This window comes from Mercenaria mercenaria, chromosome 5 (assembly GCF_021730395.1).
Source record: "Mercenaria mercenaria strain notata chromosome 5, MADL_Memer_1, whole genome shotgun sequence".
Classification (NCBI taxonomy): domain Eukaryota; kingdom Metazoa; phylum Mollusca; class Bivalvia; order Venerida; family Veneridae; genus Mercenaria; species Mercenaria mercenaria.
Window position 1 is genome coordinate 36,185,390 of NC_069365.1, and position 144,179 is coordinate 36,329,568.

The 144,179-nt window shown below is 34.5% G+C and overlaps 4 protein-coding genes and 1 long non-coding RNA gene across 10 annotated transcripts in view; 3 read left to right on the plus strand and 2 right to left on the minus strand.

Moving 5' to 3' along the window:
- Positions 1-11,447: 11,447 nt before the first annotated feature.
- Positions 11,448-39,483, plus strand: LOC123556888 (protocadherin-1-like). 2 transcript variants are annotated; one of them, XM_053543195.1, is made up of 6 exons: positions 11,448-11,546; positions 14,665-14,777; positions 25,979-28,753; positions 36,854-37,027; positions 38,017-38,149; positions 38,369-39,483. In XM_053543195.1, the coding sequence occupies exons 3-6, from the start codon at positions 26,099-26,101 to the stop codon at positions 39,052-39,054; spliced, it is 3,648 nt and encodes a 1,215-aa protein (XP_053399170.1). In that variant the 5' UTR covers positions 11,448-11,546; positions 14,665-14,777; positions 25,979-26,098; the 3' UTR covers positions 39,055-39,483. The 2 variants fall into 2 exon arrangements, with proteins under 2 accessions (XP_053399170.1, XP_045203884.2); XM_045347949.2 differs by lacking the exons at positions 11,448-11,546; positions 14,665-14,777 and adding an exon at positions 25,557-25,695.
- A 9,636-nt stretch (positions 39,484-49,119) lies between these two features.
- On the plus strand, positions 49,120-79,059 carry LOC123556889 (iduronate 2-sulfatase-like). Of its 2 annotated transcripts, XM_045347951.2 has the most exons (8): positions 49,125-49,216; positions 49,688-49,732; positions 55,320-55,474; positions 60,595-60,772; positions 61,388-61,476; positions 64,755-64,968; positions 69,007-69,294; positions 74,428-79,059. In XM_045347951.2, the coding sequence occupies exons 1-8, from the start codon at positions 49,153-49,155 to the stop codon at positions 75,228-75,230; spliced, it is 1,836 nt and encodes a 611-aa protein (XP_045203886.2). In that variant the 5' UTR covers positions 49,125-49,152; the 3' UTR covers positions 75,231-79,059. The 2 variants fall into 2 exon arrangements, with proteins under 2 accessions (XP_045203887.2, XP_045203886.2); XM_045347952.2 differs by lacking the exon at positions 49,688-49,732 and having other exon boundaries at positions 49,120-49,216.
- A 29,423-nt stretch (positions 79,060-108,482) lies between these two features.
- LOC123558893 (chymotrypsinogen B-like) lies at positions 108,483-115,302 on the plus strand. Of its 2 annotated transcripts, XM_053543200.1 has the most exons (5): positions 108,483-108,736; positions 109,645-109,728; positions 111,703-111,811; positions 114,515-114,645; positions 114,915-115,302. In XM_053543200.1, exons 2-5 carry the CDS (start codon positions 109,711-109,713, stop codon positions 115,104-115,106), a joined length of 450 nt encoding a protein of 149 aa, XP_053399175.1. In that variant the 5' UTR covers positions 108,483-108,736; positions 109,645-109,710; the 3' UTR covers positions 115,107-115,302. The 2 variants fall into 2 exon arrangements, with proteins under 2 accessions (XP_053399175.1, XP_045206671.2); XM_045350736.2 differs by lacking the exon at positions 108,483-108,736 and having other exon boundaries at positions 109,501-109,728.
- Positions 115,303-127,413: 12,111 nt separating this feature from the next.
- On the minus strand, positions 127,414-140,695 carry LOC123558894 (uncharacterized). 2 transcript variants are annotated; one of them, XR_008370948.1, is made up of 8 exons: positions 139,486-140,695; positions 137,419-137,512; positions 136,862-137,203; positions 136,104-136,173; positions 134,601-134,700; positions 134,061-134,128; positions 130,617-132,936; positions 127,414-129,910 (listed from the first exon to the last, which is right to left on the minus strand). It is a non-coding gene; the product is annotated as an uncharacterized LOC123558894 (long non-coding RNA). The 2 variants fall into 2 exon arrangements; XR_006687827.2 differs by lacking the exon at positions 139,486-140,695 and having other exon boundaries at positions 137,419-138,277.
- A 2,666-nt stretch (positions 140,696-143,361) lies between these two features.
- Positions 143,362-144,179, minus strand: part of LOC123556891 (patched domain-containing protein 3-like) — a 20,132-nt gene continuing 19,314 nt past the window's right edge. For both annotated transcript variants that reach the window (XM_053543199.1, XM_053543198.1), the window contains exon 4: positions 143,362-144,179. This exon is cut by the window's right edge and continues 2,907 nt beyond it. The gene's annotated coding sequence lies outside the window, so the exon portion shown is untranslated.

The window sequence follows — 144,179 nt, forward strand, 5'->3', positions numbered from 1 at the left end:
TGAATCAGTTAATGCTTTATTGACTATTACCGTTGACTTTAAAATTGAATCTATTACTGCTAACATTGACATTGAATCAGTTAATGCTTTATTGACTCTATTACTGTTAACTTTGAAATTGAATCTATTACTGCTAACATTGACATTGAATCAGTAAATGCTTTATTGACTCTATTACTGTTAACTTTGAAATTGAATCTATTACTGCTAACATTGATATTGAATCAATTACTGCTTTATTGACTCTATTACTGTTAACTTTGAAACTGAATCTATTGCTGCTAACTTTGACATTGAATCTATTACTGCTAACTTTGACATTGAATTAATTACTGCTAACTTTGACATTGAATCAATTACTGCTAACTTTGACATTGAATCAATAACTGCTAACTTTGACATTGAATCTATTACTGCTAACTTCGACATTGAATCAATTACTGCTAACTTTGACATTGAATCTATTACTGCTAACATTGACATTGAATCAATTACTTTTAACTTTGACATCAAATCTATTACTGCTTTATTGACTCTATTACTGTTGACTTTGAAATTGAATCTATTACTGCTAACTTTGACATTGAATCAATTACTGCTAACTTTGACATTGAATCAATTGCTGCTAACATTGACATTGAATCAGTTACTGCTAACATTGGCGTTGAATTAGACTTACAAAGTCTGTTGAGATCAAAATAATCTGTAATAATATTAATTTCTTCAAACTGACACTGATATTTTCTCAGAAAAAAAAACAACAACATTTTCTCTCTAGGCTCATCTCAACAACAACGTTAGAGACAGAGGCAAGAGATATTGTAAATTTTTTCAGAAAGTGGTTTCAGAGAGGATTGATTTTATGGCTAGGTGCTTTACATTTAATGACTCTAACGACTGATGCCAGTCTAGCGTTGAATCAGTTACTGCTAATTTCGACATAGAATCATTTACTGTTACTTTTACATTGTGTCACTTACTGGTAATCAATTACTCACTAAATACTGTTAACAAAGAGTGTGAAATAATTGCAACTTACATTGAGTCTTAATCAGTTAATGCTTACAGTGGCACTAAAACAATTACTACACTCTTGTACATGGAATCATCTGCTGCTCCTGTTGACAGTAAAACAGTCACTTGTTACAATGACAGGGAAACCGTCACTGATTACATTGACAGGGAAACAGTCACAGATAATATTGACAGGGAAACAGTCACAGGTTACAATGATATGTAAACAGTCATAGATTACATTGACAGGGAAACAGTCTCAGATTACAATGACAGGGAAACAGTCACAGATTACAATGACTGGGAAACAGTCACAGATTACATTGACAAGGAAACAGTCACAGATTACAATGATATGTAAACAGTCATAGATTACATGGGAAACAGTCTCAGATTACAATGACAGGGAAACAGTCACAGATTACAATGACAGGGAAACAGTCACAGATTACATTGACAGGGAAACAGTCACAGATTACAATGACAGGGAAACAGTCAAAGATTACAATGAAAGGGAAACAGTCATAGGTTACATTGACAGAGAAACAGTCACAGATTACAATGACAGGGAAACAGTCATAGATTACAATGAAAGGGAAACAGTCATAGATTACATTGACAGGGAAACAGTCACAGATTACAATGACAGGAAAACAGTCATAGATAACAATGACAGGGAAACATTCATAGATTACAATGACAGGGAAACAGTCAATTATTACATTGACAGGGAAACAGTCACTTATTACAATGATAGGGAAACAGTCACAGATAACAATTACAGGAAAACAGTTACAGCTTTTATTGACAGTGAACAGTTACAGCTTAAATTGAAAGTGTACATTGACAGAGAAATTACAATAACAGGGAAACAGTCAAAGGTTAACATGACAGGGAAAACAGTCACATCTTAAAATTACAGAAAAACTGTCACAGATTGCAATGAGAATGAAACAGTTACAGATTACAATAACAGGGAAACAGGCATATATTACAATAACAGGAAAAAGTCACAGATTACAATAACAGGGGAACAGGCATATATTACAGTAACAGGAAAACCGTCATAGATTACAATGACAGGGAAACAGTCACAGATTACAATGACAGGGAAACTGTCACATATTACAGTTACAGGGAAAATGTCACATATTACAATAACAGGGAAACAGTCACAAATTACAATAACAGGGAAACCATCACAAATTAAAATAACAGGGAAACGGTCACAGATTACAATGACGGGAAGCAGTCATAGATTACAATGACAGGAAAACAGTCACAGGACAAGACACTGAAACAGCTACAGCTTTTATTGACAGGGATCTGTTACAATTTACATTGACAGTGTAAAAATTATAGCTTACATTCATGGTGAAATAATTACACCTAACATTAACACTGAAATAACTAATGCTTATATTGATGGTAAATCAGTAACTGTTTGCATTGACAGTGAAACAGTCCCAGCTTTCATTTTCACATTTTCACTGAAATAACTACTGCTTACATTAACAGTGAAACAGTTCTGAGGTTTACAATTGTTGTGACAAAGTCACATATTTTATTGACAACTGAAATAAGAACTTCTTACATTGACACTTAAATTATTACTACTGACATAGATGGTGAGCCTGCTTACATTGACACATTGACAATGACTCAGTTACAACTTACATTCACATTGAAACCTGTGAGTATCCCTGACATTGAAACAAAACAGTCACTGACTAATTGAACTTATATCATTATTATTATTATTATACCAGATATGCTTATTGGTATATAAGTATTGAGTCTGTTGTATCCTAAATGTTGTGTTCAAAATATAAAAAAACGCTTTCCTGAAAAACATCATGGTGGATTTAATTTTTACTGTCAATTAATAGAAATTTTAACATGTTTTAAGGATTTTAAGACTTTTAATTGGGAGAAGTTGAATTATGGGAAGGAGGCTGAATTATAGGGAGTAGTTGAATTATGGGGAGAATTGCAGAAGGTAGAGTTACAAATTACATAATGGGAATAGAAAAACTTGCGTAAAGTGCAGCTTAAGCTAAAAACAAATAACTAATCATTGAATTGATTGGAAGCAATCTCGTGATTTCAGGATGCCGAACTGATCATAGATTCCCATTAGGAAGCAAAAAAATGCTTGAATGAGAAAATTGTTTGGACCCTTGCAGGTTTTCAGTTTTATGAAATTCCAAAGAAAGGCAAAAAGTATTAAAATGGCTGGCTTCTTTATTTGTTAGATAAATTTATTCTCTAATTTGCAGTAAACTGTGAGAAGAGAGGGAGTTTTGTGGGTAAAACACAGAATTCTAAAGGCAGTAGTCAGTCAGTATGATAATATAATATTACACTTTCTACCTCTTTAAGAATTAGATATGCCAGATATGATAATAAGATATAATTGTATATTATACAGTAATTATGAAAATATTCAAAATATATAGCCACAATTTTCACAGCATTTTTCTCTCAGAACTGTTGACAGATCAGGGGGTAATGTTCTGTAAAAATGGGCAACACTAGGTTATTAGTGACTTTTTTCTTTCTATCAAAGCTGGGAATAGAAAATTGTTGTGATGAAAGATCTGTATGAACTTATAGCATTTATGTATCATTAGTGCTGCTTGTGTCTTACCACTTTGGAGTTAGTTTTCGCTGAAACATGTGTGAAACATTGCCGACTCACTGACAAAGGCACACATTAAAAAGCACATTTTTACATTGTCTGAAATACCAGACTTGATTTTTTCTCTGCTTTGTTGTTGGGGTGGAATTCTTATAGCACATGCATGACAAGACAATGTATTTCACAATGCCCTAAAAGAAAATTATCACCGAGAAAACTGTTCTTTACATCAAAGAATCAAAAGACACTTTGGCACATCTTGCATATTTGTTACCTATGTGTTTGTGAAAACTGCATGCCTAACAAATTATTGGCAGTAAAGGTGAAAGAAAAATGTCCTTGTGGCTGTTCACACTTTGGTAAAAAGTGTAGATTGTTGAATGAAATGGTAACAAAGAACAACAGAAGTGTTGTAATTGATATCAGATACATGCTTTTATCACCTTTTCTTTGACTTATTGTTAAATATTTTTCTTAAAGGGAAGTAAAAAAAGGAGCAAGGGAAGTAATTTAATTGTTTTATAGAAAAATGGCCCAGCTTTGTCAGACCAAGTCCTAGATCTAAATAAAGGTGTTATTGTTGTTTTAGAGATGTGAGAAATGCTTCTGCTATATATCACCGATCAATGCCTGTGACTGAGAAATTGTTGATTCTGTTTGCATTGCCAGTTAAACGAAATTTGTACATATATACAATTCTCAATGAACCTACTTAATCTGTTTGTATTGGTCATTTTAACCAGCTTGTGAATATTTGAAAATATTTGTGTTTCATTGACTGTGTGAAGAATAGAAGTAGCAGTTTTTAAATGGATTGGAAACACCTCAAATGTTAATTGAATCATAATGTAGTAAACCTTTGCATAAATAGAACTAAGTATATTTGGGTTATCAGAAACGGTTACATCAGTAAAACAAATCAGTTCTACAGCAGATAGAATAGGGCGATAGATTTTCTAGTAAAAATAAATGATGAAGTCAGAAAACATGTCAACGTTTGACAGCTGTTCTTCAGAAAACACTTTGAAAAACAAACGTCTGCCAAACAGTAGGCTGTAAAAACATCTTCGGTCCTACAACTGAAAATATCTTTGTTTTAACTTATCAAACTGAAATTGGAAGGAATTGTAATATTTTAGCATAGTCTTATGCAGCTGTCACGGAAAACTTAAAAATTCTTTGTTTATTAACTATTTTTTTATAACATTTAATTGTTACATTCTTATGAATATTAATTGTTTCTACTGCTTTTCTTCTTTTTAATTACCAGACTAAATTGGTTCTATTTGACCTGCTGCTGAAAAGTCATTTAATTTTGCGGACATGAAATTTCAAGGCTTATTTTCTGATGATATAAATTTGTGAGTTTCAAGTTATGAAGTAGACTAGCTCATAGACTATGATATATCTTTTTACATTTTTAGCTCGACTATTCGAAGAATAGTCTAGCTATTCTACTCACCCTGGCGTCGGCGTCGGCGTCACACATTGGTTAAGTTTTTGCATGCAAGTACATACAGCTATCATTTAAAGGCATATAGCTTTGAAACTTATTTATTCTTTTTCTAGGTCAATTACCAACCTCACTGGGTCAAGTTCCATAACTCTAACATGTATTTTGAGCAAATTATGCCCCCTTTTGGACTTAGAAAATTCTGGTTAAAGTTTTACATGCATGTTACTATCTCCAAAACTAATACAGATATTGAATTGAAACTTCACATGTGTCTTCGGGGTTATAAAACTAGTTGATAGCACCAAGTCCCATAACTCTGACCTTCATTTTGGCCAAATTATGCCCCCTTTTGTACTTAGAAAATTTTGGTTAAAGTTTTGCATGCAAGTACATACAGCTATTACTAAAAGGCATATAGATTTGAAACTTATTTTTTCTTTTTCTAGATCAATTACCTACCTCACAGGTCAAGTCCCATAACTCTGACATGTATTTTGGCCAAATTATGCCCCCTTTTGGACTTAGAAAATTCTGGTTAAAGTTTTGCATGCAAGTACATACAGCTATTACTAAAAGGCATATTGATTTGAAACTTATTTTTTCTTTTTCTAGATCAATTATCTACCTCACAAGGTCAAGTCCCATAACTCTGACATGTATTTTGAGCAAATTATGCCCCCTTTTGGACTTAGAAAATCCTGGTTAAAGTTTTGCGTGCAAGTACATACAGCTATTACTAAAAGGCATATTGATTTGAAACTTATTTTTTCTTTTTCTAGATCAATTATCTACCTCACTGGGTCAAGTCCCATAACTTTGACATGTATTTTGAGCAAATTATGCCCCCTTTTGGACTTAGAAAATCCTGGTTAAAGTTTTACATGCAAGTTACTATCTCCAAAACTAATGCAGATATTAAATTGAAACTTCACATGTGTCTTCTGGGTTATAAAACTAGTTGATAGAATCAAGTCCCATAACTCTGACATGTATTTGGGGAAATTATGCCCCTTTTTGGACTTAGAAAATCCTGGTTAAAGTTTTGCGTGCAAGTACATACAGCTATTACCAAAAGGCATATAGCTTTGAAACTTATTTATTCTTTTTCTAGGTCAGTTACCAACCTCACTGGGTCAAGTTCCATAACTCTTAACATGTATTTTGGGCAAATTATGCTCCTTTTGGACTTAGAAAATTCTGGTTAAAGTTTTACATGCAAGTTACTATCTCCAAAACTAATGCAGATATTGAATTGAAACTTAACATGTTTCTTCGGGGTTATTAAACTAGTTGATAGCATCAAGTCCCATAACTCTGATATGCATTTTGGTCAAATTATGTCCTGTTTCGAACTTAAAACTCTTTTGATATTTAACATTTTGGGTAATAATTTCCTGCTTCTGTGACAATATTTCGAATAGTCGAGCTTGGCTGTCTTACGGACAGCTCTTGTTATGATTGAATGTAGTGGACTGAGCCAGTCTATATCCTATGTCCAATATCAGAGCAGAACAGGCACAGATGAAAAAACAATCACTTCTTATTTTTTATTTCCCTGATAATTCGTAGTTGTTATTTCCTCTGCGAATTCTCTAAAATGTACTGGCTTTTGTCTCTACGAAATGGAATTAGACAAAAAGGGGGGAAATTTGAAGAAATATATTTATTATCAGTCCAGCGGCTAGTCTAGTAATGAAGATAATAATGAATAGGAATTTTGCTTCCTCATTAGAATTTAATTTCATGGATATCACTCAACCATAAAATTCACGAAAACTAGTCCTGTACGAAAATTAATGATTAAACAGTATTAATTTTTATTACTTCATGTAAAAGAAAATTGCACATACAATTATTATAATAGTTTTTACATTTCTTTCTGATTTGTAGATATCTGAGGGAGGAAACAATTTCGCAAAATTACATAATTACCTACAAAATGTGAATATTTTGATAAGTTGCCAGAATTCTTAAGTCTTGAACCTAAACTTAATTTGAAAAAGAACTCAAAATTTTTAATAAGACTCAGTGGGTGTGGCATGAATTAATATTGACTTAACGTTAAATGATTTGTAATCCATTTGGACTCTTAAAGGTTAAAACTAAGCTGTCCCTATCATGACAATTAATGAGATTTGAATACAGGAAAAAACAGAACAGAACTTTGATTTATCCCAGATAGCATACAGTGTATAAAAAGTTTCTAACCAGTTCTTTGAATCTTTTTTATTTTGTTCATGCTTAACACGACTGATTCTGCCTTTGCGACCAGTGTAGATCATGATCAGCCTGCACATCTGTGCAGTCTAATCATGATCTGCACTGTTCGCCATTCAGTCAGTATTTTTTGGTAAGCACCCCTTTTAACAGTTAATGGTACTGTCCAAATTGAAAGATGGACAAGTTCATTATAGAAATTTAGCAGGGTAAGGGTTAAACTGATTTACTTCAGCTCAGTTATGAAGAAAGTTCAAAGCCTGCATCTTTGAAAAAAAAATTAGGAGCTGAAATGACCTGATTTAGGTATTGAACCGAAATCTTTCACCATTCAGTCTCTTTTTCATCAACTTCTTCTCATGGTGTTCACCAAATTTGGCCAGAAGCAAGGTAAGAAGGTTAAGTTCACCCACAAAGGGGCGATTTGGGCCTATTTTGGCAATCACATGTCAGGTACCTATAACTTGAAATTGAATATTTGCTTACAAAGACAAAATAATAGTAATAGTATTTATAATACTTCCTGATGTTATTAAGTGTGAACAAAAAGTGAAAATTCCTTTCGCCTGTTTGTGATGTTAAACTACACACAGAATATTTATCTATGCAAAAGAAAAAATTGTAATTTATCCAACTATATTAAGTGCTTTAAAAATAAACAAGAAGAGGTTGGTGTTGACTCGGCCATAACTTTTATAACCTTGTTTATTCGAAACATGCCTATTTATTTGTACGTCTGTTACTGTTAAATATTGTTAATAGCATTAAAACAGTTGTAAACTGCCAGTTTTCACTTAAAATATTAAAATTCTGTTTTTAATTTATACTCGTTACAGTCGTGTTCCTCTTCAGTAGTGTTGTAAAGCGGTAAAACTATAATTAATGACACATGGTAGAAATTGTATTTCAAGTTGTTTGAATATTTTCCTCACACATTATTTTAGATTCCGGGGATTTTCTTGGATTTTAGAAACTCTGTGATACTAAGATCGCATCCCATCTGCGCAGACTTTGCACTAATCCCTGAACTTATTTGATGAATTTTTATGGACTATGAAACCAAGACAAAATGTTATACCTTCATTACCGCTAGGGTAATGGAATCTCTTATTGCAGCTTAATTTATAGAAAATTTTGCTTTGGGGTGAATAGAAAACATTTTTTTTCGTCTCTAGATTTCAGCACGTGCGGGCTGGAAAAATAAAACATCTTGAATAATTTTCTTTTGTTTGGTAATTGCATCATATGAGCATGATCCCGTTAATCCCTGAAAGGAATTTTGTTCTGTCTGCTGGCGTTTTGTTTTGTTTTGCAAGAACCTTAATATATAGCAATGGAATTTTACAATTGTTTTGTTTTGCTATCAATGTAGTATTCATGAAAACATAACCTAAACAGACATAATAGTGTTCCCTCTCAAGAAAAAAGGTAGTATTTAAATACTAAAAAAAGAATTTATATGAAAATTTAAAGGAAATATCATTGACATTTACTGTAATTCTTTGACATCTACTGTAATTGTAGTGACAATTAATTTATGTGTAAAAAAAACCCTGTTTGTAATATAAAATCATACAAATTTGTTAGCTTGAAATTTTGTGGGTTTTGCCAATACAGCTATTTTGTGCAGACATAATTTCTGGATTTCAAAGTTTAAAGATAAAATAAACAGGAATATTTCTTTAACTTAGGTTTAATTTCATGGATTGACACAACTTTAATACAAGTTTAGTCCCTATGTGAATATTAATGATATTACAATACATATAATATGAGCCGTGCCATGGGAAAACCAACATAGTGGGTGTGCGACCAGCATGGATCCAGACCAGCCTGCGCATCCGCGCAGTCTGGTCAGGCTCCATGCTGTTCGCTTTTAAAGCCTATTGGAATTGGAGAAACTGTTAGCGAACAGCATGGATCCTGACCAGACTGCGCGGATGCGCAGGCTGGTCTGGATCCATGCTGGTCGCACACCCACTATGTTGGTTTTCCCATGGCGCGGCTCATATAATGCTTTATGTGATCTTACTGTCTAAAAGTTATGAAAACATGATTGTAATAATTAAGCAAGTTGTTCTTTTGAACTCTGAATTGAAGTTATTAGGCATAAATATGTATTCAGTCATCAATCTTTAGTAGGTACAAACCTGCATTAACAAAGTAACATCAGTGTTAGAAAATTTAGCATAAAATTGTATTTAATTAAGAGTTATTGCCCTTTCCATCTTGTGTGAATTGCACATTTAGTAGTATTTGTACATTTTTGTCATTCTGTTAGACAGAACTGGTTGATTTTTTAACAAATAATTATATGGAAAGCGCTTTGTGTGTTCTGTCTCACGGAAATGTTGTGGCATTTTCCATTGTAGCACAAAACGGCACATCTGTGCTTCTCCCATAAAGCTTTCACTATATGACAGACAGTAGCAGCATGTGCACATTATGTACAAGTTCCTGAGATGCACATTTGCAATAATTGTTGAAGGACAGATTTTGTTTAAGAAAACATAAATGCCAAAGAAGGATTTTATTGTTGAATAAAATCATTTTTAGGAGATGCAAAGGAATTATACCATCAGGGCACAGCTTCTTTGTGATGTACAAATAGTGATTTTGTTGCATTATAATGTCACACTTTCATTCTTCTGTGTTTCAGAGGAAACATTTCAGGCCAAGTTAATAGTTGCGAAGGGTGCGTATTATGTAATGACACCGGTGTCTGTCTGTCTGTCTTTCTGTCCATCCATCAGTCCGTTTGTTAGTAATTTCGTGTCCACGCTGTAACTCTTGAACCCCTTGAAGGATTTTGAAGAAACTTGACACAAATGTTCACCACATAGAGACGACTTGTGGAGCACATGTTTTGGATGGCTCACTTCAAGGTCAAGGTCACAGGGGTCAAAGGTCACATGACTTTCCTTCGTGTCTGCTCTGTAACGCTTGAACTGCTTGAAGGATTTTAAAGAAACTTGGCACAAATGTTCACCACATCGAGACGACTTGCAGAGCACATGTTTTGGATGGCTCGCTTCAAAGTCAAGGTCACACTTTGGGGTCAAAAGTCATACCTTCAGGCATATATTGCTCTATTGTTTTGAATAATGCATTCTTCTATAGCATTGCCATTCTCAGGCTATGACAGCCATATTATCTGTTTTAGAGAACCCAGTACTAGTATGTTATTCTTCTCCATCAGTAACTAACAACTTCTCCTCATATAGAACAGAGGTAAAGGTGAAAAGCTGAACATAGGCAACTGTTTCCTGTTCATTACAAAAATAACTATTGAGTAATAATCAAATTTTATACTCCTGTTTTTCTGCCTTATTTGTATTTTCTGTCATATTCTTTATTATAGCTTTGAAAACTACGATCTTACATTTCTTCAACATGATAGTGTTAAACTTTATACTATAGAAGAAGCATTAAAGGCTGTACATTTTAAAGAATAAATAACGACCCTTTTTTGTCACTTTTAAAAGATATTCTGACACAAAATTTGTCAGCAAATATTGGAAGAATAAGATGTGTCCCAGTTTTACTCCTCGATAGATACGTGTAATTAGGGGTATATAATTATTATAAAAAATGTTATATGTTACTGACAATGAAGTCCTTGTGTCATATATCTCCTCTAGTATAAATCAAAGATTAGTTATGAAAGAAGTGTGCTGTTTGTTTATTTAACTAATAACATGGTAGGAGTTACCCCCTTTGCCGTTTTCTGAGATTTTTATATTTTTTTGTTGTAATGATTATACAGACCGTAACTAGGGTCAATCTTGGTTAAAGTACATACACACGAAAATCATTTTACTGAAAATAATGGGATTTTTACTCCTTAAAGGTGTCTTGAAAGTAATGGTGAATGAAAATTAAAAATATATTGTCAGAGTTATGAGCTTAAATGAAGTTCGGTTAATGTTTGTTTTCTGAATTATTTAACATACCCTCAGAAAAATAACAATTACAATTAACAACAATCAAATCTTGAAACCTGCATGTTGCTTTAAAAGATGAACTGTTAGCAAGGTTTAGTATTCATATTTTTGTATGTACTTAAGAAGCTTTCATCTGATTCCAGGCTGGATGGTTGATGGATCTGTGTGAGGAATGTATGTAATCTCTCAACAAACATAAATATTTACCCAACAATGACTCTGCTGGTACAGGAGATACATGTATCATGGACATTACAGCCACACACCTGACCAGGTAATCATTACAAGTGTAAACACTCAGTGGTCCTCTCTTTCATCTCCTGATAAATATGGCAGAAAAATAGATGTTTTTGGAAGAGTTCTAAGTATACAGCTATAAACATAAGTGGTCTGCTGATTTATGCCATCAGAAAATGCTTGTATTCATTGTATAGCCTGCATGCTCAGTGGTCTCAAACAGGAAGAGTTTCGATTATTATGCCCCCTTTCAAAAAAGGAGGGGTATATTGTTTTGTAGATGTCGGTCGGTCGGTATGTGACCAATCCGTTTCTGGATGATAACTCAAAAACGCTTGGTCCTAAGATCATGAAAGTTGATAGGCAGGTTGTTCATAACAAGCAGATGACCCATATTGATTTTGAGATCTGTACTTAAAGATCAAGGTCACAGTGACCCAGAACAGTTAAACGGTTTCCGGATGATAACTCAAGAACGCTTCGACCTAGGATCATGAAAGTTGATAGGGATGTTGGTCATGAGCAGCAAATGACCCCTACTGATTTTGAGATCAGTAGGTCAAAGGTCAAGGTCACAGTGACATGGAACAGATAAACAGTTTCCGGATGATAACTCAAGAACGCTTGGGCCTAGGATCATGAAAGTTGATAGGGAGGTTAATCATGACCAGCAGGTGATCCCTTTTGATTTTGAGGTCAGTCGGTCAAAGGTCACAGTGACCTGGAACAGTTAAACGGTTTCCGGGCTATAACTCAAGAACACTTGGGCCTAGGATCATGAAAGTTGATAGGGAGTCTAATCATGCCAGGCAGATGACCCCTATTGATTTTGAGGTCAGTAGGTCAAAGGTCACATTGTCCCGGAACAGTTAAACTGTTTCCGGACGATAACTTGAGAACGCTCAGGCCACTTGGATCACTTAATAGGGAGGTAGATCATGACCAGCAGATGACCCCTATTAATTTGAGGTCAGTAGGTCAAAGGTCAAGGTCATATTGACCCAGAACTATAGAACTTATGTGTACAGTGACCAAAAAATTTCTGTTCCTTGTGCAATTACTGAATGCATCGAGGGGGGCATTTCGTGTTCTACGAGCTCTTGTTTATCTGTAGGTCTTGAGTCTGATCCCAAGGCATAGCATGCCTTGTTATAGCCAGCCTGCCTGGTGGAGGAAGTGTTTATGAATACTTAGCTATATGCCTTGAGACTGATTGCCAGGCATAGCATATTGTTCTTTTTGACAATTTGACAAAAGTGCAATATGGCCAGTTATCTTCCTGTGTTGAAAATAGCGGTTTAATCTTTTTGTAGATTACACTATAATACATTGGTATTGGGAAATACTGGAAGAGGGTTTGTTTTGAAAATAAAGTGCGAATAACATCAGATTATATTTAGACAGTTTACATTGGTTGTAGAGGAAGTTGGTCAGTCTGCTTGATGACTGCTTCCTAGATTAGACTGACAAGTGCTTGTACTAAAGTAAGGGATTGTAGAAACTGTGGTCAAAGTCTTATCTGATCTGGGGTTCAAACTTGTAACCACTAGTTAGGAGTCATTTACTGTATCCATTTCACCTCCAGTGTATTTACAGTGTTCATTATAACCATGGCATGCCTTCCTTTACCCTTCCAATTTACTTTATTTCTTAATCACAACAACCTATCTTTAACTCACTGTCTTGGTCTGGATGATGCTTTAAGGGCCCAGTAGGACTTGACAGGACTATTTCAATACCAGCAGACATCAAATATTAATACTTCCACAGAAATGTGTAGCAATCCAGAAGTGTATGATCAAGTTTATGCTTATATCATCATATTTTACTTCACTGTATTTAGAAATGACTGAAAAAAAAGTTATATTATTATGGCACTGCATTGTTCCTCTGTCCATCAACATTTCTTAAGTAAAAAAGAATAAAAGACTTAACACCCAAACTATTTTTAGATTCAGTAGGTCAAAGGTCAAAGTCATAATAACCTTGAGACTGAAAATGTTTTCTGGAATGTAATTCATAAAGTGTAATAGCATTTGCCATGTAAGACAACATGGTGAATACAACATCTAAATCATTTTGATTCAAGGTCAAGGTCATACAGTTAAACCAAAGGTTAAAGTTTAGTAGGTAGCATTTTCATGTCCCTTCTGTATCTCTTTACCTCGTTGTAGATCTTTCAAACACTTTGTTTTAATGAGAGGATGTGCAGTATGCAGCCTTCAGTTATGATGATTCCAGATATCATATCAAATCATGAAACAGTGCCTTGTGGGGAGAGCGCTTTTTCAAAAGTAATCCCTACTTTTTTTACCAAGATTCTGACTGCAGTGCAGTGCAGTATTCAGGTCATTATGATAGGTAATTGATGAGGCAGACATTTCCTGTGTAATATTGATATAGGGACTTTTTTCGTATTTAGTTTGCTATCAGACATGTGCCGAAATATCAGCTACTTTGTCTGTTGTAAAGCCTGTTCTGATAGCACTTGTCTTAGAGACATGTGATGTAATTAAAGGTAAGATATATAACCTCAAATATATATGATAATGAAATTCATGATTTTGCAGTTTTTATCTCAGATAAAAAAATAAAGAAATAATGATACAGAATTTAAAAAATTTTTTTTTGAAGATTTCAGATAGTGAAAATGAAATAGGTTGTAAAGTGGTATTATTTTTAATCCTGTTTAAAAAGAAGTAAAGCTTGTATATTAAAACTGGTGATTAAACTTGGTGGATCTCTCTCACACTGAGATAAAAGCATTAAAACAATGACCGAATGTTTTCCGTGTTTACATGGTTTGAGATAACTGTAATCCCGTAAATGGTAATTTAACATCTCTGTTTAATCGTTATGACAAGCTGTTGACTCCGATCTCTTTGTGTCACAGTTGCGGATTATACGGTGCTTCTGCCTGTAGGGGGCTGACCACCTTTGACATGTAGAAGATTGGTGAGCAGGGACCCGGTAACTTGGTGCTGCTGGTATGCGAGAATTTGCAAACTGAAATCTCAAATCGGCCAGTGTTTGCTGTACAATTGTGACAGTGTTTCTTGCTGTATCCAGAAATGAAGGTCAATATAGACAGTTTATTTCCACATATCCTTAACATCATGTTATTTACTTTAGAGTTAATTTGTTTTGTATGACAGCTTTCCTGGGAAAAGTCAAGATTGGTGCCCTTTGAGAAGGCTTTGTCATGATACTTGGACATACGACCTCCAGCAAAGTTTCATGAATGCCAATAAAGTGTTTTAGTAAAAAGGTAAAGGTAAATTTTGACTTTGTTAAACAATAAAGACAAACTCTGTAGAGCTTTCGAATGACTCTATTTTAAGAACAATTAAAAGTGTCATGCCCAAGCATACACTGCAATGGGAATGCCCAGGATTCAAACCCGAGGCCGTTAACTCGGTAGGAAAGTGGCAGCCCAATCCACCACTCAGTAAGATTGTGTGTGTAATGCAAAATAACAAAATAAGCTCCAGCTAATGAGCATACGCATTTTGAAATCTCTTTCAGCAGTGTATAAGTCATTATGCGTAAGTTATGTTGCATTCAAATCTTCACCAGACAGTAAGGTAACTGAAGTGTTTTTACTGGCTGTTAAGTCATCTTTTAATTATCTTTTTTTTTGTCATTAAGTTTTTGTTTTATATCAAACAGAAATATTCATTCCCACAACCTACTCAGTTATTGTCATCAAAGGTTTGTTTAATCATTAGAGCATCTTTGGTAATCAAATACAATGTCAAAGCGGCAGCTCATGTAAACACTATTTAAAAGACAAATTAGATTTTATTAAGATTGTTTCTTGCCTAAAATGTAGCTGATGATCCGCACAAACGCTGCTCTTTTACCTATCGCTTATCTCTCGCCTTTGAATGTGCAATATCGCAAATACTCGGGATAAAATATAACCTGTAAAACAATGAATTTTTACAGTCTTGATGGCAAATGTTTTTAAAACTGTTAAAAACTGTTACAATGTTTCTAGATTGGTATCAGTGAAATACAGAGAGGGTTTTGTGTGTCAAAAGTTTGTTCATTTCCACTCGATTTTGTTTTCGTAAAAGAGTATAGCAAACACTGAATGTTAGAGAATGACAGAGGTTCGCCACTTTAATCAAATCGAGATTTTATCTCTTATTGTAATTTAGTAAAAAGGTAGCAGGCCAGTGATCAGACAGCTTTTAAACCAGGTGTTGATTGAATTCTCATCATTTTTTCACTCCGCGAAGAAATTAAATTCGATGACGAATGTCAGTTTATAATATTCTGTTCTCGGTGAGGTTCAATCATTGGCGTATCTAAAATCAGTTAAGGTTAGGTAAATCATGTTAATTTTGTGAATAAAAAAGAAAACGCTACGCTAATGATTCCTTTGCCACTTGAAATAGTTATCGATAAAACATTAAACGTTTTCATGGACAAGGTTGGCTTCATGGCTTTCAGTGTCACTAATAACCGAAACATCACATATTCAATAAATTAAATGAATTACTAATAACCAAAAAATCATTACATCAAATAAACAAAATGACTTGCATTTACTATAATGTTTTACTTGAATGACACTATGTGTGCATGAAATTTATTTCTGATAAAATGACAGCAATGGGAGGATATGAAACACTGGAAACACAGAATATTATTACAAACAATAAGAACATTCAAATGGTAAGCGTTGCCTTTTTTAGTGGGAAAAACATGTTTTTTTGTCTTCACAACAAAAACAAACTAAATCTGCTCGCTTAGCTCAATAGGAAGAGCGCCGATCTACGGATTGCAGGGTCGTGAGTTTGATCCTCTGGCGAGCCGTATGTTCTCTGTGACAATTTAATAAAAGATATTGTGTCTTAAATCATTCATCCTCCACCTCTGATTCATGTGAGGAAGTTGACAGTTACATACGGAGAACAGGTTTGTACTGATATAGAATCCAGGAACACTGGCCCGCCCTTATATAACTGAAATACTGTTGAAAAAACGGTGTTAAACCCAAAACAAATAAAAACAAACTAGGTATCTCCAAAATGCATGAAATTATGATTTTGTGGATTGACTTTAAATCATTTTGTTCATCCCTGTTCTGCAAGAAGGCTCTGTTTCACTTTCTGCATGCATTTGTGTGATCACATCTTCTGGAAAAGTTCATTATGCCCCCCTTCAAAGAAGGAGGGGTATAATTGTTTTGCAGATGTCGGTCGGTATGTAGACCAATCCATTTCTGGATGAAAACTCAAGAATGCTTGGGCCTAGGATCATGAAAATTGATAGGGAGATTGGTCATAACCAGCAGGTAACCCCTATTGATTTTGAGATCAGTAGGTCAAAAGTCAAGGTCACAGTGACCCTGAACAATTAAACAGTTTCCAGATTATAACTCAAGAACGCTTGGGCCTAGGATCATGAAAGTTGATATGGAGGTTGGCCATAACCAGCAAATGACCCATATTGATTTTGAGATCAGTAGGTCAAAGGTCAAGGTCACAGTGACCCTGAACAGTAAAATGGTTTCCGGATGATAACTCAAGAGGGCTTAGCCCTAGGATCATGAAAGTTGATAGGGAGGTTGGTCATGACCATCAAATAACCTCTACTGATTTTTAGATCAGTAGGTCAAAAGTCAAGGTCACAGTGACCTGGAACAGTTAAACCATTTCTTGATGATAATTTGAGAACGCTTGAGCTTAGGATCACGAAACTTGATAAGGAAGTTTATCATGATTAGCAGATGACCCTTATTGATTTTGAGCTCAGTAGGTCAAAAGTCAAGGTCACAGTGACCCGAAGAGCCCACTAAACAGTAGAACTTTTGTGTACAGTGAACAAATAATTTCTGTTCCCTGTGCAATTACTGAATGCATCAAGGGGGGCATTTCATGTTCTACGAGCTCTTGTTTTAAAAGCCTTTTTAGAAAACATTACTTTGAGAGACCAAAATGCTATAATTTTCCTGTGATTGGGGTAACTATTCCTAAAGAAAACTGAATGTGATCGCGAGTGTGCTGGTATCGGGGAATTACAGCTACTGAAAATATTATCCCATTTTGAGCATTTTAAAGTCTGTTAAGAGCGTGATGTTTATCTTTTGGAAAAAAAATGTCGGAAGTGTAATGAGCAAGAATAAAGGATTTTTTGTGGTCGAGTTGTTACAATTTTGAACTTTTGACAAGTTTATGGGTATTTATGCTCGCGTTATCAATTGTTATGACTAAACGGTAATATAATAAAAGGTCTCATAGGTTGCCGCCAAGTTGATATATAGTAATTAGGGATGGTTAGACTCAGAAGTCATACTTTATGAAATCAATCGCACATCTTATATTAAATTCTTGAAATCTTCAATATGACTAGTAAATTAGTCATTAAAATAGACGTAATATTTTAAGATTTCTTTTAATGACTATACTGTAACATTTGGATAAAGTTGTTTATGGTATGTTTATGCATAATTATTATTTATTGAAAATATTTTTTTTTGAGATCATAATTATATTATGAAGATTTTCTAGTTTTTTTTGTTTTTTTTTTTCAATTTTTAAAGCTTATTTCTTGTGCACTGATATGAATAAGGTTTAAAGTACCCATTATAAAAAGATGCTGAATAACTAAAAGTTGATGAATGAATACATAGAGTATATCAGCTTATATAATATTTTCTAAAATATATATTGCCTGAATTGTATAATGGTAATATAGTAAAACCTTAAGAATATATGTGGATGTGCTCAGATGTTTGTACAGCATTTTTACATTTTCAACTTATTTTTTAAATGTTCTATGATGATTATTTTGTTTGATTTAACATCACGACAAAACAGTTATACATCATATGGTGACCTTAGAGCTTCTGATGATTGTAGAAGAACTGAGGTGTCCCTACGCCTACAGGCATTATTTCTGTCAAGGGCAGCACCTGGGTAGAATCACCCAGTGGCTTCCTCCCATGAAAAGACTACACCCCAAGGGAGGTTTGAAACCCACTCTGATGAGGGGAAAGTGATTTGGTGCCTGAGCAACCTTAATCATTTGGCCATGGAGAACCCAAATGATCTATGAATCAACTTTACCTTGACTGCTTGGATGTTAAGAAAATCTATCACAATTTTTACCATGCTGGCAGTATCTTATTTTTAATTTGAAAGATGGGTATTTTTTCCACTCCTGATCACTTGAAGAATTCAATAAGACAGACCAGAGGCTTTGACCTTATTGTCAAGTCACTTGACTTAACTTTCTGCCAATCAATTTAATCACTGATAGTTTCTTTGGCAAGGGAAGTGCACACACAGATAAGGACAATTTATGATGTCCGACCACTTATAACTTCAAACAATTCAGTCTTAATTTTCATAATTGCTATCACAGTGACATTCATTTTTCTGCCATTATCTCTGTTAATGAAAGATGCCTTCAATCCTGATCCCCATATTTGCCATGAAACAATGGTGGAACCATTCCAGAAATTGGACTGATATAGTTTGTATTTTTATCAGTGATTTTGATGTATTTAAATAAGTATGATACTTAATGTATATATCTATGGGGCCTCCTTGGCTGAGTGGTTAAGGTCACTGACTTCAAATCACTTGCCCCTCATTGATGTGTGTTTGAACCTCACTCGGGGCATTGAATTCTTCATGTGAGGAAGCCATCCAGCTGGCTTACATTTGGTCGGTGGTTAGACCCAGGTACCCACTCATGATGAAATAATGCACGGAGGGGCACCTGGGGTCTTCCTCCACCATCAAAGCTGGAAGGTTGACATATGACCTATAATTGTGTCGGTGCAACTTAAACCCAACAAATAATGTATACATCCACTGACATAATATTATATTATTATATTATACCAGATTTATATAGACATTAGCATTAGTACTGTACAATGTTCCAAGGTTATAAAACTGAGTTTGGGGACCAGTCCCTGTATGCAGTCTTTCAATTGGTCAATTTCAAATGTGTTCTCAGAATCAGCCATTCAGTGCTGGAGTCTGTAATAATGGACCCAGTCAGTATATTTTCCAGAGGCTGCTATTATGGAAAGGTTGAATTTCAAACATAAGCACAGTGTAAGGCGATTTTGTTGAAAGGATGGTGGCACTCTAGCCCTTGTAGAATCAACAAAAACAGTTCTTTTGTAACTTAAAAAGCATATTTTGTATTTTTGATAACCAGAACTGTATATGGCCAAAAATGGTTAGAATGGAGGCTGAGAGAAAATATTCTAGCTGTGCCATTTATATATTGAACATAATACCATTATAAGCAGGTGGCACCGTGTAAAATATGGAGTGGAGTCGTGGAGTGGAGTGGTGGAGTGGAGTCTGGAGTCGATTTTGGAGTCAATATTGGAGTCAGTTTTGGAGTCAAATTTGGAGTGGAGTCTTTTTTGGAGTCAAATTTGGAGTCGATTTTGGAGTGGAGTCTTTTTTGGAGTCAAATTTGGAGTCCATTTTGGAGTCAGTTTTGGAGTCAAATTTGGAGTGGTGTTTTTTTTGGAGCCATTTTTTGATTGGAGGCATGGGGTGATTTCTCTCAGGCCTGTAGTCACTAAATATATGTACTTGTCTCTTATTGAAACAGTCTTGATTGATAAAATGGGTTTTAAGACAAATGGTCTATAATTTTATGCGGCTTCTCAAGCAGGATTTTTTTTAATGTTTAGGGATTTTGTGAGTGGAGTCTCGAGCTCATTGATGCTTAATGTTACTGAAGTGTTTGGTCTACATTAATTATTATCATCATTTTTGTGGTGAATTTAGGAATGGATTACCAGGGGTATTAAAGTCCCAGAAACACTTTGGATATTATAATTTCAAGGCTTAACGTGAAAGGGAACATAATAGCAATAATTCTAAATGAACACTTTTTTCGATATCGCCCCTCAATATGTCTTTGTTGATTTATTTTAAAGTTACAACAAAAGCCTGCATTTTTAAACCAATGTTTTTAGAGATTGGACCATTTACTTTGTTCAAATGATCGGTCAGTTTGTATAGAAAAGGGATAGGTGATTTGCTCTGCTTTAGGGTGCATATTGGCTCGATCCTATTGCATGTACTGAAAAATATCTGTAATAAAATGTCTCTTTCACATGTGTGTAGGTCTACTAAAATAATACATTTTGTATGAAATTAATTAAAAACAAAACAAACAAAAAAGAACAAGGTTTACGTTCACTGTATTTACTTCAGATATACCCAAAATGCACCATTTGCTGTTCTCATTTTAAAAAATTCTTGGGGGAGGATACCCCGGAACCCCCAACACCACCCCTGCGTACTATGAATAAGGTCCTGGCTACTCGCCTGCAATCTTGACATTTATAAATTCTAACCTTGTTAATCTATCAATACGCCATTCGTTATTTAATATAGGTATCGTTTATAAAGTTTGATCGAACTAGATCAGCCTGCACTATTCTCATTCATCTGATGTTCGACATGGTACCCGAGAACGGTGGTAGAGCTCTTGTATGCGAGAATGGCCTGCACAGGCATGAAGTTGATCAGAATTCATATAGTTCTTTAATTGAAAGCAAATTTTGTATGGAATGAACAGACGAATCAAGAACCAGACTAGTGCAAATGTATTTTTTTGTGAATTGTACTATTGTCTATTATATTATGCCGTTTGTAGCAGATAGTAAATATTTAATTACGTAAGTTTTTTTTCTTGCTTTTATTTTCCGGATTCATTTTAAAAACTTAAAACAATACTTTCTCATTATTTCACATTTCAAGTTAGAAATGTTTATCAATTCTCTCTGAGTAATCTTCAGGCAACATCTGACCCAACATCATAAATAACAAACCATGAAGGAACTAGGGGTCAAGTCCTGATAAGAATGAGATATCATGCTGAGGTACTGTACCAGTACCTTCTCCAGCAGAATTTTGTAGAAATCTGTCATAAAGTAGAGAGTGATTTGTTGTAATTAACTATCCAATGTAATGGCAAGTTATTCTTACCAATATGATAAGGGTCATTTGAGAAAACATCAGTAACTGTCATTGTTATTTCTAGAGGAGTATCATACTAGGTTTTATTAAATTTTGACTCCAAAACTGACTCCAAATTAAATTCCAAAATTGACTCTTAATTTGACTCCAAAAAAGACTCCACCCCAAATTTGAATCCAAAATTGACTCCAAAAGTGACTCCAAATTTGACTCCAAAATTGACTCCAAAATCGACTCCAGACTCCACTCCACCACTCCACTCCATGACTCCACTCCATATTTTACACGGTGCCAAGCAGGCATTAAAGAAAGACCACAAAAGAAAAAATCTGAAGTGTTCTCCAGTGATTACTGAGGCTTTTTAGAAGCAATTACAAGAAGTCTATAAAACTGCTTCTGAGATTGAAGACAGAGAAAATGAAATGACCATAATGGCTGTTGGAAGAAGTCTTTATTGCAGGGCATGGGATATCAATATCTACTCAGATATACCTTAAGTGGATAATGGAAGGTATCATTTACCAAAGCAAGCTGTTTTCCATACTTAGACTGTCTACATAAATATTGTTGAGAGTTATTACATTACTTGTGTAAATACTGTAATCTGTAGGGGACTCTATAATACATTGTGGCAGGGTTATTTTGAAACCCCTAATAGATAGTCAATCTAGTCGCATGTGCAAGGTTAAATTTTGTATTATGTCAAATTAGATTTCGAATTCATCATAAGCATACAATACATTTTTCCACCTTTTGTTAATTTATGATTGTTCATATAATTTGTTGTTTATATTTACATCAAGTTTCTCTTTAAAATAAAAAAGAAATAATTATTTGCTACATATACAAGATTTAGTTTCTCTAGAAGGATTATCAAGTTCATTTATTTATCAAGATATTACATGTAATGATAATTATGATTTAAAATGTACATTCTTTATATTTTTAGTTTATTCTAATTTGTTTTAGCTCGATTGTGATAAAAGCTTCAAGCTTATTGGAACCACTCTTGAGTCCGCTTCCTGGAAAAATCAGTACTGGTGTCATATGTGAAGTCATGGTCGTGACCCCAGTGGGACTCGAACCCACGGCCTCTGGATTGAGCGGCCGACACCTTATCCACTAGACCACCGCTCCCCTTTATATTTTTCTATACTGATACATATAAATATAAAACTTTGACTCCTTATATTTGTTGTCCATAATTTGTGCTATTGACCGGTTTTTAGTTCAACACATAATTTTTCTAAGTCAAAACTTGAAAAAAGAAAGGAGAAGAAATTGGAAATTTAGGTCTGATCTCATGTAATAAAGGCTTGCTGATTTATAGTAAAAGAAGTGTATGTACATAAATATTTTATATACATTATATTTTCCATACACTTTTATGTTTACTGGAAAGGAAATAGAGAAAAAAGAGAGTTGTCAACATTTTTATGAGGCATTGTTCATTCCTGTACGTCTGCCCCCTTGTTTGCTTAAAGGGGACAAGTATAAAATCTTTATAAAATCTGTATACATTATTACATATTTTGCTGGAGGATAAAATTGTTTACAAATCTATTTTATTGCCTTCTATTTCATAATAACAATTGCTGTTTATGATGTAGGAATTTTAATACCAAATAAAAATTTTATACTTCAAAGTATTTAACCTGTCAAAACCTTGCTTTGATGATACAAAACTTTTCATTTTTTATTGCATGTACTTGTATGCTATAACACCTTGGAGCAGTTTTGTTTTTCCTCAAAAACTGAAACAGTTGTATTTCATTTAAGCCTTACCCTGCTGAATTTCTTTAATGAACTTGTCCATCTTTCAATTTGGACAGTACCATTAACTGTTAAAAGGGGTGTTTACCAAAAAGATACTGATTGAATAGCGAACAGTGCAGATCATGATCAGACTGCATGGATGTCACAAAGGCAGAACCAATCGTGTCCAGCATGGTAAGAGTTCACTCTTAAGACAGTCACAAGCCTTCCCATGAACAGCGAGTATAGTTTCAATGTTTTTGACGGTCCTCGATATAGTTTTCATTTCTCACTTCAGTTTTATACTTTTATGCAAACAAAGATTTTAAGATAGAGTTTTTTTGTTTTAAGATAGAGTTTTTTTGCCTCATCTCGGTCACAAATGCTACTAAAAATGGAAAAAGAAGGTGGACATTAAAAAAGGTGTACATTCATTACAACACCTGGTGAAAACAGTATCTTCTGCAGCAAGTTTGATTGACAGTTCTTTATTTCACATAGATGTTTGTAATCGCAAAAAACATTTGTCCGACAACAATCTTTATGTTAAAAGTTATGACATAATATATGTTTTTGCTGTTTTAGTTATGTATAGAAACAAAGGAAATTTGTGGGTGCCGTGACAAACCAGGAAAGTAATTAACAGCAAGTGCAATTTGTGGTCAATTCTGACAAACATTTCCTGTCAAACTGTAGTTAAATTTTCCAGTTTACCAGTTTGTCATAAATAAATCTGTTTGTATTAATATTAACAGATCAGATCACTGGAGACATGCTGCGAACAAAGATAAATTCATTTGTTTCGTTTTGCCCGCCGCTATTTTAATTGCTACTATTCTTGTTTTGTCGACATTATACAAAAAATGGTCACACTTACAAAAAGACAACAAAACCTGAAAATTAAATATGATCTTGTTTTACAATATAGGTATGTTTAATATAGTATCTGCCCTTATTTCTCATGTAGAAAACAGTGAAGTTCATAGATCAGCATGGATTTTTGTGTTATTAATACCAAAAATAGATAGTAGGCCATGGATTTCAAAAAGGTTTGGATTTTATAGTACATTTCTTTATTTAATATAAACCAAGGGTCACTATAGATTTATACAGTAAATTGAACCAGGTAGTCCCCTTTACGTAACAGGACTAGGGAAAGATGGACTTTTTATGGAGCATAACTTTTTCTTGAAATATAAAAAAAGTGATGTAAACTTATAAATTTTTCTGCCACAGCTTAAGTAACAAAAAACATGCAATGTTTTCTTGAGAAAACCACACATAAATATTTTCAGCCATAACTGTGAATTTACAATGTGATGGTAATTACACCATTCTTTTGTAATTACTCTTCCAGGCTAATTATACATGTGTTTGACAATAGGCAGTTTTCATCTGAGAAACTATTGAGTCAATTTTGAGTTAACTGAGAAATACCAATTAAAACAGGCACTTGTCTAATTGTTAAGATAGTTTGTACATGTGTGGGATAATTGCTAGTGTGCCGGCCTGCCATTTACAACTCCCCCTGGTATAATCCTTCTCACCAGAAAGTAAAAACATTATGTCAAAGATAATCTTGTTTTGCTGTGATATGTGACACTATTATGATGATATATTTCTTCTCTAGAGATTTATGTGTTCTGGTCAAACTTACAGTGCATTTTTAATTGAATTTAGGTATAGGATTTGAAAAATTAAACCTTCAAAGCATATATTGCAGACAAAAGTAAGCATTTTTCATCTTTCATTATTTGTTTTTCAGCATCTCAGATGCTCATTAATTTTTTTTGCAAAATACATGTCAGCTTTACAAAAGGAATTTTAAATTTGAAAACTGTCTGTTATATCCATAAAGTTTATGTCTGTCATCTTTAACACTTTAAATTCACTTAGGAAATAAGATCTATGTTCCATATCTTTGTTTGAAAAAGTGTCAGAAGGTCTATCTTTTCAACACATGTAAGATATAAGCCAAGAAATTTTTTAGAGGATTTATATTTTCAGTGTGTTTAACACCCTTTTTGTTAAACAAATTTTATAGCACAAAACAATTTGTTGCAAACGTTTTTGCACATCATTTTACCATATGTTTTACTTCATAATCAAATATCTTTTACGTTTAGTATTATTTTCATTATCACCACTCATCTGTTGCTAAACATATTTACCGCAATAATAAATGTGAAGTGTGCCGTGATAAGAGCTAAAGGGTGGTCTAATTGCCTTTGCTGAGAGCTGATTGGCTAACTGTCAACAAAGGGGTGGGACTATTTGAATGATTGACACCCAATTATCGAACAAGTGTAGAAGAATCAGAAATCTGTCATAATACCATGCACATGTTTGAAAATAAGAAGTATCTGAAATTATTTGGGCAGAAAATTTTACAGATGATGGAATTATCTGTTACATATGTATATTTGTCATTAAGTTAGGGTAGCACTTTTATATTTGGTAAGTTTGTAGGATTAATTTGATCTTAAATATAAAGTTTTCCCATTATTTTAATTGGAATATTTCTCTTTTTTTGCAATGTAATTTCTGTTTTGGGGATGCAAATAAAAGTATTATGTGAAGAAGGGATTTATTTCTTAAGAGGATTTAAACTGTCTGCTTCAAAGAGGATAGTGATTGTGAATTTGAAGATGTAATTATTTGTCGGTAATTGGACTAGCATCTTGAAATAGAAATATTTTCACTGGATATTTGAATTAAATAATCTTTTCAAATATTTCAGGGAATTTTGAGCAATTGCATGCAGAGAGAAATTGAGAGTCGGGGATGACACACAGTAAATATTGTAGCTGACAATTTCGAGAGGAGCTGCTATTCTGTATTGGAGATCTACATAGCGAAGATGGAGAATTCATGTGGATATATCATTTTAACATTTATGTTTATTTCATGTTACATTTTTCATTATTGTACAGCAGTAACGTACACAGTAGTTGAAGAAGGCAAACCTAATTCTGCTATTGGTAACATTGCTGTGGATTTTAACTTTACCGTTTATATAAATGAAGGAAGATCATTGAGATTCAGTTTCCTGAACCAGGATCAACCTCACGTGTCGTATTTCAACATTTCGGAAAATACTGGTATTTTGTACACTGTTGGAGTTCTTGATCGAGAAAATATTTGTGATCAGCCTGTGCAATGTTCAGTCATACTGGAAATCGCAGTAACAGCAACAAAGAGTTCATTTTTTGACAAAGTGAAGGTTAATGTGACGATTGAGGATGTGAATGACCATGCTCCTAACTTTTCCAAACCGTTTGAAATCATTTCATTTTCTGAATCATCAGTCATAGGAACTTCATTTACAGTTGACGGAGCTGTCGATCCAGATAGCTCTAAGTTTGCAGTGAAATCCTATAACATCAGACCAACTGGTTTACCATTTTCGACAAAGTTTATCACAAATCTTGATGGAACTGCTAGCGTTCAAATCATAGTCAGTGGAGAGCTTGACCGAGAAAGTAAAGATCATTATGAAATTCAACTTCATGCAGCAGACGGTGGAACTCCACCATTAACTGGAATTCTTCCTATAAATATTACAATCACAGATGTAAACGACAATTTCCCAGAATTCACTAACAAAATGTACAATGCCTCTGTAGAGGAAGATATCTCGGTTAATTCTACGATTTTGCATGTAACTGCGAATGATCTGGATATTGGAGACAACAGTAAAATCATATACAGTTTCGCTGCCCACCAGCCTCAGGACATCGAATCATTGTTCTCAATTCATCCCGAAACAGGTGAAATCAAAACAATAGGAAGGTTGGTTTACAGCCCAGGACATCAATATCAAGTTATTGTGGAGGCAAGCGATTCTGGTGTGCCGCCGAAAACAACCCAGGCACTTGTGTATGTACATGTACAGGATGTTAATAATAATGCGCCAAAAATAAAGCTGAATTTACTGTCCTCGTCAAAATTCGCTAAAATTTCAGAACATGCAGACATTGGAGCTGTTGTTGCTTTGATTGGAGTTACCGACGATGATGTCGGCTGGAACGGAATTACCAACTGCACGTTAGAAAGCGATACATTTTCACTTCAAAAGTCAGACGTTAATGAGTACAAAGTTATTGTAACAAAGCCCTTAGATCGTGAAAAGAAGTCTCTTTATAATGTCAGTGTGTTCTGCGAGGATCTCGGAACTCCTCCAATAAATTCAACAAGCAGATTTAATGTTTCTGTCATTGATGAAAATGACCATGTTCCAATATTTTCACAGCAAAATTATAAAGTAACACTAAATGAAAACAATAATTATGGGGATGTTATTTTAACTGTGTCAGCTTTTGATGCAGACATAGGCAACAATGCTAAAATACATTATGAATTAAGAAGTGAATCATGGACTGATTTTATCATAGAGCCAACTGATGGGACAATTCGTGCAATGAAACCCTTTGACAGGGAGGATCAGGATCTTTATGAATTTTTTGTGCTTGCAATTGATGGCGGCAAAGAGCCGCACACATCTACTGCAACTGTAACTTTGACGATCCTAGATGAAAATGACAACAGACCGAATTTCGAGCTGGCACATTACGATTTTAAGGTTCCTGAAAATCATCCCCAGGAAAAGGTTGTCGGACAAGTTGTTGCTATAGACAAAGACTCTGAAAATAATGGAATTGTTACTTATAATATTGCTGAAAATTCTGAAATTGCTTTGCCATTTAAGCTGGACCCTAATGGATTCTTAAAAACTAAAATTCCACTGGATAGAGAATTTGAGAACCGATACGATTTTACGATTGTTGCAACTGATCAAGGATCCCCAAAAAGACTTAGCTCCTCTGTTAATGTAAGTGTGTTTGTCAGTGATACGAATGATAACGGACCTTTTTTTCGGGTACCCGACAAATCTGGCCATGTAGTTCATGTATCGGTGACAACTCCTGTAAACACACCGCTTTATCTTATCAAAGCTTTTGACGTTGATGAAGGCAGAAATGCTGAACTGATATACAAAATTGAGGACCGCAATGATACAAATATTTTCGATATCAACGACATGGGTCAAATACTTGTTGCACGACCAATAGAAAAGGGGGAGATTAATTTGTACATGATTGAAGTAGTTGTTTACGATAGGGGAAGTCCACAAAATTACGCAAAAACTAGACTAATGATGTCGGTTACAGCTGCTAACAAGACAACAACGTCTCCCGTCAAAGAAGGTTTACACAGCCAGAATTTGCTTATAGCCTTGACAGTTGTCATAGTGACAGTGGTTCTGGCTGCAACTATTGTGGTCACAATATGTGTGATTCGTAGAATGGATAAGAAAAAGCAGGAATTTTTTGGCGCCGATTGTAATAGTGATCATTCGTCTGAGGCAGAAGTGGCTCCTGGCTTGCAAAGTGATGGACAAAAGGATTTTTACTCTGGACCAAATAACACAACTCACTTGGCTCCAGTTGTGTCACACATGTCTCTAGATAGAAGTTCTATTACCAAAGATTACATCTACAAACCCAGAATGAATGTAAGTATAAAATGTTTTGTAAGCTCAGTTATAAATGCTGATTCAGATGTGTGTGGCAGTCTTACTGCATATCTTAGCAGAGCCATTTTTCTCCACAGTTAACTCGCAACTTCTTCACATTTAGAAATAGGTAACTGTAAGACAGTAGATGGTGTTGTAATCACACTATCTCGGATAACACAGTATACTATGACACTGTGCACAGGAATCATACTTTAAACCTATGGTAAGGTTGTCTGCAGCTAGCAGCTCTTTGTGATAATTTAGATGAGAGGTCAATACCAAATTCTGAGTAGATGGTCTAAGTTGACAGAAAAAAAATCGAAGAGTTTATAATGCTCTCTTAGCATAATCATGATACCAAATTGATGATTAGTTTACTAACCATGTACATTAGAGAAAAAATAAGTACCTCAGTTTGTGAGTGAGTATACTGATAAAATCTTGAGTCATAATAAAATTGCTCATTCATTGAAGATATGTATTTTATATGCTAATCACAACAACAGGAAAACAGTAATTTTGACAGGTTCGAAAATATTCCTTTACACATATTGAATAACTCACCAGTCAATAGTCGAAACTATTTGCCTGATGAACCTCAGGCAATAGTTTTGACCATTGACCATTGACCAACGAGCCACTCAGTAAGTGTTTTATAAAATGACAGCAAATATTTATTTTCACAGCTCTATTTGTAGATATTTCACTTATTAGCCCAGTAAACGTGTGTTGAATATAGACCAGTCATATATAGCACAAACTGTGGGACCAGCGCTTTATTTAAGGAGTCATGTAATAAATTAAGATATATGACTTTTTTTTTTCTGCATTCGCCCTCTGTTTTGTCACACTTCCTCTATATTTATCAGTTTACACTTTACAACTTATACTGAAAAGAAAAATGCCTCTTATATGCGTTTCCCTTTCCTGTAATTAACTGACGAGAAGCTGGCTATATTTAATTCATATAATGGTAGCATCATTGCAAAAAAGTGACATTCATATTAAAAAGTTTTGTACTATCCTGTTGTACTGATTAAATCCCTGTAAAGAATGTTTAACCCTTATCATGCTGGACAAGGCTGATTCTGCCTTTGCGACAAGTGTAGATCATGATCAACCTGCACATCCATGTGGTCTGATCAAGATCTGCATAGTTTGCCATTCAGTCAGTATATGTTTGGTAAGCACCCCATTTAAACAGTTAATGGTACTGTCCAAATTGAAAAATGGACAAGTTCATTAAAGAAATTTAGCAGGGTAAGGGTTAAATAAGCTAGGTAGTGCTAACTTTGAAAAATTGCTGAAAAAATATGCTGTGTCAGTTTAAGTAATAAGCAATACTTAAAACAACAATTAGAACTTTAATTTCTAACAACCATTTAATTATTTAATATAAATTTTATTTCCAAAAGCAATTTTGTTACATATCAAAAGCATGTGAATCAATTTTCTTAGCGATTGACATTAAATTTTGTATCAGAATTGGCTAATTAGTGGCAATTCATTCTTAGTATGGGGGACCAGAGTTGAATTAATGTAATTTCCAAGCAGTGAAATTATACATTGATGTTAATTTTTTCCCACCTGTTTTGTCTAAAAGAATTAAAATAATTTACGTCATTCAAGAAGAAAGGTATGCTGTAATTAACAACATAAACTTCAATTTTGTCTGATGGAATTAAATGGAATTAGATTTTATTGCTATTATCCTGGGTGCAAGGACCTTTATGTTGTAACTATAAGTGTGCAATTTTCAGTATCTCACAAAAATCAGATTTTATCACAATTTATACAATTTATAGTCTTTATATTGTTAAAATCGTAAAAAAATTTTCTTTTCCCATTCATGCCAAATTTTACTGTCTGACGAAAATGGCAAGTTTTCTTTCTGCCTAAGGCAGCAATCATGAAATTTATGAAGTTTTAGTCATAATATGGAAATATAAGTCATTGTCTTCAGGAATATAAGAAATTAGCTCGAAAATTAATCAGTTTTTCATCTAATAGCAAATTGATTCTCCTAAAATTGCTTCCATGATTTGTCATGTTCCAAATTGGAAGCTTTTAATTGATCCAGATTGGTGATAAGACATTTGATATCAGTCAGAGTTATCTGGAAGCTTGTGATTTTTCATGTTTTTCCTGACTTTACTTCAGAGATGGGAGTATTTATTTGCTGAGATAAAATTACTGTTATCTTCTAGGTACAGGCTACCCAGCACGTGCAGTACAGTCTACGCAGATAATGTTCTGCAAATATTTATATATGTTTAGTAATACAAGATTATCCATATAGCTTCTGTTGATTGAAATACATGATAAACCATGTCAAGTTAGGTCAATCCCAGATTTGAATTTTTGTACAAGATAAGTAGTTTTGTCATTTCTCTTTTAGAAAAAGCAGTAACTCACAGAGCTAGTTGATGCTGAATGTAATACATAGATAAGTTTAAGTTATGTCAGTGCTGATATCAGCTTTAGTTAGTACTGATATCAGTTGATGTCAGTGCTAATATCGTTTGATGTCATTTCTGATATTGACTCATGTCTGGCTTTTAAAACTCAGCAATATATATTTTAAGACGAGGTTAAGTCAGTGCTTGCTCATCAAAGTACAAGCATCATAACATGTAGTGATCCAGTGAACCTGGTACACCTATTGATTAATCCGCTGTAAATATAACAATACATCATATAATTTCATAAAATATACATAAGCATTTTATTACTACTGCATGAAAATTGATTGTCTTAGAAGTCAAGTGAGAGGGTAAACTTATAATATTGTTTTTACCTTCAGTGGTAATTCATCCCTTTTAATGAACAAAGAAACTGTAAGACAGCAAATTTTTATTGAACTAAATAAAATACAATCTCACTTTTCTTTCATTTGTTAATGAAACAAAGGGTTAAGTTTTTTTTTGTTGATTATAACATTATGATGAATGTCTTCCTTTATAGACTGCTCATAAATAAAGATTAATTATTTCCTGGGTAAAGTTTTAAATTATTTTGATCACAGTATGGTAGGGTTTTTCTAGTAAATCCCAAGGATTATTTTAATGGAATTTTCATTTCTCGACTTAATGTGAAAACACATGAGGTCTTACAATTAACTAATACTTCCCACATGAACTTTGCTACATAAATATGTTTCTTTCATTTCATTTTCTTTATGGTAAAGATTTTAAAGAAAACAAAAGACTGTTTGACGGCAAAAGATTCTGCCTTTGCGACCAGTGCAGACCAAGATCAGCCTGCATGTCCATGCAGTCTGATCATGGTCTGCACTGTTCGCTATTCAGTCAGTAAATTTTCAGTGAACACCCCTTTGAATAATAAGTGGTACTGCCCGAATTGAATGATGGACCAGTCCATTTTATAAATTTAGCGGGTTTAAAGATTAAATTCAAGCACTCATACTTACAGCATGACTTTTTTTTGCCTGTATGATATCTAAATGATTAAAGCTGTTTTTAACTTTAAAGATAAAGAAAATTGATAGTAATTTCACAGATGCATTTCCTGACAGAACTGTGTGAACTGATAGCCTGATAATATAAAACCCAGGAAAATTACACCTGTAAACAAAAGCAATTAGTTTTCCAGACTGCTGTAATTGCTGTCAGGAAAAAGTGTTTTTTTACCTAAGTATTGCACCACATAATATATATAATTTATGCAGAGTAATAGTTATGTGTTGTTAGCAGCGGTTTGGCAATCACAGAGTTTCTGCCAGCAAGTCACGTTGTCCGCATGTCAACAAAATAATGAATTTTGAAGATTTAACAATATTTATTGATGATAGTTCATATATTGCATTAGAATGAACCAGTACAGTTCTGTCCCTTCTGTTCACATTATTTATTCCCTAAAAGACATTAGAAAGGCCTGTACACCAGCGTATTTCATTTTAGTGCATTTTTTTGTGATAATTTTAGTGGCAGTGTATCGGTTTACAGTAAATGTGATATAACAGTGACTTTCAAAGTTTTTTCTTCAGAAAATCATAAATCTAAATTATTTTTTTTATTACCAACGCCTTTTATATCTGTTTTTAATTTCCTTTCAGTTTAAGATATCTAATTGTTCACGCCAGAAGTTAAAAGAGTGTTTTTATCTCCGTTTATCTGGCGCTGTATAAACCTTGGGATCTTTTCTCATACTTCATCAACTGTCAATAACATAATTTCACATGTTGAATATTGGTTGATATAATTGTACGGCTGAAAATATTTTTAAGGGTTTTTAACATTTTTTCATCATTTTTTCAATAAATCAAAGATAATTTTAATGTAGATATGGTTATTTTCAACACAATGTCTCCTTTGGTCTTAAATTTGTTGATATTTAATATTCAAATGTATGTCTCATTTAAATGCGGCTATGGTGGCTTAATCATTTTGTACCGCTCTGCATACTTATTACAGTATCATTAGCAACATGAAATGTTTGACTTTTATTCATCTTGAAATTCATTTAAATGCTCATACTTTGATCATAGTGGCATGGTTGTGGACATTTACCCAGAATGCATCTCCTCAAAAGGAAGTGAGTCCATTTGCTTGGACACGAGTGAGTCGTAAATAACAATTTGAGAATCAGTAAATCTGTGTCTGTGAAATGTGTACTTTAATTTGGACAAATATCGTGGATGAAAAAGGACGGTAAATCATCATGGTAATGGCAAGAGTGTAAAGCAATAGTCATCAAGCTTTCAAGATGTCCATAACTCGGAACTGTGTAATTATTTATAGATAAACAAAATGGAATAGTTCAAAGCTTCATTCCGTCTGATACGAAAATTGATAGCTATCCTTAATTAAATGTAATATTACAGAGTAACCAAAACAGGCTTGATAATCTAGTTAAAATAGTTCAGAAAAAAAAGGGAATTGTTTTTGTGGCAAATATGATTTTGTTGGTACACATGATGATCTGGGATAAAAAGAAAGTGGTGAATAATATTTGTCACAATGTTTTCGCTATAAAAATACCACAATTTGGTGTGCACCGTGTATTGTCTCATTAAAGTAAGCTTATGCTTTGTCATTTCCTTAAATCGCAGCTTTTCCTACATAATCCTGCCGTTCAGAAGTAATCGCTAAATAAGCAGGCCTAAATTTAAGATGATATCAATAGAAAGATTAAAATTGAGATATGCTTTTGGCTCAAAACATAACCTTTCGGCAAGTAAGTGGCAAAATGTTCTTACATATCGTTTCTGCTAGTTTCAAATTAATGTTTTTCGCACTAGCTTTGTAATAAGAAAAGAACTTAATTAGACCCCAGACCATTTTCAAGGGTGTGATATACATTTGTTATTAAGAATATAGATTTATTCGCATATCCTGTTATTGTGTTTGAAAACAATTAAAGAAATTAGGTTTTAAAACAAGTTAATATTTTAAACCTAAAACAACCTGGCTCCAGATATGGAAGATAAATTTCCCTTTGAGAAATAGCCAGTTATTTTTAATTTGTTGAATTCAGCTATACAAGCGTACCAAGTTTCCATATTGTGTTAGTAAATTCTTTACTTTAGTAAAATTCAAGTTGCTGTGCAAGGAATATGATGAGAAAACTGTTGTACATTTTATTTTTTGTTAAACATGGTAAAAAATACTGTGATTTTCATATTGTGTTTCGAGAAATGTTATTTTTTTTGTCAAGTTTAGCAGTAATTATGGCTGCCCTTTTCATGTAAATGTCTGTTAATAATGTTCTTGTGTCAAATAAGTCACAGAAACTAAATCGGTTAATTATCACAACCTTTTTGTCAAAAAGTGGAAAGATTCTGCGGTGTAAAAAATGTTGAATTGTTTGCTCAAGTCATCATTTGCATTTAAACGATTTTTCCGTCAAATAAAACTTATTCAGATGACCAGCGTTACTTTCAAATAATAAACGTCTTGTTCAAATTAAAACATAAACCAGCTAAAATTGCGGGTTTTCATGAGTGCATCGAATTTGAACGAGCATACAAAATGAGTATACAATGGCTAAATAAGCGTACAATAGCTAATAAGTCTTGCTCGAACCTATAATTTTCAACAGTTTAAAAACTCCTGAACGAATATTTATACCCAAATAATGATAGAGAAATACAATCATCTTGTTACCTATAAAACAGAATCTTCTGATTTATGCCACTTGTAATTGTGCTGGCAGCTTAAAACATTGTAGTTAGAAATGTCCAGTCTACAACCAGATAGCAAACCAGTCATCCTCCTATATCCTTTACAAGTCAAAGTTTATTTCAAGTTCGAACAGCTGGAACCATTTTTAGCAAAATCAAGTTGTATTTTGGTGGCTAGTCACAGTTGTATGTCAAACCTCTTGTCCCTTACATCTGAACCTATTTCTGGATTTCGGTATACAATGTCAAGTCTCAGGGTCTGCCTGATCCTTCAGCCTATTGTCATGGATTTTAGGGTATATTATGTTGCCTTTCCTTCTCTCCCTTGCCACCCATGTCAGGACCTTAGTACTGTCTGATTTATTTTACCTCCTACTGTTTGATTTCTTTCACCTAGTTTTTTTTCACCTTAGTATTTATTTATTTCTGTGTCATAGTATACATTGCAATGATAATCGCACTATTTTCAAGTTGTTCGCAAACAAAAGACCTCAATTAATTTACGTTTAATTTGATGAGAGATATTGGCCAAGGTAGATGATATATATCTGTGATCTATTTCTAATATACTTGGAGGAACTCAAATACCTTTGTATTTGTTGAGAAACAATAGATTTAGAAATGATTTACAAAGAGATATCAAAGTATGAGTCATTTTATATGATTTAGATTATCAATTTTATAGTGTAATACATTGAAGATGTACCAGATTTCAGTATCGTTGTGTTACTTGTCTTTCTGAAGAAAAATGTTCCTTATAATATTTGAAAAAAAAAGTGTGGTATAATGATAAGGGTTTTGTTGTACCATATTACTATGTCATAAGGGTCACTGTCTAAAGCTATAACAAATAAAAGGAACAGGTAATATTATTTAATGTCTTTCAGTTGGTTTTCTAGATACAAGATAGAAGTTTTCTATGACAGTAGATTCTAAACTGTTGGAATAACATAATGAAAATTCAAATGCTAAATAGCACTGGAAACAGAGGCATTCCTGACTTCCAAATTTACGTTCTTTTTTAATGAATGAAGAAGTATAGATTCTATCGCAGAAGCAATTAAAGATTTGTTCAATAAGATTAACACTTGCCGTTAACTTTGAAAGAAATAATCATGAAACCATCTTTATATTACGATTATGTCCTTTTGAGTCAATGACACTGAATAGATAGTGGTTCTGCAAACGTCACTGCACGTGGGGTTCGTAAATTGAAAGATGAGGGTGATAATTTCATCAAATAATTTCACAGTGATTCGCCAATCTGTGAAAATCATTTTAAACAATCTTGATCATGAAAAAAAATTTTAAATTTCAGTGACTCATGTTGTCCTTTATGAGAAAAACCTCCCACAGAAATCACAATATTAAAGATTTTTTGTTGGACTTTAATCACTTTGTCCATATTATTCGAATTTGTCTGAATGAAAATGTCTTATTTGCTTATCCCTGTATTAAAATGAACAAATATTGTTCGTATTTTTGCAGATAATGTATGTCATTAAAGCTCTATTTTTATGTTATATTTGCTCATTAGATTTTATTCATTGAAATTGTAAATCAAGATTTTATTATAGTATAGGGGGTGTGTTTTCAAGTACAGTTTGCAATATGGCTTGTATTCCTTGATTATGTCACTATATTGCCAAGAAGATTGTTTCATAATTTGACTTGATTATTATCATTGTGTGCAAAGAGATGTTTTATATAGGAAATAACCATATTCTGTATGGCTAATAAGTTTGCACAAATTTTGACTTTGCGTAAACCATACATTTTCTTACCTGTGCTGGTTGAACTGTTGTATGATTTCTTCCCAGATTCTGACATAATTTCTGTTTGTTGTGAACTGTACTATATGCAGTCCGTCAATTATATATACAATTTTTATATGTTAAGCTGCTGAGATGCAGTTTGATTAATTATATATTAATTATTTTGGTATCTTTTTCCAGACGCCAACTCCATCGGTGACCTCAGCCGTAGACCCTGCAGATGTAGACATGCAGATTCAGGGTAACAGGGTATCACATGATAACAGTGCACCAAGTGTCAACCGACTAGCATCTCTACGGCTACACCAGGCTCTCATACAGTCACATGACAAACAGTGGACCAATCATAACGATGTAAGTATCTCATTTACATGAATTGATTTTTTTTTAAGGAATGAACTGGTTAGTGATCTGGTTACCATTTTATAGTGTGCTGTAAAAGAGAAAGTATAGTGTAAATGTAGTGGTTTCAAATTGTAGTGTCTTTAAAAATGATAGATTTCACAGTTAGAGAACCTATCTACATGAAATGTTTCCAAGAACTTTAAGTTAAATGTTTGTTTAATATACATAATACTATTTAGACAGAAATAATGGTTTGCCAAATTCAAACATATTTATCTTTTTATTGGCTAATCAACAGTTTTTTGAAGTATAATTTCCCTGGCCAGACTGGGAATTTCACTGTCTGGGAAGTAATTGATTGAATAATTGGCCAAAATCAATGACCAATTAAAGAATATTGTAATATGTACACTACTTTTACCCTTTGATGTTTTACCTACCTATTCTTTTGTTGACAAGGTTATGTAGTTGATTGTGATATTTGACAACTAGGATCATTATCTATAATTTGTTGAAAGGAAGTTTTCACAAACAAACATATTGTAGTTTAATCCCTTGATTGAAATTTAACACTTTCAAAAAGGGTCTCTAAAATTGTTAACATATTTGGTGTGATGATTTAATTAATTATTATGTCTGATGGTCTTTAACTGTTTTATTACACCTGTCTTTAAAACCATTGAAGCAAATTTAGGGTGATAAAAATGCAAAAGGCCTATATATCACCAATCTTACTTTATCTCTTAAAATATCAGATTTAGCTTTCAAAGAAAAAATTAAAGTAGTACCAGGGAAGTTATTATTCTTGAAGAATTTTAGTACAGGGTCAGAACCAGATTAATTTAAATATTTAACATCATTTTGATGTTGGTTATTCCAAATTCATTAACTAGCAGAAACCTACTTGCTCAGCAAGGCCAGACTCGAACATTGGCCATGATAAATATCTACTGGTGATGTTATTTCTATGGATTGATAAAATCCTTGTATAATTTCAGAGTGAGCAAAATAATGACATGTACTTGTCAAGACCAGGGGCAGAGGACACACATAGTCAGCTGTCAGAGGATGGTGACAGTGGGCGTGGCGGCTCAGTCAGTGATGGACATATGGGAATCTCTCAAGATGCAGGTACAAAAACGATTTCAGTTGCTTTGTCGTTTTTAAACCTGAGAGATCTTTTCTGTTCTGTTTCACGGATCTGAGATTAAAGAATATAGGTTATTTGCTATGTTTAATTAACAGTCCAAGGTGATACAATTTTGGAGTTATATCCAAAGTTATGTTTATTGTATAGGTTGCTAATACCCTGTACTGTTCTGTTATTGATTCTTGTACATATCATTTCAGATGATTTAAGGATAATGCAGTTACAGAACATCGTCCGTCAGAGTGGGCGTCGAGGTACACCACCACACTTACAACGTCAAGACTTCGACAATAAATACCCGCAGAAACCCTCTAACCTTACACCTAGAGACAACCAGTCCAATCTCACTCCTAGAGACAATCACATGAACCAGTCAAATTCTAATAGTCAGAGTGACCAGTCATTTGAAAGTAGAAAATTAAATCCATCGTATTCTAGATCAAATACAGACCTTTATAATACTAATAATGATAAAAATTCAAACATTCAAAGTTATCCCTCATACCAGGAAAATAATGGTACAACAAAAACTGTGACATTTTGTAACAATCCACAAAAAGTGAAATCTGGTCCAGGAATACAAATGGGATTATCGTCGTTTTCCAGTCAACATCATCCACACAGTTCCCGACACAAGCCGCATCGGCAACACTCGTTTGACACATCTGACAATTGCAGATATTCCCCAAATTATTCCAAGTCGGAGCATAACAGGATGTTTCCACATAATAATAGACAATTGGATGAAACTATGGACAGTATTACAACAACAGCATATGATGATGATGATAATACAACCACGTCAGGAAGTTATACAATAGATAATAATGCTAATGAAGACTTTATGGAATTAAATGTTTCACAGTTGAAAGATATTTTTGTCTAATGTAAATAATGATGCAAGGGAGACTAGTACAGTTTGGCCAGTGATTGAATACTTACATATTGTCTCCCTTTGCTGTGGTCACTTGTTACTATAAAGAATTTTAATTTTGTTTTATCTTTACACAATGAATATTTTCCTCAATTCAGATAGGCTGGGTTAGAAGTTATGATGCACATTTTTACTCTTCCTGAAATCACAATAAACATAGCCATGTTTTAATTGTTCAGAAATGAATTGGTATACAGTAACATGTACTATTAAAGTAGTATTGCTATTAGTTTCATCTGAGTGAAAATTCTGATATTTTTTTTTGCAATGACTAAATGAGGAGAAATCTTATGCCCTTTTGTCATTTAAAACTTTACTTGCCAATTGTTGAGTTTTGTTGCATTTTGTACACATGGATAAAAAAAATACTTAGATGAAAAACATTTTTTTTCTTAGCCTTTCAGCCAAAAATCAAAATTTTAGTTAAAACTCTGTCTCAGTTCTTCATGTACAATACTCATTTTTTTCTAAATTATGTAAGTTTCATATTTATTCTGTGTACATCTTGTTTGATATACTGTATTTGAATTAAGAAATAATAAATCTGTTCCAATATTTTATAAGTTAATAAAATATGGGCAGGAGTTTGGATGCGTAATAATTAAATGAAGAGTGCGCAGCACGAGTGATTTAATTATTCGCATCCGAACGACTGCTCATATTTTATTAACTGATTAAAGTATTGGAACATATTTATTATTTCGATTCTAACAACGCAAATAATTCACATTTTACAGTACTACATTTTCAGCATAATGCGTCATTCGGATCATATGCAGTTACAATTTACCCTCATGGTTAGAAAATGTTGCATAGCCAATGGAACATATAGATATTTGTTCTTTTTTTATTAGAATTTTGACTAGTTATCTAACAGCTCGCAAATTATTTATGAAAAGAATAATCAAAATAGGTTAGTTGATTACAAGCTTAAATTTGATATGACGTCACATCATTATGACGTCATACTTTATGTCATACATTTATGACGTCACCGCTGTTATGATGTCATACTTTATGTCATACATTTATGACATCACCGCTGAATCATAATTGAGCTAATTGAATCGCTCATAGAGATCAAAACGTGTTTTACGGTCCTACACATAAGTCAGTATGACTTTTTATCATAATTGTTTTTGAAATGTTGTTTTCAACCGTTTGGCCCTGAAATAATTTGTATGTAATGGAACAGAAGTAGAATCTTTTAGGTCACAATCGTAGGGGGTGAAATGTAACTGCCAACCATATTTTATCGTAGATTCATGTATAGGCGATTTCGCTATATGTTTATATAGCAATTGCTGCGGATCGTGTTAGAGTATACATTTGCCCATGAGTAAACAAAGATACAACTGTTTATAGTATTCATGTTTTATATAAATTTATTAAGCACGATTAACCTTACGTAAAATGTAATTCACTGTAAAATGGGCATCTGTTTCTGAATCCTAAAATCAAGCAAAAATAAAATTTTCTTGTACACTAAACATACAAAAAAGTTCAAAATCATCATCTGTAATGTCTTTGTTGCAAAACAAGTACTAGACTAGCTCCTAGACTATGATATAGATTTTTAATTTTTTTTTAATTTGTGAATGTAGCCAGATTTTATACAATGTCCAATATCATATGATAATATTACAACCAGTTCTCTGTGAAAATCTCTAAAATAGACTTGCATTTGTCTCTATCAAATAAAATAAGAGAAAAATTACAAAAGTTGATATTTTGTGACAAATTCTTTATTATCAGTCTAGTGGCTAGTCTACGAAACAAGTTAAGAAGTAATTTACATAAAATGTTTAAAAACTTAAATGTCTTGTATTTGTACAATCAGTACAGATATGTCTTGTAGAATGTTGTTATGTATAACGGCTATATTTTCTTTTATTTATGATGTTTATTTTGGGGAATTAAAATAAATCGCTTTTGGTTCTATATTATTTCATATTTATTCCATACCTTCCATACTTGTAACTTGCTTTATTTACTATTTCTTCCGCAACTTCACAACTCTTTTCACCTCTTCCTCTACTACTTACTCCTTTTCATTCATCTCAGCCTAAGATTTTGTATTAACACACGTAAAATATTGCCAATAGAAGTGTTCTATCAATATATTATTATTTCACAATGGTTCTGATAGAACCCCAGACAAAGAATGTAAGTAGGTGTACTTCTTACTTAATAGCAAACTATCTCATATTGCCAGATTGTAGAAAGTTATAGATCAATTGTAACGTATGGACCCACATTCAAAGCTTATCAATTACATCAGCCTGAGCTAATGCTTTATAACTATTACCTTTACAAATCTTTGTCTAAATGTAAATGTCTTGAATATATTTTAAACATTATTTAATATAATTAATCATAACTCACCTGTCACAATCCTCTACCTCTAAAAATTTGTCCGCAATTAATTCATTTGAACCGTAATATTGAAATGTAAGATTGCAATTCATTAAGAATACCCATAAAAATTTTACATATAACATCTACAAACTTAAGATCAATTTCCTTAATTTGCATAGTATGTGACAGGTAAAACACATTAAATTGTGATGCACAAATAACTATAAAAAACCATGTGTTACAATGATATGTTCGAGAATTGATCATATCATTTTTTATCTATATCTATTTATGACATAATTTATGTGCAATTAAGTCACAATCCTTTCTTCGAAAATATTTAAAAAGAATTGTAAATGCATCTATTATTATAAATGAGCTAACAATTCCTTTCTTTTCGAACTTTTAGAAAAACTACATATGCTCTTTTTTTTTATTGCATAAACTTTACAAAGATAACTTGTCAGCAGTCCTTATACTCTATCTAATCATCTCATGAGATAAATGTTATTTTAATTACATTTTTTTATATCCTCGACAAGTTAGGATAAAAGTGACATATTTACAGCAAAATATTTCAGTGAACTAAATGATGTCTGATTCATGTAAAAGTTGTTGAATTCACTGTATTCAGGTTGTTTGTCCGTATTTCCGATCACATCACACTGTACAAAAAGTTCCTGGCCTCTTATGGTTTATTAAAGCACTGCTTATCAATTATCTAAATTTTAACATCAAATGTACTTTTCAGTTCATTCTTTTGTTTATTTAAATCTCGTACAAGTGTTTTGATTTCTACTAAGAATGCCTTGGAATTAATATTAAACTTCTCAGATACATATTTGGATTTACTCATAAATTTCCAGCAGGCATTATTATTGCGCCTGACAAATTATACTTCCAAGATTATCATAGCTTACTAATTGAAAGAGAACGGTACTAAAGTTTTAAAGACGTTTCCCTAATCTTCCTTTGGGCTAATTCTTCAAGAAATGAAAATGTTGGTGTTATGGACCAATTTTTTATCTATTTTTATTTTTAGTCTTCCGGACAGACTTTTTGTCTGTTGTATATTACATACATTTGAATACAGAATTTTTATACACAGGATCACTAGCAGAATGAATCGTCATATAAATCAGGTTCAGTAGAATAAAAATGCTTGTGAACACCCCCCAGAGTTAAACAAGTACTGCAAGATTAATTTGAATTTGCATTACAAACATCAATCCTCACAAATTTAGACCTTCAACCCAATGTAAGTTAATGCTGTGTTAAGATTGCCGATATCATTTATATCTTGACAACTTCTAATACAATTAGGTAAGCAATTTGCTGTATAAATTCCCTCACCAGCTTCCACTAAGGCGCGGAATTTGGCCTTACCAGAGAATGTGTACTTTTAGGATTTTTCCTCCATCTTGGCAGGTCACCACTGTAAACCCGAACTTTTACGTTCTCCGTCACGTTTGTATTAGCCTGTAACAGAAGGTCGCATTATGTAAGCTGAATGTCATGGGACACAAATTTCCCATAATGGACTTGACGTACCATCCACAGTTCAGCAGTTTAATTCAGAATCTGAATTTGGAACTCTTTATAAGCCAGAGTTGTACATGATAAAGTAATACATGAATTGAGGCGCCATATCTAAATAGCAGCCACTGAAAATTTTCCATCTTAATCAACTAATTTTTTCATCCCATTTGATTTGATAGGCTTTCCAATATTGGCTTAAATTTCTATATGCCCATCCCCCAAATTTGGGGACAGGTCGTATCCCTATTACTAGTAACTGATGTACCCTTGCTGTATGCTATCTTGAAATAGACAAGGGCATCCTAATAGCAATCGAAGACAAGGTTGCACCTCCACAATGATACATTGTTCTTCTGTTCTGAGTAAATCCTTGTTTCTGTAGGGTGTGCCGCCATGGTGTTGTTGTTTGGTTGTTGCCAGATAGATTGCGTGGTCCTGCCGTGGCATTTGATCAGTGTTTGGTTAAAGGATTCTAGTGTTACTCTTGACGTCTTCGCATTAAAATTTCACATCACTGTTTTAGGCTCCTTCATGTAAATGTCTTAATACTGCCTTCACCATATTATTTGTCCTTATTTCTCTCGTTTTATTAAAGTCTTCCACAGGAGGCAATCTCGTTAGCTGAAGGTGTTCTTGACTCAATCTGAATTGCATACAAGTGGCAGTTACTGACATGTCAAAAGATTTTAAGATCCTTAAGGTCTCAAAGTTCCTTTTTCCTCTGTTAATCAAGTACACTTTTGCACTTTTGATTACCAAACAGAATTGCAACTTTCCTCTCAGTCCTGATTTATGTGCCCCTTTCAAATTTTTCCAAGAAAGTTACATTCCCATCTGATATTGTGGGGCTGATGCATCTTTGTTCGGCATTTTCTATTTTATGTATAGGAGAATCTTACTAATTTACTCATTATTTCATACTGTCCTGCATTTTTAATTAGATCAAACCTATTTCCAATTCAAATCACAATTCTTCACTATCACAAGGATCTTACTAGGATTACTACAGTATAACGGCTTATTGGTTTATATTTACTGTCTACTCATTTGGAATTAACACTCAATGCTTCTGTGTTTATATTTTATTTTCATATTATTCCAATATCTTCCATCATTGAACTTTGATTTTTAATTTCTTCCGTATCTAACATACTTCTTCTATCACTACTCTTTCCTCTAATAACTTCAATCCTTTTTATCATTCTCAGCCCTAGATTTTATGTATTAACCTACAATATAGCCAAAAATAAAATTTCTTGTACACTAACAATCATAAAGTTCAAATCATCATCTGTAATGTCTTTGTAGCAAAACAAGTCAAAGACTAGCTCTGTATGATAGTAGATTTTATTTTTTTTGTAATCTGTGAATGAGGCAGATTTACAATGTCCAATATCTATATAATTTGTCCAGTTCTGTGAAAATCTCTATATAGACTGCATTTGTTCTATCAAATAAAATAGGAACAATTCAAAAGTTGATATTTGTGATCAATTTCTATTTCAGTCTAGTGGTAGCTACGAAAGTTAAGAAGTAATTACATAAATGTTTAAAAACTTAATTGTCTTAGTTATTTGTCAATCATGTGAATATTGTCATTGTTAGAATATGTTGTTATAGATGTTTTGTATATACGTTATATCGGCCATAACGTCGACCTCGGCCACAGACAGTACTCGGTTAAACTTAGATTTTCAACTTGCCCGACCTAAGTGAGGATGGATTTTTCTAGATTTTAACAATGCTATGCACAAAACTGTGAAAGAAAATGTTTTAGAAGTTATCTATTATTTCGTCGCGTATTAATTACGTTTCTCGATAATTATTTTAGCGTAATTAGTGTTAGTATAGTTGTTTACAGTAAGGCTTTATTGAACAAAAAATAAAAAATAAAATTTTCCTTTTTTTGTTCATTTTGCCAATGTGTGTTTACCGTTGTCAACATTTGTTAATTACGTTACAACAGCATTAAAATAGCGATTTATCTAGACATAATACAGGTGAAAATTATAAGTGAAAAAATTATAATCCAGACACTGACAATTAAATTGTAGTTCTACCATACGTTCAGGTTATCCATTCAGTCATTAAGCCAATGCCTTTATTGGTTCCAGAGTTATGGCCCCTGAAAGGGCCAAAATTAGCTATTTTGACCTTGTCTGCACAATAGCAGCTTTATTTATGATTTGATTTTTACCAAACTGGCACACAGCTTGTATCAGCATAAGATCTTGGTTCCTTCCTTGAACTGGCCAGATTCCTTAATGGGTTCCAGAGTTATGGCCCCTGAAAGGGCCAGAATTAGCTATTTTGACCTTGTCTGCACAATAGCAGCTTCATTTATGATTTTATTTTAACTAAACTGGCACACAACTTGTATCACCATAAGATCTCGGTTCCTTTCTTGAACTGGCGAGATTCTTTTATGGGTACCATAGTGATGGCCCCTGAAAGGGCCAGAATTAGCTATTTTGACCTTGTCTGCACAATAGCAGCTTCATTTATGATTTGAATTTAATCAGACTTGCACAAAACTTGTGTCACCATAAGATCTCGGTTCCTTTCTTGAACCGGCCAGATCCCATAATGGGTTCCAGAGTTATGGCCCCTGAAAGGGCCAAAATTAGCTATTTTGACCTTGTCTGCACAATAGCAGCTTCATTTATGATTTGATTTTAACCAAACTTGCAGACAACTTGTATCACCACAAGATCTTGTTTCCTTTCTTCAACTGGCCAGATTCCATCATGGGTTCCAGAGTTATGACCCCTTAAAGGTCCAAAATTGGCTATTTTGGCCTTGCAGCCATATAGAGATTTCATTTATGGTTTTATTTGATACAAACTTCCAAAATATCTTCAACAACAATAAATCTTGATTCCATGACAAATCAGATCCAATCGTAGGTTCCAGAGTTATTTTATATCTGATTACCTCCCCTGATTGTAATCAAAATGGATTTATATGAATAAGTACTTACAGGACTTATTTGAAATTTCATTATTGTTATTAGTTGGACTGAGACAATCAGGGTAGATAACTATGGACTGATTTTATGTCAAATTACCTCAATTTAAAATTGTTATATCTCCATAACTACTGAAGATACTGATCTGAAATTTCATTTATGTCAACAGATTTATTTGGCAGATCCTTCTTTTGTCCACTTACAATATTTTTTTTTTAATTACTTCCCTTTTACGTTACTATAAATAGCTTAGTTTTAAGTAACTTTTTTATTATTGGCCGTAGGGAAAACACGAGACCAGTTTTCTGTGGTACAACATGGATGGTACCTCCAATTTTTAGGTGTATTTTAACATATCTATTATTTGTAAGATTTTTTTTTTTCTTTTTGGTTAAATTTCTTCCCTTTGTTGTTCCTGGCCTTTGGGCTTAGATATTTTTTCTGAGAACCTTCTTGTCCTCAAGTGCAATGATAACAGGTGAGCAATATAGGGCCATCATGGCCCTCTTGTTAGTTTATACTGATTTATTCTAACTTGATAATGATGAAGGCTTCAAGCGGATGTGCAGGCGGATCTTGGTCTGCACTGGTCGCAAGCGCAAAACCAGTTGCCGCCAGCAGGCTATAGGCTAAGAAGCTCTCTGTCCTTTTCGTCAGTAGAAAATTCATTAGAATTTTACTATAGGAACCTTTCAGACATACACAAGTTTGTTCTGTCTTGCAAAGTTAATTATTGTTGACTTCTACCTGCATGAAGGTGAGGCCTGCAAGAAATGAAAGCTAAATATGTATACAATCTTCTTTCTGTACGAAATATAGAGGTACTCTGTCTGTATAATAACATGATTATATATTCAAGTAAAATGCCTTCCGCAAGGAAAATCAAAACTTTCAACATTTTTTTTTCAAAGTTGGCCAAACGTCTTTCCTAAGTTACTGAGTGATCCATCCTAGACCTAATCTACTGTCTTATTATAATCATCAATTTTTTACTTTGACTCACAGCTAGGGGTGATCCCAGTACCAAAAAGTTTTACTCCATTTTGAACCAAAGGTTCAGGATGAGCTATTAGTATAGGTGGATGGTCCATCGTCTGTTGTCCACATTTTCACTTGAACATCTCTGAAAATACTGGTCAGAATAATACAGATTTGGTCTGTAGCATCCTGGCGAGGTCCTCTATCAAGTTTGTTTAAATGGGGGCACTTGGCCCCTTGTAGGGGCCACTAGACCCCTAGAGCTGAAAATAGAAAACCCTGTAATCGACTTCTTTTCATGAATCGCTAGATAGATCTTGGTCTGTAACCTCATTATAAAGTCCTCTCCGAAATTTTTGAAATGGGGGCACTTGACCCCATTTTGGGGCCGCTAGAGCTAAAAATAGAAATATCTTTAAACAACTTATTATCATGAACTACTTCATGGATCTTCATCAAACTTGGCCTATAGCATCATTATATGGTCCTCTCCCAAGTTTGGTCAAATGAGGGCACTTGGGCCACTAGAAATAGAAATACCTTTAAAAGTCTTCTTCTCATGAAGCGCTTCATGGATCTGCATTAAACTTTTTCTGTACCATAATTATATGGTCCTCTCCCAAATTTGTTCAGATGGGGGCACTTGGCCCCTTTTAGGGGCCACTAGAGCTAAAAATAGAAGAAACTAGCTAAACTATGATAATGCATATTGAATAAGGGAGAAAACTGCTAAACGGTGTACTGTTTCTTCTGAGTTAGAATTAATTCTCTTGAATAAGCATAAATTACATACCTTTAAAAATCTTTTCGTCTGAAACCGTAATGTCTTGAGCATTATGTAGTGGCCGTTTACCAAGTTTTTTTTCAAATCATGCCCCTGGGGTCAAAACTGGCCCTGCCGTAGGGCTCAATGGTTTTACAAAGAATTATATAGGAAAATCTTTTTTTTTTCATTTTTTTTTTTTTTTTTTTTTTTTTGAAGCTTGAATAAAGAAATTTATTCAAGCAAGCAACTTAACTTATCTCAAGTGAGGGATATAGGGCCATCATGTCCCTCTAGTATAAAGTATTTTTTGCTTGATGAAACTCTTTCACAGAATTCAAGTTAATTTTGTGCAGTTGCAAAGGGTTATGCCATTATAACTATACAAAAAATGTCATAAAATTGAAATAAATCCGTTTTTTCAAACATCTAAAACAAGTCCCTAAAACAGAGAATCCCTAAAACAGAGAATAATAAATGGTTAGCTTTAAGCCTTGAAACCAGTAGGTAAGAAATTGTATTGCCACTTTTTAATTTATTTGAACTATGATCAGTTTTGTTTTATCTGTTTAAGAGATTTAAATGATCCTTGAAGATTTTAGCAAATAGAATTTTATAGCAAAAGAAAAAATCACACACATGCAAGCATGCTCTAGCTATATTCTGAATTGTACAAGTCACTGTTTATGTGGCTGCATATTATACGTTTATTATATACCTTAATATAAATAGTAACAAATTTACCTTAAAATTAAGTACAGCAATTTGCTGGTATCCATTACAGCTGGATTGACTAAGACAATCGTGACAAAGTACCTTGCCCAAGGACACACTGCAGTGGGAGTAACCAGGAATCAAACTGGGTGCCTTCACCTCCATAGGAGTAGTGCATCTTGAACACAAGTATATTTCAGACTTTGAAAGGCTAGATTTTCTTTTTGCTCTACCACTGTTAAATTAGTACAAACTATAAAGAAGCCGACCCGCTTAGCTCAATAGGGAGAGCGCAGATCTATGGATTGCGCTGTCGTGAGTTCAAGCCCTGGTCGAGGCGTTTGTTTTCCATGAGGATTTGATAAAAGACATTGTGTCTGAAATCATTCGTCCTCCACCTCTGATTTTCGTGGGGAAGTTGGCAGTTACTTGCGGAGAACAGGTTTGTACTGGTAACCAAACAAACAGACTATAATTAAACTGTAAGCAAACTTTTATCTGTATAATTCATCTGAATAATTCAGATTTTAAATGTTGATGAATACGGACTCGGAGATAAAAAATCATTTTGTTTCTTTAAATTTTGACTTTTGCCCAGCAAACTGGTCAAAAGCATGATGCTTCATATAGGGGTTCAATATTCGGTAAATATTAGGGAAGTCGTAATAATTTAGTCCATACCGGTGTTACAGTAAACTGTATCGCGTGCGGTTGGGCCTATCAACCCGAAATGAAGGTTTTTGAGAAATTTCTGAAGTTTACTACCTGCATTTTGTGTTTTGTGCTCATAAATGGTAACAAGCTTAGTGTTTATTTACATTTTAAATGATACATAATAATTTTAAGTATGTAATTGAGAGAAATATCGAAATATGTTCAAATGTATTGTGTTTTCGCGACAGTTCTAACTTGGTTAAGGTTCATGTAGTGTTTGGAAACTGGCCCTCGGGTAAATTTTTGTTTGAAAGTAAACACAAGGAGAGAAATGACAAGGTCCCCACTGGGGCTAAAACACTGGACCTCATGATCCGGGCGGAGAACCGACATCTCTAAAGCCAGTAAAGTGTTAGTTAAAAAAATTCAGCTCTGAGATGTTTGTATGCTGTTACAGATCTCTGAGCTGAAACGAATTCTGTACTGAAACTTAACCAGGAATCGTGCCAGAAGTCTGTCACGCTATAATTTCAACAAATGAAATGAAATGGACTCACCTTTTACTTTAAAATATTTCTAATCCATTTTTCTTTTGATCTGGCATAAAATAGGAGTGATCGCCCTGACGTCACGCATCAACACCTGTTTATCTGGTGGTGGGTAAAACAAAATATTTTTACATCGTTTGTGTATGGGATCGGAATTTTCAGTTTTTAACAACTTCTTCATTCATCTATGGATTTTAAAAATTCAAAAAGTTTTGAAATGCTTACGATTTTCATATTTTCTTATTCAAATATCTTTTGAAAATGAATAACCGTTTTAAATAACATATGATTTTAATAGCGGCGTAGCGATGCTCCAAACTTTTAGAAAAAACACTGTAAGTTAAGCGTTCATAATTAATCCATTTTATTTCGAAATAATGATTAAAAGTTATCAATAAATTGCTTGTTTTATATCCTTTCCATTGATCAAAAAAATATTGATATTATTTGTATTTTAACATCATTGTTAACAAAAAAAGCATGGATGCTCGGCGTCTGCCCACCTGATCTTTGTCTTATCAGTTGTAAAAAAAGAATATACAACAGATTTGTGTACAAACACGATCTCTCCTATAATCCATGCAACATAATTTGAACACAAGTTATGTACACAAGTTTCAAATGGGTACCTCTGTCTGCAATATTTTGTCCGCCATGGCAGTTGTCACCTGATCAGGGTACTCTTCTTTTTGAAAACCAATAGGCGGTATAGAATCATAATTTATTGACCTTTTCTGAGAACTTAAACCTTCTAACGTATGTTTTTTTATGAACTTTATCAAAAATGGTTATGTTTATGATTAAATTAGATTCATAAATATGCAAAATTTTGATCTTTATTTTCAAAAATAACCACATGCTCTGAACTTTTGCCTGACGTCATCAGTTTCTCACGAGAGACTGTGCGAGATGTTGTGGTTTGACACTGGTTAGTTAACCAAATAACTTAATGGACGCTACCATCAGAAAATAAAAACAGTGTCAGTTAAGTTATGTTAGCCAGAACTACTAAAGGGTTAACCCAACAGTAAGGCTATAAACCTACTATCACTACACTTTTCAGAGCTCACTAGCTCTCCAGAATGAGTCTGACATTCATAGCATCCTTGAACTGGAAAAGTCTCTGGGCCTGACATATAAACTCAAGGGTAATAAGTTGATTCTTGGCGATTTCAACTTCCTGAAGCTTAGCTGGGATCCTGATCATACACCGTCTATCAAACCAGGCCTTAGTTCAACCATGGTTTATGACAGATTCCTTGATATTATAAATTACCATAATATGACCCAAATGGTTTCTGAAAACACCAGACAAGACCACATCCTAGATCTTTTCCTTACCACAAACTCAACATTTGTCAACAGAGTAAATATCTTGCCTTGAATTGGTGACCATGACCTAATTTCAACCATTGTAAATGCAAGACCAAACATACTTCAACAAAAACCTCGAAATATACCCCTTTACAGACAAACCAACTGGCAGGATTTCAGAGAGACTAACAGGTTATTTTGCAGGATTCAGATTCTCATTCAGTTGACGTGATATGGGCTAGGTTTACACAGGCAATCAAATATGGTATTTCTAAGTTTGTTCCCATTAAGAAGGTTGGATGCAAACGAGCTCTACCATGGATTACTAAAGAGATCAAGAAACTCGTACATAAAATTAATGTGACAAACTTTATCAAAAAATGGAAAAAAAACCAGTCCAACTCAACCACTTATAAGAAACAAATTTAAAACACTTAAAAACAGTCATTAAAAACAAAATTAAAAAAAACACACATTCAGTACTTAGAAAATAACCTTGACATTGCCAGAAACAAAGACCCTGATCATGGTGCTCCAAACAGATGTACAACAAAGAAGTTATATTTTTTTATCAAAAACTCCAAACAAGACTCCAAGAGTGTGTCCCCTCTCAAAGATCCAGTTTCAGAAATCCTGAAATCAAACAATACAGATAAAACAAATTTATTAAATAACCAGTTTCAATCCGTATTCACCAACAAATCACCACTTTCTCTGAAACAAAATTGCCTTCAAAAACTTAGAAGTCTATATCCTTCTAAACATTGCCAATATCCCATAATGTCTGAAATTTCCATCGATAGAATGGGTGTTCTCAAATTACTAGCTAACCTAAAGCCAGACAAAGCTGCAGGACCAGACAGTATTCGTCCAGTTGTCCTCAAGGAACTTTGGGATGAAATTGTTGATGTTCTGGTGGTAATCTTCCAAAAATCTATCTCCTCAGGCACTGTTCCAGCAGACTGGACAAGGGCTTTTGTTTGCCCGCTATTCAAGAAGGGCACCCCAGTGTCCCGGCAAATTATCGGCCTATATCATTAACTTGTATGCTGTGTAAAACTCTAGAACAGATAGTTGCCTCCAATGTCTCTGCCTACCTTTCTAAACAAAACATTCTTTATGACCTCCAACATGGCTTCGTGACAGGAGATCTTGTGAGACACAACTGATTGAGTTAACAGTTGAGCTGATTAACAACATTTCCAATCGCTTCAAGATTATGGTGTCTGTTCACAAGTCCAAGTGGTCTGAGGCATTTAGAACTGCTTAACAGAAGTCAGTCTGTAGTCTTGGAGGGCGACCATTCCAAAAAAGTACCTGTGACATCTGGTGTTCCACAAGGTTCTGTCCATGGACCTCTGTACTTCCTAATTTATATTAACAATCTCCCATCTTCAATCAAGTCTCAAGTCCGACTCTTTGCCAACAAGCTAGAAAAATGGGAAAATGAGTGGGACATGGGGTTTAATCCTTCTAAATGCCAGGTACTACACATGATGACAAAAAACAAGACTGTCATCAAAACCAAATATATACTCCATGGCCATGGCCATAATTTAGAATCATTTGCCAGTGCAAAATATCTTGATGTTGAACTTAACCGCAGATCTGAATTGGAATAAACATATCACTAGAATATCTTCAAATGCCAATAAATCTCTTGGCATCTTAAAACGAAACATCACAACAACCAACGAAAATGTCAAAACATTAGCATACAAAACTCTTGTCCGTCCACAGTTGGAATATGCATCTACCATCTGACACCCATACACCCAAGCAAACACACACAAAATAGAAATGGTTCAGTGTCGTGAACTCCCATGGGTCACAGGTGATTTCTCACCTCTCTCCAGTGTTACAGAAATGCAAGGAGTTACCATCTCTGACCTTGATGCTTTCAAGGTGGCTGTGGCAACTATCCAGTACTAGACCAGAGAGCAATGTTTTTATCTTTATCTTTTAAAGCTTGTTCTTTTCTAGTCACACTTGCCATGCTAACATTCTTTTTGCCTATTCCCACCTTAGCTGATGTTGGACCCATCAGTCTTTTAAAACTCTTTTTCACCTTAACCTTAACAAGTTAACAAGTTGACACACACCCCATGTCTGTAACACTCGAGAGAGGAGTTGACATTATTATATAGATAGGTAGGTGGATAGGTAGGTAGACCCTCTATGCTCACCGCATGAGTCGTCAAACATCCTCGTTGCCATTAAAGTAAATCCTGGGAGAGAAAATACCAAGGTCCCTACTGGGGCACAAACCTCGACCTTGTGATCTGAAAAATATGTAAGTTAACCTTATTTCATTACAGGGAGTACCTAGATAAATATGTTGCACACACAACCAAAACAAAATTAAAGAAAGAATACTTTTGAAAAAGAAGTTTGATATGTTCTTAAAGATAGAACATTTACAGTCAGAGTACATGTGATATTAAAACAAAATACATATTCCCAAAGAAGCTTACTTTTGAAGCTTACTTTTGAATAAAGTATTTCCTACTTTCTCAGAACAATTCAGTATATTTATAACAAATGGTAATGGTATAAATTACAAAATTAAAATTCACCTGAGGGATGATCTCAAACACTTTAGATGAACCTTAAATGTTTGAAAAACCCAGGAAGCATTTAGCTAGTAATTGTGATATGAAATGCTTTTACTAAAGGTATGAAATGGGATTTGATATGATGAAGATGACTAGTAAACTTCTGCAGTACTCCTAGGCTAAGAAAAACAAAGTTACTCTAATTTAAGGAAGTTTTTTTTATGGACTTATTCAAGATGTCCTTGTCAAGAACAAGGCCACCAGATGAAATAATAGACAAGCTTTGTTAACTCTCTATGAGCACATGTGTCTGCCTGATCTACCAGAATCATAGTCAGCATATTCATCTTGATAATATCGAGATAAGATTTGAAACTGGACCAGTGTCAGTCAAAATCTAGGTCACTTGGTAAAGTCATACAATAACACTCTTCTGGAAACAGGATCATAAGTCTACCTGAAAATCAAGCACACAATTTTCTGAACTTTCTAATTACCGGTATGTTTTAAAGTTTTGAAAAATCAGGCTTTTGTAGAACTTTACATTGTAGATAATATTTTGATCCAAATGTGGAGAACTACCTTCTGTAGAATGACATTCTGTCTATCACTTTATTACATTAAAGACCTGCTCCAGTCCTACCTTTTAACCTTAAATTGTCACAAAAAAGCATGAAAATCCTGACTGAATAGTGACACCTGTCAAAATAGAGTCTGTTTTATATAAAATTCTGTATAAAATACCTGTGGTTTTGCATGCTAAAGTGTGGCGAGTGGCCGTTAACTGTTACTATTGTAATCATGGGTTGCATACACACAATAGATTTTGAATAGCCGTGGAGCAGGGCTTTAAAAAAGTAAAGTATTAATAATTACACTTTGTCAAAATTTTGTAACTTAGAGCTGACTACTGCAACGTTAAAATCATAAGGCTTATAAATCAAAGAAATGATAAAAAAACAGAATTTTAATTGGGCATTTTTATGATGAAATCATGTCTTACCCATTTAAAACAAGATTGCAAAAAATCACTCTCATTGATAAAGAAGGGCTCTTGTTTTTCAGAGTTTCATTTCGGTTTTGTCTTATAGACATTTGAGCTATTTTATATGTAATATTGTATAGGCTAACTTTCAGCTTCAGTTTGGACTACAAATATGTCTGACAAGAAACCCTTTAAGTTCACAAATATGGAGGAGATACCTGCATTTAGTCAATATATTAGAAGCCAGTAGCTTAGTAGGGACAGGGCAGATCAACAGATCTCGGGGGTTGTGAGTTCCTTCCTCTTGCGAAGCATGTGTTCTTCGTGACAATTTGATAAAAGACATTGTGTCTGAAATCATTCGTCCTCCACCTCTGATTCATGTGGGGAAGTTGGCAGTTACTTGTGGAGAACAGGTTTGTACTGGTGCAGAATCCAGGAACACTGGTTAGGTTAACTGCCCGCCATTACATAACTGAAATACTGTTGAAAAATGGAGTTAAACCCAAAACAAACAAATCATTACACTAGTATTACATTATGGGTCAGTCTGCTCTCTGCACAGTGACCTGCTAATGGTTTATTCTATGCAATTCCTTTTGATTTAATGATAAACGCTCTCTGACCCTTGAAGTCCTTGTGAAAACACGGTTTGTTGAAATGTATCTTCGCTCAGATGTAGGTAAAACTTCTTCAGTTATATGATATATCCAGTGGTTATAGGTGTCAATGATTTACCTCTGCATTTGGAAATATTAGAGATTGCATGAATTATTGTCACATATTTTTCTACCAAATTAAGTAAAGAGAAATTTGAAAATCAGCAAATACTACTTTTCAGGGAGTACTGGTGAGTTACAGAAGCCAAACATTTTATTTATAGTTGTGGATGATCTAAGACCATCACTTGGTTGCTATGGAGATGATTATATGGTGACTCCTAATATTGACAATCTTGCAAAGCAGTCAGTGTTGTTTGAAAATGCCTTTGTTCAGGTAAGAAGTTATGAATATATTAAACCAGTTACAATTGATTAGTCAACTTTGATCTTTTCCTGTCCAATCTGTAAAATATTTCAACATAAGCTCATGATGTCATATGGACCCATTTAAAAAAATTGTTGGTGCATTTTCTTCAGAATTACTTCCCTACATTTCTTACAAATTTTCTTGTATTTGTCCATCAATGAAATATGAAATGTTAACAAAATTGAAATTCAATACTTTTTAAGCTTGTCTGATTATTGAAAAAAATCTACGAGGTATTGTTGTCACTTGATCATCGGTGTTGGCATTGGCGTTGGTTAAATTTTTTGTTTAAGTCCACCTTTTCTCAAAAACTGTAAAAGGCTTTACACACTTGTTTACCATTATTAGGGGACTATGTAGACCAAGAACCATAACTCTGATATGCATTTTGTCAGAATCACGGCCCTTTTTGTACTTAGAAAATTTGAGTTTATTGGTTAAATTTTTTGTTTAAGTGACAGGATGAGCTTTTGTGATCGCATTAAAAATTGTTCCCCGTCCGTCGTCCATTGACAATTTCTTGTGAACAGGATAGAGACCACATTTTGCAATCAATTTTAATCAGACTTGCACACAACTTGTATTGGCATAATATCTCGGTTCCTTTTGAAAACTGGCCGGATCCCATCATGGGTTCCAGAGTTATTTGCTATTTTGGGCTTGTGAACACGATAGAGACCTCATTTTGCAATGAACTTGAATCAGACTTGTATTGGCATAATATCTCGGTTCCTTTTGAAAACTGGCCGGATCCCATCATGAGTTCCAGAGTTATTTGCTATTTTGGGCATGTGAACACGATAGAGACCTCATTTTGCAATGAACTTGAATCAGACTTGTATTGGCATAATATCTCGGTTCCTTTTGAAAACTGGCCGGATCCCATCATGAGTTCCAGAGTTATTTGCTATTTTGGGCATGTGAACACGATAGAGACCTCATTTTGCAATGAACTTGAATCAGACTTGTATTGGCATAATATCTCGGTTCCTTTTGAAAACTGGCCGGATCCCATCATGGGTTCCAGAGTTATTTGCTATTTTGGGCTTGTGAACACGATAGAGACCTCATTTTGCAATGAACTTGAATCAGACTTGTATTGGCATAATATCTCGGTTCCTTTTGAAAACTGGCCGGATCCCATCATGAGTTCCAGAGTTATTTGCTATTTTGGGCATGTGAACACGATAGAGACCTCATTTTGCAATGAACTTGAATCAGACTTGTATTGGCATAATATCTCGGTTCCTTTTGAAAACTGGCCGGATCCCATCATGAGTTCCAGAGTTATTTGCTATTTTGGGCATGTGAACACGATAGAGACCACATTTTGCAATGAACTTGAATCAGACTTGTATCGGCATAATATCTCGGTTCCTTTTGAAAACTGGCCGGATCCCATCATGAGTTCCAGAGTTATTTGCTATTTTGGGCTTGTGAACACGATAGAGACCTCATTTTGCAATGAACTTGAATCAGACTTGTATTGGCATAATATCTCGGTTCCTTTTGAAAACTGGCCGGATCCCATCATGAGTTCCAGAGTTATTTGCTATTTTGGGCATGTGAACACGATAGAGACCTCATTTTGCAATGAACTTGAATCAAACTTGTATTGGCATAATATCTCGGTTCCTTTTGAAAACTGGCCGGATCCCATCATGGGTTCCAGAGTTATTTGCTATTTTGGGCATGTGAACACGATAGAGACCTCATTTTGCAATGAACTTTAATCAAACTTGTATTGGCATATCTCGGTTCCTTTTGAAAACTGGCCGGATCCCATCATGAGTTCCAGAGTTATATGCTATTTTGGGCATGTGAACACGATAGAGACCTCATTTTGCAATGAACTTGAATCAGACTTGTATTGGCATAATATCTCGGTTCCTTTCAAAAACTGGCTAGGTCCCATCATGGTTATGGCCCCTTGAAGGGCCAAAATTTGCCATTTTTGACTTGTGAACACGATAGAGACCACATTTTGCAATCAACTTTAATCAGACTTGCACACAACTTGTATTTGCATAATATCTCACTTCCTTTCGAAAACTGTCCAGATCCCATCATGGGTTCCAGAGTTATGGCCCCTTGAAGGGCCAAAATTTGCTATTTTTGGAATGTGAACACGATAGAGACCACATTTTGCAATCAACTTTAATCAAACTAGCACACAACTTGTATTGACATAATATCTCGGTTCCTTTTGAAAACTGGCCAGATCCCATCATGGGTTCCAGAGTTATGGCCTCTTAAAGGGCCAAAATTTGCTATTTGGCTTTTGCAGCCATATAGAGACTTCATTTATGGTTTGATTTGATACAAACTTGCAAAATGTCTTTAACAACATATCTCTTAGATTCCATGATGAATCTATCAGATCCATTCATAGGTTCCGGAGTTACAGCCCCTGATTGACCCATGAAAGAGCCAAAATTAGTTAATTTTTACCTTGTGAACGCGATAGAAGTGACATTTTATATTTGATTTTAACCACACTTAGACGCAACTTAAGTCACAATAAGATCTTGGTTCCTTTCGAAAACTGGCTAGATTCCATCATGAGTTCTAGAGTTACTGCCCCTGAAAGGGGCAAAATTTTCTATTTTGGCCCTTTCAGCCATATAGAGGTTTCATTTATGCTTTGATTTGATACAAACTTGCACAGAATGATTATCCTGATGATCTCTAGGCCTGGATCGGAACTGGGTCAAAAACTAGGTCATCAGGTCAAAATGAAGGAAAAGCTTGTTTAAACAACCTGGAGGCCATATTTATGACCCTATCTTCATGAAACTTGGTCAGAATGTTTATCTTGATGATTTCTAGGCCAAGTTCAAAACTGGGTCATATGGGATCAAAAACTAGGTCACCCGGTCAAATCAAAGGAATAGGTTGTTGACACTCTTGAGGCCACATTTATGATCCTATCTTCATGAAACTTGGTCAGAATGTTTATCTTGATGATTCCTAGGCCAAGTTTGAAACTGGGTCAGATAGGATCAAAAACTAGGTCTCCTGGTCAAATCAAAGGAAAAGCTTGTTAACACACTTGTTCATTTGATGTGCATGAAACTTGGTCAGAATGTTTGTCTGCATGAAATATTGGATGAATTTTTATCAGGGTCATGTGGGGTCAAAAACTCGGTCACCAGGTCAAATAAAAAATAAGCTTGTTGACACCCTAGGGGACACATGTTTGAATCTATCTTCATAAAACTTGGTCAGAATATTTATCATGAAGTCTTGGATGAGTTTAAATCTTGGTCATGTGGGGTAAAAAACTAGGTCACTAGGTCAAATCAAAGAAAATGCTTGTTTACACTCGATGCCACGTTTTTTGGTCCACTCTTAATGAAAATTGGTCAGAATATTTTTCTACATGAAATCACTAGGTAAAACATGTTTACACTGTTATGGTGTGTTACTCAGGTGAGCGACGTAGGGCCATCTTGGCCCTCTTGTCTAAAAAACTATAAGAGCTACACCTTTGAAACTTTGCACACTTGTTTACCATCATTAGGGGACAATGTAGATCAAGAACCATAGCTCTAACCTGCATTTTTTCAGAATTATGACCCTTTTTGTTCTTAGAAAATCTTAACTGTAACTCTTTTCTTACATATTGTCCAGCACTTGCAGACGAGCGATGGCACCCGGTAGGCGGTGCTCTTGTTATATTTATAGATGTTATAAACAATCAAAAGCTGGAGATTTTTATGTATACATAGTACAATATTGTATGTACATAATTGACAGATACATAGATCATTAGGTATATACTGCATTACGATAAGTAGTCATCTTCATGTAGGAGACTTTGTATTGCATAGCAATACTTCCATCACTTGTTCTCTTTTTAATCCCCTACCAATGGAACATCAGAAGGGACTATAGGAATGCCATCCGTCTCTCTGTCTGTCCTTCTGCAAATCTGAATTCTGCAATTACTCAAAAAGTATTCAAGCTAGGTTCATAAAACATGGTATGTGAACAGAGGGGAATATGTAGATTATGCATTTACATGACTTATGCTTGTAGGTCATAGGGCAAGGTCACTATTGAAGGTCAAGTAAAAATTGTTTCCGCTCCATAACTTATATACATTGATATATTTTCTTACCACTACAAACAAATGTTCCTCATGACCAAATGATATGTCACATTTATAAGTGACCCATGCTTGGTGGTCAGATGTCAAGGTCACTATTGAAATTGAAGTAAAAATAGTTTTTGTTCCTTAGCTTCTAAATGCCTTGAAGCATTTTTATTTTCACTCACACATTTTCCCCATAACGAGATGATGTGTTGATTGTGTTTCTTGCATGACCCATGCCTATCAATCAGAGGTCAAAGTTACTATAGAAGATCAAATATAAAGCTTTCTGCTGCATAACTTTTAATTACATTGAAGGATTTTTTTTATTACTCACAGAAATGTTCCCCATGATTAGACTATGTATCGCACATATAACCCATGTATCGCACATATAACCCATGGTTGTCGGTCAAAGGTCAAGGTCACTATTGAAGGTCATGTAAAATTGTTTCCGATCCATAACTTTTATGTGCATTGATGGATTATCTTAGTACTGCACACAAATGTTCCCCATGAGGAGACAATGTGTCATGTACATGATCTATGCTTATAGGTCAAGGTCACTATTGAAGTTTAAGTAAAAACAGTCTTTGTTTCTTAGCTCCTAAATGCCTTGAAGCAATTTTAGTCTGAACACTATTGCCAACAACCACAAATGACGAATACTAAGTTTTCCACCAGTAGGGGACTGCTGTATTGCCACTGCAATACTCTAAGAATCAATCAATCATATGGTGGAGTTTTGAGACTGGTGTCCAATCTCAAGTTTAAACCCTTGTACCCTGAAGGTCATGACTCTCAGTAGGTCTTATACACATCTTGTGATTGGTTAGAAATCCAGGCACATTATAGTTTTAACTAACCATCAGCAGTTTTATTTTTTCAAGTGAACATTTTTTAGTTAGTGAAAAATTAAACTGCATAAGCATATCATCATGCCATGATAATCTAATAAGTAAATAAAGTACCTGTTTTGTTGATATTTCAGCAAGCTCTGTGTGGTCCAAGCAGAGTCTCATTCTTAACAAGTCGACGACCTGACACCACACGTCTGTATGATTTCTACTCCTACTGGAGAGTGGCTGCTGGTAATTTCACAACACTGCCACAGCACTTCAAAGAGAATGGTTACCATACAATGTCCATTGGGAAAGTTTTCCATCCAGGTGTGGCATATTTTACATAGATTTATCTTTCAGATGAATAACATAATTTTTTCAAATTGTTGAAAAGATAAAAAATTGTTTTTTGTTACATTATGTTGATGCATCTCTAGTAATTTGTTAGCTGCATAGATTAACTGATGTTGTGAGGTGGAGAACAATTTGAGCCACACCATTAGAAAACCAACATATGACCAGCATGGAGCCAGACCAGCCTGTGCATCCTGGCCAGGATCCATGCTGTTTGCTTTCAAAACCATTTGCAATTAGAGAAACCGTTAGCGAACAGCATGGATCCAGACCAGACTGCGCATCCACGCAAATGCACTATGTTGGTTTTCTCATGGTGTGGGTTTAATGAATGTTGATGACATGATAATGATGTGACTGATAACGTCACACACCTGATAAAAAATTTGAATGTCATTGTGGAAAAATATTGAAACTTGATGTTTCGGTTGTATCTTTAAAAGTATATGTAATAATTCGGCTTATTTGTAATGCTAGGAACTAAAACATGTATCTAGACAAATACCTGTTTTCTACAAAACATTGATACTTTGACTGCAGTTAATTGTTGAAACAAATGTAATTTTAATAGGTCTTATGCCATTTCAGGAAAAAGCAGCAATCACTCAGACGACTATCCATACAGCTGGTCTGTTCCAGCCTACCATCCTTCAACACAGAAATATAAAATGGCAAAAGTAAGTACTGCTATGGAATGATATTTAGGTAAATATTACACAATGCTTGCTGACTGTTACAATTTACTCACTGACACTCCCATTGTGCTTACTGGTATAGTAATCATGCATGCTGGCACCTTTAACACGTTTGTTGACAATGATACCACGCTTGTTGACAATGATACCATGCTTGCTGACAATGATACCACGCGTGCTGGAAGTTACAACTTCTTTGCTGCTTAGACCCTGATGTCTATATCATAATTTCATTTGGCAAAATGACAGTGCCGTGTACCGTATTGGAATATTTCAACATGCTGGGACTGTATATACAGCAACATTGCACAGTTACAATGCTCAAAGAAGAAAATACACGATGTGACCACACAATATGAAAGATGCAATCAGCCAATAAGCAAGTTGAAAGTAAGCATAATGCAAAGTGCAACATTGCAAGTCACATATTGATACCAGGGGGCGCAAGTTCGTAGTTTTCACGAACGGTAACGGGAATATCCGGCCTATGATGGATTTTAATTAGCTCTTGGCTAAACCATTTGCTATCAGTTATGTCCCTTTGTTTCAATTACTCCATTTATTAGCGAGAATTTTTATACTTCAGCGCTCATTTGCTGCAAGAAAATCAGCCTGTTTAGCACACATTTGCTGCAAGAAAATAAGCTTTACCTGTAGTAAATTTTATATCATTTTTGTACGCTTTGACGATTTGACACATTTTACAGACATTATTTTTATAATTGGAAGAAATACATCGTCTCTGTTAAAAGTTTCCTCAATGTTTCTTCTACCGACTTTCACTGTTTCGGCCTTGTTATGTTTTGTCTCTGTAAACTGATAAATAAGCATAGGGTTTTGGCTCAATGTTCAGAGTGGCCAATCTGATAATGTTGACAATGAAACCGTTGAACTTTTGGCCGAATCCCTATATAATAAGTTTGTTGGGCATAGTATACTGTCTTAGGTGCTAAGAATTAAGCTGGAGTGATGTTGGGATCCTACTACGGCTACGACAAGTGCCAGGCTAGCTCAGTTGGCAGAGCTATGGACTAGTATTACGGGGTCGTTGGTTCGGGTCCCAGGTCGGGTTCACTTTCCCCATGGTTTACTTTATTGGTTTTAGTAAAAACGGTGTGGCGACACCTGGAATAGCTCCGCCTTGTTGGGAAGACATCGGTTTGTCTCACAAGATAAAAGGGGGGAGAGTGTAGTGACGTTGGGATCAGCCTGGGATTCACAAAATTAAACTTAAGTAACAGTTTTAAGAGTTAAAAAAATGTATCATATAATGATATTTAATTTATGTGTGCAGAATCTTTACTTAGTGGTGGTGAGTCATTATGGGGCAAATATGATATCATCTATGAATATAATGTTTTACTTCAATAAATACTTACATATAATGTAAAACAACAAAGAGGTTTCCACTTCTTTTTCACTTTATTTATATTCTAGCTGTCAATGTTATGATTAACACTCCTTCCCAGACTCAGTGACAGCACACATTAAACTCCTTCAGTCTCCCCACCCTGTGGTGAAAGCTGGGAGGTAAAAACACAGCCATTTCCCCTCCCATACCCAGTTCCTCTACAGTGTGGAGGCAATGACTGCAATTGACTAGTGCAGAATAGCTCTAAAGTAAACCAAAGGGGGAAAAGTGCGCCCTAACCCATAACCCCCGGATACAAGTCCATAGCTCTACCAATAGAGCTAGCTAGGTGCCTGTTGCAGGCTGATCCCAACGTCACTACACTCTCTCCCCTTTTATCTTGTGAGACAAACCAATGTCCCAACAAGGCGGAGCTATTCCAGGCGTCGCCACACCGTTTTTACTTCTAACACCAATAAAGTAAACCATGGGGGAAAGTGCACCCGACCTGGGACCCGAACCAACGACCCCGGGATACTAGTCCGTAGCTCTGCCAACTGTTAGCTAGCCTGGCACCTGTTGCAGCTGTAGTAGGATCTCAACATCACTCCAGCTTAATTCTTAGCACCTAAGACAGTATACTATGCCCAACAAACTTATTATATAGGGATTTGTCCAAAAGTTCAACGGTTTCATTGTCAACATTATCAGATTGGCCACTCTGAACATTGAGCCGAAACCCTATGCCTATTTACCAGTTTACAGAGACAAAACATAATGAGGCCGAAACAGCGAAAGTCGGTAGAAGAAACATCGAGGAAACTTTTAACAGAGGCGATGTATTTCTTCCAATTATAAAAGTAATGTCTGTAAAATGTGTCAAATCGTCAAAGCGTACAAAGATGATATAAAATTTACCTATAAAAATTCTCGCTAATAAATGTAGTAATTGAAACAAAGGGACATAACTGATAGCAAATGGTTTAGCCAAGAGCTAATTAAAATCCGTTATAGGCCGGATATTCCCGTTACCTTTCATGAAAACTACGAACTTGCGCCCCCTGGTATCAAAATGTGACGTGCAATGTTGCACTTTGCATTATGCTTACTTTCAACTTGCTTATTGGCTGATTGCATCTTTCATATTGTGTGGTCACATCGTGTATTTTCTTCTTTGAGCATTGTAACTGTGCAATGTTGCTGTATATACAGTCCCAGCATGTTGAAATATTCCAATACGGTACACGGCACTGTCATTTTGCCAAATGAAATTACGATATAGACATCAGGGTCTAAGCAGCAAAGAAGTTGTAACTTCCAGCACGCGTGGTATCATTGTCAGCAAGCATGGTATCATTGTCAACAAGCGTGGTATCATTGTCAACAAGCGTGTTAAAGGTGCCAGCATGATTACTATACCAGTAAGCACAATGGGAGTGTCAGTGAGTAAATTGTAACAGTCAGCAAGCATTGTGTAATATTTACCTAAATATCATTCCATATACTGCATTGTGCTATCCATACAGCTGGTCTGTTCCTGCCATCCATCCTTCAACACAGAAATATAAAATGGCAAAAGTAAGTACTGCACTTTGCTTTCTGTACAGCTGGTTTTTTCTTGCAAGATGTCCACAGGGCTTAACCCTTACCATGCTGGACAGGATTGATTCTGCCTTTGCGACCAGTGTAAATCATGATCAGCCTGCGCATCCGCACTGTTACCCATTCAGTCAGTATCTTTTTGGTAAGCATCCCTTTTAACAGTTAATGGTACTGTCCAAATTGAAAGGTGGACAAGTTCATTATAGAAATTTAGCAGGGTAAGGGTTTAACTGTAGGATGCTTTTCAGCCAGATAAAATTGTTGTCTTTGATAAATAGGTAACAGTTTATTATTACCCTACTTTTAGGTGTGTCCTGGACATGATGGTAAACTACACATGAACTTGGTATGTCCGGTAGAGGTGAACAGAATGCCGGAACATACATTACCAGACCTACAGAGTACTGAATATGCTAGAGAGTACCTGAGAAATATGTCGTATAAAAGGGAAAAGCCATTCTTTCTGGCAGTAGGCTACCATAAACCACATATACCCCTGAAATTTCCTAAACAGTATTTAGGTAAGTATATCATTATATCTCACCCAACACAGGACAGAAGCTGGCCTTTTTTCAGAGCCTGTAGAAAGGGTTAAGCAGCTTTGCTATAGTAAATAGAGCAACAATTTTTACCATTTTCAGTATGTTTAGAAACTAACAAAGAAAAGAGGTATGAAAGATAATATCGCCTAAACTTGAAAAGTCTGTCCATTCTCTCTGTCCGACCTACATATTGTTTCAAGATGGATTTTATTTTAACTATGCAGGTACTATTAGATTCTAGTATCTGGTCTTATTATAAGTATGTTTGATTGATCCGATTTTATTCTCCTGAAATGTCTAAAATGTTTCTGCATTTTCTTTTAGCTCATTGGTGCTTTAGTCTTGTTGTGTCCTTCATTCATTGTCACCATTTTGCTGCATAAGAAGTATGTCCAAAACCATTTAGCCAATTTCAGCTGAACTAGACAGGAATGTTCCTTGGCTTGTCCCCTTTCAAAAATGTTCAGAAACGTCCATTCCATACAGAAAGTGTTGCAATGGCAACTGAACAAAAACTAAAAGATATCTTACAGAAAGAAATGTTGATAGGATTTCAAAAATAATTTGTCAGAAATGTTTCTTAGGGGAATTTTTGCTAAGCATGTATTTACTATCATGTTAAGGAAGAAACAAAGCCACCAGAATTTGGAGGGGAAAGGAATGCAGGACTGGCTTTCTTTATATGGAATAGTGAAAAGTTTTGAATGCTTGAAAATGCTGGCTTGATTTCAGACAAATAGGAATGTATTCATGGTGACCATCCTTCAGGATTGTTCAAGTTATATTGATTAGTCAAAAGACATGGTTTCTTGGGATGTAGTCATGTTTTAAGAAACTTATGGCCAACTTTCGAGATCATTTCACAATAATCTTCCTTCACCAAGATTTTCCATATTATTATCCCCCGACGAAAGTCGAAGGGATATAGTTTTGGCATTGTCTGTCCGTCTTTTCGTCCATCCGTCCGGAGTCATATCTAGGAAGTGGTTGGGAATATATATATAAAACTTCATATACATGTTCACCACTATGAGTTTATGTGGCCTGTCAGGTTTCAGTCAGATTGCCCAAGTAACACCAGAGTTATGGCCCTTAGAAGTTTCTAGTGTTAACTATATAGGATATATATATTTCCATTCCTTTTTTTTTTTTTTAAAATGCTCAAACCTTCAACATGTTAAGTTGTAACTGCACCAACCTTGCCCCCAGCCATGTTCAAGATATCTTACTTGATTGTGTTCTCTTAAGGACATCAGCATTCTGTTCTTTTAAGGTCAAATGTACATGTTAAACAGCAACACTTGGTGCCAAACCACTCAAAGACAATGTTTCGTTCCAGTTAAACTTCAAGCTCACATTTCAATTAACTGCATTTAATTTTAAAAGCTAAGCTTATTACAGTAAGCATATTGTATTCAAAATAAATTCTTTAGTCAGGATCAAAGTATCATACATTTATTATGTACTCTTTAATTAAACAGTTGTTTTCTGTTAAATCGATTTTGACTAATTAAATTATTTGCTTCTTGGTAACATCCTTAACTTTTTGCCATATATTTTTTTGCCATTCCTCACCACAAACCCTTTCAGCGGGGGATACCAATTCATCAAGTTTGCTTGTTTAGACTTGTAATAAAACATGGCCTCCAGATTTTGAGATTACTATTCCCTAAGATGTTTATACATTGTAGTGGAAATGTTTAAAGTCAGGAGGCAGAACTGGTTTTCTCAGTATGGCTTTATTGAAAAGTTTGTGTGCCATTGAGATTCATCAAAAACATAGCTACCAGGGGTTAGGGCATTTGAGCCATGCCATGAGAAAACCAACATAGTGCATTTGCAACCGGCATGGATCCAGACCAGCCTGCGCATTCGCGCACTCTGGTCAGAATCCATGCTGTTTGCTTACGATTTTTAAGTTGGACTTTTCGAAGAAAAAGTAGAGCTATTGCACTCACCCCTGTGTCGGCGTCGGTTAAAGTTTTTGATAAAGTCAAATATCTCTGTTACTATCAAAGCTATTGACTTGAAACTTAAAATACTTATTTACCATCAAAGTCTACACCAGGAGAAACAATCTCCATAACTCTGTTAAAATTTTGACAGAATTATGCCCCGTTTTAACTTAGAATTTTCATGCCCCCGAAGGGAGGCATATAGTTTTTGAACCGTCTGTCTGTCTGTCCGTCTATCGGTCTGTCAGTCTGTTGGTCTGTCAGTCTGTCCGCAATTTTCGTGTCCCGTCCATATCTTTGTCATCGATGGATGGATTTTCAAATAACTTGGCATGAATGTGTACCACAGTAAGACGACATGTCGCGCGCAAGACCCAGGTCCGTAGCTCAAAGGTCAAGGTCACACTTAGACATTAAAGGATAGTGCATTGATGGGCGTGTCCGGTCCATATCTTTGTCATCGATGGATGGATTTTCAAATAATTTGGCATGAATGTGTACCACAGTAAGACGACATGTCGCGCGCAAGACCCAGGTCCTAGCTCAAAGGTCAAGGTCACACTTAGATGTTAAAGGATAGTGCATTGATGGGCGTGTCCGGTCCATATCTTTGTCATCGATGGATGGATTTTCAAATAACTTGGCATGAATGTGTACCACAGTAAGACGACATGTCGCGCGCAAGACCCAGGTCCGTAGCTCAAAGGTCAAGGACACACTTAGATGTTAAAGGATAGTGCATTGATGGGCGTGTCCGGTCCATATCTTTGTCATCGATGGATGGATTTTCAAATAACTTGGCATGAATGTGTACCACAGTAAGACGACGTGTCACGCGCAAGACCCAGGTCCGTAGCTCAAAGGTCAAGGTCACACTTAGACGTTAAAGGATAGTGCATTGATGGGCGTGTCCAGTCCATATCTTTGTCATCGATGGATGGATTTTCAAATAACTTGGCATGAATGTGTACCACAGTAAGACGACCTGTCGCGCGCAAGACCCAGGTCCGTAGCTCAAAGGTCAAGGTCACACTTAGACGTTAAAGGATAGTGCATTGATGGGCATGTCCGGTCCATATCTTTGTCATCGATGGATGGATTTTCAAATAACTTGGCATGAATGTGTACCACAGTAAGACGACGTGTCGCGCGCAAGACCCAGGTCCATAGGTCAAAAGTCCTAAACTCTAACATCGGCCATAACTATTCATTCAAAGTGCCATCGGGGGCATGTGTCATCCTATGGAGACAGCTCTTGTTTGTTAAAGTTTTTGATAAGGTCAAATATCTCTGTTACTATTAAAGCTTTTGACTTGTTTTTTGTTAAAGTTTTTGATAAAGTCAAATATCTCTGTTACTATTAAAGCTTTTGACTTGAAACTCAAAATAGTTATTACTATCAAAGTCTACACCAGGAGACACAATTCCCATAACTCTGATTTGAATTTTGACAGAATTATGCCCCTTTTAACTTAGAATTTTTGGTTAAAGTTTTTGATAAAGTCAAATATCTCTGTTACTATCAAAGCTTTTGACTTGAAACTTACTATTAAAGCTTTTGACTTGAAACTCAAAATAGTTATTGACTATCAAAGTCTACACCAAGAGACACAATGTCCATAACTCTGACTTGAATTTTGACAGAGTTATGTTCCTTTTTAACTTGGAATTTTTTGTACTGGCAAAGCTCTAATTCAGAGTCAAGCACTGAGAAAAGTCGAGCGTGCTGTCTTATGGACAGCTCTTGTTCTAATTGCAATAGGCTTTGAAAGCAAACAGCATGGATCCTGGCCAGACTGCGTGAAATCACAGTCTGGTCTGGAGCCATGCTGGTCGCAAATGTACTATGTTGGTTTTCTTGTGGCTCGGCTCATTTGTCAACTGTATGTTTATTGGGATTCTTCAAAATCTGAACACAGTTTGATACAAATGATTTTTCAGTAAAATTTTTAAAATATTATTAAATTTGTTAAAAGGTTTTTTTTTTCCGTATGTATTTTCATACTTGTTTGAGCTGTAACAAACATGCACCATACAAATATGTATTTTATATTTATTTAAGATTTGTATCCATTAAACAAAGTACCGAAAGCACCAGACCCCACATATCCTTCAAAGCTTCCACCTGTTGCCTGGAATCCCTGGACAGATATACGTGAACGTGAAGACGTACAGCAGCTTAACCTCAGCTTTCCATATGGTCCTGTACCAGAGAACTTCAGTCAGCTAATTCGTCAGAGTTATTTCGCTGCCACATCATACATGGATGATCAAGTTGGTCTTCTGCTGTCAACACTCGAGAGTGAAGGATTTGCCAACAATACTATTATTGTGTTTGTTGGTGACCATGGTAAATATAATCCTTGGAATTTGGAAAAATTAAAAGAAAGAAGATTTTACACTAATGAAGTTTAAGCAAAAGTTTTAGATTGTCTATGCAAAGTATAGTCTGAGCTGTTATACTCACCCTGGTGTCAGCATCACATCTTGGATAAAGTTTTTCATGCAAGTACATAGCTATCATTTAAAGGTATGTAGCTTTGAAACTGATATTTTTCTTTTTTTAGGTCAATTACCAACCTCACTAAGTCAAGTCCCATAACTCTGATATGTATTTTGGCCAAATTATGCCTTAGTATGGCAAAACCTGCATTAGTGACAAAAATAACTAAATTAAGATTAAATATTCCGGAACAGTTCTAGCATGACTATTTGAAGAATGTGGAGAGCTATACTACTCACCCTGGCATCGGAGTCAACATCGGCATTGCTTAAAGTTTTTTAGCTCGACTATACGAGGTATAAGGAGAGCTATCCTACTCGCCCTGGCGTCGGCGTCTTTCCGCGTCCCCACCTTGGTTAAAGTTTTGGTGCACTTTCTCTTTTTATACGCCCGTTTGAAAAACGGGACGTATTATGGGAACGCCCCTGGCGGGCGGGCGGGCGGGTGGGCGGGTTGGCGGGCGGGCGGGCGGGCGGGCGGGCGGGCGGCGTCCACAGACCTTGTCCGGAGCATATCTTCTACATGCATGAAGGGATTTTGATGAAACTTGGCACAGTTGTTCACCATCATGAGACGGAGTGTCATGCGCAAGAACCAGGTCCCTAGGTCTAAGGTCAAGGTCACACTTGGAGGTCAAAGGTCAAATTCAAGAATGACTTTGTCCGGAGCATATCTTCTTCATGCATAGAGGGATTTTGATGAAAGTTGGCACAATTGTTCATCATCATGAGAAGGAGTGTCATGCGCAAGAACCAGGTCCCTAGGTCTAAGGTCAAGGTCACACTTAGAGGTCAAAGGATACAAGAATGAAAACTTTGTCCGGGGCATTTCTTCTTCATGCATAGAGGGATTTTGATATAACTTGGCACAAATGTTCACCACCATGAGGCGGAGTGTCATGCGCAAGAACCAGGTCTCTAGGTCTAAGGTCAAGGTCACACTTAGAGGTCAAAGGATACAAGAATGAAAACCTTGTCCGGAGCATTTCTTTTTCATGCATAGAGGGATTTTGATATAACTTGGCACAAATGTTCACCACCACAAGACGTAGTGTCATGCGCAAGAACCAGGTCCCTAGGTCTAAGGTCAAGGTCACACTTAGAGGCCAAAGGTCAGATACAAGAATGACTTTGTCCGAAGCATTTCTTCTTCATGCATGGAGGGATTTTGATGTAACTTGACACAATTATACACCATCATGAGACGAAGTGTCATGCGCAGTTCCCTTCTTAGAATTACTTCCCTTTGTTGTTACTATAAATAGCTTATATTGTAACTTTTTCATTACTAGTCGTAGGGAAAAATCGAGACCATTTTCTGTAGTACAACATGCATGCTAATCCAATTTGAGGTGTATTTTGACCAGTCTCTACCTGGTTAAGATTTTTGTGTGGACTTAAAATTTTTTTTGATTTTTTTTTTTTTTTTTTTTTTTTTTTTTTTTTTTTAAGATTAACTTCCCTTAGTTGTTACTATAAATAACTTATATTGTAACTTTTTTATAATTGACCGTAGGGAAAAACCAAGACCACTTTTCTGTGGTACAACATAGATGTTACTTTCCAATTTTAGGTGTATTTTAAGGTATCTCTACCTGGTAAGGAGTTTTTTTGTGGACTTAGAAAAACAAAACACTTAGTTATTACTAAACAACCACAAAATTAAAATTCCATTTGCAAATACAGGTGCTAGAGTAAAGAAATTTGCTGTGACGGGCGTATATTGTGACATTCTTGCACTCTTGTTTCAACATATCTCTGTAATTACTTGATGGATTTGATTCAAACTTGAAATACTTATTCCTCATCATCATCCACATCATCTGACATAAGGGCTTTAACTCTGGCACCAATATTTCATGAATTATCCCCCCTTTTCACTTAGATTTTCAGGTTAAAGTTTTGATGCACTTTCACTCTATCTCTGTTATTACTGAATGGATTTGATTCAAACTTAAAATAGTTGTTCAACATCATCACCCACATCATATGACACAAGGTGCATAACTCTGGCACCATTTTTTCATGAATTATTCCCCCTTTTTACTTAGAATTTCAGGTTAAAGTTTTGGTGCACTTTCACTCTACCTCTGTTATTACTGAATGGATTTGATTCAAACTTAAAATTGTTGTTCAGCATCATCACCCACATTATATGACACAAGATGCATAACTCTGGCACCATTTTTTCATGAGTTATTCCCCCTTTTTACTTAGAATTTCAGGTTAAAGTTTTGGTGCACTTTCACTCTACCTCTGTTATTACTGAATGGATTTGATTCAAACTTAAAATAGTTGTTCAGCATCATCACCCACATCATATGACACAAGATGCATAACTCTGGCACAATTTTTCATGAATTATTCCCCTTTTTACTTAGAATTTCAGGTTAAAGTTTTATGCACTTTCACTCTATCTCTGTTATTACTGAATGGATCTGATTCAAACTTAAACAATTGTTCAACGTCATTACCCTTATCATATGATGCAAGGTGCATAACTCTGAGACCATTTTTTCATGAATTATTTCCCCTTTTTACTTAGAATTTTAGGTTAAAGCTTTGATGCACTTTCACTCTGTCTCTGTTATTACTGAATGGATTTGATTCAAACTTAAAATAGTTGTTAAACATCATCACCCACACCATATGATGCAAGGGGCATAACTCTGGCACCAATTTTTTATTAATCATTCCCCCTTTTTACTTAGAATTTTAGGTTAAAGTTTTGATGCACTTTCACTCTGTCTCTGTTATTACTGAATAGATTTGATTCAAACTTAAAATAGTTGTTCAACATCATCACCCACACTATATGACACAAGGTGCACAACTCTGGCACCAATATTTAATGAATTATGCCCCTTTTTGCTTAGGATATACTTTTATAGTGTTTTGATACATTTTATCTTTACCTCTCTTATTACTTTAAGTTGATATTTTTGTAAGGGTTGTAAGGTTGTAAAGTTGTAAGGGGGGGTATACTGGTTTCAGGTTGTCTGTCTGTCTGTCTGTCTGTCTGTCCATCTGTCCGTCTGTCCGTAGACGCAATCTTGTGCGCACCATCTCTCCTTATCCCCTTGACAGAATTTAATGAAACTTCACACAAGTGATCAGTACCAACAGTAGTTGTGCATGGGGCATGTTAGGTTCTTTTAGAAAAAAAATTTTGCAGAGTTATGGGACTTTGTTTTTTTGTTACTATACTATATACATAGACACAGTCTTGTGCGCACCATCTCTCCTCATCCCCTTGACACAATTTAATGAAACTTCACACAAGTGATCAATACCAACAGTAGTTGTGCATGGGGCATGTTAGGTTGTTTTACAAAAAAAATTTGCAGAGTTTTGGGACTTTGTTTTTTTGTTACTATACTATATACATAGACACAATCTTGTGCGCACCATCTCTCCTCATCCCCTTGACACAATTTAATGAAACTTCACACAAGTGATCAGTACCAACAGTAGTTGTGCATGGGGCATGTTAGGTTCTTTTAGAAAAACAATTTGCAGAGTTATGGGACTTTGTTTTTTTGTTACTATACTATATACATAGACACAATCTTGTGCGCACCATCTCTCCTCATCCCCTTGACACAATTTAATGAAACTTCATACAAGTGATCAGTAACAACAGTAGTTGTGCATGGGGCATGTTAGGTTCTTTCAGAAGAAAAATTTGCAGAGTTATGGGACTTTGTTTTTTTGTTACTATACTGTATACATAGACACAATCTTGTGCGCACCATCTCTCCTCATCCCCTTCACACAGTTTAATGAAACTTCACACAAGTGATCAGTAACAACAGTAGTTGTGCATGGGGCATGTTAGGTTCTTTCAGCGACAAAAATTGCAGAGTTATGGGACTTTGTTTCTTGTTAACATACTATGTACATACAGTCTGCATATGCAATCTTGTGCATGCCTAATCTACCAAACCCTTACACACAATTTAATGAAACTTCACACAAGTGATCAGTACCAACCCTAGTTGTGCATGGTGCATGTTACATTCTTTTAGATAAATATTCTGCATAGTTATGGGACTTTGTTTTTTGTTACTATACTGTAAACATACAGTCTATATACATACAGTCCACATAATTATGCAATCTTGTGTGCGTCAAATTGCAATGTACTGTGTCAGTGCATGCGGGGGGTACATTCATCACATTTAGTGATAGCTCTAGTTGACATAGACTCAGGCTATTGTGCAATATCTTCATCCACAATTGGAGTCATTAAACACTCCAGTGACAGCTCTAGTTTCCTCAGATGTGCCCAGTTTCACTATCCAGCATCAAAATAGTCAAACACGCTGTCTCCTGTGACAGCTCTTGTTATAGTATCAGATTTCTTGGACGCTATCTAAGATATTCAACTGAAACTTGATCTCAATTGATTGAGAAAACATTTTTCAAAGTCTTGATAAAAGTGGTTGTTGTGGAAAGGTCTCAATATTCTAAGGGAAGATCTTCATGAGACAGCATATTTTCATGGCATTAATGTGACAAATTACCAGTATGTATATTACAGAATTGACATCATGTATTTTGAATATTAAGGGACATTTTGAAAACATTTTTAATGAAAAATAGCATTACTGTATCATTTAGGAGCCATCAGGGGCTATAACTATGCTCCTGTGACATGCTGACTTTTCAGGTACATGGTTGTTTCAGCCTTTTGGTTATCATGACAACACAGATAATATTTATTTGTAATAATATTTTAGAATATGCTTTGTCCTGGATATCAAATTACAATATACTACTTTCTAGTGAAGACAAAAAACTTTAATTTTCAAACCATTTGAACATATGTTCTACTGCAATGGTTATCTCACATCACTAACACTAACACAGTTTTATTCAGGGAATGGGTCAAATATATATCATTGCTCAATTTTAGCTTTTTATTGAACATGTATTTATGTTGAAGTTCTAATAGAATTTAAAATTGCCTTTATTTAAGGTTGGTCGCTCGGTGAACACCAGGAATGGTCTAAATATAGTAACTTTGAGGTGTCCACCAGGGTGCCACTGATGTTTTATGTTCCTGGAATTACAGCTTCTACACAACACAGATTATTTCCTCACATCAGTCTTCTAGGAGAACAAGATCAAATAACAAAGTTAAAAAATTCTGTCTACTACAAAAAATGGAATATAGTGAATACGGTTATAAATAATACAGGTGAAATATTTAAATCCAAGAAAACCACAGCTCTTGCAGAACTTGTTGATATATTCCCTACACTTGCAGAGTTAGCTGGTATCAAAATACCAGAAAGATGTCCAATACATTCAGCAGACGTCATTTTGTGTACAGAGGGATCGAGTCTTGTGCCACTAATATATAATTTATCAACTGTGGATCAAAGTTTACTACAAAGTGTTCATCATTACAAAACGTTTGCGCAAAAATATAGAAATGTGAATTCAAAAATTAAAGGTTCTGCTCTGTTAGAGAAAAAAGCTGCTTTTAGCCAGTATCCAAGGCCATCAGATCTGCCTATTGAAAACAGTGACAAACCCAAGTTACGTGATATCAGTATCATGGGTTACTCCATGAGAACTAATGATTATAGGTACACAGAATGGGTGACATTTAATCATACAACTTTTGAAATGGACTGGTCAGAAGCTCATGCCAGGGAACTTTATTCTCATGCGTTTGATTCATTGGAAGACAGTAATTTGGCTGGACTGAAGCAATATCAGTCCATAGTTGATAAACTTTCCAAACAGTTGCATGCAGGATGGAGGCATGCCTAAGGAACACATCTGAATTATTTCTACCCACCCCCATCAACAGTGCGGAGTATATAAAACTCCAGGCTACCAGTGGTTCAAATGGGCAAATATTTCATGAAATGATTTAATGTTATATGTGCCATTGCTTAACCCTTACCCTGCTAAATTTCTAATGAAGTTGTCCATCTTTAAATTCAGACCGTACCATTAACTGTTAAAAAGATACTGACTGAATAGCAAACAAGGCAGATCTTGATCAGACTGCATGGATGTGCAGGCTGATGATGATCTATACTGATCGCAAAGGCAGAATCAGTTGTGTCCAGCATGCTAAGGATTAATCAGAAGTAAACTTAGTCCTTAGTTTAACTTTGAAAATATGTATTATTTAGCTCTACAGGAACATTTTGTTGTCAAGTTTTGTTGTACCAGAAATCCTTCTTAAAGGGCTGTTCTTATAGGAACACTTGAAAAGACTGTATATGATATGACTCACTTGTCAATTCTTAGTTTTGAAATTATGCATTTCCTGAACCATAAATTTGACCAGAGTGATCATATGCTCCTTTCCTTGAATATTTTATACTTGGATGCTTTGAAACCATCAGTAACTTAGTATTTCTGCAACCGGCTTGTGATGTAATCTCAGTGTTACCACTTATAATTCTAAATAATGATGGTTTCAAGGTACATGTGTAATAGAGCTCCAATGAAGCCCATGTTAAGGGCAATGAAAGATTTAGCACATTTCATTAAGACTAGCTCCTAAAGTTTCTTTTTATGCCGCCAGCATCTACTGGTGCGGGAGGCATATAATGATTGTCCTGTTCGTTCGTCCATCTGTCAGTTCGTACGAGGTTAACCAAATGGGACCGTTTTGTCTAGCATCAATACCTCTTACTAGAATGACTTGATACTAATGCAGATGTAACCTGTGACCATTCCTCATCTTCAGACATCACCTGACCTCAGTTTGACCTTGACCTTGACCTCATTTTGGACTTAGGTTGCTTTATATGGGCTATCTCTTGGTTAACCAAATGGGACCGTTTTGTCTAGCATCAATACCCCTTACAAGAATGAATCGATACTAATACAGATGTAAACTGTGACCATTCCTCGTCTTCAAACATTACCTGACCTCAGTTTGACCTTGACCTCGTTTTGGACTTAGGTGCAAAATCTATCGACAAGGGTGCCACTGGGGGCATCAAGCGTTTATTGAACGCAGCTCCTTGTTTTGGTGCAGCTTTTGCCAGAGCTCTTGACAGTCAGTAAAAATGTTATTTCTAAACTAGGAAGTTTGTAAGACATATTTTGATTGAATGATATTGCATGTAAAGGGTCAATGAAATACCATTGTGTTTCCAGGACTTCATGAAAAGTGCTATATATAATGTAAACAGCCCATCAACGCCAACACAATTGTTTATGACTCGAAGCTGATATTGTTGGTGTGTAGAGCAATTACACTTTTTCTGTCAAGAAAATACTGTTACTTTTTCTAGATATACACCATTATTTATAATTTAGTTTAACTTAATTTGCCTGACTGCACTCAGCACTACTGTATTCCTTAGAATATTGTTATTTTCACATTTAAAATGAAGTAAAATGAATAAATAATAATAATATTAAATATACATGTATATTTTTGAAAAGTAAAGTTTATTTTATTGTTAAATACAGTTCTGCATTAACAATTATTTCTTTGGAACTATCTCTTCTGCAAATTAAATAATACACATGATTGTATATAACATGACAGTATCATATATGCCAATTTAGAATAGAGCACTTGATTGATAAGTTTGAGCGCCATATATAGTGTAAGAACTATCAGTTATTTCAAAAAGTATATATATAGTAGGTAAAAACTGAGTGAAGTGTATGCCTTTAAGTAACATTGCTTGCTTCCATAGGATCTTGAATTATTGTCCTGTTAGAATTTGCAGTTAGCTTTGTGAAATGTTGTTCTGTTTAGCTCACCTGTCACGTAGTGACAAGGTGAGCTTTTGTGATTGCCCTTCGTCCGTCGTCCGTTCACAATTTCTCAACGATAGAGACCACAGTTTGCAATCAACTTTAATCAAACTTGCACACAACTTGTATTGGCATAATATCTAGGTTCCCTTCCAAAACTGGCCAGATCCCATCATGGGTTCCAGAGTTATGGCCCCTTAAAGAACCAAAATTTACTATTTTTGGCCTGTAAACATGATAGAGACCAAATTTTGCATTCAGCTTTAATCAAACTTGCCACAACTTGTACTGGCATAATATCTTGTTACCTTTTGAAAACTGGCAAGATCCCATCATGGGTTCCAGAGTTGTGGCCCCTTAAAGGGCCAAAATTTGCTTTTTTTCTTGTGAACACGATAGAGACCACATTTTGCAATCAGCTTTAATTAAACTTGCACACAACTTGTATCGGCATAATATCTCAGTTCCTTTCGAAAACTGGCCAGATCCCATCATGGGTTCCAGAGTTATGGCCCTTTAAAGGTCCAGAATTTGCTATTTTGGCTTTTGCAGCCATATAGAGACTTCATTTATGGTTTGATTTCATACAAACTTGCAAAATATCTTCAACAACAATAAGTCTTGGATTCCATGAAGAATCTGTCAGAGCCAATCATAGGGTCCAGAGTTATGTTATATCTGATTGCCTCCCCTGATTTTAATCAAAATGGATTTATATCAGTAAGTAGTTATAGAACTCATTTGAAATTTCATTATTGTCATTAGTTGGACTGAGACAATCAGGGTAGATAACTATGGACTGATTTTATGTCAAATTACCTCCTTTTATTTCAAATTGAAATGGGTATATCTCCATAACTAATGAAGATACATGTACTGATCTGAAATTGCATTTATGCCATCAGATTGACTTGGACAAGCAGTGAAGATACATATTGACTGAATTTATCACAAGTTACCTCCCTTTATCTTTATGTAAATGAATATACCTAACAGCTTCTAATGAGATTAGTTTGAAACATTATTTATGTCTTCCATGGTAAGAAATAGTCATGTTAGATAACTCTTGATTGATCGTTTATCGATATGAATACTTTTCTAATATATTGTTGTAAAAAGCTTGTACTCTGTATCTTTTACATGCATATACCAATGCATGATTACCTCCCCTGATTTTAATAAAAATGGATTTATCTCAGTAAGTATTTATAGAACTCATTTGAAATTTCATTATTGTCATTAGTTGGACTGAGACAATCAGGGTAGATAACTATTGACTGATTTTATGTCAAATTACCTCCCTTTGTTTCAAATTAAAATGGGTATATCAAAGTAACCAATGAAGATACTGATTTGAAATGTCATTTATGCCATCAGATGGACTCGGATAATCAGGGTAGAGAACTTTTGCCAAATTACCTCCCTTTATTTAATGTAAATGAATATACCTTAGCAGCATCTAATGAGATTTGTTTTAATGTTATTCAAGTCTTCCATGGTAAGAAATAGTCATGCTTGTACAAAAATGCAGCATTTGAGCCTAGGACCCTCAAACTTGATATAGAGATTGGCCCTGACAAGTATGTGACCCATAGGTCAAAAGGGACTGTTACCAGAAAATATTTATTCTGATGATATTTAAAGAGTATGCCTATATGATCTATGTCAAAACTTGGTCTTATCATTAAGAGCAATGGTACTCAGGTGAGCAATATAGGGCCATTATGGCCCTTTTGGGTTTTTTTTGCAATAAGTGAAAGTATATGGAGTCGGATGATACAAAACAGCTGATCAGAAGCTGCTGTAGTTGTCTCTGTTGATTTTTCAAATGTCTGTGATAAGCTTCTAAAATAAAATATTTTAAATATTTACTGTTACTTTTTAACCCAACTGCCTCAGTGAGCCTAGCGGCAGGGTGCCTGCTTCGAGTACAAGAGGTCATGGCTCCTTGGCTGTTTCATACCAAAGAGTGAAAGACGTGAAAAATGATACTAGTGCTTCCACGCTTATAGCACTCGGCATTAAGAGGATAGTTCTGGGACTACCCAGCCCAGTGTGAGTATAATGTGACTTGATGGGGTATCATATCATGTGTAAACAGTATGATATTCAATTGACAGAGGTAAAAAAGCAAGTATGTGCCTGCTTAGTGTCTTTTTTCAACATTTTTTCAATCATATATATTGTAGCAGAATGTCCAAATTTATTGTGATACCTCTGTCTTATATATATATATTTATATATTTGGGTTTAACGGCACACAAACACAATATAGGTTATATGGCGCCAAACAGGACTACAAATTTTGGTTCCACATCTCTTTCGATGTAAATGAGATGTGGAACCAAAATTTGTAGTCCTGTTTGGTGCCATATAACCTACACTGTGTTAATGTGCCGTTAAACCCAAATATATAAATATATATATATATAAGACAGAGGTATCACAATAAATTTGGACATTCTGCTACAATATATATGATTGAAAAAATGTTGAATAAGACACTAAGCAGGCACATACTTGCTTTTTTACCCATTATTATCCAAGCTTCTTGTGAAGTTGAATATATGTATAATCATATGAACCATGCCATGAGAAAACTGACATAGTGCGTTTGCAACCAGCATGGATCCGGACCAGCCTGCACATCCACGCAGTCTGTGATCCATGATGTTCGCTAATGATTTCACTAATTGCAATAGTATTTTAAAGTGAACAGCATCGATCCTGACCAGACTGCGCAGATGCGCAGGCTGATCTGGATCCATGCTGGTCGCAAACGCACTAAATGTTGGTTTTCTGATGGTGTGACTCAATTGTGCCTTTATTCATTTAAAATAAGGCCTAATATAAAACATCACTTATCAATAAAATGTTGTATTGGATTATGCTAATTGCTGGATAAAAATGGTGCTTGGCATTGATGAATTGATATTTAGACAGAATCTCGTTCCACTTTCTTGCACTATTAAAACAAAGATGAATCTGATTAGGAATATCCTATCTTAGGGTTGCCACTTACCTTGAAAAGTCAGGGGAAAATGATTTTTTCCAAGGTCATTAAATTGTCAGGGAAATCTTGATAATTGTCAGTGGAAAATGAAGTTTTAGAAAAGTCGGGGGAAAAATGAAATTCTAGGTCGATGCTGAAAATGTTCAGTGGCTATAGCAGTCTTCAAGCAGTATTTATAAGTATTTCCAAACATACTTTGGTGTAATTGTGTATAAACATAATTTAAATGTGTTTGAGTTAATTTCGTTTTTATGTTAACTTTAGAATTTTGAAGATTGAAAGACTTTACAACCCTTAAAAGGATTAATGTGACAGCTGTATGAGAGGACGAGGCCAAAAAATATGGTGGTATTGGTCAGTGAAAAGTATGGTTTAGTCAGGGAAAAAGTCTGGGAGTTTTCTCATTTTCTCAACTAAGTGGCAACCCTGATCATACTGTGTGTTAGTTGAACAGTTCAGGTTCAAACTAAATCCCTCTCCTCTTCGTATTTGATATTATCACTGCTAGCTTACACTTAGTTTTAGCTTCACTATACAAGGAGAATCAGGTGGTCTATTTGACTCCCCAACAGTCTTTGTTACACCTTGGCTGAAGTTTTGCCCGCAAGGTAATGCCTCTGTAACCATTGAATATGTTGGACTGAAGCGTAACATGGCACTTATTAAAATAAGAGTTAGATAATTCTTGGTTGAATTCAGTGAAAGTTATGGCCCATTTTCAGATGATTAATTTGAATAATGTTTTGTGTGCAATTAAATATTTAGCTATAGCTCAGTAACACTTACATAATATTATGGACTGAAACTTCACGTAATGCTTCCTTGTATTCAGACTTCACACATAACCGAATAAGATGACTTCTGATTGATTTAGATAGTAATTACTGGCGGTAAAATGTTCGGTTAAAGTTATGAATGCAATTTACTGTGTAACCAAATCTCAGAAACAACGTAACATTGGACTGGAATTTCCACAAGGTAGAGAACACTATTGAAATTATTTTAAACTATAGCCCTTCTTTGATTTAGAAAATTTGGCTGAGAATTTGCACACAAGTTCTTATCATCAATATGAAATATAACTTGTTTGCATAGGACTTGCCTGTCTAAAGTGAAGACTGTGGCTCTTGTTTGACTCTGGCAAGCTGTTGTTGATACCGCCAGAGCTAATAATAGAAAAACCTTGAAACATACTTCTCATGAACTGCTTTTTGAATTTCCACTGAACTTGGTCTGTAGCATCCTTTGATATATTTCAACTTTGTATATCCCCTGCCATGAGTGGTATTGGGGGGTTATAGGAATGGCCTTCATTTGTCCATCCATCCTTCCGTTTGTATGTAGCGTTTTGTGTCGGCTCTGTAGGGATGGTTTCCGTCCTTCTGTAATGATTTGTGTCCATTCTGTATCCCCTTAACCCCTTGAAAGATTTTGATGAAACTTGAGTGAAATGACCATCTCATCAAAACAGTGTGCAGAGCTCAGGAGTCAGCCATATCGACTCAAGGTCAAGGTCAAAACTCAAGGTCAAAGGTTTTAGACTTCCATTTCCTGTCCGCTCTGTATCTCCTAAACCTTTTGAAGGATTTTCATGAAACTTTGGTCAAATGATCACCTCATCAAGGCGATGTACAGAATCTATGAGACTGCCATGTCGGCTCAAGGTCAATGTCACAACTCAAGGTCAAACATTATAGCCTTCTATTTTGTGTCCGCTCTCTATCTCCTAAACCCCTTGAGGATTTTCTTGAAACTTGGGTCAGATGATCACCTTATTAATTTCCGGCCACGAATGGTGGGGTTATAGAATGGTCTCTGCCCGTCCGTCCGTTCTTCTGTAACATTTATTGTCCGCTCCGTATCTCCAAAAACCCTTGAAGGATTTTCATGAAACTTGTGTCAAATGATCATCTCATCAAGATGCTGTGCAAAACTCATGAGTCAGACATGTCGGCTCAAGGTCAAGGTCACAACTCGATGTCAAAGGTTTTAGCCTTCCTTTTTGTGTCCGCTTTGTATCTCCTAAACCCCTTGAAGGTCAAAGGTTTTAGCCTTCCATTTTGTGTCTGCTCTGTATCTCCAAAAACCCTTGAAGGATTTTCATGAAATTTGGGTCCAATGATCACCTCATCAAGACAATGTGCAGAACTCATGAGTCAGCCATTTCGGCTCAAGGTCAAGATCACAACTCGAGGTCAAATGTTTGAGCCTTCCATTTTGTGTCCGCTTTCTATCTCCTAGACCACTTGAAAGATTTCATGAAACTTTGGTCAAATGATCATCTCAATGTGCACATAACTCATGAGCCAGCTATGTCGGCTCAAGGTCAAGGTCAGAACTCAAGGTCAGAGGGATTAGCCTTCCATTTGTGTCCACTCTCTATCTCCTAAACCTATTTTCATGAAACTTGGGTCAAATGATCATCTCATCAAGACGATGTGCAGAACTAGTATGTCAACCATGTTGGCTCAAGGTCAACGTCAAAGGTTTGAGCCTTCCATTTTGTGTCCACTCTCCATGTCCTTAACCACTTGAAATATTTTCATGAAACTTGTGTCAGACGATGTGCAGAACAGCCACGTCGGCTCAAGGCCGATGTCACTTCTTCAGGTCAAAGGTTTGAACTTTCCATTTTTTGTCCGTTCTCTATCTCCTAAAGCCATTGAAGGATTTTCATGAAACTTGGAGCAAATGATCACCTCATCAAGACGATGTGCAGAACTTGTGAGTCAGTCAAGTTGCTTCAAGGTCAAAATCATAGCTCAAAGTCAAATGTTTGAGTCTTCCATTTTGTATCCGCTCTGTATCTTCTAAACCCCTTGAAAAGTTTTTATATCACTTGGTTGTAATATTCTTCTTATCATGTCGATCTGCAGAACTCAAAACTCACCAATGCCAGCTCAATATCCAGGTCACAACTAAAATATTTAATACTTCCACCCAATACCATCATTACTTTCACTATCCATACCAGTGGCGGGAGATATAGCTGTCTTTCAGACTGCCTTGCTCAAATGGTTCTGCATGACCACCTTAAGGGGTCAACAGGGCTAAAAATGCATAATGGACTATGAACCACTCTTTTTCAAGTTAGTTCGAATGGTGTCCCGTGACACATCCAGAAGTAACATCCCACAACTGTAACATATCATGCTAAACTGTAACATTTTATGAAACCACGAAAAATTAGACCCATAGTTATTTTTCTACCTCGTATTATAAGTGAATGCCTGAAAAGGGTTTTTTATCGGTGCAAATGAGCAAAATATTGACGAAATATCTTTTAATCATTTCCTTTTTGATAATTTTATATCAGAATTTCGACTTCTATCATAAAACGCTTTATAGGCTTCAATATGCTGTGTTTCGCATGTGAAGCCGGACGCCAAGAAGAAGAAGAAGAAGAAGAAGAAGAAGAAGAAGCATGTGAAGCAATATCTCAAATGACGTACATGTACCATTGATCTCGAAATACAATTTATATTTTTGCAAAAAAAAAGAGATAAATCTTTACCATTTCTTTGGTCAACATACCACCACCAGCGGTTATCATCCTTCATATGCTGTAACGTTATCCGGGAAAACTGTAACATCAGCATCCTAAATCTGTAACATGATAGTAACAGTTCCTCCCCCGTGTCATTGTATTAAAGTCTGTCCCATCCCATCGGTTAACATCAACTTAGATGCACGGTGACAAAATTGGTGCAGCTATCGGTAAAGTAAGTAGCGTTAATTTCGACAATTTCAAGGATTTTTCTAAGCACTCGAATTGCTAAATGAATTATAGGCGTAGACAGAGCTTCATAAATGATACGCACAACGAGGCACAAAGTGCCGATTGGGGGAAATGTTTCCCCCTCCCGCTGGCAGGACAGTCGTCGTTTTCACATTTACACAGACGTAACCAGAACTTCAACAAGAGCACCGGCTTGCGAGTGAACGCTCATCTGATTTTTTTTTGTCTCTGTATAAAAGAAATATTGTCCTACCCCAAAAAGGCCACTATTCTTGCAAAAAACAGGATGGAGTTATTTTTCTTACTTTACAGAGTCAACTTATGATGGTAAACAACTGATGCAAGTTTCAAAGGAAAAGCTTTGATAGTTTAGGAGAAAAGTTTACCTAAACATAAAACTTAACCAATAAATCTGATATTTTCTAAGTCCAAAAGGGGCCATTATTCTCGCAAAAAGCAGGACAGAGTTATATTTCTTGCTGTACAGAGTCAGCTTCTTATGGTGAACAAGTGTTGCAAGTTTTAAAGCAATAGCTTTGATAGTTTAGGAGAAAAGCTGACCTGAACACAAAATTTAACCAAGAAATCTGATTTTCTAAGTCCAATAGGGGCCATAATTCTTGCAAAAAGCAGGATGGAGTTATTTTTCTTGATGTACAGGGTAAGCTTATGACGGTGAACAAGTGCTTCAAGTTTCAAAGCAATAGCTTTGATAGTTCAGGAGAAAAGTTTACCTAAACATAAAACTTAACCAAGAAATCTGATATTTTCTAAGTCCAAAAAGGGCCATACTTCTTGTAAAAAGCAGGATAGAGTTATGCTTCTTGCTATACATGGTCAGCTATTGATGGTGAACAAGAGTTGCAAGCTTCAAAGCAATACCTTTGATAGTTTAGGAGAAAAACCGACCTAAACATATAACTTAATCAACGTCAACGCCGACACCGATCAAGTGATGATGATAACTCATCATTTTTTTCCCTCAAAAAATCAAATGAGCTAAAAATGATACGCACAACGAGTCACGAACTGTCGAGTGGGGGAGGGTTGGAGAGGGGGTTCCTCTCCCGCTGGTGGGGTCCGGGACCTCGCGAAAGTTTGGAGACTTGGATAAAAAATGGTATATTCTGACGCATTTTGTGGCATATAATTCAAGGGGACCTGTCATTATTTCGAAAATTTTAATCGCTTAAAGCCCCCTTCCCGCGAAATTTTGAGACTTAAATAAACAAGAGCACCGCCTTGCAGGTGCAGACGCTCATCTGACTTTTTTTGTCTTTGTATAATAGAAAGGGGCAATAATTCTTGCAAGAAAAGCAATGTAAAGTAACAGTACAGAGTCAGCATTTAATGGCGAATAACTGCCCCAAGTTTTAAAGAAATAGCTTAGGCCGTTAAGGTAGTTCTGCACGTTTGGATCGAAATTTTTTCTACAATGTAGAATTTGATGAAATTTCTCACAGTTGTAAATAAACACATGGCCTATAATATGGTGAAATAAAATTTATAGGTCCGTGTGCATATTTTTGAGATACTTGACCATGATTAAAGTGAATTGGACATTTCACGCTAATTTTTAGACATAATTCGGAATTTTCTGGGCACATTTTATGTTTTTGCAGATCACATATCATTTATAAATATGTTTTACGAAGGCAGAGACGATATGGTTTGGGTCAGCGGAAAGAAATGAGTCTAAACAGTCACTGATGTGAAAAAATCACGTTTCACTCCCAACTTATTTGTCCTTACATTTCTAGGAAATTGATTATTTCCCACAGACTTTAGCATGGATATATTCATGAGGTACTTCTACACCCCGCTACATATCCCGATTTTTGAAAAAATGCTATATGCTGTAACAAAATGACAAAAACGAAAAAAATCACTCACTTATCTCGCTAGAATTGTCAACATTGGCGAAATGCCTGCGGTACCGGAAGCGAAGTGCCTTCATTCCTCATCGGCACAGGCGGTGCCGCGGGCACTGTTTAGTACCCGTGAACGCGGACTTCGCAAAGGGCTGGTCTGTGCAGAAAGCGTCCTCCGGAATTTAAATTAACATTTTTCTAAACTGTCGCACTGTCTATTTATTTATTGAAATGCTTATAGTGAAAAGAACTTTTTAAAGCAGCATGCCTCCAGATTTGGCTAAAAATAATCTTTGTTTCAAATTGAAGTTTCGGTCATATTATGAACATTAGAATATGAATTTTTGTGTCTAAAATATTTTAAAAATTCCAAATCAAGAAAAAGACGATGACCGCGTCAGGAATCGAACCCCGGACCGCCGCGGCAATAAAGACATTTTCCCGTTGTGGTAACCAATACCGCTGTAGTTGAAGTAGTGGATAAAGACGTCAAAATATAGATATTTACAGTTTACCCGGAGTAAAAGCGTGACAAACGCTTTTCAATTTTCATCGTAAGAAGTAAAGAAATATAGCATTTATTTCAAGATATCTAAAAAAATATAAAAAAATATTGTTGTCGAACGATCTGGAGGCCTGCCGCTTTAATATTTCGTTGTAACTTCTGAAAGAGGTGCAAAATTTTAAGTTGCTAGATTAAAGTGAAAATAATATCATTGAATCATCTTCACATTTTACATAATGTGTTATGCATCTTTATTCTATTTCTTTTATTGCTTGTTTTTAATTTCATGCCGATAGAATAACATTTTGATTGTTTTTAAATGTAATCCAACGCTTTCCCTATTTTCTCTATAAGAGTTTTTTAGGGTTTAGGCGCGCGGATTACAAAAATATATTTGTCGCGACTTTTATGTAAAGCAGCAAATTTTTATAGCGTAAGACTGTAGGGATAACGCATGTTTTTTCGTGTTATAACGTCTGCAGAATCCCGAGGGATTGGTTGGTGCCCGAGCCCGTAGGGCGAGGGTACCAACGTATCCCGAGGGATTCTGCAGATGTTATAACACGAAATGAACATGCGCTAACGCTATTCTAGCAAAAAACGCGAAAAAAAATACTAATAAATGAATACATCCTACAACAACGTCATTAAATTTCCATGAAATGCGCGGGAATGTCTGAGCTGTTTTTTACGTTGACGTCATTTCGTTTTGAATTATCCGTTTTGGGGCCGAATGACGTTTACGCTTAGCCACGGAACTCGCATATATAAAAAGGTGTTATAACAGCACGTGAGCGCGAGAATCTCTCTGTTAACACACGTTTTCTCTTCTGTTAAACCCCCCCCCCCCCCCCCCCGAAATGTGACAATAACAGCAGTTTTATGCTAGAATGGATGCGAATGACACATTTTAAATTTGCTTATTACAGTGAAATATTTATTTCCGTTCTAAAGTAATTATTAATCCACATCAATTTAAAAAAAGCCATTTCATTGCATTTTGATAAAATGGCTGTATGTACAAAATACCATATATGAGCCGCGCCTATTGGAATTAGAGAAACTGTTAGCGAACAGCATGGATCCTGACCAGACTGCGCGGATGCATCTTTGCGTTGCCTGTAAGTTGCTAAGCAATTTAGCTAGTGAATTTTAGTCTGTTTATATTCATTTTCTATAAATTTAAACGTGCTGTATGCCATAATATCAATGAAATAAAGTCGCGGCCATTTCCCATCAAGCTCTTTGTTTGTTGATAGTTTCAAAATATTTGTTCTGTTGTCTTGTAACGGCTGTCATAGATATTGCGAATATCCCACATTTCTGTATGTTCTACCTTGGCCCTAACTATGCCTAGGCTCGTCACAGTATCAGGATTTAGGCAGCCACCTGCCTTTGGCAGTCGCATAGGTTCATTCCCAAGCGGGCTGCTTGATACAGGTTTGGCTGCATAGTTTTATAATAGAGAGGTTGAGAGTTTGTAATACGTGGGTACACATGTGTGTAGGTTCAAAGAGTACCTCATGCGATAAAATCAAAAAGTAAAGATAGTTCGCATACAAGTGTAAATGATCAAGTCATCTATCGGGTAAAGATTATCTGATAGTCTTTGGCAAACGCTAAGTATTATGTATACATGTAAAACATTAATTCATATTTTGCGTGCTAATGCACATGATATCGCTATACATACTGCCCGCTATTCACAATAGGTCCTACCATCACCAGTAAAATAATGGTAAGTATTTACGAGGTGATCAATTTTCGTGAGATGTAGGGCCTCGCGAATATAGCAAAAATTAAAGCATCGCGAAATTTCTGCCTTTCCAGTAAATGAAAATTCACAATCATTTTTTACATTATATTTTCTTGATATTTATTTTGTTGCATTGACAAAATATATTTTACGTTTTGTCATAATATGACACTTTAACTTGAAAACATTAAAATTGATGGTCTTGAGAAAAAGGACCGTCTTTCAATTACTACCGTATAATATATTATTCATTTATATAAATGTTACAAAAATGCATACGAAGAAAATAGAATCTTTTATGTACATGTATATTTTGCAGAATAAAAATGTATGCCAACTATTACTGGGTCATTTATTTTCATTGAACATTTGTAACTGTTATTTAACAGCGAATGAGTACGCAAGACGGCACATTTTAACTTGACCAGGCCAAAGCTTCATTAATATAGTAACCAGCAGAATCTGTTAACGTTGTTCGTCTCTTCCTCTGAAGCCAAAATGCTTTCCAGTCATGAAGAACAAGGTTAACTGCAGTGACTGGGGGTGTTTTTGACCTCATTACTTCTTTGTCAATCATTGTTTCTTCATCACCCCTATCTACTGAATGACTTGCCTTTGGCTTATTCCCATAGCCCCCTTTTATTAGTTGCATCTTTTTGGCTTTAAGGGCTTTGTTCGAGAATTCTTTTATGGAATCTAGGGAAGTAGGCTAATAGCCCTCACCACTGGCTTGTCTGTGATTAAAGTACACCTCCACTTAACGCTACACTTTCGATCTGAAGACGTGCTATTTATAGATTCTTTCTGACGACCCCTCCTCTACCCAATCAGAGCATTGCTTTCAACATTTTGAAAAATGAAGCTAGAAGTTTAAAAATATCTATATTTAGCCTAGGCTTTTCAAGTTTATTATGACCGCGCCCTCGTGTTTTGAGAGGCATCATATGTCACGGTACGGACTTGGTCATGTAAGGGGAGAATATGTGCAAGACAGCGGTTAGATCAGTCGGTAGAGCACTCGCCTTGTAAGCGGGGGGTCTCGGGTTCGAGCCACGGACTGTCTGCATATTTTTCTCACCCTATGACATTCGACACTATTTGATTGTTCAGCCAAATGCTTGTTGAAACGAGTCGTCTGATTGTTTTAAATAAAAATCAATTTGCGAAAAGAAAAATAGCAATATCGGAAATTTCAAATATACAGAAAGATGAATGTGAATAGGTCATTCTCATATCTTCGTTTAGAAGATCAAATACTTTAGTCAGATTGGATAGAAATATACATTTCTGCAAGATATTCATTGAGAACACAGGGAATGATGTTTGCTCTGGGCCTGTTCATAATTATGCTGTCTAAGCCAACGTTGTACATTACGGACATCTTAATCAGTGTTTTTTTTTTTGTATTTGCCTTTTTTGAGCAATGAATGACTGGACGGACGTCGTCAATGTCAGCATGTTCATTCCTGCTCTCTGATGCAAGGTCAGGGGTTTTTATTAATTTGTACGATATCTTCCTTATTTTCAATTTCATTAGGGTTTGGATTTTGTTCATTTTGTCAAAAGGTGCGAACAAACCATCCAGAAAAGACTCTGGTAACTCTAAAACATCAAAATCGGGAAAATCGTCTGCATTCGCCATTGTTACATCCAAAACGACAACAACAACCAATTTGCATATTAATTATTTCTGCAAGCGTTCGTTACTTGCCGTAGCGATGTTGCGCGAAATATCCAAATGAGTAATTTATGGAAATAATATCACGTGATTTCGTATGCATGCTCATGAGGTATGTCATTGATAACACGTCCGAGACGATTCCGTTACAAATAATCGGAAATCGCTCCGACTTCAACTCATCCCATAACATTTAAAAAGAACTGTCTAATAACAGCACTCGATAGTAAATATCTCATTCGGTATATAGTATGTTGCCGTAGAGGGACCGATCCCGATTTTTGTTGCTAGGCGTTGGATCGATTCCCTAGATTTTGGAAATAATAAAAAAAAGAGATGGTGTTCAGCCAATAAGAGGCACTGCATGGTATTTTCTGAAACTCCTCGAAAATGAATGGAAAGGCCATTAATATATTCTTTATGATGTAAAACGGTAACAAATGGCTGAAAACTCTTAAATTTCTTGTGTTTTTGGAATTTAGATCGATTTTTCGACCAGTTGGCTCTATTTAGGTTCGTTTTAGAACCTAGTAAATGTCTTTTCTCGCATTTTAGCACTTCAATTGTCTAAATATTATTGAAATTGGCATGTTTCTGAATGAAAATGACAAACATCGCAATGATTAAATGGATCTTAAATGAAAGTTCCACGAATAAGGTAAAATAAATTGAAATATTGCTTGCGCAGGGCTAAATTTCGCATATTTTTAGGGATGGGGGTGGCCTGTAATGAATTGTCATTTCTCTACATTATCTCAATATTTTGCACCAAAACTAAGCAGAATCATTGTAAAATAGGTGTACCTCGAGAATGAATGCAAATTCATGGAAAAACCAAAAAAAAAAAAAAAAAAAAAAAAAAAATTTCGTAATTAATAAATTACCTATATGGTGCAGCACAAAAGATAGCAGTACAAATCGTTTTTTTTTAAAGCTTAATGTGAAGACAAAACAGTTATTAATATTTCTGTTTACAGACCTTAAAACAGCAGAAAAGACTGTGCTTAACTACATTCTTTACGAAGATATATAAACACACTACAATATCTTAAAAACTATTTCAATGATATTAATAGTCAATTCTATATTAAAACAACAAATGCAAGATCACCTTTTAAGTGTTTAAAGAAGAGATATATATTAAATGAGATTGTGTAGATGCCCTAAGGCAATACTTACTATTAAATGCTGTCTATACTATATTGAATATATACTTAAAATAGTTTCATTATTTTGTTTAATTGTGTAATGCATAATGGAGGTTACGATATTGGCTGCGTTACTTTTATCAGGTATGTTTTATATACTAGATAGATTCTTTTATTTCCTCCTTTCTTGAAGAGCCCTGTTTCCTCACTGTTTCACTTGCATAAACGTATTACTAGTACATGAAAACGTATCCTGTTGAAAGACATTTGATGCACCCTGTCTGCTTTACCTCTCCACATCAGTATCTATTGTCATATCATTTAATTTCATGGTTTTGTAAAAAACTTACTTTTCTTAAAATATTGATTTATGGATTTTTACTTTTGAACGTAACATGAATGTGGATTTTACGTTTTTGTTTCGAATAACATTTTGTAGATTCATACAATTTTGTGGTTTTTAATCTAATAGAAATGCAATCTGGCTAAAGTACATCTCCTACTACCCTACGCTTAGGATCTGAACACGAGCTATTAATAGCCTCGTTCTGACGACCCTTCCGCTAGCCAATGAAAAACTAACTTACAACATTCTGTAAGCTTAAAAAAGCCTTGGTTTTTGATATCTATAATTCTTATGTCGAACATGTCAGATAGCGGGTTAGCTCAGTCGGTTGGGCACTTACTCTGTAAGCGAGGGGTTTCGGGTTCGAACCCTGGACTAACTGCAAATTTTTCTTACTCTTAACAATCGAACAAGTCGTTTGACTGGTTCAAATAAAAACAGATTTGCGAAAATAAAAATAGCAATATTGGAAATCCAAAATATACAGAAGACGAATGTGAATGGGTCGTTCTCAGATCTTCGATCGTTTAGAAGATTATGTACTTTAGTCAGATTGATAGAAGTGCTAACAGAAATGAGAATTTTATCTGTTTGTGCAAAATCAACCACGAAATACACGAATACCAGTGATTTCCCAGTTCTTGATTTTGACCTCCTTTGCGGTATTTTGCTCCAGTTGCTTATTTCTAGTGATTCTTCTCTTAATTTTTAATAGGCTGAAACCAATAAAACCAGCTGTTCTTTATTTCATATAAAATCCATTTACTTCGTAACGATTTTTCGACATTTTCTAGCATATCAGCTTTTCAGATAGACCTCCTACTTATCTTTCCAATAAAGATCTAGATCGCTACTTTAGAAAAGCAAAAAGAAAAGGGGGGTGTAAACTTTCTTATAAGAAAACTACAGTTCGTTAACTACAACCCGCTGAATTTACTACTTTTCGCTTCTTTCAATTTGTCTTTTAGAGACATTAATTTCTTAAGCCGCCATTTTTACCTAGCATGCGATAGGAACATGCCGATTTTGATAGAATGTAAAGTGATACTTTGCTGTCGAGAAAATGCACTAGGAAAGGAAAAACGATTAGTACTATTTATATTTGGACTACTTGTGACCTGGATCAGCAGAGGCTTACATTCTGGGGCGATTTTATTGTTTCATTAAAATCGGTTAATTATTGAGAACCAAACATTTTTCTCTATCAAAATCAAGTAAATCCAAAACTTGTTGATTTCTTCTGATTGGCTTATATTCTTCAAAATTTATTTTGATTGGTTCTCTTTATACAATTTTGATAGGTCAGTTTAGTAAAGCATAATTTCCTTTGTGTTAACTTTCTTCATTCTGTATTTTTCTTTGGTCAGATCACGTAGAAAAAATTTAGTTTTCTTATACAGAAATTATTTCGTCAAAATTGAATTTTATTTATTTAGTCAATCAAAGATAATGTAGAAAAATCGAAAGGATTTCGGAAATTTATTGGAATTCTCCAATAACAAAAACATTTGTTTATTTGAAACATTTATTTTGGAAAAAATTCGAACATTTGTGAAAATGTCTGGTTCAGAAAGTAGGAAAACCAGTAGGTCAACTGTAAGACATGATTACAAACAGATGAGTGAGACTGGATTCGAAGTCGACACAGCAGAAAATCCTTCAGGTATCTCTAGTTGTATTCCACCAACAGAGGGCGCTCGACCAAGGTTGACAAGATATTAGCCAATTTATTACAATTTTCATTTTGAAAAGATAATTATATTTAATAACAAATATAGGGTTTCAGTCACCACACTGATATATAACATTTTCATGAATATTCTTGTCAAAATTGTGATCTTTACTGTTTATAGTATTTATAACAACTAAGTGGTTACCTTGGATTCAAGGGTTTTTTTCCCTTTAGTTAGTGTTAACTTGTTAGCTTCACTTTGAATATATGATATCAAAGGAAGTACTGGGATCTCAAAGTAGTATGTTATACTTTGGATTCAAAGGTTTTCTCTAGAGGAAATGGTATGTGACGTTTCCCGAGAAAAAGGACAGAGTCAGAATATGAACGTATTGTGATGAAATAAGTGAGATTTGTGACATCTTTATGATGTGTATATATATGTTTTAGGATTTCAGTCTGATAAAACTTTTATCAGAAGAAGGTATATAGCTACAAAGTACTATACTTTGTGGTATATACACAGTTCTAGAGAAAATGGTATACAACATTTTCCTAGTAAGCAATAATAATATACTAGTGTGTTTTGTTGACTTTGTTGTATGCTTTTTTTTATGATTTCACTGCGATGTAAAACATATCGGAGGAAATTATACATATCTACAAGGTAATAACTAATACTTTGGGATATTACAGTGCTAGAGAAAAGAGTATATTACATTTTCCTAGTATTTATAGTAAATATCGACACTGATAATGTTGTTATATTCTAGTGTTAATCATTGGTATATTATTCATCATCTTGCGCAATGTATTGATTTCACTCTGATGAAAAATTTATCAGAGGGACTAGTGTATATACAAAGTGATAACTTACACTTTGAGATATATAGTGCTAGCGAAAATGGTATGTCACATTATCCTAGTACATAACTCAATAACCTGGGACTTTGCGAACTAAGATATAAGAAAAACGGTTATATATTATGTACTGTCATCAGTTCTAAGTGTTAAATGTATTGTGCATGTATAATTTGTGGGGATTTATTTGAAATTACTCATGGTATACGTTATCCTGGGCCTGTGGGTTGGCGTTTAATTAAATATTGACATGATTACCCTACTCATTTATTTAAAAAATGGTTACTACCACTTCAGTTATACAGAATAGTGTTTGAAGTAATGATTAATATAATAGTATAAATATGTCTATGTCTTAAGTGGTTAATTTGTGATTTGTATTGTATTAATTAATATGTCGTGATCTAATCTGCACCTATTAAAATTCTTATATTCTATTCTGGTTTTTATCTATATATCTTAAATAAGTAAACTGAAAAATAATGGGACCCTATAATTGGGGCGATTTTATTGTTTCATTAAAATCGGTTAATTATTGAGAACCAAACATTTTTCTCTATCAAAATCAAGTAAATCCAAAACTTGTTGATTTCTTCTGATTGGCTTATATTCTTCAAAATTTATTTTGATTGGTTCTCTTTATACAATTTTGATAGGTCAGTTTAGTAAAGCATAATTTCCTTTGTGTTAACTTTCTTCATTCTGTATTTTTCTTTGGTCAGATCACGTCGAAAAAATTTAGTTTTTCCCACCCACCCATAATAAAGATCCCTATAAACCGTGTTATATTGTTAATATGTCAGTTATATTTAAGTGAAATTTGTGTTTTATTACATATTACATGTTCAGATATTGGTATATTGTGGTATTTAATAGTTGATATTAATGTCAGTATTTAATTATTAATGCTACATAGTGGGCGTTTAATTAAATATTGACATGATTACCCTACTCATTTATTTAAAAAATGGTTACTACCACTTCAGTTATACAGAATAGTGTTTGAAGTAATGATTGATATAATAGTATAAATATGTCTATGTCTTAAGTGGTTAATTTGTGATTTGTATTGTATTAATTAATATGTCGTGATCTAATCTGCACCTATTAAAATTCTTATATTCTATTCTGGTTTTTATCTATATATCTTAAATAAGTAAACTGAAAAATAATGGGACCCTATAATTATTTGGTAGTGATCAGCCTTAATAGAGAAGAAATTTCACATGAAAAAATAGCTGAAGACAATATTTATACAAGTGACACTAGCTTAGTATAAATAGAAAACGATAACGAAAACGTTATCGGAAAAGTCGATTATGTCTTTATTGGTAATTCAGGGTTTTCTTTATAGTCAATACGATTCAAAAGTAGTACAACTAGTACAATTATTTTGTCACGGATAATGGTTTCACTACCCGATTCCCATTTTCTCACTAATAGCATAAACATGTTATCGTTACAAATACCTTGCGTGAGTAGTACTAATAAGCTTTGATAATGTGGCAGTTGAGTCCAACAAGTCCAGGGATGTTCAAAGATAATCTGTCACAGATCTATTGTAAAGCAATCGTTGGATTTACCTGTATTGGAAATAAACAGTGTCGATTGTATTGGGGTCAACTGCCACATTATCAAAGTTTATTAGTAGGTAGACTGTGTGGACACTATTTACCAAGTAAACCAGAATAATAATAGTTGTAACAGCTTATACAAAGACGTCATCTAAAATGTTATCTAAAATATGACCTTATTTGATATTTATACATTTTTCATAGGATATGTACGCTATATATTTGTTTAGTAAAAACTTCAACTTGAATTAAACGAACTGTTTGTTTCTCTTTGTTTTCATTTTATTAAACAGCTTCAGTAGTTGATGTTAGTGGAAGAGTTGCGAAACGCATCAAAGGTCCTGGAACAATGGATGCCGAACCAGGAGAATTTCCATATCTAGTTAATATCGTAGACTATTGGACAAAAGACCTGATTGGATCAGGCATTCTGCTCAAATCTAGAGTCGTTCTTACAACTGGATACAACTACGCTTGGAAATCGTAAGAGGATATTTCAAGACATAGACAAAATGTATCAATTATAATCAGATGTTAACCTATTGTGTTTCCACATTTGTAGAACACATTAAACTACACATGAAATAATGCATAATTAGTGAGTTCTACCATTTTCTGTTATTAACACAGCTGTAACGTTCACAAGTGTCGCTTAATTTGTTTCCATTTAAATAACTACGTGAAAAGAAATTTATATTCCGTAAGAGACTTAACTTTTACATGTATATCTGAATTTAGTTTCTTTGCAATCCATAAATTGCGGACATCTTGAGACTTGAATTTAAGATTAATTAAATAACATGTGATTGATTAAAATTCATCACTGATGGTCTTTTTTTCAGTCTTTATCAGATTAGTGTGATCCTTGGTGAATATGATAGAAGTAATGATACAGAGGAGTCCAAACAAGAAATAGAAGTTTCAAAAATAGTTGTTGTAAGGTTTTTGTATGTATCAAATTCCCTCTTTGTAAAACTTAATGTTTGTTCCTTCTTTGCTGATTTAATTCATATATCGCTCCTTGTGGCACAATATCTTTGGTCATATAACTGGGGGTAAATGAATTGGTTGTTATATCAAACGAGGCTGGCTACAGCAATCAAAATTTGTTTAGCTTTTGTTAGAGTTGATTACCCATTCAAATTACATAAATAAGACACATACAGTATGAATTCGAACTCCATGCTGGCTGAACTGAAGCATAATGTCAAGTAACTATGACAATAAGTATAGTATTGCGTCAAACATTGTATACTTTTTTATTTATTTTTTTGTAAATTATGCGGTTAGTATTACACAAGTACATGTTGTAGATACGAATTGGCGGAAATCACAGTCCACATTGCACTAAAACTGTTGTTTTTTAGAGTTTTAGTTTGAAAATGAACGTTATCTATGTATAGGTCAGTATTACTATCTTACCACAAGGAGTGTTGTATTGAATGCACGTAAGTGGCGAAGGAACAAACAATTTATGACCAAAATATTGTCATTTTAGGTTTTATGGATGAAGGTGAAGGTTATATGAACGTCAAGGTTATCTATATATAGGCCATTTTAAATTTCTTTGACTGTTGTATGACAGTAAGAATTAATTTGGTTAAAAAGGAATAATTTGGTGCAAAATATGTTGCATTCTGAGGTTTTTGTGCGCAGGTCAATGTCAAATTAAAGTCAAGATCATCTATATATAGGTTTGTTTGTAGTCTTGCCACAAGGATCGTTGAGTGAGAATATGACCTAATTCTGGTCATTAGTGTTAGCTGTTTGCGAAACGATAGAAACTAAATGGACGCGGAAGTCATTTGTGTCGGAAAACATATATATCTTTTTTAATTGAAGACGTGCTTTGCGGAATTAGAAAACGGGTATTTATTCTTTTAATTAAGTGGTGCTTTGACCTATAAAATTGTATCGTGAGACATTGTTTCTATTTGCTTTGTGAGAGAGTGACTGATTGTACCTTGAGCTAGGTTTTTTCACAGGTAGCAGTATCGTAGACCTAAAAAAAAACACCATCCAACACCATCTAAAAAATTTTTTCCATAATTTACTATTTCCTCTACAAGGTTTTTTTCCTATCTCAGGACGCGGAACATCACTGAGGTGACTTTTGGTTTTTATTTATTCCATCGATTCTGGCGTATAAATTCACCATTACGCAAGCAATATACCATTTAAACAAGTAATCGAATAATATATAAGCTTTGGTATTGAAAGCAATTACTTTTGTGACATTTATAACATATTATTATTTGTTCCACCTTGTTTTCACTTAAACGGTCGCTAAAAATTGTCTCTTGTCCGCCATGTTCTTTTTCCGAAAGGTCGATGACATTCGAAATGTTCCGAGTCAATTTTGTAATGGCGGTTTTCATTGGCTGTAGTAAATGCACTAGATACTGACCCCTGACCTTATATTTAATTGCGCGTGTAAAATGTAAACAAAGTCACGCCGTTTATTATCCTTTCAATTGAGTGATTTTTCAGTTTATTTAGCGACTTCTGTTACGAATTTCACAAAGAGACAGTTGATATTGAACCTGGTATTTTTTCATAACCCCTGTTTTCTTCAGAAATGTGCGATGATTTATTTTTGGTACCATATATCACTGTATATTGTGCATGTAAACAGTAAAATTTGATCTGCAAAAATGCTAAACAAACTGCAGGAAGAGGCAGTTAATCTGGCGATAACAGGCCACAATCTGTTCATAAATGGGCCAGCAGGTACAGGCAAAACCTATACTATTAAAGAAGTTTATCATCGACTAACTGCGTTGAGTAAATCTGTTGCCATTACCTGCACAACTGGCATAGCATGTACCAACTTTGATAATGCCTGCACCTTACACAGGTGGAGCGGCATTAATGATGGGCGCTACAGTTCTAGTGAAATTGTGAATATACTGTTGTCAAATGAAGGCGCATTGCATCGCATCAGATCAACAGACTTGCTTATAATTGATGAAGTATCTATGTTAAGCAAGAAACTGTTTGTGCATATTGTATCTATAGTTACTCAGTTAAGAGATGTTAGTAAGTTTTTAGGTGGGCTACAGTTAATTGTTTCATGAGATTTTTTTCAGCTTTCACCAGTGCCCAATAAAATGTATAATGACAATGGAGAATATTGTTTTTTTAGCCCAACTTTTATGAAACTGCATAAACTAACTTTAGTAGAAGTTGTTCGTCAAACAGATCCAGTCATAATAAGTGCAATTCAAAAAGTGTCAGTTGGGGGAAACATTGACAAGAAAACAATTGATTACATAAAAAGTCTAGAAAGGCCTCTCAAAAATTCATAGGGCAGTACAAAGTTGTATTCAACAAATGATTTGGTGAACAGTTATAATAGGTCAAGGATTGAACAACAATCAGGGACATTAAAGAAATATTTGTCAGTGGACACTGGAGAAAGCAAATATCTCCATGAGATGACGGCACCAAAAAAAGTATGGCTGAAAGAAAACTGTCCAGTTGTTCTTATAAGAAACCTTTCAGATAAGCTGTTTAATGGACTTCAAGGTTATGTTACTAGCTTTTCTGCAGAGGGACCACAAGTTTACTTTCCAACTCTGAAAAGCACATCCACAATTGGAAAGGTAACTTTTTCAGGTATGATAACCTTTTTTCTGTTACACTCTTAATTGTCTGCTAGTTTGTACAATGTAATATCACATATATCACCAGTACACACATAAAACATAATATAATTTTAATAACAATGTAATACAAATGTATCTACAGTAATACATATATATATTTCATATGTAACATTGCATATATTAACTAACAGTACAAAAAATCTACCTTCCTATATTCATTTTTGATAGAAATGCAAATATACTCTTCTATCAAATATTAATTAGGAGAGTGAGGGAATGAACTGAAGTTTATCAGGGCTTGTTTTACTGGAGATAGAAGCAGGATCCACAGACATGTAGTGAGCCATGTTAACCATAAGACTGTTTAGCCAAGTAAAATACCATAAATAAAAAGCAGCCTAATTGTTCATAATTATTGACAACTCCTGTCTAGTTTTATAAATCTTAGTTTAATTCAATATTTAAATGGCTGACTGACATTAGATATTTTGTCAGTGTAGAAGAAACAGAATAATTAGCCTTGCTTGGCTTTCCTCTTTTTGCATTGGCAGATCCAGCAGAGAGGGATGGGCTCTATACTTTTATACTTTATAATTTTCAAGTTATATGGCAAATCTCAGAAAATCTCACTGAACATGAATGTGTATATCTTGACACCTCCCCCCGCCTTTGGGATCCGCCCTTGTTTTATGCTAAAGGTTTTAATAATATGTGACGTTAAAAGAATGCTGTATTCGGTTTTTTTTTCAGTATTCAGCCCAACACAGAACAGGGTGCTAGCCAAAAGGGAACAAGTTCCCTTGTTGTTGGCGTATGCACTAACAGTTCATAAAGCCCAAGGAATGACTTTAGACAGGTTTGTAGTTTTAGAAACTTTTGATATGTTTTTAACGCTTGAAATGGCTTTTACACCTGTCTCCTGGGCAGCCTTGTACATTGTACACAGGGAATATAAACTTGTGTCAGATCTGTTGACAGCAGACTTTTTACATGCTATAAAATTGGAAATAGGTCGTAGACTGTTACTTTAAACTTGGAGACCAAATACAATATTATAATTGAGCCATGCCATGGGAAAACCAACATAGTGGGTGTGTGACCAGCATGGATCCAGACCAGCCAGCGCATCCGCGCAGTCTGGTCAGGATCCATGCTGTTCGCTTTCAAAACCTATAGTTAATAGAGAAGCTATTAGCGAACAGCATGGATCCTGACCAGACTGCGTGGATGCGCAGGCTGGTCTGGATCCATGCTGGTCGCAAAGCCACTATGTTGGTTTTCACATGGCATGGCTCATATATTAATACCGTAAATACTCACCCATAAGTTGAAAACTCATTTCAGCTCCAAACGATTAGAATGTTTAACAGAAGTTCAAATGTTATTTAGTCAACTTATGGCTGAGTATTTATGGTAAAATAAATTTAATAACATTGTTTATAATGAAAAATCTGTACAAGCCTTGACACTAATAATGACCCTGTGGCCAGAGGTTACTAGATTTCGAGGACCACTAAATCTTGTAACCTACACTCAGAATAATTAAGTGTTAAATCTTTGTTCAATGTCTGTGTATCCTTATGAGGTCCATGCAGGTCTTTTTAGAACCTACAGTTGAAGCACATTATCATGTGTTTGAAAATGTAAGTTGCTTACCATTGTTTGTTGCTGTTGTTATTTAATCAGGGTTGAAGTAGACTGCCAGCAGATGTTCAGACCAGGGCAACTTGGTGTTGCAATGGGAAGAGTTCGAAGCAGTGATGGATTGCGTGTGATTAATTTTACACCAAAGTGTGCATTCCTCAAACAGATGAAATCAAGGGCTACTTGACAATGCCATATGTAGAACCTGCTGATGATTTCAACTGTTGTACAAACATATCAGGGTGAGTTGCAATAAACTGTTAGGTAAACTAATAACCTGAATTACATTCTGATAACCTTTAAACCTTAGAGCTTGATGAATCTGGCAGTGGGCGTTTAACTCTGGCATTACATGTAGATGTGAATGATAACTGAGGTGATTTTATTGTCATATTACCAGCATTGCTTTTTTGTGACACAAGATTTTGACCTAGAATAATAGAGTTTAAGTTTCTTCTATACTGCAAAGCTGTGGGATTTGCATTTGCTCCATTGAATGTAGCCCGATGCTGACAAAAGTGATTTTCAATAATATCAGAATTTATCATAGCAGGAATAATCCTGGTGTCTTTTCTTAACAACAGTAGTTTACAAAGTTCACAAAAACCAGTAAGGCAGGACTTAATATCCTCAAGACACTGGCTTGAAAGCAGCATTTTGTTTTTCTCTTTTTCATTTTTAACACAATCCGACCAGTTATCAAACCATTCACTTATTTCTAATAGGTCCTTTAATCTATTGTCATCTGCTGAAAGCACAGGCGACTTGTCCTGAAAGATTGCTATCATCTTGGAAGTTCTTTTCAGTATCTCAACGGCCCCGTCTAAAGCACTAGAGTTTGACAGAGTGCCTCTATAAATCAACATTAAATTTAACATTTCAGAGTTTAACACATCTTCAGCCAACTTATTTCGCATTTTGGATTGTGAGCTTGGAAACAGATGCTCATTTGTTAGCTTGTTGTGAATCTGAAGTGCATTAGACCTGTCCCACTGGAAGGCATTTATCCACATTTGCCACTGTATCATGGAACCATCAGGGAGAGTCAGAAGTCTTGTAGAAGATTTAGTTATTCCACTTTTTAATATGTTATTTCTCACTTTTTTTATAACATGAGAAGGATCCATAATAAACACTAAGCTTGGATCATATAGAGATGGATTTTCACATATCATGGAAGATGGGTTTTTGCCTAGGTTCATGTTCATAAATGTTCTGTTTGTTTGTGCCCCATCGAGACTAACATATCTTGCTGTGAAGCCATACATTTTAAGCCAGCTGACTGCCTCCCAGAAAAGCCTGTGTAAGTCATATGCTTGTACATTTGTCGATACAAAGTGAGCAAATGGAAATCTAAAACCCGATATTCCCAAAAAAATGAACTGTAAAATATGAGTACCAAGTGAATTTTCTTGATGTCCCTTTCTCAGTGTAGCACACATGTTCCCTTCCTCTCCCACATTCTCAAACCCTACTAATTCTTTAATGTCCCCATTTTTTGCCACTTCTATATTTTGCTGGATTGCCATCTCATCGATGACAATCCTACCCACCATTGCTTGTTCTGGCAACTCAAGACGCCGTGCTTCTGCATGCATCCACCTGAAATTATAAATGCTTACATTAACCTTTAGCCTGCTGGCGGCAATTGGTTTTGCCTTTGCGACCAGTGCAGACCAAGATCAGCCTGCACATCCATGCAGGCTGATCATGATCTACACTGTTTGCTATTCAGTCAGAAAATTTTCAGTGAACACCTTCAAATAATAAATGTATTGCCCAAATTGAATGACGATCAGTCCATTTTAAAAAATTAGCAGACTAAAGGTTAAGCAAAACAGATTATGAAATGAAATGCATGATTTTTTTTTCTGTTATTCAATACTTTTTGTAATGTTTTTTTTTCTTTTTAACTTCACAGGCACATTAGTGTTAATGGATAGATGACCTATTCATCTGGGTTCACTAGGTTAAAGGTCATAGTCATCAAACCAACTAGAGATTGCTTTTAATAAAAGCATAAGTCTCCCCATACCATTTCTTTTGTATGAAATGCTGAATGGATAAGCATTATCTGGGCAAAGTACAAAGAGGTGACTTGTTAAATTGAAAAGAATTTTTGCAGGCAAAAAATTTTTGCAGTGAAAATTTGTTTTTATGGAAAGTGAATGGGAACGAAACAAAATCAATATAATTGAGCCGTGCCATGAGAAAACCAACATAGTGGGTTTGCGACCAGCATGGATCCAGAACAGCCTGCACATCCGCGCACATCGCTTTCAAAGACTATTGTTATTAGAGAAACCATTAGCGACCAGCACGGATCCTGATCAGACTGCGCGGATGCGCAGGCTGGTCTGGATCCATGCTGGTCGCAAACCCACTATGTTGGTTTTCTCATGGCATGGCTCATATCTCCCTGCATATGGAGATACATACTGAATAACATAGTAAAATTAGGAATTTAGCACAGGAGCCTGAAATTCTATTTAGAATGCTCCAAAATGGCTAAATATAAAACTGACCTCAGTTTCATATTTAGCCATTTTGGAGCATTATAGATAGAATTTCAGGCTCCTGTGTATTCAGTTAAATCAGACGCACATAACTAAAGCCCTATTCTCTGATTATAGTAATATAATTACCTGAAAATCTCATCATGAAAGCCAACATTGTGTTTCACTTTGTTTTTGTATGTAAGTAAAAATGAAGGTGATGGCAATACTAGCAGCTTGCTGTTTCTTATTTGCCTGTAAACTACTGGGTTCCTTGTGTAGATTTGTAAACAAGAATTCATGACTTCCTTGCTGCACCGGCGTCCTTTTGGATGAACTCCAACATTGTGGAATTGGCTCAATAATAACTCTATTAGGTTGTCTGGTGCATTCGGAATTAATTGTTTAATATTAGTTTTTGTAATTAAGGATTTCTGTCCTTGATCTTGCTTGCCAGAACTAGTACAGTTTTCTTTATTAGCTTCAGAGGTTTTCAATTTATTTGTCATCCGTTGACATGTGAGGCATGTCTGAGAAACAGCATTAAATTTCACAACACGTGAACACATTACAGATCTCAGGCGCCTAGAACTAATTCCAGTAGTCTTGTCACTAAATTGTTCAAGAATGTGAAATCTAGTGCAGACAGTATTTGTAGTAAGAGGTACCCCAATGCATAGTCGGATCTTTTCAACACATTTAAATGTACAAGAAATACCATCCTGTGCTAGGAAATGTATTGTCAATTCCAATTGACTGTTAATCCACAGTTTTATTGGCTATGCTAACACTGAAGGTATTATCACAGTTAAGCTGTATTGTTTTTACTACACCATTGCCATTTGATAAATAGTTTGTTTCAAGCTTACAGCACACCGAGTCATTATTCAGCTTTTCAGTTAAACAGTCAGTAGGCAAAAGTTCCATTAATGTTTCTAAATCAAGTGGAAGTTCCCGCTTGAAGCTCAGGTGGTTCAGAGGTTTAATGTTAATGCCATCATATATTGTGGATACAGTCTTATCCGCTTACACTTAACTTTCCGTCTAGTGACATGAGGGAATAAAACCTGGATTGTTTCTGTGATTTCTCTTAGTGTGCAACAAGGATCCAGCCCCTTATCTTTTGTCTCCAGAGTGTAAGATGTGTAAAGACTATTATTGTTGATGCAGCCACTTAAATCAACTCTGGACATTAACCTGTAAAAAAAAGAACATTTTAAGATATCTTGCCAAAATTTAAAAAACAAATACATGAAACAGGGTTGTTAATCAGTACTTGCAAAAATAATGCATTAATTTAGCATCACTTAAGGGAAAAATTGGCATTAAGTTAGCCTTAGCATTACACATAATTTTCAAAATAATGCATTAACTCTTAGCCTGCTGGCGGCAAGTGATTCTGCCTTTGCGACCAGTGCAGACCAAGATCAGCCTGCACATCCGTGCAGTCTGATCATGGTCTGCACTGTTCGCTATTCAGTCAGTAAATTTTCAGTGAACACCCCTTCAAATGATAAATGGTATTGCCCAAATTGAATGAAAGACCAGTCCATTTTAGAAATTTAGCAGGCTAAGGGTTAAATTAGCATTACATAGGGGTGCATTAGCATTATAGAGGCGTTAAAGATAACAATAGATCATATTTCATATTTTTGTTAATATAACAAATTATGTCAAACTATATTCAACCACTTAATGCCTATTATTTGTAAGCTTGCAGCTGGCCCAGGCTTCAGTATCTATTTTTGTTACAGAAGTTGTGCAAATATTTTAAATAGTGTTTCCCAACTAAATTGCCCATATGAACGTTTACCAAGAAGAAAACAACTTTCATATTTACACTGAACATAATTGGCTATTATACACTTAGACTGGTTCATAAAATTTATAATAGAATATTAATCTATTAGAAACTGCTTTAGCCCTCTACAGACGGTAGATTTTTGTTGTACAACACTAATTATCTCAAAGATGTACAATTTTGAAATTGTACATTTTTCACATACAGACAGTATTCCATTCCCATATAAATAACAGAGATTTACCTAGTAAACATAGTGCATCAGGACTGCACTGAAAAGCATGTAACCATTTATAATAAAAAATAATATTCACCTTTTAATGTCCCATGAATTTGATTACGTGTGACACAAATGAGCCACGCCATGAGAAAACCAACATAGTGGCTTTGCGACCGGCATGGATGCAGACCAGCCTGTGCATCCGCGCAGTCTGGTCAGGATCAATGATGTTTGCTTTCAAAGTCTATTGCAATTAGAGAAACCGTTAGCGAACATCATGGACCAGACTGTGCGGATACTGGTAGGAAACGCACTATGTTGGTTTTCTCATGACGCGGCTCAAATCATTTAATTTTTCAGTGTCATCCTTCTTCCATTATGCTTCTATTTACAACAAAAACCTACCGTCTGTAGAGGGCTTTACCAGTACAAATAACAGTGTTTTTTTCTCCAGTGATTGAGAAAATAATGCCCCAGTAATGCTAAGCATTAGCGTTAGCATTACCAACCTTGGCATTAAATTAGCATTATTTTTAATGCTAAACTTGTGGCATTAATCATTACTTAGTTGAGTTACTACTAATTTATTTTAGCTTGATTGTGAAGAAAGCTTGAAGCTTATTGAGTCGCTTTCAAGTCAACTTCCTGGAAAACTAGTACTGGTGTCTTATGAGAAGTTATGCTTGTGACCCAAGTGGGATTTGAACCAGCAACTTCTGGATTGAGCGGCCGACACCTTATCCCCTACATCACCGCACTCCTTACTTGGCATTATTGAAAAAATAATATGCATTAGCATTAGCGTTACCACAACACTGACAAGAAATGGCAAAAAGCCTACCGTAATTACTCGGCCATAAGTCGAAATATCATTTGAAAGGTTTGTTAAATATTATAAATTTATATGTACTTTTTATGTAAAATCCATGGCAAATTTTGAAAAAAATATAAAATAATAAATGTAGCTGAAAAGAGTAGTCGACTTATGGCCAAGTATTTACCGTAATAACCTAATCAATGAGTGATGTGAAACATATTAAAGAAATATGTGTTACTGACATATTTCAGACATCCTGATGAGACAGTTGAGACATTCTGGTTTGGTGATGAAATGGAGTATGATGTGCCAGTAACTGAAGAGGATTTGGAAGATGATTTCAATGATGTAATTGCATCTCTGAATTTTGTTGATGCTGATGAACAGCAGCAACTGCCTGAGGGCTTTGAGATTGAGAACATTCTTAAAGAATGTCTCACAGAAATACCAGTGACCGCAGTCCAAAAACAGGTCAATTTCATTACAAGAGACCTTTTATCAAACAATTTGTGGTACTGTAAAACATTTTGTTTGACACTGTTTGAAGCAATATCAAATATTATGAATGACCTAGAAGCTACACCAGGTACTGAAATTAAAGCAGATAAGTTAACAGGGATTTACCCTGAAATTCACAAATATTAGCCCGGTGACAGTTATAGAGTTTCATGTTTACTCATGTTTGAAAAGTACCCCAATTTTTCAGGAGCTCATTCATACATATGTACAAAATTAACTGATGGTGTGAGGAAATTTCTTTTACATGAAAAAACAAAGCTATATGGGGACAAGGACAAACAAATTCATGAAAGAGTCATAACTGATGCATCAAAAGCCAGGATAAGGTATGTGGCTGGGTACTGTGTAAGCACATTAAATAAGCACTACACTGCAAGTTACAGGTCGAACATGTTTTCTTCAAGTACTACCGGCCAACAGAATTACTTTGATTCAAAAGAGAAGATTTCAATTTTGAACTCAATGAAGGAAGAGGAGCAATATTTGAAAATGTTTTCCAGTGATAAAGATTCTTTGGCAGATATTGACAGAAGGCAGTATATGACAAGGGGACTAGTTAATGTGTCAGATGAGATGTTTGAATTTTCCTTGAAATTGTGCAGTAAATGCTTAGAATTGCTGGTTGACAAAAATTTGAATGTTCATGGTCAGTTTATTTTTAGATATTGCCATGACAGACTTCTGAAGTCTGAACAATTATTAGCAGATTTTGTCAGTGTTGTAACAAAGAATTTGTTAACAGATGATTTGGGGACTGTTCTTGATTGTGAAGATGAAGTATTAGTAAGGGAAGTTCTCCATTCAACAGTGAACAAAGTTCATAATATCCACTCAGTCTTCAGTGATCTCACTAACAAGTTTTTAATGGTAATGTTCAACCAGTTCAGAAAAGATTTATTGCACTCCTTCTCTGTAGCCAAGACCATGGCACATAGAAAACAAATTATGATAAGACAGCAAAAACAGCAAACCACTGAAAAGTCTCTATCTTTCAAGAAAATAGTGGAGGATAAAACTGAAAGGAAGGAAATGTCACATTCACTTCTCAGAGGATTGCTAATGTTTTAGAACAGATGTAAAGGAAGAGATTGAAAAACTTGGAAAAGCATATGGGATAAGTGGTAAGCAAAATACCCAGAAATCTGCCCTCATTGAAATTGTCAAAAAGGCCATAATTGACTCCAGTCATATGCCACACTTCCAAGTATTTGAAGAAGTGCCATCAACTTCACAGAAAACTTCATCAAAGAAAGATTCCTCTTCTGACCCTCAGCAGTCAACATCTCCTGCTGTAGAATGCATCTCAGAGGAGCCACAACCATCAACTTCATCAGCTGAACTCTTCTTACCAGATGAAGGTCTTGGGCCTTTAACACCATCAGTATCCCACCCAGTTCAATCGCCTTCACAAGAAAGTGTTTCATCCTCAGATGATGATGTATGTGGTCATTGTCAAAAGATGGGTAAAGGAGGAATTCAGTGGATTCAGTGCAGTGCATGTTTAGTGTGGTACCACAGGAATTGTGCAGGGCTTCGTTCCAAGAAACAGTGGGATAAATACCAAGATGGAAGTGTTGATTTCTATTGCAAACAGTGTATATAAATGTATACAAATGAAAGCATTTTGCTGCTTTCATAAAATATTTGTGCCTTAGACTCAGTTTTCACAATGTCTGTTTGATATCTTGAAGTTAGCAGTACAGTAGTCAGTTGTAGGATGGTGTTTTTTTTAGGTCTACGATACTGCTACCTGTGGTTTCTACAGGGGGAAGAACACGTTATTGAATAGTGAACACATTATTGAATAGTGAACGTCATTATCGAAAGTACTTACAGTACTTTGATACCGTGGCCATATAACTTTTAATAAACTTTTATTATTCACAAAGATCATTATTTACCAAGTAACAAGTGCCATTTTAAAGTATTTTTGATTGAGTTTCAGAAGGCTGTGTGCTTTATTCTTCCGATTCTTCTAATTTGGCAAAGGTATCAAAAACTGCGCCTTGTAAACGGTTTTTGAAACTGCCGCCATTGTAAACATGTAATGGTTCCCACTTACCGTATTTGAACGCCAACTGGAAGTCGGGCACCATGACAGTGTACATGCTCAGCCAATGAAAACATTTGACACAAAATAATATTTCGATACGTCATTCGGTTCTCATTCGGAACATCGGAAACAATCATGGCGAACTGCATGCAAAAATAATGAGACTGGAATAATATTTCTGAGTGAAGCATATACATGCAATTAACTTACCAGTTTTCTTCCAGGTAATATTAATTATTTACTATTGACCTTTGATAGTTGCGCTTCTGAATGTTCCGACACTGACAGAAACTCTACATATCATCAGATATGTGTTTATTTTACTCGCTCGCCAGTCACCTCAGTGATGTCCCCGCGCACTAACTTTATATTTTATGGTATAATTCGTAAATAAACAGACCAAATTTGATGGGAATTTGCGGATTTGTTATTTTACCGGTATATTTTATGATAAAAATAACTTCATATAGATGTCGCAGGGCATTTGTTGATTGTGATCCCATTGAAAAATCGACCCTGAGATAGGAAAAAAACCTTGTAGAGGAAATAGTAAATTATAGAAAAAAATTTTTAGATGGTGTTGGATGGTGTTTTTTTTAGGTCTACGATACTGCTACCTGTGGGTTTTTTTATGTTTATCTAGAAGACAAGTTAAGGTTAGCCGTCTCAATTTTTTTTTTCATATGTAGCCATGACTAAAACTAAGGCAGACTTTATACTGATGAATCATAAAAAATTAAATCTGGTATTAAGTTTATTTTGAATTTATATACGCATGTAAATGTATGAGTTCATTGATAAAATAGTGATTATTTAGATGATCTCATATTGGCTTTATTATTTGGAACAAAACAACAGTTCTCCGCGAAGCAACGAAGGTAGCATAAAATCCCCTAACTAGCAAATTTATGAAAACAGAATTGATTATTCGGTTTATGGATTTACGTTCTGCTTGCAGATTTCTAACATACGGAGTATTAGAGTTGTTGCCAATTGATTACCCTTCACAAACCGGGGATGCTATTATTCGTCAGGCTGCGTTCTATTTTTCCAATGGAGTTTTCTGATATGTTTTATTGCTTACTCAAGTTCATATTCTAATACTATAAAGGTGTTTACCTACGTCTTTCAGCATCCAAAATTTGAAGGAAACAATGCAGTTGATATAGCTCTTATTCAGCTTAAAAAGAAACCGGAAATGGGGAAAATGGTACAGGTAAGAATCGTACTGACAAATTGAAGACTAACTTTTTCTTGCGTTTCGTAAATGCAAATGTGCAAAATTTTGTGTATATACATGCAGCCGCTTGCGCGTGTTAATTACTCAATCCGGGGAGGGCTATAGAATTCAGAAGATGTTAATATTGCGGTCAAATAAACATAAAGTAACTAAACAGATTTTCATCACTGTCATGTCAAACATCTGTAATATGATGCTAAAAGCAGATTTTTCAAAAGACAATATATGTTTCATTAGAGATATTCGTACGAGATTATGTTGCGTTCAATGCATCTACATGATGAATTTCTTCTATTTCTTATTATCTTCACAATAACAGTCATTAAGTTCATGAAGTCCTCTAGTACTAGAGCTCAGTCTTCTCGGGATCATAAAGTCCACCTTTTCTATATCAATGTATCATTTTATGCAAATAGACGGGATGGTGTTCTTTTCAATACCAGAAATATTAACTTTCCAAACTTGTTTCGTTAGATGAAACTACATTGTATATTCTGTCCATAAATATTTGCCTGGCACTAATTAATCTTCGTCAAAAATATCTGGCGTTTTCGTTATTTCACGCGATAATATTTTTACAAACTGAAAAAAAGAGCAAAAATATATATATTCAACCGGTTACAAGTCGGTGTTGTGGTAAGATCTCTGATTTATACACAGATTACCATAGATTCGAACTTAGTTCTAAAAAAAATATTTTAGCGTACTGAGTTATGTAAATTTATCAATATTGCTTTTATTTTTACATAAAGTTCACGTTTTTTTTTCTTCGTAGTTTTAATAGCATTTAATTTTCATAATTCCTTTTATAAGCTTTTTTTTTTTTATTACAATATATCCACGAATAGGAACAGTATAAAAATGGTTGACATTTTCTACAACGGATTACTGACATGTAAATAAAGGTAAAAGTAAGAATTTTAAATATCAGTGTACTCCTCCTGAGGCTTCCAGTATATAACTCATTAAAATAATGATTAGCAGGACACTTTTCTTACCTGGTAAGTTAGCAGATAGAAGTCAAAGGATGTGATAGAGCTGGACATAACAATCGAACCTATAATCAAAAGATTGAAATCTTAACATTTGTCCACATAGCGGTCCGCGACGGTGAGAAGACATCAGTTTATTTATTTATGTGTTGGAATAGTTTTTACACCATAAATTAATTAACGGAAACAGAAATATTCTTAGGTGCCAGGTATTAGCGGCAAATACAATTACACACAAACATCCATGAATTGTACATTTAGGAAGCTGCAACTGCTGGATCGGCTACAATTGTTTACACACGTTACGTCGTCATATAAAAAACGTGCATTTTAAAGGAGGCTGCACATAAAGTTTGTGTTATCAACGTTTGCTGGTACGACAATTACTAATTGACTATTACTATGTTTGATTTAAAGAGTGGTTGAAACGTTTGATGAAAATAAATTAATTTGAAAGGAGAAAACAAATCTGTAAATATTAGGGTGGATTGTGGTTCTGAAGTTACCATCCTGGTATAAAATGCATTAGGCAATCTGAAAGACGATTAAGGCATTCAGCCTCAATATATTGTATTTTATATCCTAGTGGTAACTATATAACAAAAATAGACATAGAATGAACAGACTCAATAAAAACAAATCAGCTGTAATTTGCCTCGGGTTTTATGCTATCAGATATTTTCGTATTAATATGATAAAACTGTGTTATATAAAGTTCGAATTGAGCCGAAAATTGCAAATTTCGTACTTGCATGTGCTATAGACGTAAAAAAAAGTACTACCCTTGAAAAGTGCAATCTATATCGCATATATTGAACATATTGAAAACATTCCGTCTACGCAAATTTAAAGTAAGTCAGAAGTGAATCAAATAGGTTACGGACATACACGTCGAGTGTCGTCAAATTGATAACATAACATTGTATCATTTAATGTTTATATTCCAAATAAATTTCAGAAACTCGGAACGGAAAACATCGTAACATCTAACAAAGAAGACAGAGACATTCACAAAACACCCGGCGCATGTGTTGTACCTGGATACGGTTTGACAGAATGGAACAAGTGTAAGAAATATTTAAATTTAGTCTTTATGAAGTTATGAAGTCGGTCAACCCATTTCATAGCTTGGACTGGGTGTTGAACGATGTATGTACTAAAAATAGAACTACTAACTACACAGTGTTCTTGGCGCAGGACTTAGGTAAATGAGTCACAGTTTTGTTTTTAAAACTTAATATTAATAAGTTACCATTAAACAGAAATTATAGTTCTTGTATTCTTCACAACTAATTTTTGGCAGCTTTTAATAAATCTGAACTGTTAGTTTCAAAGTTATTATCCAGAAATTAATATGAAAACCTAAGTACACTGTATCAAAAGGGATATATATATCAATAACTTATCAAGTTAAAGCTATTTTATTATATTTTGCACGTCCCCCCATTGCCATGGGTTATTTAAATCATTTTTAAATATATTTCGGACCAAATTATCAAATAAAATAGTAAAAGATTAATTAAAATAGGGTAGATATACCAATGATTACTTATGAATGATGTATGGTTCTCGTTTTACGCACTTTCCCTTTCCATCTAACATTGACTAAGCATTAACACAGCGCACAAAGGTTAAGAAAGGAAAAGGATATAAATATCTACATACTAAAGATATTCTAAACAAAAAGAGGTAAGGTTATTGTCTGCACAACATTGTTCATGGGACTTAACTTTCTCCGGTTGTCATTGGCATCACTTCAGGTATATCAAAATCAAGCTAGGGATGTAGAAAAAATAAGACAGACTGAAGATTTTGCAATATTTCTTTGATCTTTATTCAATACATCCTGAAGAAGAAGTAGACATGTTGTTTGAAAAGTATAAGTATGAATGCAAATTCATACAAAATTCAGTCTGTCAATTACAGAGCAAACAGCAGATATTATTAGCGACAAACGTCGGACAACATTTGGGCCGTTCCATGAGAAAACCTGTATTAGTGACATGATATAATGATTGCATAATGAATAGTTATCAAGAGCCCGTAGAACATGAAATGCCCGCCCCCACCCCCATGATGCATTTAGTTACTGCACAAGGAACAGATATATTAGGTCACTATGCACTGGACGTTTGACGTACTGACCTCAAATCAATAATTATGGGTTTCTTACCAGTCATAAGTGACCTCTATATCAAATGTGATCTTAGACCAAAGCATTCTCTAGTTATTTGGCAAAAACAGTCCTACTGTTCTAGGTCAATGTGACTTTGACCTTTGACCTACTGACCTCAAAACCAATAGCAGTCATGTACTGGTCATGTCCAAACTCCACGTCAAGTTTCAAGATCCCGGACCAAAGCATTCTTGAGCTATTATCTAGAATCTGTTTTATTTCGGAAACGGTCTAATTGTTCCGGATCACTGTGACTTTGACCCTCGACCTACTGTCTCAAAATCAACAGAATTCAACTGCTGGTGATGATTAACCTCCCTGTAAAGTTTCGTGATCCTAGGCCTAAGCGTTCTCAAGTTTTCGTTCGAAAACTGTTTAACTGTTCCGGGTCACTGTGACCCTGACCTTTGACCTACATATCTCAAAATCAATAGGGAGCATCTGATGGTTATGACAAAACTCCTTATTATGTTTCGTGATCCTAGGTCCAAGAGTTATCGTCCGGAAACCGTTTAACTGCTCGGGGTCACTGTGACGGTGACCTTTGACCTACTGATCTCAAAATCAATAGGGGGCATCTGCTGGTCCAAGCGTTCTTGAGTTATCACCCGGAAACCGATTGGTCTACGGACAGACCGACCGACCGAAAGACCGACCGACATCAGCGAAACAATATACCACTTCTTCTTCGAACGTGGGCATAAAAATACTGGAAAATCAGTGTTTTTCTTATGTTCATGCAGGCACTAGAAACTAGTATATTGTAATTCAGTTATCTAAGACAAATCAAATTCTGCCATATTTTAAAGTTAATGTTATTTGTGTCGCTATGGCAACTGAAATTTCGAAGCACCCATGCACCATAAGAATATAGAGATGTATACTTATGAAGAAACCAAAAGTATACTTTTAAGTCATTTTTCAGTAAAGCCGCTTTAAACTGTTTCTTAATATTCAAATGCATGATGTTTAGTTAGTGATACGCATTATTTGTCGCATAGATGACATGAAAAATACAAGCCATGTACTACGACGTCATACTGCTTCCATGACTTGAATAACGTCATATCTCTAAATGCTTTCTGTGTCTTACTTAAAAACATTGTAAGTTTTGAAATAGTATAGATTTTTTTCTTCAAATTTTCATATTTGAAAAGTAAAAGAATGTACTTCATGATTATTTTATATTATCACAATTTTGATGTTTTTGTCACTATTACAGATTTTATCATTGAACGACCCATTTGTATTTCAACTTTCAATTCGTGATAGGGAAAAATTAGTCTTTAATTATAACTATTTGGCCATAGGTCATTTTGATTACTAGTATCATCAGTGCTAATGAAATTTTAAAAATGGCTTAAGATAAAGTCGTTATAATTAAGTTGAACATGTAAAATAAGGTTATACGGATTCTCTTTTGTTATCAGTAGGTGTACAGATATATTAATATTACCATTGATGACTCTTAAGTCATTGAGTATGACGCGATATTTTCAAGATTGATTAATGCTGCTATCATATTTTATCCAATGACTCCAAAGACAGTAACTGTATAATATGATATAACAATACATTTTGAAATTATATTTAGTCCAGATGAGATGGCCTAAAACTTTGAAGAAGTATATTCCCGATATGATGAAGCCATTTGACTGCACTGGTCCCTACTTAAAGAAACTGTTATTGTGCGCTAGTAATACCGACCTCACAAGCACGTGTCAGGTAAAGAATGATAAATTTATTGTTATGAAAGAAAAGCAGAAAACATATTATACAGACCAGTATAACTATACAGTGTGCAACATCTTCACCTTTTGAGAGTAATACATGCTTATTATGAATTTTCGACAGTAACGGGGTACATGTTTATTCAAACTTCCGTTCTGTTCTGAGATAGAGTTAGATAATAAATGTTTTGTATTTTAAGATAATTTGGATAAAATAAATATTTGTACGGCAAGTCGCGAATTTTCATTTATATTTGTTTGCAGTATGACGAAGGAAGCCCCTTGTTGTGCAAGAAAGACGGGCTTGTGAAACTCTTTGGACTTACAACGGGATTAAGCCATGCTAGATATTGTGATCAAGGGCTGTCATTATTCACAAGAGTATCTACTTACTATAAATGGATCACACGAGTATCCAAGAAGCTTCAGCGTGAGAATTCTGATGTTGTGACATAAATACTTTGATTTATGGTGCATATCGGCTGTTATCTAGCAATAAATAACGACTATTTTTCGAGTGTCTGTGTTTCGTTTTAAAATATCGTTTTCAATTTGCAAGATATATTACTTATTTACATCAGTTAATAAGGCAGCATTTAAAATGCCTCTCATAACTCTATTACACACTTTTAACAGCGGTTGTTAAATATCAGCTTTGCCAGAATTTTGATAGATGTCGTCGAATTGCTATTATAAAACTATCTAGAATTGTTTAAGAATAGTGATTATCCAGATTTGCAATTAAAATGTCGTTATATCATTAAGTATGATCGTGCTTATTTTCGTGCAGTAATAATGCACTCTTTAGTCGCCCAGTATTTCCATTGAAGAACACAGCATCTCATGAGCAAAAATGTAATATTGTTAGCTTTTTCTAAGCAAGTCAGCGGCCCGTTAACTTGTATGTTACCATTACTAAAAGCGAGGCTGAAAGATCTGTGTCTATGACCTAATTTTCAAAAGTATATGAATTTATTTGAAAGACAATGTAAATGGCACATAATATAGCATATCATGATTTGACAATTTTACCAACTTCGGACAGGGATCTTGGTTTCGATTATTGTACACGTTTTTGTTTTAATTCTATCTCATTAGCGAGCTTGCTGTTCAATGATACATTTCCCACGGAAAGTACAAATAGATAAATATGTTGAACGATTTAAAATTAGTTATTGAAATTCTGGAAACTGTTATTCATATCTTGACACATATTAAGTATCGAGCTATTCCGAAAATATATCCATCGCTATTTATTTGGAAAGAGTCCCTTAGGTTATTTACGATAAGCAAGCTTGCCTGTTACTTGTACAAAGAGAGCTTGTACAAATAGGGAAGCGTCACATAGTCCACAACCTATAAACCCTTTTATCTTTTATCTTGTTTTTAAACAAACAAAAAACCTACCGAAAAATAGAAGTCAATAAAGACCAGAGAGTTTTTTTATGAGTTTAACACTTCTTTCTCAGTTACACAATTATAGGTCATATGGCGACATTTCAGCTTTAACGGTGGAGGAAGACCCCAGGTGCCCTTCCGTGCATAATTTATCACAGGCGGGCACCTGGGTAGATCAAACGACCTTCCGTAAGTCAACTGGATGGCTTCCTCACATAAAGAATTCAACGCCCCGAGTGAGGCTCGAACCCACATCGGTGAGGGGCAAGTGGTGTTCTGTAACGGCGATCAGTTCTTTAATGTATTTTTCCCGGAAACAAATTCTTATTTGCTCTTTGCAAGTAATATCTATCTTCGCCACATGCATCAGAAGCAAAACTAAAGCAATTAAGAAATGAATAGTGGTTTCATAATTACCATTTTGGTATGGAGTACATGACCTTGTTTAATATATGCGGATGTCGAAGGCCTTCACGCCTGCTCTAAACACAATCATGCTTTCGATACCACAACAAAAATTATTCAATCATATTGAATGAACTTACATTTATACTTTCAATTTTTCTTAAGTCCATTGTATTTTAATTGCATTGCTAGCGTAGTTGGGAAATGAAACTACTGAACGTTATTTTTCGGCGAAAATTTCAGTTCTTTTGTGCAAATTTCGATCAAATGCACTTGTCTTGTATAACAAGGTAACGTAGACATATGGAAATGAACGTCATTATACTTTCTTTGGTAGCCATGCATCTATGCCCTATATATTAACTAGTTTCGTCTTCTATCTAATCATCAATAAGATCGAACTTCTTGATTTGTTCTGTAAGTGTAAAGAGTTAATGCGGCGGGGAAATGGTCTTTTTATTAAAAAAAAACATTTGAAGGAATGTGTAGTTTGTAAAGACTTCAGACTGTTTTCCCTAACTGTACAACCACGTAGCTTTTTATATGTTGTACTAAGTAAAACGATCTTCATGTTGGTTTTATTAACTTTCCCATAGGACGCTTTTAAGTGTTGTGTTGTGGCCGAACAATAACTGAACCTACTTAGTGTCTGTCTTCTTTTATTTTCTGGGTGTTTGGTTTTATTGAATTCACCAAATGAATCATTTAGTAAGTATAGTTAGATTTTGATACGATTCTTCATAATGCTTTTCACGCGCGTTTAAATTAAATCGAACTGTAAGTAGTATTCTAATTATGACAGTGGTGATCCTTCATTGCTCCTCAATATTTTGAGAACTCATGACCTAGGATCTTAACCTGATCGGTAGCAGATATTATCTACTGACAACAATAATGTCTAGGTCTTTCGTAATTAAAATCATGATAAATATTCAATACCTTATAAACGTTTTCATCGATTTACACCAAAGTTTGTACATTTCCATCATCTGTATGTATCAATTCTGGCAGTTATTTTTAGAAGTGTTATTGAGAAAAATTCACTTTTTGTTATATAAAACATTTTTTTTTTTTTGGTTTTGACATATAGATTACGGGGATAGTTATATCGCAAGTCATATACTAAAGAATTGATATAATTGACATAAAGGGCAAAGTGACTGCTACAAAAACCCTGTATAATTGTTTATTACAATAATTGTCTGACAGCTTTGTTGAATAAGATCAAATGAGGCCCATGCTTTCATGTTTACTAGAGAATAGGGATTATGAAAGTTATGCTTATAACTGAACACAATACATAAGCTAGTGTTATCGCTTGAAAGTGGGCCTCATATCTGTACTAATGACACACCTTTTGCTAAGAGTAAGCTAGTATTTTTTTTGAAAGGCACAATTTGCGTACTTTTGATCTACTTGTAAAAAAGAATGAAGTGTCCTTATTATTTACTAAAAAGTCTGAAACTAAATGACAGGGAAAGTACAGGCCAAAGATGAAACTGTGTAAATTTGGATTGATTTGATAAAGGCATACAAAAGATATTCAAATCCATAGTGTTTTTGAAATGCAAACCATCTATACGGTCATTTAAGTTGTTTTAGAGAACATGCTTCCTTAGCATGCACATTTCTGTCAGTACTGATAAAACATATTTTGACTCTCAATTACTTGATTTAAAGAATCAGTTTACGAGTGCATCTTCTAACAAACCTAAAGAGAAGGTTCCAAAGTTTAAGAGTGAGTCGGATGGACATCAGATTGAATTCAACGGCGAGATTATTGATGCTACTAAGGATATATCTATTTATGAATCCGATGAAGTTAAATCAATTGCCGCTATTTTGATGAAAAAGGTTCAGCACCGAAATAAACTCATTAAGATTGCAGAGAATTTCCCCGGGGGCTGGGCCACAGTCCGTGAATACAAGACTCCTTCGCTTGTTAGCGACAGTGAGGACGAGAAAAAGCTCAGAGTAGCCGAAAATAATGCTATCAAAAAGTAAAAACTTTCTCAAGTCAAAAATGTATAGAATTCTGCTTTTGATTTCATGCATGCTTCTGCTACTGCATTAAGACCATCTTTGGCCGGGAACCAATACCAGAGTGATATCTTCAATTTTCGTGGTAGTCGAAGAGCCATTGCCGGCGACATCGGCTATGCCTGCGGGAAGACTGGGCATTTCAGGAAAAACTGCTCTTGGGTCAACGGCGCATCAAACTACATACAATTAGGAAGCAAATCAGAATCCAGAGTCTCAGTTCCAGCAAACGCCAATAAATGGTAAGTTTTATTTGAATTTGTTTGACAATGAACAGTTTTCCGAAATTCATAGAAAGCAGTTTCCCTCTACAACCAGTGAGAATTCTATCATTATCAAAGGTAGACTTAAAAACACGTAACTTATTGGAAAAACACAGGAGCAAATGATAATATCATTGATGTTTTGTTTCACGGTTATAAAATTCCATTAGAAATAACAAGTCTGCAAATGACAATATAGATTTGGTCAATGAATCTACTTCTGAAATGCTTTATTGTTAGTATCTTGTTGAGACTCCTTTCGTATCTTACATGGTGAATCCGCTAATTGTTTCTATAAATAAACAAAGGAAAAAGAGACTTATTCTAGATTTGAGACTTGTAAACAAACATATTTGGAAGGAAACGTTTTCATTCGAAGATTGGAGAGTAGCGTTAGATTATTTCCGAAAAGACAGCTTTTGTTTCAAGAATAATAATATCTGTCATGTGTTTACGAATCGGATAGAAATATCCGTCCCTAAGGCACCTGCGCATTGGGCGGTAATGAGGCTTGCCGAATTACTGCCCATGCGCAGGTGGCCGAGGGACGGATATTTCCATCCGATTCGTAAACACATGACTGATATTTTTCTTGCATATCGTATACATGTTAGCATTTTATTCTGGCATATTATTTTTCTTGCATACCGTATTTTACAAATAAAGATTTTCAGCTTACTTCGACGCTGACTGCGGACCACGTACTGCGAACTTACTATAGGGGTTTTCTCAAACTGTATGCACATTTGTTATGCAAAACTGAACAGCGGCATATTTAGCATGTAATATTATCCGAGAAAAGACAGTTATAAGATTTATTAATATCCCCGGTAATGTATATTTGTATTACCGATTTACATGTATTTTGTCTTACAAGCATTCTTAACAGCGTGGGCGCATTAAAAAAGTATCCTTTATATCTTTTATAGTCAATTTCGTGAGGTTCTAGCCAGTATTCGCTAGCAGTGAAAACGGCTGATTATTCAACGATCAACATACCTTTTATTCAAGGATTTGAACCAATGACCACCTGGTAAGGAGACTGACCCTCTTCCCCTGTGCCGCAAGAGGTTCGCCTGTTATAAATCAGGGAATCAAAACAACATATGTTACAAGTTAGTTGAATATTTGGTATCAAAGAATGTATATAGTGATTTTGGAAACATAGTTTCGTAATAGTGCACTCGGGTCGCTGAAATGCTATTGTACAACGCACAATTTTGAATATGCACGATAGAAAGCGTGACAGTTTAATGCACCGCGGTGAAAAGTGTCTTACTTGGTATTATACATGAATATTCTGAACTATTTCAAACCCTACAAATTCATTTCAGTACGGTACTGAATTGATTCAGTTTTCCCGGTCACGTTATCAGGATATAAAAGATGGCTACATTGTAATTTTTTTAAACCAATATATACCGTGAGTTTTCATGAGTTTAAATCTTTGTCCAAGTTCCCCAAAGCCGAGTATCTACACATACCATATACCTTGGACGCGTTCCATGCCTAATGTTAACAAAACAATTTTCGGTCTCCGCTGGGTTTTAGATCGACATTTTGACAGCCAGTTTTAATAGTACTCAAAGATTCAATTCCTGTTGAAACAGATAATCCATACTGAGTAGTCACTTTAAGATAGTAAATTTAAAACAATTTTTAACATGCAATTCTGATATCAGATTATGTAAATACAAAGAGGCTATTTCCTTTGTTTATTTCCAAACATGCTGATACACGACTCATTCAGGATGTTTTAGCTAAAATACGGTTATTTATTGGGTCTCGTTTCGACGGGGTTGAAAGATAAATGTATGAGAACTTCCTGTATGTTTAGACAAAGTGTTGAACTAAATCATTCAAGATATTTCAATAATACTTCTATTTTACCGAACAGTAGATGTAATTATCAAAATTAATGAAAAACAATTAACTTTTTCGTACAGAAGTCTACGAGAACACGGTATTTATACTGTGCAACAAAAATTAAACGGACTTTCATTTCATTCAGAATGTTTTGGGTTGTTTTTTTCACAATAATATGTTGTAACGCATTTTTTCTTATATTGTTGTAAGGAAAAATAGTCTAGGAATTGTATTGACGGACACATATTAAAACCAGGAATCGCCGTTATCTTCAAATCCATGTTTCATGTTATATTTTGAATGCATGTACATATTAAGGTAAGGTATTATAGTACAGTGGGTTCGAAACTTCACATGTCATGTCGTTCGATTGGCGCGGAGGTTAAGTAACGCCAGAAATGTCTCAAAATATAAAAACGAAATGTTAAAGCATACGGATAATTGAAGATCCTGCTTAACGCAAGTAAAATGCGACAGAGTATTTAGATGACATCTGAATATTGCGATTACGTGTTTTAAATGTAGCCTGTTCACTGTCCATATATTTTCAAACGTAGGTATTGCATAATAACAGATAATTAAATCACAATACACTAATCTGTACAGTGAAGGCAAAAGTTACTATACATATAGGTAAAAAAAATCATATATACTCTCAGTATGTTTTCTGTTTTGCGAACCTTTAAATATTTTGAGAAAACCCCTACTGTAAGTATGCAGTCCGCTGTCCGCAGTCCGCGTCAAAGTAAGTTGAAAATCTCTAATAACAGGTAGAAATACTTTCTTTATAGCACTTTTTTAGCACACCTGTCACAAAGTGACAAGGTGAGCTTTTGTGATTGCGTGGCGTCCGTCGTCCGTCTTCCGTCCGTCCGTCCGTGCGTCCGTCCGTCCGTAAACTTTTGCTTGTGACCACTCTAGAGGTCACATTTTTCATGGGATCTTTATGAAAGTTGGTCAGAATATTTATCTTGATGATATCTAGATCAGGATTGAAACTCGGTCACGTGCCGTCAAAAACTAGGTCAGTAGGTTAAATAATAGAAAAACCTTGTGACCTCTCTAGAGGCCATATTTTTAATGGGATCTGTATGAATATTAGTCTGATTGTTTGTCTTGATGATATCTAAATCAAGTTTGAAACTGAATCAACTGCATTTAAAAACTAGGTCAGTAGGTCTAAAAATAGAAAAACCTTGTGACCTCTCTAGAGGCCGTACTTTTCAATGGATCTTCATGAAAATTGGTCAGAATGTTTATCTTGATGATATCTAGGTCAGCTTTGAAACTGGGTCACGTGCCTTTAAAAACTAGGTCAGTAGGTCAAATAATAGAAAAACTTTGTGACCTCTCTAGAGGCCATATTTTTCATGGGATCTGTATAAAAGTTGGTCTGAATGTTTATCTTGATAATAGCTAGGTCAAGTTTGAAACTGGGTCAACTGTGGTCAAAAACTAGGTCAGTATGTCTAAAATTAGAAAAACCTTGTGACCTCTCTAGAGGCCATACTTTTCAATGGATTTTCATGAAAATTGGTCAGAATGTTCACCTTGATGATATCTAGGTCAAGTGCGAAACTGGGTCACGTGCCCACAAAAGCTAGGTCAGTAGGTCAAATAATGTAAAAACCTTGTGACCTCTCTAGAGGCCATATTTTTCATAGGATCTGTATGAAAGGTGTTCTGAATATTCATCTTGATGATATCTATGTCAAGTTTGAAACTGAGTCACGTGCCATCAAAAACTAGGTCAGTAGGTCTAAAAATAGAAAAACCTTTAGACCACTCTAGTGGCCATATTTTCCAATGGATCTTCATGAAAATTTGTCTGAATGTTCACCTTGATGATATCTAGATAAAGTTTGAAACTGGGTCACGTGTGGTCAAAACTAGATCAGTAGGTATAAAAATAGAAAAACCTTGTGACCTTTCTAGAGGCCGTACTCTTCATGAGATCTTCATGAAAATTGGTGAGAACGTTCACCTTGATAATATCTAGGTCAAGTTCAAAACTGGGCATGTGCCTTCAAAAACTAGGTCATTAGGTCAAATAATAGAAAAACCTCGTGACCTCTGTAGAAGCCAATATTCAATGGATCTTCATGAAAATTGGGTCATATGGAGACAGGTGAGCGATTCAGGACCATCATGGTCCTCTTGTCTTATAGTAGAGCGCGGGAAACTAACGTCTGTAAGCAGAAGTGACGCCATGATGTTTTGCGTTACGCATATAACAAAGTTCCACTTTAGTGTTATCGTTTGTAGCGTAACGTTATGTTCTTACGGTAAACTAACGTATTTTGAATGGAGAAATATACTATAAGGAACGGAGAGAAACTATCAAGGTACATGCTTTTTCGTATTTTTACATAAACAATATATTATCAGTGCATGAACCACTAGTTGTCATTAACAGCACGATTGTCATCTGGCATGGGCTGGGTGCCAGATGGGTTTTGCCGGCATGGGTAAAATTACCGGAAACGCCAGTCCGGTGTACAAGAATGACCTTTCTAAAGGTTTCTATCACCTTGGAGACATTTTTAGGTTTCTGCATAGACAATAAGTATTTTTCGTCACAGAGGTTCAACGCAATAAAGATCTTATGTTTTTGGACGATGGATGGGGAACAAATCTGGATTTCAACAGTACACTGCGTGAGTCTAAATTTGTCAAAGAGAGTTTAATTCAAGCCGGTTTTGTCATAAATAACGTTAAATCCATATGGGTTCCCGTTCAAGTTATTGAATGGATCTGTTTGATATGGAATAGTAAGCAATTTTCTTTGGCGAACCGAAGATAAAAATATTTGCCTTGCAGGCATAAAAATCTGCCTTGCAGGCATTATTGAAACTTTACCTTATGTCTCAGCAAGAAATGTTTCTGTTTGTACCGTGAAAATTATCTCTATGATGCCGGTTGTTGGAAACATTGCATTTGGAAGGTGATTTATCAAAATCACATTCTCTATGTAACCGCGCAGAATTTAATCAGGAATAGACAGTCTCACAACTAGTTCTAGCCTTAAGGGCTATGGACAATTCCTTAACATTCAAGCAGTTAAATGGTTTACCGACTCCCAAAATTGTGTTCACATTGTAAAAGTCGGTAGTTCAATATAGAGTTAAACACCTTTAGATCTTTTGTTTTACATCTATCTCATTAGCGAGCTAGTTGTTCAATGATACATTTCCCACAGAAAGTACAAATAGATAAATAATGTTGAATGATTTAAAATTAATTATTGAATTTTTGGAAACTGTTATTCATATCTTGACATATATTAAATATCGAGCTATTCCGAAAATATATCCATCACTATTTATTTGGAAAGAGTCACTTGGGCTATTTACGATAATACGTGTACAAAGAGAGAAGCGTTACATAATCCACAACACCTTAACCCTTTTGACTTTCATCTTGTTTTCAAATAAAAATCTACCGAAAAATAGAAATCAATATGTTTAAAACATAGTATAGATTTAAAGGTACGATGGGTTCCCAGAGAACAAAACGTTATTGCAGATAATATAAGTAAAATTTGGGATACCGATACTTGGGAAGTAACAGAAGATTTTCTCGCTTTTCTAGTTCTAAGTAGGGCCCACATGATGTAGATAGATATGCTACTTCTCGGAATCGAAAACTGAACAGATACAATTCAAAGATATTTTATTTCGAAGCTTCTTTTACAAAAAAATTTGTCTTGATAACAGAACAATTTTTCATTTACTTGCTTGTAAAGTCAATGGAACATTGATTGGGCCAATTAGCCGAGTGGTTAAGGTCGCTTACTTCTAATCACTTGCCCCTCATCGATGTGGGTTCGAACCTTATTCGAGGCGTTGCATCCTTCATGAGAGGAAGCCATCCAGCTGGCTTACGGAAGGTCGGTGGTTCTACCCAGGTACCCGCTCGTGATGAAATAATCACGGAGGCACATAGGGTCTTCCTCCACCATCAAGAGCTGGAAATTCGCCATATGACCTATAATTGTGTCGGTACGACGTTAAAGACACTGATTCTGGTATGCCTGGTATGTGGCCTATGGAGATGATAAGGTCTGCGTATTGGCGATAAGGGCCAATACACAAGTCAGGACCATTGGTAGACTTGCTTCTGTTTATCATAATAAGCTACTGTATAGCTACTGTGCAGTAAATAAATTGCAGGTGATATTTCTCACCTTTATAGTAAATCAGTTCTCACCTTTATAACGAGTTTAGAAAGATTGACTGAATTAGGGCTAAATAAACAAAGTGACAAGATACAACAGTGTTTTATCATATTTTTAATAAAGTAAGTTTTTTAACAATTACATCTCATTATTGCTTTTTTTTATTATCAAAAATATAAAAAAATGCATTCAGGCACATAGTTTTTAGAAGTAATAAATTATTGTGTATTTTGAACAATGATATATCTTTATTGCTGGATTTTATTATACATAAAAGAAAGTTAACATTATTTAGACAACACAAGAGGAATTAAGCATTTTTAATATATAACATCCTTCTGTCTATATACCTTCTTTATCTATTAAAAATGCAACTGAACGCTTCTTTAATTTCTAATAAAATCCAGCAATTATCTTTTTTTTTCATTTTTATTTTGTTACTTTTGATAAAAAGATCATAATCATTGAATAAACAAACTTGTAATTTCTCTTATTAAGTTTTTAATAATTATTTTATAGTGAGAAATGCTTTGCTATAGGAGTTATAATTTAATTGGCCAGGACATTCCTCAACATGACTGAGCAATCAAAATTAGTATCTTATCAATAAAAATAATTTTGTGTACATGCTGAAAAAAGACTAAAAATAAACAACAGCATTTCAATTAATAAAATGCAAAACACAGGAAATAACCAATTTACCTGTAGGCGATAAAATTTATGATTCTCTGACAATAATTAGGCTACATGTCAAGTCTACAGGGGTTTTATGGACCCTTATCAGACTGGACCAGGCAGGATCTTGTATATTGGGGATTAAAAAGTCTGGTATTTGGGGGTGGGGGGGGGGGGGGTCACTTATATAGGAGATTTTCTTTGCCTTTAAACCCAACAAAAAATAAAATGATTGGGCCAAACTGGCCAAAAGCTCTCCTGTTTGGCCAATTTTTGTTCGAGCCGAATTTTTAAAAACAAACATGTATACGATATTTTAGAATTTGCTAAAGAGCTAAACATTCTTGTTTCTAGTGATGATACAGTTTTCAGTCAATCTAGATTTAATAGTAAGGTATTAGCAGTGATACTTTAAAGATTTAAAACACATCGGAGATGTAAAAACAGTGTACTGTATACAGGACCTATTGTTATATATATATTGCGGTCATTGTGTCAACATTGCCTGTAAAAACATCAATTTGTATTAAAAATATATATATTTTCCTGATTAAGTACTGGAAAGTGTCTACACCAATATGTAGATCTAAATCTATGACTCATGGGAAGCTACAGTTTTGTGCGCAGTGTAATGTAACAGGTTTGAAAGGTTCGAAATATTGTATATTCTATAAATTATTGTTTAATATGTTACGGAGACAGATGATAAATTATAATGCTTGAATTAAACAAATATTTTATTCTATCCTATTTTATAAAGTTACTACATAGAGAACTTGTATATAGTTTTCTGTATCTGCTTTCAAACCTGTCACAAAACATGTAGCCCAAGGGTTAAGCTAGTGCACGTTTGTCATTTTTATATACATATCCTCGATGAAAGTAATTATGTTAAGGAAAAAGGCACGACGGATTGCGTAATTTTACATAGAGGATAGACAACCAGTTCGGATATATATGTTGAAACATAACTATGAAGTTAGAGAGAGAGATGGGGTAGAAATGCTAGATTGATAAGGTCACCATCGCTTGATAATATCTACGTAAAAATGTTATGTTTAAATATTAAAGACTGTTGCTGTGTTAAATAAAACTGGTTAAAAGGTTATGTTTGTTGTACCATATGATCCGCTACGTTACAACGCGCGTTTCTGGAGCCGCAGACAGGATGAACCTATGGAACGTTGTCGGGGCACTACGATGAAGTACGCAATACCACTAGATGATCACGCCGAGAAACAAGGTTAGAAAACTGTCTATTCTATTTACTTGTTAAATAATTTATTTTAAAATGGCAGACAACACTTCTATTCAGCAAATCTTTCAAGATTTGGCTATTCAATTAAAAAATGTTTCCACCGCAATAGGAACTCAGAGTGTACAACATATAGTTTCAAAATTTGATGGTAATTCTGAAGAGTTTAAGTCATGGGTAAAATTAATAGAAAAATATTCTATTTTAAATGATTTAAATGATGAGAGAAAGAAATTAATTTGCTATCAGACTGCAACAGGGCCAGTGTCAGATTTTATACATAGGTTTATGAACGAAAATCAGGATAGTACTTGGGCTGCTTTAAAATATGCTTTATTTACTAGATTTTCTGAGATACACGACTCACAATGTAAATGTCTATGCTGAAAGATTATTAACTCTGGCAAAAGATGGTTATGAAAATCAGGATCAAGGTCAAAATCATACTGTAAATTTAGCAATTATTCAGAAACAGTTAATAGGTTATTTTATTGACGGGTTAACAGAAAATTTTCTTATAAAGAAGGTTATGAGTGATTCGCCGGAAACTTTACAGGCTGCAGTTACGTCAGCAATGAATGAGCAAAATTTAAGAAATTGATTTAATTTACGCTACGGATATTTAAATAGCCAGCAAAATGCTTCAGAAACTTGTCAAACAGCTAAATAAAATCTGGAAAGTAGACTTAGATCACACTCAGGCAGAAATTCGTTGTCACTATTGCCGTAGGCTAGGTCATAATATCAAGCAATGTAGGACACGTCAGAAATATGTTCATGCAGTATTATTACGAAAGAAAGCCACTAGACATATGCAGAATTCAAGCCAAAATAAATCTCAAAGCAATTATGATTTGAAAAAATATATTGATTGCTGGAATTGTGGAAAATTAGGACATTTTATGAGAGAATGTAGAAGTGTATTGAGACCTAATAGAAACATATTTATGCCTTTAAACTAAAATATTCCTGTCATAAAGAAGTCGGTGGTAGGAATAATGATTTATCAACGTATTTTATAGCGCTAGCGGGGAATCCAAACTCTTGTACAATTAAAATAGGGAAACAGAAAATAAGGGCATTTGTAGACTCTGAAGCAGAAGTCTCATTAATTAAAAGGAGGACATATGAATCATTAAATAGGAAGCCTAAACTATTTAAAAATCATAAAGTTTCATTACCGTCTGTAAATAGTAATTCACTGCATGTAGATGGATACACCAATCTTATTTTTCGAATAGGTGGAGAAAAAATAGAACATAAATTTTATATGGTCTCAAATATGAATAGAACAGCAATACTTGGAAGGGACTTTCTCATTCAGAACAAATGCAAAATTTATTTCGATTTTTTATCAATGAGAGTTAAAAATAGCTAAGTCACATTACAAGAAGATGTACATATTGCTTCAGTAGTTAGATTGCAAAAAGATACTGTAATTAAACATCAAACAGTGCATATTTGTTCAGGACAATTAAGGAAAGACTCTAAACTAAAGAATTTTAAAACATATGAATTAAAAAGTGTTGACGATGGTTATCTTAGTACAGAACCTGGTTTAATGGTAGCTAATTCAATCATAAAGTTATGAAAACATCGTAGGTTTCCTGTTATGTTAGTAAATTCTACAAATAGAACAATTAAATTAAGAAACGGATGTGCTGTCGCAACTGTTGAACAAATTGATGAAAAATGTATAGCTTCTGTTTCTGATGTCAATAAACTATCACACAATAAGGGCGAAAAATCAAGTATTAATACAAAAAAAAAAATAATAACACATAAGGAACACTTTCAGTATGTAGAAAAATTAGTTCAAACAAATAGGGACGTTTTTGCGAATAATGACTCAGAGTTGTCACAGACAGATACGATTACAATGAAAATTCCTACTATAGAACATGAACCGATAAAGCAGCGACCATACAGAGTACCATTAAATGATAGAAAAATTATGAGTGATGCTATAGATGAAATGCTTAAGGCTAACGTAATAAGACCTTCTCAAAGTCCCTATGCAAGTCCTGGTGTGCTGGGTAAAAAAAAAAAAAAAAAAACGACAACAGTACCAGATTTTGTATAGACTTTAGGAGGATCAATGCCCTGGTGAGACCCACAGCATAGCCTCTACCTCATATCGATGATATATTGGCTCTTTTAGATGAATCAAAATACTTTACTACCCTAGACTGTCTCTGAGGATTTTGGCAAATACCAGTTGATGAAAAAGATAAAGAAAAACTGCATTTACTACATTCAGGGGTCTATTCGAATTTAACGTTATCTGCTTCGGATTAGTTAATGCCCCTGGGGTTACAGGAACTAATGTCTAAAGTCTTAGAGGGTCTAGATTTTGCTGTCACGTACTTGGACGACTGCCTTGTCTTTAGTTAAACATTAGAAGAACATAAACGCCACTTAGACATTATTTTTCAAAAGTTAAGAGAGCAAAAACTTAAACTTAAGTTGAAAAAGTGTCAATTCATGCAGCCTAAAACCGAATGCTTAGGTTTTGTCATAGATGAAGATGGCGTCAGACCAATTCCTGATAAAGTTAAAGCTATTATGTCACTTCCGGTTCCAAAAAATGTGCGTGAAGTTCGAAAAATAATCGGGGCATCCTCATTTTATCGTCGGTTCATCCCCTCATTTTCAGAAATAGCAGAACCTCTTATAAACCTTACAAGGAAAAGGTCTCCATTTATTTGGACAGAAAAATGTCAGAAAAGTTTTTAGAAAATTTAAGAACAATTAACAGCTATTCCCTTCTTATCCTACCCAGATCCAAACAAGCCGTTTACATTGTACACCGATGCCAGCGATAGTCATGGGGCAGCGTGCGTAACTCAAGCGTGTAATTCACTAGAATCAGATGAAAATAAAGAAAAACCTATATATCTTCTGTCTCATAAACAAAGTGAAACACAAAAGAAATACAGCACTATTGAGAAGGAGGCGTACGCCATCTTTTATTCTTTGCAACGTCTAGATTGCTTTTTACACAATGCTGAATTTACAATCAAATGCGACCATTCTCCGCTCCATCATTTATTAAAAAGTCCAATGCAAAACAAGAAAATTCAGTTATGGGCATTGTCTATTAGTGGTTACAACTGTAAGATAGAGTATCTTCCCGGAAAGGCAAATGTTATTGCTGATTTCTTTTCACGACCACCAGAATCTGAAAATAAACAAACAGAAAGTGAGCAGTAAATCGAAACAGATATTAATGACAATACCTACAAAGTTTCTGAAGAATATGAAGTTTAAAGTATTGATGATTTAAACTCTACCAACTTAAATCCGAAAGAAGTAGCTAACAAAGAATATCAAAGAAACTGTCCCAGCATTTGCAGATTTAGATATGAGATTAGAACAAGATAAAGATCCTGCAATTATTCAGATGAAAATGCAACTGAAGCATGGTGACCCAAATAAGGTTGAATTCAAGAAGTATTTAGAAGTAGACAATGTTCTATACTATATTTCGAACCCAGATGAAGAACCAGTTATGAGACTATATGTTCCTAGTCATTTGAAATCATTAGTTTTAACAGAATATCACAACAATGGTCACCCCGGTACCCAGCGTATGTTTGCAACTATAAAAACAAAGTACTACTGGCCAAATATGTTTAAAGAACTTCATAGATATGTAACGACTTGTGTTGATTGACAGTCTAGAAATTTTACAAAGGTTAAAGCTCCCTCAAGAGAAACAAATATTGCACTATTTCCATTTGCTATTGTTTCAATAGACATATGTGGTCCTTATGAGAAAACACTAAGTGGCAATCGTTACATCATTTGTTTTGTTGACATGTTCAATGGTTTTCCAGAGGCTTTCGCAGCTCCTGATAGAAGTACAAATACAGTAAAAGACTTACTTTTGAATGAGATATATCCTAGATATGGATGTCCTCTCCAGATTATTCATGACCGAGGGTCAGAATGTACGAGTTCTGCCTTTAGGGAAGTTCTGAAAGAGTTAAATATTGACAATGTATCATGTACAGCATACCACCCTGAAAGTAATGCAAAACAAGAACGAATGCACAGAGTTCTGCATGATATTTTAGCAAAAAAAGTTCAAGGTTATACACGTGAATGGGATCTTCATCTTAATATGTCTTTAGCAGGCATATATCACAATGTTTCTTCAAGTTCAAAGTTCACACCTTTCTATTTAGTTTACAACAGAGACCCGATTTTACCTATTGATAATTTGCTAAAGCCTAGAGCTAAATACAATGGCGAAGAGTTCTTCAAGAACATCATTCAAGTTTCCTTACAGCTTATAGACATTTAAAACGCTCAAAACGAAAACATAAGGCACAAGTAGACAAAAAAGGCAAAAGACATTAAGTTCGAAATAAATGATCCTGTCTGTTATAAGAACTATCAAAGAAAAAACAAGCTTGAAGACCGCTGGAAATCACATTACAGAATTCTTGAACAAAAATGTCCAGTTACATACCTTATTATAGACATTGTAACTAAAACATTAAAACCTGAATTTTTAACATTTTGACTCCAAATATATATTGCTAAGTGCATAAGATAATATATATACAATATTAAAATGCTGTGTGTTATTTTTTAAAAAAGATATTTACTCCAAAAAATTTAGTCCCCATAGCATTTTTGGAAATAGGATAGACAACTCCTGAGTGACTATCTCATCAAATTAGCTGATATAAAAATAAACTTAGGTATTTTCCCGGGATACCCTCATTAAAGTTTCTTCATTTCATTCAGACATGGAATGTAAACAAATACAGGAACAACTTAACAGTACAAGGACATCAAACAACCTATTTTATTTTCCTTCAGGACAGGTTCACATGTTAGGTCATACTTGTAGTTAATAAACCAAAATGTAAAACAATTAATTAGCTCATCAAAGAAATGAAGACTAATAACTTCACAATATTTTATTACCTCCCTTCATTACATTTATCATCTACATTCTACATATTTTTTATGGAATTACCTCCCTTTATCTCAAATAAGCTTTCTTATATTGCAATTTAATCAGTCAGTATTTTTATCTTAATTTTCAGACAAATAAATTTATATTTTTTTTAATCCATGGTAAGATGAAAAGCATAAATTATATTAAAGAATACCATAAAAGCATTTATTACACATGAATGCAAGTTATACACAACAAATAATTTTGAGCCTTGTTGCCAATGACAATGTTGAAAAATATTAAAGCTCAGATGGCATAACAGTGAGATAAAATCTTTTTAAGTTAAGTTAATAATTCCCATATTAACTTATGACTACAAAAATTTAAAGTATCTTGTTATTCCCATTTCAGCCCAACATATCTAAAGAAGTAAATACTACAAAGACTGTATATCAAATTTTTGAAAATAAAATTCCACCAACATATTTTGTTCTTATTTCTTTTATCTTGATTATGTAGTGTACTTATTTGGAATGATGAGATAGTTTGAAATGTATATTTCTTTATTCTCCTGGATGGAAAAAAAAATAAAATAACCATTTATACCAACCAAATTGTAAAATACTTAGGTTTCTTTGATGTTAGTAATTATATGTTGAGACATGAAAACAACATAAAATATCAACATAAAATATAACTAAAAAATTGTGGAACATCATATGTAGATTAGATTAGACTGTATTGTACAAATATTTATATGAAAATATGTGACAACTCTGGTTAAATAGAATATTAGTTAACTTATGGTAAAATGTTGAACTGCTTTAACATTAATCTACAAGTGATGAATGAGTTCATCTTAGCATAACTTTGACATTTAATGTATTATTAAGAAAACTATAACATACAAGAAATGACACACAGACAGTATAAGTTGCTGAATGACTGGGTCAGTCTCCACCACAAATACTATGAAACTTAAAAAGTCCAATTAAATGTGTTTCTTTAAATTAGATTGATCACATTTTAGCACTTCTATGAATGCAATTGCTAAATGCTTGCTTCTTACATGCATGCAATAATGGAAATAAAAAATGATTTAACAATATATGTATACAGTCTTGTCATGAACACATTCTGTACAGATGATAATACATAGAAAAGTCAACATATTTATTATATGGGTCCATCTCAGTTTACAGCTGGTGCATGGCTGTCTTGCACTTGAATATACATCTTGCAGCACAGTTGGGGTAAATTCCATTTCACATGACAACACACTTGTAGCACGTCTGGAAATACAAATGTAAAACTTTATTACATAAAGAGAATAAAACATGATAGTTTTTAAAACAATTATAACATCATTTTAGACATTTGCAGATATTCTAATCTTAGAAATATATTATTCAAGCAGCAAGTCGGGTAACTCTACAAATTGACATTTTGTCTTATTTCAACTTGTCTAAGGAATTACCTGTTTTAAGCAGCAAGATTGTGTCGCTACTTGGCTTGCTGCTTTATTTAAATTTTACATATACTTAGATCCACTAAATGACAAGATATTTAATAGGACTGTCTGAAAAGATTGCACATTTTATAACATTCAATGTACGTATTCAATAAAATGATGAAAAAAATAAACAGATAAATCTGATGATGTTCACCTATGATCTCACCTAAAAGCTCCAACAACAACCTACAACCTCTGATTAGTATATGATGTAATAATGATAAACTACCTAAAGTGTTTTTATATAGCATGCAAAAACAATGAACTTGAGAACTGCCAAAACTTCACCTTATGCGTAATATATGTTCACTTTTCCCCTTGTTGAAAGTGTTGTTTTTCTTAAAGCATTTGAAATCATAGATATTATAAGTACAATGCAACCTCTGTAGAGCAATACCCTGTGGGATATACAAATATTTTAGTTATTTTGAGGTTGTTGTTCTGGAGAAGTAAATTTGATAGTTATATTTCAGCTTAGGGAAATTCTCATGATGTTGTTATAGGGAGGTTTTAGGGCCAGAGTGAGCTACTCTGGAGAGGTTGTACTGTGAAAATTGCTTCAAAGTTCATCTCCTTCAACTGAGCTAAATGAAGAAAAACATCAAAGGATTTTCCAAATTTAGAATTTCCTTGTTTACAATTTGACATTTAATGTTAGGCAACTATGCAGACATATTTTTATGTGACACAATGCCGCCTTTAACTATCTTATTCCAATGAACAAATGGTCAGTCTTGACAAAATCATGTGAAAAAAAGATCACAGTAAAAAAAGATAATCCTAATCATTTTATATATATTGCAAAATCAGCTTTACAGAACTCATAATTGACAAAAAATTAAATTCAAATATTGCCTTTGTGATGTGCATCACTGGCCATGTCTTTTTATCACAATAGTTTACCTTATTTATATCTGTTACTTTTGTCATAACTTTTATGTCCCTTCTGCACTAACCATTGTCTTCAAGTTCTGAAATATTGTAAAACATTAATTCACACACATTCTAGGAAATCAACATAAAATCAGTGTCAAAGCATTTGAATATAATTGTTTTAATTATCTTAATACAAAGATACAAATGTACTTCATGTTTTTGCTGACTGATATAATATACTGAAATTTGTATTTCAATATTTATTATCAAAGTACATGTTTATTCTATTTTTGAAATGTTGAGATTACAAAGCTATCACACATTTATTACTAAACCATATCTATTATCATTATTTTTAATGGAGATATTTACTTAGTAAATTTAGGAATACACAAAGCTACAGGAAAGAAATGTTTATGCCAGGCTGACATAATGTACAGAAGGTTCACATCTTGTCAGGAATGTCAGTCTTATAGCTGTCTTGTACAGTTATTTCAGGAGCAAGAATGTAGCCATACAGCATATAAATGCTTTGAGACCTTTGTTTAACATACAAAAGCATAATACCTCCTGCATTTTTCATAATGGTAACATCTTCTTGGACTGCCACAGGGTAAGACAGGTCAAACAACTGTACATGTACTACTCAAACTTTTCCCTACCAAAACTGAAAATGAAAATTATACAACATTTTTTTCCCTTTATTTTTGTAAAAAAGATGGCCTATGCATTTAATACAGACATTTTACATTTATTAATCTAAATATATTAAAAGTGATAAAATATCTTATAACTCATTGTATGATCAAAATTATAATCATTAATAAACTATATCAAACATGACCCTGAAGTGTTCTAATTTATAAAGCTGCAATTAATATTGAAAAAAATGCAACTATTGTATACAATGTATATTAAAAATGTATCATGAACCTGATTATAAAACAGTCTCAGTTCAAATGTAATAACACATGACTGTCAGAAAATCAATGTTTGTTGTACTTTAAAGGCCTAGATTTTGGCAGTGGGCCAAGGAATTTCTGTTTTCACCAGCACAGTTTGGGGCTAATGACCATCACAATATGGTTCCAATAAACAAGGGTCATTGTTTATTGGAGAGTCAGTCTACCTTACAAGTGTATCAGTTAGTGAGAAAGGGAAACAATATAATTTATTTTAAATTAATGAATAATTGATAACATTTAAAGTTATAACCAGTTTCTTTTTGGCATTTCTCTGTAACGAAAAATATTGTTGATCAAACACAATAATAAAATAAAATAATTCATAATAATGAAAATGAGAGACTTACTTAAAGAAATATGCAAGTTTTTATTTTTTTCAAATTCTGTCTGGAGAATTGTGATATTTCAGAAAAATGTGACTTTCACTCATCTAAAGCTGGCAGAATACTGTAAATAACATTTGTCTAAAATTGAAAACAGTATGTGCATTTCAAAGTTACAAAGCAAAGCATGAAAAAAGTCCCTTTTGGCAACATACTGAAAATGAAAGTCGAGTATAGATGGAACACAATAATTTTATATTATATTTTTTGTCAGCACAAAGAATTCATGAAGTTTCCACTATACTTGTGTTTTATCATCATTACTATTTTCAATATTATTTCTGTATCTTTTATCATCCTAAATGTAACATAATAATAATAATAATGATAATAATAACAATCATGATTATATTTATAATTATAATAATTATTATTATTATTATTATTATTATTATAACATTAAAGTAATAGTTATTATCATCTATATAATATCAAAATAATAATTATTATTATTATCATTCCACATTCACTGAAGAAAAATTAATTTCTTTCAGCTCCACTGCACATATCTTCATGGTCTAGTTGGGGTCCCTGCTGTGCTAATTGCCCTCTAATCAGTTACTGTTACATAATCGCTGATAAGCAGCAGATAAGATGGGAGTTGTATATTGGATTTTTTTTTTGGGGGGGGGGGGACACTTATATACTAGTGAATCTAGGCCTTTAATGATATCATCATGACATGAATGCCATCAATAAACTTCATATATAACAAACTATACCACTATGTCAGCCTCTTTCTTGTTATTTCTACAGCTTCCAAAGACAGACTGCAACTACATGTATCAGACACTGTAAGTAAAATATACAAATAATCATTACACAAGAGAATTTTTCATGTTAAATAAAGGGAGTTAATTAAATGCAATATGAGAATTTTTGCTAAACATAAAGGGCAGTAATTATCAATAAAATGAATGAAGAAAAATGCATATATAAGGGAGGTAATTTAGAAAAAAACAACAACTTCAAATGTCAGTATAATGATAGTTGACATTGACAATGACCTATATCAAGTATGCACAACATAAGAAACAGCAAGCACTTGAAAAATGCATGATATTTCCTTGCAATATCAAGAATATTTGACTGTATGTAAGGGTTCTCTACATGCTGTTATACTGAAAAAACTTTAGTCTAAATATAGCTTAGATCTATCTATATCCTCAAAAAAAGGAAGTCCCAAATTTCCACAGCTATTCACAGGCTGAAAATTTTAGGTACTAATATCAGCAAAGAGGTTGATATCTATACTTTTTAATAACTATCGTCAAAGGTAGGGAAAAACTTACTGGAAAGGCATAAACTTCTGATCTAGTCATTTCAATACATTTTCAGCTCATTTGAATATAAGAAGAAATTTACAGAATTTCCCCTGTTTCTCTTCATTTTCAAAAAATCTGTAAGGTGGATATAAACCAAAACATTCTCCCAAGTGTCAGCTATCAGATATATATTTCAACAAAAACTGTCAACTTACCTTGTTTTTAGAAGAAGACAAAATTCCATGACAACTTTCGCTTCCCCACAAAACTGTACCGGTGCATACATAAAAAAATCTCAACTGTGATTTTCAAAATAATACTGTCAGACCACAATTATTTCCCTTGAAAATAAAATGCTCTAGGTAAATGCCTACTTATTAAGAACCAGCTTGACAACTCTGTTGTTCAAGTACAGTCAGATCAGATAAGGCTTGCTGACATTGCTGAATGGCCCGAACGCAAAGTTGTCAAAGGTTATCCAAGACAGAGGGTTAATTATGTAATACCTCCAGATGATTCTAGCTCAAGCAGTAATGATGAATCTGATGTTTCTGATACTGAAATATCAAACAAAATCAGAAAAGTTAAAATGCCAAAAAGAACAAATATGGTCCGTCAAGAACGTAAACATTCTTCCTCAGAAGATAACACTCCTTTAGCTCAGTTAAGAAAACATTTAAGGGAACAAAATGACAGAAACTGAACGAAAATCAAGCAATACTGGCGAAAATTCAGGCAGTATAGGTAACAATACAGAAAAAAAAACAATTACCTTGATAATGATTATCGCATGGAATCAGGTGATTCGCATTCAGATAAGTCCATAGAGACGGAGGAGTTGGATACACAGTCCTTGTCAAACGAGTCTGAAAATAATCAAAGTAACATGGTTATTGAAAATGTTACAAGACACACAAAGATATCTAGTCCTGTAAACAAACATGAAAATGATGACAAACAGAAATATCTGCAAATGTCACATGGCTGGGAGTGAAAAAATCAAAAATGACATGATGCAAGGTCTGATAAGAAATTGTTTTAGGCCTAACTGCTAGACAATTGTTTAAGGACTAACGCGAAGGTCCTATCTTAGAGAATATTTTGCTATTTTATAGTATAAAATGGTTTAACTAGAGATTGGTAAGAAAAGTAGCGCTATATGATAATGTTGATAAATCAAAATGACTTCACCAAGGTGTATTTACATATACGCTGCATTGTTTTTGTAAATATCTTCGATTAAAGTTATTGTTCATACATTTATTATAATTGTTCGGTGTTTTGTTAAGTTCTTCATGCACGAAGTTACGTTTCTGCATAGAAAAAGGCTAGTAGAAAATACAAGATACAACCTCAAAGTAACATTTTTTTTCTTTAATTCTGTTGAGAACAGAATACCTACGCTGTTATTCACATTTGTAATTATTGTTATTAAATAATTTTAATGTCAAATCATTAAGTGTTCTGAGACAAAACCGGTGTCAGGGTAAATATCTCCTAGCACCTGTTTAAACGTATTTCTGAAGATTTTAGTATTGATTAAGAAAAAGAAATAGTTATATTCAACTCATGTCTTTTCTTAATAGTAAAATGCAGATACGACTAAAATTTATAGGCATAACAGCAATTTAATAATATATATCATAGAATAAGCCGAATAAGTAATGCTTACAATACGTAATTACTTTTATTGCATATATATATATATATATATATATATATATATATATATATATATATATATATATATATATATATATATATATATATATAATGATTTTGTTGATTTAGATTTAGAGTTCTCTGACCTTTTCTGTGAGAACAAGCATATTATTTTACTAGCCATTATAGTTAAAGCACATTTACTGCGATACATTTCCGCAAAATGAATGAATTGCTGTAATCGTATTAATTCTATTTTATTTCTATCAAATGTACATGTTTCAAAGTACATATCATTGAAGTATTTAATTTAAACTTATATTGTCATATTTTTAAATTAATAAAGTAAACATGGTCACAAATGCTGTGAAATAAAAAGGAAAAGGCGGCAACCGGTACAAAAAAAAATTGTTATTCATTTAACTATGTATCAAATTCACTTGCCCGAATAATTTTGGCGAAATAAATCATAAAATACAAGTTAAAGCATACCAAAAGTTCCTTCTAGGGCACATCTATATAAATATAAAATGACCATCTTGTAAAATTTGATTGCAATGTCTGTTTTATACTGCCAAAAAATATCAGGTAAGTATTTACGCTAGTTATTTAACATAAATTGTTAAATCCAACAACAAATTAAATCTGTTACCTCTTTCAGTAGAGTAAATACGGCAATAAGACATTGACCTGGTCAATCTATTATGATTCGATGTGTGAATTCATTGCACATAATTAGAGGGTCACAATGGGGTTTGTCTTCACACATTAACTATGCATTTGAAGGTAACGATAATATTTGGTTGTTTACATTTAAATTTGCTGATATATGTCTATCTGGTGAATGTACATATGTTATGTTCAGGAGGAAATAAAAGAATCAATTAATCATCCTCGGGTTTAGTATTGTGTGTAATCCATGGAGTCGCTTCAAATGAGAAAGAATAGTTTAACGTCAGAGGTTATTTCTAAGGTCACGGAGTTTAATTGGCCAGCTTGTAATTACAACAGCTTTCGACATCAGTGGCTCAGTCAAGTGTGACTTATTGAATTAAGATATTCCTTCTCAAGAGAAGGAATAATAAGTCTGTTTGCAAATGCAAATTAAATGTTAAAGTATTTTGTTTTATTTAAAACAATTTATATCAGTTAAAAGATAAACATATAATGTACTTACCTTATAATGACTTGAATACGTGTAATCATTCTTCTTGTCCATTGTTATATCCTTTTATTATATCTGAATGCTCGTATTACGGTGGCATTTTAATTAAATTTCAAACAAAACTTCTAAAACACGTCTGCACACAGTACAAGCAAAAAGTATAATGGCCAGTTAGATAACAGTTTCTGCCAGGAATGCAAAAAGGGACTGACAAATTCACGGATTAACACACAATATTGACCAATGAAAGACGCCCTTACAGAACGAGCCCTTAAGGACTTATTATCAGTCAACTATATCAGCAACTTCCTGGTGGAACGTCAAAGTGATAAAGATAAAATCATGAATAATACAACAATCAACGAAAAATAACCCCGAGCTATAATGATATATCAATCTTTCTCTCCATCTACAATTAAAGAAACTTTGATAAGACAGAATTTATGAACAATGTTAAAATGGAAAAAGTAATAATCTGAAATTCTGTGTAGAAAACAACAAAGAAACAAGACAAATAAGAAACATTTTAGCAACAGATATATTTACACGGTGCCAGATTCTCGTCAGTGTATTATACCTTTAATTACCCATGCAATTCTTATTGAAAATACCCGACACAGTTTGCAAATAAATTGATTATGAAGAACCAGCTGATATAAATACTTTATTTTGCCCAAGCTGAAAACTGCAAAGATTCAACAAATTGAAACTATATAACTGGAAGTATTTTAGACAATTCTAATGATTAGCAATTCAGGATGTCACAGACTGCTATACTACTCCGCAACGAGATGTATGCATATAGAATTCAGAAACAACAGAGAATTATTACGGAACTATGGGACGCCGATGTGAACAACGCGAAACAGCAGACTTGGTGCCATATGACCGACAACTGATGTTCCTCCGCTACAGAAGAAAATGTCTGATATTTGGAGGCAGATTTGTTTAAAAACTTGTATCATTTATCGTTTATTTCATTTGAAAACTTAAAAGAAAGAAAGGAAAAAAATGATTTCGGTGCATACAAATGTATTTATAAAATGTGTACTCTAGATATAAGTCTTTCATTTTCGTTTATTTCATTTGAAAATTTTAAAGAAAGAAAGGAAAAAAAATGTTTTCGGTGCATACAAATGTATTTATAAAATGTGTCCTCTAGATATAAGTCTTTCAGATTTATACTTTTGAAAGAATATTCAGTATTTTTTAAATAAATAGATATCCGACTTTCGGCGTATACACTTGTAGCATGAGCGCAATTAAAAAAATACATGTTCAAGGCATATAAATACCTTGATCTTTAACCTGTACTTTATACATGTGCGCGTATTTAATTTTAAATTATTAGCATGCTTCAAAAGATATATCGTATCTATAGAAGATGTGATTTTACGGCTGTTGATATCTATAAACATGTACATGTAGAATTTAAAACCAGATATGTAATTTTGCTTTCTAATTTCAGAACCACTTATGTTTTATATGTATAACAAGCTCTGGTAGATGCATCAGAAAGACGGAATTTCCACAAAATGAATGAAAAATGAAACAAACAGACACTTATCTGACAAACGTGATACAGTACAGTTATATATATTATATCTATATTCTGTTATATACATGTAATCGTGAAAATATAGACAGATGTGACTTTCGCAAATGAAATACTGTTTAATTTCAATGTATAATGTTGTAATACATGCTGCCTACATCAAATAGGCACAATACCACAGTTATTTGCCCTTGGTTGACCACAATACGGAAGTGTTTACGCGGAAAATAGTTCCTCTGTTTGATGGTGAATATTGGTGAATTTTTGAGTGAAGACCTGCAATAAATGGCATAATTTAATAGAGGAGATATGAAATAGTAGGTACATGTTCAATTTGACAAAATAAGAATGTCAGAATATGCATAACATGACTTTTTGATATTGCCTGTTTTTCCTGTTTGGGGCCATCTAGAGAGTATTCTTCATACGCATGTGATTTGGTTCAAAGTGGTGGAAAAAAGAGCCAGTCAATCCCATGTTTACTGTGGCTGGAATGTTTTCTCTTGAATAGTTCTGTTGAGTTCAGGTATTTTTAGAGGGGTTGGAATGCATGCAAAATTGCAATAGTGGCCAGTGCCTATATAGAACATATAGTAAAAACAACTGTGGTCTTAGGCCTGACAGTAGGGCGAAGTCCTGTGCTGCACAGGAAGTGCGACATTCGGGTTTGTTTTTGACTATTCGGTATTTGTTTTATTAAAAGTACAAATTGTTAAATAATAGTTCCTTTTTTAAAGCAGCCTCCGATCATTCTGTTGCATTATGTTTGACATCTTTTAAAAGTACATCTCCGTCAGATTCTCAACTTAATGCAGTAATTTACAGCATTTCTTGGGCACACTGTCTAGCTGGATACAGGGATCCTTGTTTGTCTAAAGTGGTCCATTTTGCAAAACACACACACACACACACACACACACACAAAGAAAAAAAGAGAGAAAAACAGGTATCTTATGAGAAACCGGAAAGCCTGTAGTACAAAAACAAATACTTTGTTCCACTGATTTACAAATGATAGTAGCTCGTTTTGGATTCACATTAAACTTGGTAGACGCTAGATCCACAGTTCGTATGCAGTATCTAAGTATTTTGTTTGACCGTCAGGCGTGTGCAAGAGTTTCCGTGCGAGTTGTATTAAAAGTAGATGGGCATTTGACGGTCCGAACAGGTAAAGGCGACACGAAAACCTTTAATTTTGATTAAAAGTGTCTCATTGAATTTGTACAGTGTCATTTAAAACAATATTAACATATATTTCTCTTGCAGTATGGTGATTTTTCGTTACCATGGATTTCATTGTTTTGGCAGCGCGCACGATTGTTTGGGTATACGAGAGGAAGACATGGACAGATTGCCATTAATTTTAATCTGCAGTGTGCTAGTAGTTCCTGACTTTTCACAGGACTGGTTTCCTCTCACGTATGCTTTTCTGTTTGACACTATAGCCATGACATATAGATTTGCCATTTTTGCGAACCATTATCCACGTGTAATTTAGTTATGATCAAGTTTTGTTTGATATACTGAACAGTTAGATCAAATGCAAATACCTGTTCTGTACCACTCATTAATGGTGCTTCTTGTTACAGAGAAGAGTTAGATATAAATGTTTTACGTTTGGCCTTAATGAAATGAAAAGAGAAAACATAAATTCGGTTATAGACTCCCAAATATGTATCACAGTAAGACACACTTCAATGACGCGTATTAAATAAACATATTATACATCGCCACGTAACGTATTATCTACAGAATCAACTCGAAATGTAAAGATGATAAATGTCGAAAATAAGTTTTTGTAAAGGTAAACAAATTCGAAACAAATTTCATCTAGTGTATGCCACAAAATCACAGCTTCTTCGTCAATGGTTCTGGAAAGAAACAAAACACAAACACAACAGTAGTTGTTAAGATAGGATGTCTTTCAAATTTGTCAGAATCAATAGTTTTTATACGCGTCGTAAATAATTTATAAATGGAACTACTTCTCAAGCTGTTACCGGCAACTTAAATGTATTTAGCGATAGCAATCTATAAAAATTTGTTAAGTTCGATTTCAAATTAGGGAACAATCACATATGCACATATCCGAGAATTGTAAAGAACTTTTCCCAGCCTCATTATATTATTGTTTTTCTACTTTCTCTGTAAAATGTTAAATCAATGGTAACATCTTTTCAAATTTTTCACATGAATTGTATTTGTATCAATTGTCTATGAATACGTTATGCAATTTTTATGCCACATGTTGTGTTCGCTTCTCAATAACGAACTGCTATCTTGGAAGGGTAGCTGTCATTGATGGAGAATCACAAAAACCAAGACAAAGTCGATCACAAAATCTAAACTTATAGCGACATTGAATTTTGAAGTCACTTTTACTTAGGAATAATAGACAACTGTTTACACAATACAACCAAAATACTGTAATACTGTATGTAACTGCGATGCTTTGCAATGTTTGTTCATGGCTTTAAAAATAAAGTGTCGGGCTGCCGCAAATAACAAAAGGCTAGCCTTAAATAACAATTCATGTCAAATTTACAGTACACAAAGTTTTGACAGCAAATGAGCACAACCACAGGAAACAGCCGTAGGACTCCAAAATGTATGTAGCATGATAACTGTTTCGCTTTTCGACTTGGTTTTCTTTTGCGCGTTGTAAGAAATTCAAAAATGACCCATGAAAACAAAATAATACGTGCGAAATAACGAACTTGCTATGTTATTACCGGCTCCTAAACTATCATCGCTCTTAGTCCCTAAAAATTTAAAACAGATCCGCCTTCTTTGGATAGCTGTCATCTCTATATGTATAAGTGTACATGCATTGATTATTAACAGACAGAATACTGTCATTGTTGACATGTTGCAACTTCAATTTCATTGGAAATGATTTATAAAAATTATAAGAAATAGACGTGTACATAGATTTTTCATTTAATGATAACGATAACTGGAATGAGAGGCAAATTAAAACATATAACATCTACTGAGGTCGTTAAACTGATTCAGTGAATAATATATTCGTTCAATTTAAATATATCTTTAACTTTATTGTACTTTAAATATAAGGCATTACAAGATTGTCTTTTCATATTGAACTTATTCAGCGAGGTGAATAAAATGTGAAATGCGAGGTTACACCAAG

Excerpts from the sequence above, each read along its gene's own strand:
- LOC123556888 (XM_053543195.1), top strand. The coding sequence starts at position 26,099 with ATGGAGAATTCATGTGGATATATCATTTTAACATTTATGTTTATTTCA. Across the intron at positions 37,028-38,016 it reads AGTGGACCAATCATAACGAT|AGTGAGCAAAATAATGACAT; the intron begins GTAAGTATCTCA and ends GTATAATTTCAG. Across the intron at positions 38,150-38,368 it reads GGGAATCTCTCAAGATGCAG|ATGATTTAAGGATAATGCAG; the intron begins GTACAAAAACGA and ends ATATCATTTCAG.
- LOC123556889 (XM_045347951.2), top strand. The coding sequence starts at position 49,153 with ATGAAGGTTTTTGAGAAATTTCTGAAGTTTACTACCTGCATTTTGTGT. Across the intron at positions 49,217-49,687 it reads GTGTTTTGTGCTCATAAATG|GAGTGATCGCCCTGACGTCA; the intron begins GTAACAAGCTTA and ends GGCATAAAATAG. Across the intron at positions 49,733-55,319 it reads CAACACCTGTTTATCTGGTG|GGAGTACTGGTGAGTTACAG; the intron begins GTGGGTAAAACA and ends ACTACTTTTCAG.
- LOC123558893 (XM_053543200.1), top strand. Across the intron at positions 111,812-114,514 it reads TTTGACAGAATGGAACAAGT|TCCAGATGAGATGGCCTAAA; the intron begins GTAAGAAATATT and ends AATTATATTTAG. Across the intron at positions 114,646-114,914 it reads ACCTCACAAGCACGTGTCAG|TATGACGAAGGAAGCCCCTT; the intron begins GTAAAGAATGAT and ends ATTTGTTTGCAG.